This window comes from Boleophthalmus pectinirostris, unplaced genomic scaffold (genome assembly GCF_026225935.1).
Source record: "Boleophthalmus pectinirostris isolate CB_2022bp ecotype Guang Dong unplaced genomic scaffold, ASM2622593v1 HiC_scaffold_21, whole genome shotgun sequence".
Taxonomy (NCBI): Eukaryota; Metazoa; Chordata; class Actinopteri; order Gobiiformes; family Gobiidae; genus Boleophthalmus; species Boleophthalmus pectinirostris.
The window spans coordinates 11,935,119-12,064,671 of NW_026571175.1; the positions used below are offsets into that span (position 1 = coordinate 11,935,119).

A 129,553-nucleotide genomic window follows, 5' to 3' on the forward strand; every position below is an offset into this window, starting at 1 on the left:
TTTTTTTTTATTGCATGCTATGACATGTCTATATGAAAGTATTATTAAAAGGATTCCAAAAACATAAGCTAACCATCGGGTGGAGATTCTAATCAATGTTGTTCCACAATGCAAGTGTAATAGTAGGCTGAGGTCTTGATTAATGTGGGAAACTTGCTCAACATTATTTTGATAGAAGCGATTAGGCAGTAATACAGACTGTATGATTCATTAAAAGTAAACATACCTTTTATAGATCAGCAATATTTAATAACAAGGAGGTCAGAACTGATGCAGGTGAACAATGTCAGATATGTTAAAGGGGCCTGTACCAAACTGTTAACATTATGCAACCTGCTAACTTTGTCACAATTGTGAACATATTACTAATAATAATATTATTCTTTCATGCATTTTGTGTTTTATCAAATGTATAAATGATTAGAATTACCATTTTGTTTCCGTTTAAGTTATACATTTGGGAATTTCACTTAACCAGACTATTGGAAGTTGTTTTGTTTTATTTTTTTGGTTTGTTGGTTTGTTGATTTGTTTTTAATTTATTTGTGCATGTAGTTACAATGCAAGGTAATTGGTCATTTACTGCCTTTCCAATTCTTTTTTTTTTCACCCAGTGGAAATAACATGCAATAAACATACCAATAATTAGAATAGAAATAAAATTGAAAATCAAGATAAATTCACATTTTTAAAACAAAAATTTAGCTAAATAAATACATTTAATAACTCACCTTCATGCAGAATCACAATGATGATCACAGCCATTGTCAGGCAGATTAAATGAGCCATCTTCTTCAAATTTGTCTATAGCTTAAAAAAAAATTATTACTAAATATTTAATGCAAGAAAGTCTCCAAAATGAGTTCTATCCTTCCGAGGATGTGAGTATAGTGTAGGGACAGGTGCTTTGTGTTGTTGTCTGAGCGCAGAGCAGTTCTTATAGCCCGGTCCTGAGCTGACATCACCGCGTGGGGCCCTCCCTCCCACAGAGGCGATTACACAATAACAAATACTGCACCTGGAGGATACAGAGATCAAGAACAATGCCCCCTACAGGCAGGAACAGTGCATTGGGTGAGTCAGCACTATGGTATGGACCTCAGCTGTGTCCAGAGAGAAAGATGGGATTCCACGCAAATTCCTTCTAAATTTAGTAAAATGATTGTAACAGGTTGAAGAAATAAAACCACATTTAAAGTTGCACTGGGGTGGACCAGCATCGCCTGCTCTGAAAATGTTCCAGACAAAGCAATATCAGACAGGTTAGCCACACGGTGCATCTTTAAATTGCAAATAAAGAGCCTTTCCTCTAATTAAAAATGCAACTTACTAATATTAAAAATGTTTAAGAACAATTATTGGCTATTATTAGTGTTCATTCAAAGAAAACAATACAGAAGATTTTTCGTTTCCTGAGAGTGGTCCTTATAAGGAAAAGTCGTGCCATTCCACAGAGATTCGTGCTTCATAACATTGAGTCATTTATTAACACAAAAGGCATTTCCCAGACACTCCACATGCTGACATTTTGTGAATACTGTTTCAGTAAGAGTAGGAATGTCAGCATGTTACAAGTATGAAAGATGATCATTCACGCAAGAAATGAATACATGAAATAAAAATAACATTTTTCATAAAAACAATTTCCCATTCTAGGTTTATTGCTATAAATTAATACATTTTATGAGTAATTATGAGAAAAAAAGTAATAAAAACAGTTCAAAGTCTTTCCCTGATTCACATTTAATGGTCCAAACCACAGAGACTGCAACGGACAATGTGCCTTGCCCAAGGACACAACAATAGAATATAAATGACCACCCCAAAGCACTTCCCTCACTGCACAGACAGACATGAACTTAAATACACTTTAAATAGTTTCCATGGGGGTGGAATGTTGTACAGTCATACAGATTAATAATGAACTACTTATTATGCTTCTGTTCCCCACTACAGATTGTTGTACAAGCAGCTCTTGAGCTCAAAGAAAATCTGCATCTAATTATAAGTATGCATATAAGTACGATATAAGTATAAGTACAATATAAGTACACATTAGCATGCTAGTTGTTTTTAGCTTTACTGTGACAGCAAAATTCCTCTCTGGTCTGAATGCATTCTTGTGAGCTTTAAGCCCTGTTGTTGTTACCTCCTCGAAAACATACCTGGAGTTGTGTTTTGTTTCATTCATACAAGTTTGAGTGGTCCTGGATTATGACGCTGTCTACATCTGCAAACCTTAAAATGTTCTCTTCTGTGTCGTGAAGCAGCGAAGTAGTTTTCAAGTTAACAGCAACCCTTTACCTTTTGTTAAGTAAGTCAATTCCAGAGCTAAAACTATCCAAATGATTCTAGTGATGGTGTATGGAGCTTAAAAACACAGTGGAGCACTTCCTGTATTACCACATGACATCACAAGGTGGAGAGTGTTTTCAGTCTGAGAGAAAAACTATGCAGATTTTATTTTGATATGTTTTTGATATGGAAATAACATTATAACACAGATCAGAAAATAGTTGAATATGTGGTCCCTAAAATAAAGTGTTACAAATTATTGATCTGTGCATCATTAATTTCTGTTTACATAATTTCACATTCACACATAATTCCCGTGACATTTTTCCTACCACGTCACTTTTGTTCTACCCTCACAGAGAGATAACCTATTTCACTGTAAAACTGACAACACATGGGTTCAAGTCAAGCTATAGAAGCTAATTTGTTTCCAATGTTGGCGTCATTTTGGTGTCAGTCTATCTGTCAGCACCCCCCGCAGGAAGTTGAGGTCACTGCACTGTCAGCCCACACACTTCCACGCTCCGCTGCTATCACTGGACACAAGCTCATGTTGGAAAAGCTAAGAGATTGTGTCACTTATGTCCAGAGGTGGAAGAAGTACTCAATTTAAACTCAAGTAAAAGTATCACATGAAAAACATTAAAGTATTAAAGTATTATTTTGTGCAGATTTTCTTCAAAGATAGTGATTTTGTGAGTAATTTATTTTCGTAGCAGTTTTTGATGATTTTTATTTGTGCAAACTACAAACATCTCAAAAACAAACCTTCAGCCTTTTCAAAAAAAAATGCAGTAGAGTAGAAAGTACAGATAAGTAAAGTACAGATACCTAAAACATACTTAAAGATTGAAGACTGTGTAACTTTTTGGTTGGGGGGTCCGTCACCTGCTTGTTTCTATAGATGTCATTGCTGTGCCTGAAATGTTTGACATTACACAGCTCTGTCTTACATTTATTCAATTGCAAGTGGTTTTATAGTTCAAAAAATGCCTAAACAAACAGGCATTCTGACTGTGAGCAGTTTCGCCTCTCCCTAGATCTGATAAGTAATTTGGTTTGGCTTGGGCTCCATGAAGATAGAAAGATTTATTAATATATTGTGAAACATTCCAGACAAAGCAATAACATCTCCATGGAGAAAAACATTTGTCAGAAGTTACACAATGCACCTTTAAGTACACTACTTAACTGCTTTTACTTTGTTTATGTTCCACCACTGGTTGTATGAGGGTAAAAATACTGATGTAATAAACAAAAAGAAAATGGGTCAGAACAGGGCTATATTCAAATTATAGTGTTTAAGGATGCATAGTTAAAGATGGACTGTGTAACTTTTCTGGTGGAGAGTCAGCCACCTGCTTGTCTCTATAGAAATGAAATAACTTTGCCTGGAATGTTCTATATAAGGGGTGTCAAACTCAGATTCACAGAGGGCCAAAATTAAAAACTGGAACTAAGTCGTGGGCCAAACTATCGTATTTTCCGGGCTATTAGACGTGCTCTTAAGCCTCTGACCCCGCGTGCCCACAAGCCAGAGCGCCCCTTACACGAATTAACTCGGGTGTCCCAGCATGACTTCAGTAAACTACAAAGCTGCACTACCCGCAGTGCACGCAAACACGCATGGAGCAGACAGCAACCGCACAGCGAAAAACACCCACAGCCACACTCATCACTCCACGCGGACGAGGAATGGAATGGAGTAACAAACTCAAAAAAGCGAGTCCAATGTGCCTATCTGAGCCACAGCTGAACAACTGAGTCACTGCGAACACGCCAACAATCCAGCGGTCCCAAACAGCACCCTCCCTACACGCCACAACTGAACAAAGCCAAGAGTCACCGTGAACGCCACAAACAAAGTCCAACTGACCCATCTCTGTTGTATTTCGTTTAAAGTCTGGTGCAGTTTATTTGTGAAAAAAGTTTGAAAATAGACCATTTAATGACAGTGCGTTTTATAATCCAGAGCGCCTAATAACCCGTAAAAAACTGTAAATATTTACTGAAAAATTTCAACAACATTTGTATGTTTTCTCTTCTTTCAGTATATGTAATGTTAAACCTTTTCTTTCTATAATAGTTTTGCTTAAACATTGTATCCAGAACAAGCATAATATAAAATAATAACAACATTTTAAATAAATAATGTCTCTATATAGTCTATCTCTAGCCAGTGGGTCAGCTCTAATACATATTTGATATGATCTCGCAGACCAAATATAATTATATCATGGGCCAAATTTGGTCCCCGGGCCTGAGTTTGACATGTCTGTGGCATAAAACATATCGATCTTGCTTTTGTTCCAGGGGTTGTAATTGCTCAAAATAGCTTGGAAAAAATGCATTCTTACTGTGAGTGGATTCTGGAAATAATGATATGTGAATTAGACTTCCATCTTTTCCTGCTCTCCAGCGCCCCCTGTAGTTAATACTGGGATGGAAACATTTATCTCACATGTGACAGCAGCAATTTTGATTTAAGTGGGATTTGTGTTCAGTTGCTAATAATCTTGCAGCTCTATCCAGAATGAAATCATTTTAGAATCTATTTAAAAAGGGAAATTAATAACATGTAACTTTTCTGGTGAGGGTCTGCCACCTGCTTGTCTCCATGGAGATATTGTTACTTGCACAGGTTTGCACAGTCATATCTATCGAGACAAAAGACGCCGTCAGGCCAAGTTACAAGTTATCTGTGGCAAGAGAAGCCTGCTCACTGTAAGAATGCATGCTTTTAAAGATATATTTATAGTAATAAAAACACCTTTGTGTGATAGATAAGGTTAATGCCATAGTGTAGAACATTCTTGGCAAAGCGGTAACATTAATAACCATGGAGACAATCACATGGCACACCTTCCACAAAAATAACGGCTGATAGCAGTTTTAACTATGCAAAATGTTTGATTTATAGGTTTATATTTCCTTATAAGGCTCTTCAATAAAAGCCCATATTCAAAACAGGAAGTTCTCAATTGTTTAGGTCACCGAGGAAACTTCGAAGAATGCGACTTTATACCGTCTGATGGAAAACAGCATGATAGAGACACCAAAACAAGGAGAGGAAAAAGCAGGCTGGCCTATGTGTGCGCTCTTACAATGATAAAGGTTTAAAGGCTTTGCAGGGGAAATACCACAACCATATCAGAGCACAGGAGCGCTGGAATCTGCCCAAGTTTTTGTGTTGAAAAAAAAAAGAAAAAAGAAAATCTAGAGCAAATATTTGTCCTGTTGGGGGAACTGTCTTTTCCTGGTCTGGTTTCCTCGAGACAAGAAACAGAGGGACACGGTCAGTCAGGGGGGACAGGGGTGCATCTTATCACGGGGGACACTTCCGGGTGGAGTTGCCGCGGGCGACGGGGGACGGGGGAATGCGAGGGTAGATGACAAACAAATAGGGGAGTCATGATACTGCTGTCGCCATGCATTCCACTGGCATGAGGTTCAAACATATCAGACACAATGACATATTCAATGGCATCAGAGAGGTTACGCAATATAAGCAAGTGTAAAGGAAAGGACAATGTGTTTATTTTTCTTGTAAGGAGTTTGCTTGTTCTCTCTGCGTCATGCGGATTACTCAAATTCACTTCATCAACCTTATTTTAAGATTGAAGGTCCAACATTATTCAAAATTGACGCTTGTAAGCTCCAACGTTATTACCTCATCAAATACCCAGAGTTGTGTTGTGTTTCATTCACACATATTTGAGTAAGCCTTTATTATTAGACTGTCTAAATCTCTAAAGCTGGAAACGCTCTGTTCCACCTTATGATGTCATGTGGTGCTACCTTTTACTTTTAGTCAGAGGCAGAATGGCAATCTGGAAATCGGTAAAAGTCCAGAACGTCCGCCCCCTCCTTATTTTTTTCCATGGGTCGATCTGTCAGGGAAAAGTCCAGAGCCGTTTTTTGGTCTGATTCCGCCCCTGCCTTTAGTTCAGTAAAGATTGGCAATTCCAGGGCTGAAATGATAAAAATGATTCTGTTTTTTGATGAAGGAAACAACATTATAATATAGATCAGAAAACAGAGTTTGGATTTTGCTTGTAAATTTCATAAACATGACCCAAATGTGACCCCAGATATGAGGTGATGTTGAAATTAAAGCTTTTACGGATAACAATTGTAAAGCTGATTTATTCTTATTTAAATAAACATTGGAGATGATGGACAAGATGTTTATGTTTGGTGTTTTGTTTTCTCAAGATGATTATCCAGTCAGAAAGCAGAAAGAGCTTCACATGAGTCTTTCATTTGGGTTGTTTCAGTGCTGAAATTCAGTTGGTATAAAGGGCCATATTACATTATTTTCTGAGCTATTATAATGTTTCCTCATCACAAACATACCTGGAGTTGTGTTTTATTTCATTCATACATGTTTAACACACAAATCCTGCATATTTAGGCTGAGTTCTCTCAAACAGAAGACACTCTGCTCCACATACAAGAAGTGCTCCACTGTGTTTGTAAACTCCATACACCTTCACCATAACCATTTGTATGATTTCAGCCCTGGAATTGCCAGTCTCTACTCAACTAAAGGTAAAAGTTAGCCCGATTCATCTGCCGGTTTCACTTTGTGGAAACCGTCTGACCTCGCAGCATCAAAATTCATTTGCTTGACAGTAGGCAGGTACTTTTTTATTTAATCAATTGCTGCTATTTGGTCGAGATGTATGTAATGCACTGCTAACGGGGCTATCTGGTATATTAAGCTTTTCCCAAATCCTGTAGGAAGAAGGGCAATAACGTCTTTCCCCTTGATAAAATTCACCAAACATTCACTTTGTTCGGCTTTAAATCTTCGATCTCAGGAATCATTGCCAACACAGAATGTATGGCTCTTTGCTGATTGGCTGGTGCTCAAACTCGCATTTTCAGGGTTTTTACGAACCGTCTAGTGTATTCCGATTCCTGACCTAGTCACTGGAGAGAAATTAAATTGAGCAGAGGCACTAGGTGGCACCAGCCTGCCTAGGTAAAAGTAGCTGTAACCTAAAAATTACCAGTACATTACATCACAAGGTATAAGAAAGCATTTTGATATTTGGAGATTTAGACAGACTAATAATAAAGGGTTACTCAAACATGCAAGAATGAAATAAAACACAGCTTCAGGTATGTTTTTGATGAGGTAGCAACATTATAACATGGCTAAAAGTTCACAAAAGTCAATTTTGCATAGTATATGACCTTTAAAAAAGAAATGAATACTGACAGTTAATGCATGTTTCCAGAGTTTACGTTTGTTTATATTAGCAACTAGAATCAATATGGCAACAGGTGGAAAGAACACTGGCGCCCATTGGTATGATGCAGGTACTGACATTTTGGGTGTTACTTTTGACCACACAAGGGATGGGCCGGTACTCTCAGCGCTCATCACTAAACCATTAGAATGACTCACTGTTGGTGACAAGTAAGTTTCCTGTCTCTTCCTGAGATCTTTGGATGGCAGAAATATTTGAAATGTGTGGTCACAATATGGCTGTTATGGCGGTTACCTTATAAGGAACTGAAATTGTTTAAAAGGGATATACAAAGGCCACGTTATGGAATTTGGTTTGGTTTTAAGACAGAGATGTTCATTTTGACTTCTTATGTACTTTAACTTCTTGGGTTCTTATTAAAGACAATACAGTAAAGTGTGTTTACGTTTCGTTGGCATGTTGGTTTGGTTTAGATGATTTTGATTTGATTTCAGATGGAGATATGACTGTATTTTTGTATTTTGTCTAAAAAATGAAAACAAAAACATTCTGAATAGTTTGGTAACTAACTAATAGTTTGTGTAACTTTCTTTATTTATGGAATTGAATGATTCAGGAAGACGCCCTCGGGTTTTTCAATACTTTAAGTGTCTTATTTCTCTCAAAACTGCCTGCATTTAAACAACACATTATAGTGTCACTTTCTGATGCTATACTGAAACAACAACAGAATTACACTGTAGTTAGTTAATTTGTTTTGACAGAACAATACACTTTGATGCAAGCCTTTATTTCATGAGCATGTTATAAATAACAGTTTAAATAGCTAGTGAGGATCAACTTTTTCCAATGCAGTAGATATGACATTTAATTTTAAATTGTAAATCACTACAGCAACCATCCTAACCCCATTCACTCAAGCAGGGAAATGTGTTTTACATAAAGACACAACAACAGAGCTTTCGACTAGGGATCAAACCACTAATCTGGACAACTGCTCTAACCACTCAGCTGCAGGCTTTACCAATCTGTCCACTCCTTCAGCTCAATGTGGCTCTTAAATGCATTTATCTAACAAAAATTACCTTTGAAAAGGTATAGATATATTCCTGAAGTAATATTAAATTTCTAAATAACTGGAGCAAGTTATTTATCTACACAATGGGAAGTGTTGTTGGTTAAATCTTTGTGGATTTCTTCATGTCCTGCTTTAGACCAGGTTTAGACTGGCAGTGCCTTCATAACATGATCTGAGAATGTTGCTAGGATACCACATTTCTAAATTATAAGGTTGTTTCCTTCCAATTCCTGTCAGTGTAGAGGCTAAAACTAGCTTGAATCTTTCATTTTACATAATATTGTTGAATTCATTGGGTAATTCATTCAGACATTTTATTATAATGTTGTACATAGCTTGCTCCCAGTGTCTCTGTCTGGTTTATGTGTGTGTGAAAGGGTGAGTGCCTTGGAGTTGGAAAAGTGCTCCATAAAAAAGTGCTATATAAAAATGTGACTATTTATCACTTGCACCTAGCACAAATACTAGACCTAGGCTATATGAAACTTCAGGCTGCTTGCTAAAGATGCATTATGTAACTTTTGTGGGGAAGGGTCCACCACCTGCGTGTCTCATCTAAATGCTTCTGGCTGTTCCTGAAATATTTCACATACCATATTGTGGAACATTCATGACAAAGCAAGACCATCTTCATAAGACTCGCACCACCAGGAAAGTCAAACTTTTATAGAATAAAACAATAAAATAAAACAAAGCTTGTTGGTGAGTCAGCATCTAGCTCTTTGTTACAACTTGAGTGAAAAAAATGACAATAAAGATTTGTCTCTCATTCCCATTTTTCATCAGACAATTTTTCTCTCTTTTGAAATAACATTTTGGAAAATCTTATCAATTCTTCATTTCAGTTTTATCAGTATGAATGTGCAGCCCGCACAATATCCGTGCTCCCTCTTGTCTAGATTACACCACCTCCATGCTACAAAGGTGTCAGTCTGCTGCTGCTTTCAAGATATGCATCAGTGTTTTTCATTTCCCACATTTATCTACGGTTTATGGTGGGTTATAACCATGGAAACGTTCGGGCTGCTGTCATGTTTATCGTCATTATCAGATTAGGCGTTTCTGATGGCACTTTGTTTGGATGAGGGTTTCTACTCAGCAAGCATGATGTCATCCTTTTTGGGAGTGAGCTGGACTGGATTTTAAGTTGCTGTATTCTGCCCCCCAGTGGTCACTCAGAGGATGTTCAGAGATAAGAAACAAAGGCAGGGTTGGTACAACACAACCAACGTGTAGAATACTTCATACCTGCACTAAAATGTATTTTGTAACATATTCCTTTGGATGGTTCAGGCAGAGTACTGTTTTCTGAATGCACAATATGTTTGCATTGAGTTACGTTATAGCCTAGAGTAAAAACATATGCTATATCAAAACAGTTTTATGTTGGTTGCTCTGTTTGTATGGGTCAGGGTTAGGGTTAGGGTTAGGGTTAGGTGCGGACTTGCAAGTTGGGACTTTGACTTGAGTCAGACTTGACTCACTATTTTTAGGACTTGAGACTTGACTTGATAAAATGGACTAAGACTTGGGACTTGACTCGGACTTGAGGCCAGTGACTTGAGAAGACTTGAGAAGCACTTTTAAATCTGAATTCTTTGTATTCTGACCATACTGATTCACACTAAGATCTTGTCAAGACATTTAATAAAAGAAAAAATGTACATCTCTGCAACTCTTATATACTCTATAAATACTCAAATATACTATCATTTTTTAAAGTGCAATTTAGTTTAAAATTAATATAAATTGCAAAAATCTAAACTATATTTGGTATTTTGTGTTAAAGACTTGAAATGACTTGAAGCTCAAAGCAGACGACTTGCACCTGACTTGGGTCTTATGGGCCAGTGACTCTAGACTCGACTTGGACTTGCCTGTATTTGACTTGGGACTTGACTCTGACTTGAGGTCAAAGACTTGAGACTTACTTGAGACTTGCAAAACGACTTGATCCCACCTCTGGTTTGTAATGCATTTATTTATCACCAATTAGAGAGGGAATTGTGAAACTGTACATTTCAGTGGTGGAAAGTAATAAGTACTTGGTTAAATTGCACTTAATTACAAGTACAAGTACTGCTGCCAATTATAAAGTATGAAAGTATGAATGAAAAATACTGCTCAAAGTATTATTTTTAGTAGTCACTTTATGAAGCAATTATAGTAGCAGGGGCAACAAAAGCTCAGTAAGTTGAGAGTGTGTTTGTCTATTGACCAGAAGGTTGGCGGTTCAAATCCCACTCTCAACATAAACATGGTTAAGAGGTCCTTTGTAACACAGGTTGGCAGTGTGATTCCAGCTCCCACAAGTGAATGCTGTTGTGTCTTCGGCTGAGAAACTTAAGCCATCCAACCATTTATCACCCATTAGTGAAGGAACTATGGAATTGGACATTTCTGTGGTGGAATGTTATTTCAAAAGTACTGTTATTGCTAAAATGTAGGTACTTAATCACAACTACAAATACTGCAAGCCAAAATCTTTACACAAGTAATAGTATAAATTATTAATAAAAAATACTACTCAATGTACTATTTTTACTAGTGACTTTTGAATGTAGTTATAGCAGCATTTTAGAACAGTCTTTTTTTTTATTTATTTATTTTTTTTAAGTTGTTTAATGTAAGAGTAGCTGCATTTACATGAACACCAAAATCTAATTATGATCTGATTTCTGGAACTTCAAAATGATTTAAATAACATGTAAATGACAAATATGGTGACTTATCAGAGGGCCCATGATTGGAAAGAAATCTGATGATCTGATAATTTAACTGTTTACAGGTCATTCTAATACATTTCAACAAAAAAAATCAAATAATTAACCATTTTTGAGTGTAAAGCCTAATTCATTTTAATGCCCAATGCATATATCTACTAGTATATTTAGCACTACCCCCAAAAATCTACTCAGATAGTAAAGAAGATATTTGTAATTAGTTACTTTTAAGCCCTGGCTTCTGTAGCACACTGTGTAGTTGCAGTGTGCAGTTGGAGTTTAATAATTACACTATAGATTTAGATTACCTCAACATTTGACCCACCTTAGCAACCTGTCAGAAGTATTGAAAATTCACAGTGCTGCACCTGGGGACCCATCTCCAAATCTTGAATCACTACCACGATCAGGACCATCCAGCCGGACTTCCTGCAAACTCAAAATAAGGCCCAACAATCCGGGAAAAAAACCTACCTTTTTGCTGTGAGTTGAGAGCGCTTTCTCTGTCCTTTGCGAGTTGACACATCTGGTGGAGCATATGACGACTTTTGAATATTCATTTTTTCAGTAAATAGTGACAGCAGTAATTGAATGTGAACCCAGCGTAATTACATCAGATTAGATCACAGTTTCCCAGAGCGTAGGGGCCCAAGGGGAGTGCACATGCTATTTGGGTCACTATCATTTCTTAATATTTATTCACGCTATTTCAAAATTAAATAGTGGTTGGGTATTTAGTGGGACTGAATGACCTCGAAAAGCGATTGCAAAATTGGTGAGAAGTCCAATATTAAGCAAAATGTACTGTATGTTGGTTTAAATCTCACAAGAGCTAAGAGCTACCTTTTACCTTTTAGTTTAGTAGAGATTGGCAATTCTAGCACTGATACCAACCAAATGATTCTAGTGAAGGTGTGAGTTTAAAAACACAGTGGAGTGCTTTCCACTCAAGAGAAGGTATGTTTGTGATCAGGAAACAATTTTACCGAAAAATACTTTCAGCATCCTGTTCCGCTACCCTCACAAAAATCACACACCAACAAAATTTTAATATAAATCTGTAAAAATGAGATATTTAATGACCAACATGAAAATGACATGGAAAAGTGATTGTATCATTTAGAAAACCGCCAACACAAAAATACATGTACTATCTGAAATATGTGGAATCCAAAACGTAACAATTTTATAACTACTAACTGTGCACATAAAAACTTGCAGTTTGCGGCAATGATAAGCGAAAAAATTGTTTGAAAAAGTCGGCGATGTTAACCCTGTTTTTTGCCAACACAAAACAATGACAAAACAACAAATATGACATATAGAAACCACAATCTCCACGTTTAAAAATTGCACTTTCAAATACTGGTGTCGGGAATAAATATTTGTCACCTATCTTATATCCATTTTCGGGTATACAGTACAATAACACAGCAATATTATAATTAGCGCTGTTCAAATAGGGCTTATAGCGATTTTTCATTCCAGCTGCTTTTTGCATATAGTACAGAATTGCATAATAGCACATCAATAAATAAATTAACACCAATGACATCTAACGAGAGGGTAAAAAAAGATTTACAAAAAGTACTGCATAATTAACAAAGTTCCTTCATATATTATTTATATACTTACATAATCATTCAGAAGTGCTGTATGTCCTTTGAGTCATTTCACGTTTTGCACTGTCCCTTTAAAGTCCACCTTCTTTTTGTAATTAGAAGGAGACGTCATTTGGCCTTAAAATTTAGTGTTTTTAATCCACTTTAGTTTTGTTTTTTGTGTTTAAACTGGACTCCTGTAAGGTCGAAGCTAGTTCACCTTTTGGATCTCCGCAGCAGTTGGCTTCTTGGAAGTCTGGGGGGCTGGAGGGTGCAGGCGGAGGGTGCTGGGTGAATAGCATAGCATCGGTTAGCTTACAGAAGGTGCCAGTGGTACTGGTGGGGCTGGTTGCCGAGGAGATGGGCGGCCGAAAGGAGGAGGGCCTGGGCTGGATCATGTGGATGCCTCCGATGGGGATGAGTATACTTGGGGAGCGGCCGGTGCGCTGGGAGTGCAGGGGGAGGTGGCTCAGCAGGTTGCGGGTTAGACGGCCGCGAGAGGGGTGAGGGGCTGTGTGGGGTACATCAAGTTTGAATGGAGACTGAAAGATACAAAAGATAAGTCAACATGATTAAACAGCTTTCAGTATGATGCAGAATTAGTAGTGTAGTGTCATCTATGGTTATGATTGTGAAGGTTTTTAACTGCTGAAAAAAAAAAAAAAAGGCAAATTTCCACATCAGTGGACAATAAAGGTTCATAAGTGTCATTGTAAATAAGTCATAAATTTATTATAATCACTCAGATTCATTTGTGCCTTACAAGGTTTATGACAAATGACAAGTATTTCTATAGTGCTTTAAGTTATTAAATTATTCATTCCCTCCTCAGTTACACTTGAACTACTAGTTCCTACTGAACTACTGAACTACACTTATTCACATAGGCAACTGGGTGTCTTGCCCAAGGACACAACAACTGCTGGTAATGCTGGATACAGGAATTGTGTTGCCAACCTTTCAGTTGGATGTGAGAGATGCTAAACGGTATCTCAATGAGTCTGAGAATAAATGTTGCACTATGTACTATGTAATTTAGCAGACCCAGTCACCTTGTGTTTTGAAAGGTTATTGTCAGAGAGTGAACGGGCTTGTATAAGAGCAGGCTCATTCATCTTACAGGCCACCATCAATAACTATTATGGGATGTTTGACCCAGAGAAATCTAATGATACAAGTAACTCTACTGTACATGCAATCCATTTTCTGATGAGATGTACTGCTACCAATATACCATGACTAAACTATTTTCGGTTTGGTTTGGTTAAGGGAAGGGCTCAGCTCTTATTCCTTTGCATATATATATATATATATATATATATATATATATATATATATATATATATATATATATATATATATATATATATATATATATATATATATATATATATATATATATATATATACACCAGGTAAAACGAGGTGGACCCTTCACCAGTAAAGCTACTCAGTGCAGCTTTAACTTATTTCTGATCAGGTTAGACCTGAAAGCACATGTCCTTAGATTAGCGCTCCCTTAAGCTGTATATTGGTGAAAGGAGGAAGTGGTGAGGTTATGCCATGATATAACCAAGTTTTTCCCAACAACATGTGGTCCCAATACCAAGTATTTAACAATCCCTGCTTCTCATTTTATCAGCGGCTGCCCTGGAAAAACATGTTGTGTCTACTTGGGTGCATTATATTTGGTCTGGGAGCCAGCTGCGTGCAAGGTTCAACTCGCATAAAACAAGAGAGTTGCCTTTCCTTCCTTTTCCAATAAATGTGATTTTAAAATAACTTCATATGTGCAGGAGAATCTATATTTGTTCTGCTTGTTGACCAACTGGGAATGGACCGCGATACACAAAATTAGCTTTGTGAGGGGATGTATTTAGAGGTGTGGGCAAACTGATGGATCAAGTCACAAGTTTGGGGGGAAAAAAAAGAATTAGATGACCAATGTATATGGAATATACAGCATATGGATATAATATTTGGACCAATATGGTAATGATGATGAAGGAGTTGATTATGCTATGTGGTGTGAGGTATGTCCTTTTCACCTGTCCCTTACTCTCTCCTGTTCTAATTCACTTTCAGTGGCTGTGGCATGCTGAGAATGGCCAGTGTTTTGAGACATTAAAAGACCATTTTGTATGTGTCTGAAACATTCTACTCTCCATAGAGAATAGAGATGCGCTTGGATGGATGGACATGAAGACAAGCAAGTAACTCCACCAAAGTAAGTACTTTTCTGACAATAAAAACATCTGATTAAACAAAATGAAAGATAAAATATGTTTATACAACACAGTGGAATATTCCAGGCAAAGTAATGACATCTCCATAGAGAGAAGCAGGTGATGGACCCTTTGCCAGCATGATGTCTTACACTTGTAATGCTTTTCAGAGACTTGTCAAAGCACTACCCTGCAGTTCACCCCATCTACTATTGTAGCCACAGCTACCCCTGAATATTAATAAAGTACAACTACACACTATTGTTGGTATGTAGCAAACAGAACTATGTTTTTTCTTTTTATATAATCCTCAAGTAGGTTTGTATACTAGATGCATCCAGTTACACCACTAATATTTTTTACTAAAACCAAAAGGAAACGATGTTGCTTAATTCTTTTTAAACAGGTTTACTTTACAGCTTACTTACCAGTCTCATTTTTGATTGCGTGCCATCCTGGGGGTCTTGGGTGTTTGCCTGGGAGCGGTGGGACCCATGGGAGCCTGCTTTAGGGGACTGGGCTATTCTTGTGAGAAGGCACCAAGGAGGAGGCCCCAGCCCCTCTGAGGAGCTGCTGACATGACAACCTGGAGAGGCGCAGGCTGACGCAGGCACCAGGGAGTGGGGTGAGGGAGGTGGAGACGGTTCTTTTTCTGGAGACTGGGGGGAGCCTGGGCAGAGGGTGGTGGGCTGAAATCGTCTCCGGGCAAACAGAGCCCTCCTGACACTGGCCGATGTCCGAGTGCTGTCTCGATGGGTGGGGGTGAGGAGAGAGACAGCAGAAGGTCCCTTTCCTTCATCGCACCGGGTGTCACTATCCTTGGTGATGGAAGTCTCGGGTTGTATGGGTTTGTCTGTGTCAATGCATTGGAGATTTGGGTTATTGTGGAGAGGCTTTGGGCAGTCAGCAGGACAGGGGTCTGGAACTGAAAAAAGGAAAAAAAAATATCATGCATTTCATTAGACAGTAGTTATGAATGGATCGATATCAAAATATCAGTATTATGTTAATATTGACTGAGGTATCAAAAAGTAGTGATTCTCATGCAAAAATATAGCATTTCTTTTCAATCAAATAAATACATTTGTAAATAACTTTAACTTGAAGATTATGATAACCTCTATATGCCAAGGCAATATACTCTTAATATATATAATAGAAAAGTTTCATTGCATTTTAATACAAAACCCATTGGTATTGTATTGGATCAATATTGCAATACTTAAAAAATATTTTGTCCTCCTATTATTCATTTTACATTTGGAATTGTGATTTGGCAGATTTTTTCCAATTCCGTTTTACCAGTTTACAAAACATTTTATATTATATAATTGTTCACATAAATTATATTAGCATTAGCAAGTGTCAATAGTATGATTATTACTATAATTAGTATAACTGTATGAGATTTGAACCAGTGACCCTTTGGTAGGGTGGCAAATACTAAACCCACAGCCACAGCCATTTACAGCTTACATATAATTCAAATAATATATAATGTAATAAGTCATTGCTCCTCTACCAACATTTTGTAATATAAAAATATTTGTACCTGTACGTTTCTCATCTAAGTCACAAGAGGTTTCGTCAACACCTTTCTGTTTTTCATATTTGGTGTGGCTTTCTGAAATACAACAGAGATATGGCACAGTTTTATTTATTTGTTTTCAAAATAATATTCAAATTAATTTTAACCTAGTTCTTCGGTCATTTCCATTCCTCACCTTCTGATGTGACAGCTGTACTAGAGAGTAGATTGTATGTTGTATCCTGAGCAGAGTCCTGGGTGCTCTCTGGCTGAACACTGGAGTCCTTACGGCTGACTGTGCTGTCCTTTGGTTCACAGCTGCACGTTTCACTTGATCTGTACAGGACAGAGAGCAGCACAGTAACATTAAACAATGTTAAAATTATTCCTCACTTACCCTATGCATTCTGAGCATTATAATTATTCACGTTTTCACAACTTTCAATTGAGTTAGTAACAACAACATGCTAATAGAGCACTTCCTAATTCTCTGAGGATTAAGTGATTTATAAATATGCAGACCAGAGGGTGGTACTTTTTTTACTCTTACTTGAGTAATTTCTTGAATCACTACTTTGTACTTCTACTTGAGTAATATCATTTTTAAGCAACGTTACTCTTACTTGAAAAAAATGTTTGGCTACTCTACCCACCTCTGATGCAGACAGTGTAATCCAGTCTGATTTTAACTTCAAGAGCTGCTTACACAATATATATACAATAAAATCTGTACTGGGGTAAGACAAGTTTTGCTAAAATACGTGGAAAAAATCAGGTCCAGCCACTTTAAGGCTAGAATGATGTGTGGATGTGGCCCCATGAGGATGCTAGCTGTAATTGCTAGCTGTAATGAATGGTCTGCCGGAGTTGAGCGACAGCCTGCGGGCCCGTGAGCACCTGTAAGCGGCTTTCAGAGGCTGTGTTTGTCTAATGCTGCGGCCCTGTCTGTTTGGCCTGCGCCGCACTGTGAGCTCACACTGTGGCAGCTGGGCCTCCGTTTACACCCAAGGGCCCCTCAGCAAGGCACCCACTTCATCCTGAACAGAGCAGCTTTCATAGGCCAAGAGCAGACCCCCACCCGCTCCCCTCCACACAGCCTCTGAGCCCCTTCCCGAGCTCACGCCACCAGCCAGTCCAAACAGGGGAGCCTACCATGTGGCCCAAGGTCTCGGGGTTTGCAGTGGTGGGCCAATAAAAACATGGTGGAGAGGGAGGGAAACCCGGACCCAGACCAGCTGCTGCTCCAAATAAGCATGAAAAAACACCCAAAGTGAAAACATCGTCGTACGGCAAACAATCAATCTGATTATAATCTGTTTTGATTTCTATTTCCATTACAGGCCTCACGGCTGGGCAGACTCACCAGAGATCATAAACACTTCAAGTTATAGAACAAGTTGGACTACTTTAGCACACGGGAGAAACCAAAAAATTACTAGGCTATACTAGGATTTAATAATATTGGAAAAATATTTGCTACATACCTGACAGATATTGAAGCTGTGATAAGATATGAGATTTTGGATTCTGATGTTCTAAGATACCTAATAAAGGGAATTAGCTAAATGAGACCATTTGAAATTGTAATTAATATTGAACCTTAGATTTAACTTATATCTCATTTCTTTTGAGGCTAACTAGTTAATAAATGTTTTCCCCCACTTTTAGAGGCCAGAGAGCAGAGTTTTGCCATCACAGTAAAGCTAAAATAACTAGCAGGATAATGCGGACTTCCTGATACTTAGCGGCCTCCTTTTGACCCTTATTTATAGTTTTTGATTTTAATAATTGCCTGAGGCTGGACCGGCCCGCTCCTGCTTTGTTTCAGCAGTGGCACTGAAGCATGGCTCAAACTCAGAGGAAAAAATTACCTACAGTGACATTAATTTTCCTATATTGGACTACATGTAAAATCTACATAATCTCAACCAGAAGTGATTGTGTTTGTTGATGTCCTCCTCTGTATCATCAGATACAGCTAGCTAAGCAGTCCTACTTTCATTCACAATGGGCAGTTTACTTTTGAACAGTGGGCGGCTGCTCAAGTAACCCACACTTGTTTTGTAATGTCCCGTTCACTCTGTGATATTTGAATGTCAAAGCGAAAGGAACTGGCCTTGTTTCAGCCGCCTCCCGCCTCTGACTGTCTGAGTGCGGAGAGACAGACTGAGCAGACGGACGGAGAGAGGGAGCGAGGGATGACTCAGTCCTTAAGGGAAGGCTGTGCGAAGTGTCAAAATGAGTCACAACTAGAGTTTTGTTCACACGTATACCCTCCCAAACCCAAAAGAGTCACGAAGATGGCACCCTCCTCTCCACACCGTTTATTTCTGATCGGTATCACACTTCGCTCTCGCCTCCCCGCAGATCTGTCTCCTGTTTTATGTGAAACGAAATGCCAGCAGGAGGAAATTAGAGCTAGGAATCTACCTTGTTTAAAATGGGTTTTATCATAACAAGGGAGGACTGTCTGTAATTATTATTACTGACCAAGTCTTACACATCTACCAGTGTTTGTTGTGTGTGTTTTTTTTTCAATTCATAAAATCATTTCTTGGTTGAGTTTCAAGTAGGAATAGAACTCAAAAGGTCGATATTATGGTATTTTCTTATCGATGTTACAATTTTGTTTCCTCATCAAGAACATACTAGGAGTTGTGTTTTGTTTCATTGTTTAAGACGCACACACCTGCATATTTAGGTTGAGTTTTTCTCTCAAACAGAAAACACTGATGTCTTTTGGTAATACAGGAAGTGCTCCACTGTGTTTTTAAACTCCAGAAACCTTCACTAAAATCATTTGAAAGTGCCAATCTTTAGTTCAGTCTAAAATCTGAACTAAAGATAAAAAGTATTAACTTGAAAACTCCCACTGCATGACACCACAAGGTGAAACAGAGCATTTTGAGCTTTGAAAATGTAGACAGATTAATAACAAAGGTTGACTGAAAATATGTGTGAATGAAGACACAACTCTAGATATGTTTTTGCATTTGCATAATTTAGTTTATGTATGTATGTATGTATGCATATAGCTTCAAAATCTCAAAACATGGTTCTCATTATTGTTTCCCTTGATAAGCACAATTCCATCAGTTTGATTTTTACCTTATTTTAGCCATCCATGTTTCCTCTACCATCTTCTTCTCCTCAGATGGCTTGTTTAAGTTCTCCATGGTGACTAGCTGCTGTTCTTTGCTGTGGTCTATACACACTGTCTTGAGGTAAGTCTATATTATATTAAAAAAATATATATAGTTAATTTTAGTTTATTCAGAATCTTACATTAAAACATTATATAAAATTACAAAAAAATATTATATTAAATTACAGTGGTACTAAAATTTCAAACACAAAATTACCTCTGGGGATCTGGGTCTGTGCTCCTCCTTTGCCTCATCAGTTGGAGCTGACATGGAGGAGGTAGTGTAGATGGCCGGACTAAGCCTTTGCTTACAATGCACCAGAGACAGGGCTGTCTTGCTGGACAGTCCAGGAGGGTTGGGGTCATATCCACTCGTCGACCAAGATGAATACACCGAGGGCTTCTGTTCATCAAGAGCCGCGGGGTTGGGTTTTACGTAGTTCAAATAGCACCAGCTGTTACAGGTACTGGACAACAAAGTAGGGTAAGGAGGTTCAGCTTGGGAGACTGGAGGACATTCGTTGGTTCGGCAAGATGGCGGTTCTGGTTTGTGTTCTTGAATGTCACATGCTTCGTCCTCTTTCACTCGCTTCTGTTGCTGTTGTGATTCTGGAGATAGTTCAATGCTGTTTGAAGGAGAGAGCACGCGTTTGTTGGCCCCTGAACCCGAGGCCCTCAGCTCTCCAGACCAATCCGGGAGCTCGGGACTTGCTCTTCCATAGTTTAGACAGTCAACAGCAGACTGATCTATAGCGTGTGGTACCGCTGCATCTACTGCCTCCAATGGTCTGGGGGAGGAGGACTGGGAGAGGGTGGTGTAGATGGCACAGGCAGGTGTGAGGGTGTGTGTCTGGAAACGTACCACTACTGCTGCGGAGGTGATGGGTCGCACACGCTCCACACTGGATATGATCTGTGGTACACTGGAGTGAGGCATGTGGCTGTGGGAAACCACCAAAGACTGCCGGGGTCCTGGGGGGATCTCCAGCTTCAGTCCTGTAGACACAGGTAGGTAGTGGGCTCTGGCTGCTCCTGACAATCCCTGTGCAGAAGCAGGGTTTGGGGTCGGGGAAGAGAGAGGATCTGTACGAACTTTTAAGGCCTCCTCTTTAAAAGGATTATCACACCCCACGACTTTATTAAGTTGTTCTAAGCTTTGCGTTAACTGCACATTTTGCTGCTTCCACTGTTGGACGATTTCTATACTTTTGGAGTATTGTGAAATGGTTTCACCCTGTAAGGGTGAGTCAGGGGACTTGCTACAGTACACAGAAGTTGTATGAGGGCTAAAGCTCACTTTTTCAGAAGTATGGACAGATGAGGATGGCAGGTCCTCTTCGTCAGGATCTCTGACAGCAGTGTGCCTAATTAAAAGACATTTTCGCCTCTCTCTCCAGCCTAGTGCAGAGCGTTCAGGGGAAAGACTGCTGTAGTCAAAGGATTTACTGCGGGTCTCTGACATAGTAACATTCTGTGGCTGTAGGTCATGAGGTGCTTGTTCAGAGGCTGAGCGCCTCATTTCACGATGTGGGTGGACACCAGGCACTGTTAACATATGAGGAGCTCTCGATCTTCTTGGAGATGTTAAGGTTTCTGACTCAAGTCTGTTTGACTCCTCAAAGGATGTTGACCGACTAGAAGCATATGATGCACTACTCTCCTGACTCGGACTGTGTGGTAGGGAAATGGACTCAAAACTGGACTCTCCTGAAGATTGGGCAGCCTCAGCCAACCTCAAACGTTTCTTCTTTGGGGGAAGTTTTTCAATAGGAAGTTGGGCAAGAGAGGAGCTTCTCTGTGGCCACTGGAACTCTTCAGACCTTTCTAATGGTTTTGCAGGTGTTGAAGGTACATTATCAGGGTTTGTATGTGAGTCCTCTGTGACCAGTATTTCAGGCACCTGAACACTATGTTGGCGCACCAATTTTCGACTCAAGACCTTTCCTGACAGTTCTGACTGCTTTTGTAAAATATCTGGATCTCTGAGAATTGGAGGATCTTTTGTTGGTTCAGTGCTTTGACTATCTGGTAGAGATTCTTGCTTTTCAAATGAACTTGTGTGCTGAATGACAGAACAGGTTTGTGTGGGTCTTCTGGGGATCTCATAGCCTGTATTACCTTCAAAGTTACACTGTTCTGAAGGACAGGAAGAAAGAGCTGTAGGAGATGCAGGGTCTTCAAGCTCAAAACTCTCGGCTTTCCTTCTCTTGCGCAGTGTCAATGTCCCTGGTCTGGCTGATTGGGTAATTATCTGGGAGCATTCCATTTGACTGACGACCACCTCATTTCTGGGACGATGCACTAAACACGAGGTTTGTCTATGTTTTTTATAACCTTCCCAATCCTTGCAGCCCGTGCCACAGGTCTCACATTCATATGGCTGGGGTTGACTCCGCTTATGGTCAGGCACAGTAGTCAGAGAGTCACTGCAAAATGAGTGAGGTCCTTCGCACTCACCATCGATTGCTGGTTGCCTTCTCAGCATTCCATATCGGCGAGGTACCTGTGATTCAGATGGTTCTCTTTCATCAAAGGACTGACTCAGACGGTATTTATTTGAGCCCATAGGTGCAACATCAGTAGAAGTAGCTCCAGTTGGCATTGAGTGGCTTCTTAACAGAGGGGCAGATGTTTGACCAGGCTGTTGCACAGTTGATGAATGGTGCTGGAATTTCTCACATGGAACTCCCATAGTAATTGAACCGCTGCTCTTATAGAGGAACTCCGCAGGTTTGGGGACCTGGAGAAGGGGTTCTTTTGGAGGTGAACTCTTTTGAGGGTCTGAATTTTTTCTTGACAATGAAAACCTCCTTGGCTTTACACTGTCAATTTTACTGGTGTCCACTACTGCCTCATTGATAGTAATGAGTTTGGTGATGTGGTCGATGACTTGCTTCTTGGGCACTGTGAATGGCACACTTTTGTCCTCCTGACTTGGGGACTGCTGGTTATTCTGACGAGACATCCTTTGTAGGTGTCCAAGACGTCCATATTTGCCAAGGATGATTTCTGCGTAACTTTTGGCACTTGTGTTTGGATAGATGTCCTGTTCAGTACTTTCAGAACGGGAAAAGTAGCCTGATTCAGTGCTCTCTTTACTGCCTAATATCAGAGACAGGTTCTTGTCATCAGTTGAATCTTTGGGGGTCTCTACTCTTCCTCTACTAAGGCGCATGGCCAGTCTCTTCCGTACAGCATATGAATTATCCATTGCAGTAGTATCTTTGACCTGGTTTGTTTCGAGGTTTTTGATTGAAGGAATAGTAGAAGCTGATGGTAGATGTCTGGCTTCATCTTCTGACTCTGTAATTTGTTCCTCTGAAGGTCTAGTGTCCCCGACAGCAAGCCCTGCCTTCACCCTGTGTGTATGTGATTTGCGGTGTTTGTACAGATTACTCTTAGTCTTAAAAGAGAATCCACATGGAGGGCAGGGATAAGGCCGCTCTCCTGTGTGTGATCGAATATGCTTCTGCAGGACGCTAGGCTTGGCACAGGCACGACCACAATATGTGCACACATATTTACCGGGTTTCTGGGGTTTTCGCTCACGTTTCTGTTTAGGGGTACCCTCTTGGGTTTCTGCTTTGGTTGAGTTGACACCAGGTGTGGTCGCAGGTGAGTTTTCTGAAACAGATTTGGTTTCTTTCTGTTTGTGTTCGGGAATAGTGTCTGAGTCAATACTCTGCCGCTGAGCCCTGAGGCGTTTGCGTTCAGGTAACTGTCTTTTAAACTGTTTGGTCTGCTGGAGTGCTCCATGAGAACTTTTCGAAGAGTCAGTTGGTTGTTGCTTTGAAGGAGATGGTGTTTGCAAATGTGCAGAATCTTCTTCACTATGTTCTTGACCTCCGGACTGTTCCCCGGTTGTCAGGCTACTGCTCAAGGCCTCCATAAAATGTATGGACAGCCTCAGAGAGACACGTGGGAAGCGTCTGCCTGGACCAGGCTATGGAGTTTGAACCAAAACATTAACTGAAAGAAATGTTGGTAGAAAATGTATAGGACTCTTATTTACTTCTGGTGACTTCTCATCTTTCAAATTTTCATTTACGGAATATTACATTAGTGGCCCACATGTACTGAGGAGGACGGATGTATGATCACATGTGTCATTGAAGAAATTGTCCAAGGTGTCTCAAAGTACCCCATCATAATCAGTGGATCAACTTGTTTGCTCTCAGTTGACACGCTGAATGTTTTCAGTCCTCTCTGCAGACCTGTGGAAACAAAGAAAAATTATTTCAATATTTGCAATTGATTTCAAACATGGATTATTTATTGCTTGTGCTTGTTTCATAACCACTGCGTCTCAGCGTGACATAACCATCTTCTTGAACAGTTCATGACTACAGATCTATTTATGAAATATTTTTAACCGGCAGCACTATTTCGATAACAAAGACTCAACTCAATTCAAAAATAGTTCTTTCATTTTCAGCTGACCTTGAAACATGGACATTTTTCAGTTTAGCACTAACATAAAAAAGTTAGTATTACAGAGCCTTCAAAAAGTGTTAAAACATAATAATTATTAGGCCTGCATAATTTAGGAAAAAAAACATCTAATTGCAATTTCTCTGACAAGCATTGCAGTTAGATTTGCACTTTCTTTTAGCATAGGATTCTGTTCAAAGTTCACATTTTAAAGGTGTCCAGGAGAAATGCAAATAGACTGATATATGACTGACAACCTATACAAGAACCACATTTCAGAATACATTTGTACAGTTTTAACAACAGTGTTAGTAGTTTTTATGCACAAAATTACAGGATATTTAGTTGTTTGTTTAGAAAATAATGGGACTAAAAATTGCAGCCTTTGCTAATTGCGCCCATTCAAATTGTGATTTTAATTCAATTGTGATTAAACTTGCAACCCTAGTAATTACGACCCAAACAGCTAAGTGAACTCAAGCCACCTTTTTATGGAAAATGTATGTTTCTCTTCACATGACTAACTACCATGTGAACCCAGAGACCGTCTTGGCATAGTGTAATTAACAGAATATCTGGCATTTTGTTGTCTGATAATGCCATAATGTTTTTAGCACAGCGCTTATTACATCAGGTTGAGGAATTATAGGTATATTACGGCTCTGCTTTCCAACTCTGATTAGATCTAATAGAATGAAGGATGTCCGTCTGCAATTCATCACAAACAAGTGCACAGATGTAAAATGCATAGGGAGACTCGGTGGAGATGGTGAAGAAAACTCCCAGTATTTTGTGTGCCAGCATACTGAAACAGTAAACATGGCTGCCCACTCACTGACCAGCTGGTTTGTACACCCACATTCTGGTGGAAGACAGAGAGGCTGCTGGATGGGGGCCAAATGACTGATAACATGTTGATAACCAGTTTTGATGTAACTCTGGAAGAATATACAACAAATACATAATTCTAAGATGATGAGCATAGACTACCACAAACAACTCATCATTCTTACTAAATCAGCATTGCAGCTTTGAATGTTCAGTATCTCCTTTACTAATGTTGTCTTTAATTTCTTTAGATTTACATCAGTGCACTTTCTGCATCTAAATTTGGCAAGTTTTTTTTTTCTTGATTGTGTGAAAGCTAATTCTGTTCAGTGTTTATATTTGGTCATTCAACAACAAACACTAGGGATGGATGATTTCAATAAATATTTGCATAAAACGGGTTTCAAATAGGCTCTAAAGAAAAACACCTGACACAGATGGGTCAGTCCAAAAAGTTGCTGATGTTTTGAGACATTCCCAGACCAAGTGGGTCCTTTCTACTGTACCTTTAGACCCGGTCTGGGACCAGGACAACCATGTAAATGATAACCCCCATGGAACTTTATTGGTTAAACTAAAGTTTCTAAAATGTCTCAAAAGTTTCCGTTCACACTTTGTTAGCTCCACTGTTCATTTGCACATCCAAGTTGCAAATAAAACTAGCCCTCTTTCCACACATCACATCTTTTCTGTCTGTGAAATCTGACACTGGGAGCTTGCAGGAATGTTGTTGAAAACACACTTTGAGGTGTAAAAATTCCCAGTGCTAAGCAAGACAGCTGTTTGCATTTTTAAGTGGAATTATCTCCTCCCATGTACTGTAATAATCCGTTTTACCCAAGTAATTAGACAACAGCTTAACCTGTTCAGCTTCTGAAATCTTCACAAAGAATATATGTTAAAATAATGTGACCATGAAACTAACAAGTGAAAAAGAGAAGAAAAAAAAAAACTCACTGGGAGTAATAATGTAAAAAATATAAAATGCTGCACACAAAAAGAATATTGTATAAATGGCTTTTTAAAAATCTTTTCAATTTGCTCTTCTCACACTAATGGGCACCCAGCGGTGGTTCCTATGGTAACGGCCCTAAACCATGTGGTAGCAGATGGAAGGAGAGCTTGAGGGCTAAATATATCTTCCTGCATCCTCACTGACTACAGAGCGGGAGAGAGCCGGGCTGCAAAGGTGCTTCTCTCCTCCGAGCTCCGCTTTTTGGAAACACAACGGTGCACAGCTCAAAAGAAAGAACAAAAAGAAATCAATACACAAATCTACTATTGTGCATCCTCTGTTTCTTTTAGAGCATGATACACTGAAAGCTCCTGTGAGTTATGGGAGGAGAGAGGATGCAGCACAGGGATATAAAGAAAAGATGCTTGTTTTTCACTGACAATTTTTCTTGCCATAACGGACAAAGGAATTCCACAATCTGAAAACGACATCTTTTGTCCTAGGTCTAAAAACTAGGTCTATTTTTATAAGCTTTTGGGGGACTAACATAACTGAGATTTACTCCGAAACTAAGATACAATAGTAATAAGATATTTGAATGAGTAGAAAACCATATCGCTTTGATTTGTTCCCAATGTCTAGCTTCAAAACCTTTACCACACAACAGCTCCACACAACACTTTAAAACATTGGATGGATGCTTCAGTAGAGGCTGGCACTCTCCTACTCATTGCTTCTATGATGTAATCCAGTTTACCTGTTGCTGATGGGCTGTTCTAAAAAAAAAAAAGAAAACAAAAAAGAAAAAAACGTATCTACTATTATGATGAACCAATTTACATACTAAATATACATATTTAAAATTTTTATATATTTCAGGTCAGGCATTGATAAAATCCATTGAAACATTTTTGGCCACAATCGACCTTGGTAGAGCGACACTCATTCAACAAAACCGAAATACATCAAAAGTGACATGCTCGGAACACAAATGTAGCCCATATCCCAATCAGTCATGCTGTAAACTCGCATGACCCTGCCTCAGCTGTGAATGGCTGTCTGTTGTGTTATTTGCAGCCGTGCGTGTCAGCTGAGCACCCTGATAGTGGCGCTCGCACTCTGGGGAGACCAGCGAGGGAGGTGGGGGTCACCCTTCGGAGGTATTCGCATACACACTACCTCTCCTATATGCCCTGTTTAGTCCACTACAGCCATGCATATGAGCCTGCGCGCCCCACACAGGCACCCCATTCACCGAGGAGCAGGGTTAGTCTTCAAAAACTCATATGCCTCTTCATTCATTCACACTACCACACTCTCTGCAGCGGATGGAGCCGAAACCGTGGTCCAAAATCAGAAATGGTTCCGCTGATTCATTCAAGAAATTCCCCCTTCTCACATCACGTCGCCTCAAAACCACTGACAAAGATGTTTTTTTTCCTCTTTCTCCGTTTTTTACCTGGTAGAAGCAGGTGGTGTCGCGGTCACGTCCTCCCCGCTTGTGAATGAGACCGGAGAATCGGAGGCGAGGAGGAGAGGATGCGAGGAGAAAAAGGATGAATGAATGCGTACGGTGGGGGCTGTCGCGTGAAAACACACTCCGAGCGCTGAACAGAGAGACAGGTAGCCGCTGCCGATGAATGGGGAGGGAGGGGGACAAATGCTTCACATGTACCCCCCAAAAAACCCGCTCTCTTAGTCAAAGTAATTCCTTTTTCGTGGAAGTTGACGTAATCTTGTTTCTCCTACGGTTGCATGGAAGGGTCAGTGTTTTACTAGAAAAGCTGGCGTGAAAAACAAAAAAAGAACACATTTATTTTCCGGCGAAGGTGAGGAGTGAGGAGAGCTATGGTACGTTCTCAGAAACAGCATGGAAAATTTGAAATAATGCGACAAGGGGGAGAATTTTAAAGAGCAGTCCCGGAGAATGTCCACACACATCGGTGAATGGAGACCAGGTTGCGCTGACATCACTTTTCACTCCCCCTCCTCCTCCTCCTCCTCCTCTCCTTTCTCTCTCTCTTCCCGCTCCGAAGCTGGTTTTGGGCAGGCTGGGAAAGAGCAGACATGTGGGGCAGTAGGGAATACCATGCAGCTCGTGAAGGCAGCGGTCAGGAGCTCGTACGGCGAAAAGGGGGAAAACTAAAGATGCGATAGAAGTGTTGATCCTAGCATAGGGAAACAGAAAGACCGCGTGATCAGGGAAAGTAAAAGGAAAAACGTTGTGTCTTGTGTGTGTGGAGCAACATACGAGATGGTAGACACACACAGCGTTGGGAAGCTGTTTTTAGCATATTCACGTGACTTGACCAATTCGAAGGAAGGTCTAGCGAGTTTACGTACTACATCTATGGCCTTATTTTCAAGGTCAGTGCTAGTCCAAATGTCAATGCTCTCTCTGTCCACAGGGGGAATCCCGAGGTTGTCGCATAGACTGTAAAGAAGTGGACTAAGGGAGTGTGACGTCACCCACAGTGTTTAGCTCTAGTCAAATAAAGCTCACGAGGCTGGAATTTATGGGGTGAATTTGGAGCATATTAGGAATAGAAATTTATTTTCAGACAAAATAGTGAAATAAAAACACCAGGATCGTGTTAATACGAATATTTTAAGACCAAAATACAGCAGTTATGGAGAGAGGGGTGACAGTTTTTCAATGTAAAGTCAATGAGAGTTGACAGAGCTGGAAGAGTTCCCATGTTCACTCCCTATTTGGAATGCGGCGACTTGCAGGTTAAGTATGTCCATTTATATATACAGTCTATGGTGAAATATCATGATATCGTATCGTCAAAGTTCTCACAATAATATTGTGGACCCAAAATCACAATATATCGAATTGCAAGTCTCTTTGCTTAAATTAAGAGTTATGGTGCAGCAATAGCTAAAAAAAAGACAGGGAACTACATAAATCATGATCCTTTGCTTCATTTCAGTGAAGACTACAAGAAGAAATAACAGTTCTAAGCACTTTTAAGTCTTAGTTCTTTGGATTAAGTCTTGTCAAGGCATTTTAAGAGGAAAAAGTAGAAAAGGTAACAAAGTAGTAGAACAGTTTTGTTAGCCTCCACAAAATATCGCAAAAAATATCGTACCGTGAGATGTATATAGTGAAAATATCGTACTGAGACATTTGGATATTGTTACATCCCTAATCGTGAGCCTCCCCACCATATCGTCAGCTTTCCCACGATATCACAATAAATATCTTATTGTGAGGTTCATACCGTGACAATATCATATCGTGAGACTTGGATATCGTTACACCCCTACTCATAATGCATTAGCAAATAATGAAACAAAAATCCATGAAAAAAACAGTAACTAGTAACAAGTAAGTAGCACTTATTTTAGTCGTGGTTGACCAGTCAAACAATAATTTCTATTGTAAATTTTTAAAGCTCCTATATTGCACAAAATTGACCCTTGTGAGCTTTAAACCATGTTACAATGTTATTACATGGAAATCAGCTGGAAGGTCCCACTGGCTGGAAGGCCCCCAAGCTGGAAAGCCCCCCCCTGAATTATACCCTTTTTGAAACGAACTTAGTTAATTTATATACATATAAATAAAAAATAAAAATAATTCCATTATATACAGTACATTGTATTAATTACACATGCAAGTTACAGTATATCTCAACACATTTGTTCATGTTGATTTGGGAAGGATGAGCACCTTGCTTTTATCTCCTGTTGCATGATATGACACCTGACATGAACTGATTATGTACATGGTCAGCAGGTAAGGAAACCATTAATATTTCTTCCCAAATCAACAGTTACAGATGCTATAGGACATGGAGAACAAAAAAAAATAAATTTAAAATACAATTTCATAGTAAACTTCTGCAAGCAAATGGGGACGTTCCCGCCAAGAGAATGGTGTGCTCGCTGGGACTTTCTATTCTATTACATCCTCAAGAACATACCTGGAGTTGTCTGAGTAATTCTTTTTATTAGTCTGTAGTGGCAGTTTTCAAGTTAACAGCTACTTTTTAATTCAATCAGTTCCAGTGCTGTACATATCCAAATGATTCTATAGTTAAGGTGTATGGAGCTTAAAAACACAGTGGAGCACTTCCAGTATTAATATATGGCACCAAGATGGAATAGCGTGTTTTCTGTTTAGGAGAAGTACTCAGCCTAAATGCGCAGGACTTGTGTGTCAAACATGTGTGAATGAAACAAACTCCAGGTATGTTTGTGATGAGGAAACTACATTATAACATAAAATAGAAAATAACACAATACGGTATAGGCTCTTTTATACATGACATTAAATACATGGTAACTAAACGCTTCTAGATAAAAAAATATTTCCAAAAATAAAGTGTACTTTGTTAAAAAATGTCTGTTTTCGGGTATTTTTTGTCCAGATAACAATTAATTATTCAAATAGTTAGTAAATATTTGAATAGTCATGATTATTGTGATTATTAATAGTTGCAGTCACAGTAAATGGGAGACATTAGAAGATGGAAGATGTTTTTCCTTCACCCAAATTAATGGCTCAAAACACGAAATGTAGCAAGAGCAAATATTTGAGTACATCTGTGTGCAAAAATACTTAATAGCACCGTGTTCATAACAGGTCAAGTATGACAGACACAAACATGCCCAATGCTTTATTTTCTACCAATTATACATCTATACAAAACTGAGCTAAACTTGTAACAGGTATTTTGGTTTCCTGGACAAACATTGGTTAACCCCCGCTTCCAGAAGTATATTTCTCATTCTTTTTTTCCACAGACATTTAAAAAAAAAAATCATATTAAAAGTTTGAAAGTTCACTCAGCTCTGTGGTAACTAACGAGCACAACAATCTGTTTTCTGAAACTGCTAAGTTGTTACAGCATTTCGCCAAACCTTGTGTTTTAAATGTGCTTATTGGACTTATAATAACTAGCCTGATTCATCAGCTTTCACTTTTTAGAAACCGTTTTCACTTTGTAGAAACCGTTTGACCTCACAGCGTTAAAATTCGTTTGCTCGACGGCAGGCGCGTACTTTTTTCACTGAACCAGTCGCTGCTATTTGGTCATGATGTATGTAATGCGCTGCTAACAGGAAAACTGGTACATTAAGCTTTTCCCAAATCCCGTAGGATGAAGGGCAATAACGTCTTTCCCATTGATAAAATTCACCAAATATTCTCCTTGCTCTGGCTTTAAATCCTCGATCTCAGGAATCGTTGCCAAGACAGAATGCATGGCTCTTCGCTGATTGGCTGGTACCCGAACTTGCACTTCCGGGGTTCTTGCAAACCGTCTAGTGTATTCCGATTCCAATTCCGATTCTTAACGTAGTCGCTGGAGAAAAATGAAATAGAGCGGAGGCACTAGGTGGCGCCATCTGGCTATATAACAACAGCATTATGGATGGATATTAGTTCCCACGTAGCTGCTTAGCCTCCACAGTGTCTTTGAACTCATATTTGAATTTTTCGAAAAGCGTATGGGAAAAATGTATGGACAATTTATTTTACTGGTGACACAGTTCCATAGTCTAAATGCCTCATCACACATACATCTCTAAGCTATAATGATTTAAATGTAGGACAAAAAAAAAAAAAAAAAAAAAAAAAAAAGCTTCCCATTTTGTACGTTAAGCAATAGGTTATCCAAAAGAAAAGAAAGGCTATTTGGAACCATGCACATGTACAGGTGAATTACTCTAATTTGCCTAATTTAGCTGCCACCGTTTTGTGGTTGAATGGGACTAGCATCACAACAATGCTTGGCCCAACCTGTAATTTTTGCTTTACAATTTTGATGCAAATCTTTCGGCTATTCAGAACTATGAATCAGCTTACGTCAACTATGGCACTACACAGTCTGGTCCATTGGGTGATCTACTAACCCATTTCATGTCAAACAATAGCTGTTAACATGACTTTATTTAGCATGTGGATTAAGCTAGAACACTGGACACGTGTTGGTGCTCTGCTAGCTTCCATACCTTACATTAGCTAGCTTGTATTGCCTTGCTAACTGCTTGTACTTGCAATGACCTGTGTCTGGAAGGAGTCCTCTGGGGATATCACTTGAACATATCAAATGTACAACAACACGGCAATTACAACCGTGGGCACGTTCCACTTGTGAAGGGGAAACTAGGAGCAAGGTCAGGAACCACCGCGCTCGACTTCTGTTACCGTGCACCACTGGATCGGCCCACGTATTATTTTGCACATGTCTTAATGGAGCAGCAGAACTCTCAATTTCCTCTTTATCACCACAAATGTTTAGGTGCTGTGGAGACCTAACATCCATACATTAGAATGCAATAGAGTCAGATACACCCTTGGACAACAACATTTGACCTCATAACTTCCACTTGTAGGGAAATAATGTGTCAACAATCATTCAAAACATGTCTGAAAGGAGTTTAGCCATTGCTTCAGGCTACACTGAAGTAATGAGTGAGTGGCCAGAAGCCTTACCTCACAACAAGAAGGTCACAGGTTTGATTTTTGGCCCAGATAAATCATTTCTTTTTGGAATTTGCATGTTCTTCCTGTGTCTTGGGGGTAATTATATCCCGTATACCAAAAACATCCACAATGCACGATAGATGGATCAATGTTTCCCCATGCTAATGCAATACAAGTTCTTTAGAAACCAAAGTAAGCAACAGCAGATTAGCTCTGCAGATATATTTTGAAACTGCAAATATCCTATTTCACTGAAACAAATAAGACAGTGTGCAGTGCTCTTTTTGCACTTAAGTATTCAAATAATGCTAATTTCCTTTCCTTTATTCAAGTGGTCAGCTGAATCAACATATTGGCCTATACTGGAAATTGGAGGCTGAAACCTAAAAAAGTGCAAATCTCAGCCAACTGATTTCTCCGGGCACTATACAGCGGTTGCCCACTGCTCCTGACAGGTGCCTCAACAGCTTTGAACAATGGGTCAAATACACAGGACACATTCCCTACTCAGACAACAATGTTACAACAGCATTACTGTTACATCCCCAGTTACATTACATGCTGCTGCCAGATTGGGCCAACTTTAACTTTGACTTATTTCTTTTATATTACATTTGCTTTTATCACCTATTCTTTATGTAACTGAACAGATGAGAAGCAGGATAAAAAATAGTTGCAGGGGTGACAAAAGCATAAATATTCATAGTCTCACGCAGGCTCAGTACAGTTTGTGTTGTGTTAGTGTGTTAGTGCTCAGAGTCTAATTGGAACACAGGCCTTCTCCCCTGTTATACAACCCTGTGCTGCAAACATTGAACTGATGCCAGAGCTGGACAGGCCAACCTACTTACACCATATATACTGAAGTGCACTCATAAGGCAAGATAACCCAACTATACTGATAAGAATGAAGTTGCACATAATGAGGACTGTGATTAATAAGTAGCAGAAATTAAACACTTTAGTAGTTCATTTATTTAATCTATATTCAGGCATAGAAGTTATTTATTCAACGGTCTACTATTCAGATCTTATGGGAATACAGAAAAATTACAAAAAGTTCCTCACTAGTGCAAAGAAAAAGAACCCATGATAAATATTTTCCCCCAAAAAATGATTGTTATTGTCATTTATTAAACAGTGAGACAATATAACAATTATTGTGACAGGCCTAGCACACACCTTTTGGTTCCAGGGACCAAACTAGACCATGATTAAACCTTAGCTTGAAATACAGACTTGTTCTCTCTGTACACAAATTCAGATGGAGCAGCCTCATTTATTTCAGTGATGAATTGGAAACACAGGAGCTCATTGGTCATCTATCATTTAGAACAAAATCAAACTTCTCTCACCTCAGATTAACACCATTTTGTGATCCACTCAATGATTCTGCAGAAATCCACCATCTTTTTCTGTGTTATTTTTTACATTTCTTATCGTCCTTGTAAGCAGCCATGTTTGTTTTGATACAAATGACCATGAGTGTCCCTGACCTGTCATGTTATATCTGTGTCTCAGTCATCCAGGTGGGTTCCATAGTGCTCCACGGGCATATATTAGTATATGTCAGGGGTCTCCATTCTTTTTCCTCCAGTGAGTTACCTTTACTTTATGAAACAAAAATGCCATAAAGAGCTACCAGCAGTTGCAAAGAAGCAGTGTAAAAGCCATGGCGAGCCTTAGATGGGAGACAGTCAGATGCTTAAATCATTATCCATTTATCGGTACACAAAGTTAAGCATCAAAATGATATATTTTCAATGGTAATTAATCAAATTTTACTTATCCACAATACACAGAATTCAGAAATCCCTTGGCGAGCTACTTGGAAGGGGGTGGAGAGCTACTGGTAGCTCCTGAGCTACAGGTTGGACACCCCTGATCTATGCGGTCTTATGATCATCTTTGAGGTCTGATTGATCGCTATCTGATTTTCAATACATTGGACAACCTTACAATATATTGTGTTAATGTCCATAAAATAATTTATTATTTCATTTAGGTTTTACATACTCTTACTATATGACGTATAGCAAAAGTGTGTTTGTGCTATCCCTGTTGGTATGTGATTGTAGAATCAGCAGTAGCATCACCCTGGGGACAGCACTGGCTCGTCCTGCAGTGGTGTATACAGTATACAGTATACAGTATACAGGAGGAGGCTACTGGGCCCTGTGCCACCTGTCAGGGAGATGGGGAAGAAAGAGAGAGGCAGAGAGAGGGAGAAAGGGAGAGAGTGAGAGAGAGAAAGAGAGAGCGAGAAGGAGAGGACATCCCAGAGGTGTGGTGGTTTGCATATGGAGCAAACACAATGTCAGGATAGTAAGTCACCTTCAAGGAGGGCTAGGCAATAGGACAAAAAAAATCCAGGACCCAAAATTTATATAGGCCTATCCCAGCATGCTAAACTGTCACATCACACACACATTCACACACCAGTGCACACAGACATCGGAAGTGAAGTGTCTTGCCCAAGGACTCAATGATAGCATTCATCTGTGGGAGCTGGAATCTCATGCCAACTTGTGGGTCAGTGGATCTCACCAGTCTAACAGTGATGTTTATGTCAAGAGCAGGATTTGAACCACCATCCTTCAGATCAGTGGATGAATACAAACATCAACTGAGCTACTGTCACCCCATACATCACTGTTTGTCTCTGCTCCTCCCAGCCCCAACTCTCATTTCTTTACCCAGCCACCTCTAATCCATCTATCATATCAAAGTGAACTGATCTGATACAGTGCTACATTTTGGCCCTCAGCCTTCTTAAGGCCAAAATAACCCTATCCACAAACCAAGCCCCATCCCTAAAAGGATTTATTTTTTGCAATACCAATGGAGTGGCCACTGGACTCAACAAAACTAGACAAGTCACAGAGGACTAAGCTTGTAATGCCAAGGGCATAATAGATCTATGCCCTAACCCTAATGGTCAGATCTGTAGAGAGGTTACATAGTTCACCTTTAAGAACATTGGAACTTATTTATTTATTTACTGAAAACACCACCAATATATTGAGAAAACTTTTACAATAAAGATCTCAAACTGAGGCCAATAATATTTTTTATGAAAATAGGTTCTGCACCAAACATTTGTTAAGATGTTTCTAAAAAGTCATAATTCATATAGTAATAAATAATCAAATATGCTCCCATTTCAGCGTACATACACCACGTGGCCATTTAAACAAGCTCACAATGTAAAACCTGTATTGTGTAACAGCATCGTGCTTATGATGCAGTGGCAGACAGGACATTGATTTGTGTACACTGAGTGAAGAGTGACTGATGCAGCATAACAACAAACCATCAACTGTCTGTCACATCAGCTGACACAGATCTAGTGCTGGCGGGAGGGACTGTGGACTGCCAGTGAAATACAGCAATGAACGAAAGCCTTCCTCCTGACCGAAGAAGTGTATGAAGTTGTAGATTTTGCAGTAACTTACAGTTACTTTTACAAGGATTAAATTAAGGGTATGATAAAATAAATATTTTGTATTGCGATGATAATCTTATTGCAATATTTACATTTTATTTTATTTATTTTTGGCACAAAAAGCTCAGTTAATTTAAACAACAAATGCGCATGCCTCATAGCAAGAGGTGACCAGGTCTATATGTGCAGAGTTTGTATGCTCTCCTGTGTCTGGGTGGGTTTCCTCCTCATCACTCCACTCTCAAGTCACAGCAGTTATCAGAAGTGGCAAGTATTTTTCAACCCTCATAATATCAATACTCGAAAAAGTCATGTTCACAGACAGAAATGAACCAGAAAAGACCGCATAGAATAGATACATCCATGGACCACTATGGTAACCTACCTGAACACTGAGGGATTACAGAGATTTAAGGACACATGGTAATATAAGTACAAGAATTGCAAGTTGAAAATAGCATGCTAAATATAGTTTTTAAAAATGATCATTATGGTATCAAAACTGGTATTAAGTATCAAATCTATGCCTTAGTATCAAAATCAAGTTTGCAATTTTAGTATGACAACACTAACAGCATGCGGCAAAACAGCAGCTTTTCTGTACCCACGGGCTCTATGGTATACTCCTGACATTAATATTTGTGTGTGACTTTCTCAGCATAAAACCACAACCCCCTTCACCCCACCCCTCCACCCAAAAGTCCCACCACAGACACCATTGAGAAAACAGCAACGTGAGCAAAATAGTAATCGGACTTTTAGATTTAAGGGGAAAAAAATTACCGAACTGGAAGAGTCGGTAAGTGTAGGCCATGTTGACAGATGTTGTACAGGGCTCAGCTGTGGTGGGTGGTTCCGCCTTAAACACTACTACCAAATGTTCCAATAACACGCTAATTTCACATATGTACACACAGGGCCTTATACATCCCCTGTATGTTTAAGGTGGTATTATGAAAACATATCATAAAAAACATCTTCAGTGGAATGCACCATAGGCAGACACTCCCAGCTCTGCAGCGGACTACAAACGCGACATGTGTGCTTCATAAATATAGGGTATAATGCAAATAATAATAAGCTATTTAGGGTTGTGACAATAAAACAACTTTGAGTTAATGTGATAAAAAGTGGTCAGGGAAATGTAAATACTTATATTCACAGAGGTCTATAGTGAAACTTTGATCTATGTGTCAACAACATTTCAACCACCACTCAGTCTGTTAATGCCACTTTCATGTTTTGGTAACTTTGAACTTGGAAAACATAAAAATGTGGCAACATGGCAGACTCAAGCTGTTGGAACAGAATTAAAGGAACAGTATGTAGTTTATGCTCTTACAATTTAAAAAATCCAGAATTATAACTGAACCTGGGTTATGAGTGTCTTATCCAGCATACAGAGACACGTTCAAGTTTTTCTCATTCTCAGTATATGGACAGACTATGCCTCATGTGAAAGCTCAGAACCTCCAGAATTCCATCACTGAGCTGCAGAGGCTGCACCAGCACTCATTCATGACTGGCTGCAGATGCTGGGCTTTAGGAAGTGACCATTCAGATCAGAGAGAGAGTACTTTTAGGTTTAAATGTGCACTATGTAACTTTTTAGTTGGGGTCCTTCACCTGCATTTCTGTATGGATATGCCATTGCTTTGCTTGGAATGTTCCACAGTATGACATTAAACAGCTCTACTTTACATTTATTCAATTACAATTCATTACTGCCTCTCCACATATCTCTAACTTAAGTCTGATTTAGTTTCAGTGAAAATAGAAAAGTTTATTACCATACTGTAAGACAAAGGAATAACAGCATTTTACAAACCGTCCACTGAAAAGTTACACTATGCACCTTTAAACCAACTGGATATTAGCAGTGAAACTGGCAACCAAAATGAGAGATTCCTGTGAGACTTGTTTCTCATTAGATGATCAGAACCAAAAAACCAAACTATAACACAGACAACTTGGCCATCATGTCCAGTGTTTTTGTAATTAAGTAAAAAAAATAGCTGTATAGTTGTTACCATGTACCAGTAAGATCTATATTTGATTTTGCACCTCGCAATTAGTGACACAAAAAGGTCATGTATACAATATTAAAATCTAAACATAGTAAAGAAGGGCATGGAAACTAAGCCAGGAACAAGGACATAGTCCCAAAGAGGCATATAATGAGGCTCATTGTACAGGCATAGACAAACAAAGTTCAAATACTCTGGGTTGAACTAAAAATAGTCAAATTGACCACAGTGGTGCTATGTTTAACCCACATTAAGTCTGAACTGGTTTGCTTGTGGTGTGGAAGTGGCTTTTTGTCAAACCACTCTAAGAAGCTGACACTATTTGAATTGTATGATTATGAAGATGAATGTGTAAAGCTACAGGTGGGGGTAGAATGTTATTTATATTTGAGCAAAAAAAAAATTGTACCTAGAAATCTCACCCAATAACAAGAAGCTTATTTCCCAGATGGACACTAAGGGGTTTTTGTGTTCAAAGTTTTTTATGTCCTCATCAAGCTGGGTAACCTCAAACAGCAATATGGATTCTCAGGATATTTGTGAACTCACAAACTCACGAGAATCCATCTGAGAATTCACCCATATTCTTTATGCAGCAGGTCAGCCAAAACTAAGTATCGCCCTTTAAACAATTAGTCGACTAACACAACTCTTGGTAGATTAATTGACTAAACAACCAAAGGCCTGGTGACTAGTTTAGAACATCCACAAGTCAAGTGTTGATGGGAGCCTGAGCGCAAGTAGTGATGTAATGTAAGTCACACAGATCAATACTAACACAGTAGATCCATTTAGCTGGACTGCTCACTGGGTTAAGTGGGAGGAGGCTGCAAAATCGTACTGAACATATAGATTTAGATTTTATATGGAAAAAATAAACATCTAAAGACATAAGATGCATTCTTGTTAAGCAATAGGAATATGTGGTCCTGATTTAAATACTGTAATACAAGATTAACCTGGGATATTAGCTGTCAAAAGCTGAAAACCAGATAAGGTTATATAATATTCTTTTATGGTTTATTGACCTAGTTTTTGTTGTACAGGCTCTGGCAACCCAAAGTGAAGAGCACTTTCTGCTTTCTGATTGGATAATTCACTTGGATATACACAGAAACTTAAACACTTGAAAATAGTGTCGAAACTACATACTACTTTCGGTAGTGATACTGAAGTCAGATTACATGAATAGGACAGAATTGGACCTTTCTTGACTAGTGTTAGAAAGGTCTTCTTAACCTATATTAGAAATTGTACCAGATAGTAGTTTTTAGGGATGTAACAATAACCAAAATATCGTGATATCGTATCATCAAAGTTCTCACAATAATATCGCGGACCATCACAATATATCGAATTACAAGTCTCTTTGCTTAAATTAAGAGTTATGGTGCAGCAATAGCTAAAAACAGACAGAAGGAACTACATAGACCATGATCCTTTGCTCCATTTTAGTGTAGACTACAAAAAGAAATAACAGTTCTAAGCACTTTTAAGTCTTAGTTCTTTGGATTAAGTCTTGTCAAGGCATTTTAAGAGGAAAAAGTAGCACATTAACAGTTTTGTTAGCCTCCATAAAATATTGCAATAAATATAACATGAGATATATATTGTTAAAATATCGTACCGAGAGATTTGGATATTGTTACATCCCTAACCGTGAGCCTCCCCACCATATCGTACGCTTTTCCAGGATATCGCAATAAATATCATACCGTGATATCATATCGTGAGACTTGGATATCGTTACACCCCTAGTAGTTTTTAGTAGTTTTATACTGAAAAATCAAAAAAGAAAAAAATATATATATAAAATCAAAACAGAAATTTTTGTATGGTGACAACACAAAAAAATCTAAATGGTGTTTTTCACAAAATTTTAAACACATTTTTTTCACTGTAAGCCAACAGATATAATAAATATTGGTCATTACAAATAAATAAATAATTATACCTTTGACTCATTTACAGTTCGTTCCAGTCCCAGTGATGTTAATTTTTGGTATTGGGGGGCTGTGAAATGGACCAATCTGCTACTTAGGTCTCAAGGTGATGTAATGGAGAATGAGAGAAGCCATATGCTCTCTCATTTCACCAACAGTGAATCAACAGACAGAACAGAGCTGGGACCAGAGCCAAACCCTGCGCCTGTCCAGGAATCTATACTCCACTGTGAGAAGCAGGCTACTGTTACTCCGGACTCTGCTAATATTATGACACGCTCTCCACATTCAAATGTCTGTCATGGAAACGTGATAAAGCAACGCTGAAATTAAAATATTGCGTATAGTAGAAATTGAGATAGCAGTGACGTAGGCCTGTCACTACTATTTTGATTTATTGTAATAAATGAAAGGGCTCAATTAATTTTGTGTGTGGAAGGGGGTTTTCATGATATTTTTCTGTGTCAACATATCAAAATAAAATGACATGAGAAATAAGATGAAATGACCTACTATACAATTACTACAGTACATAATAATAAACTACTGGGGAAATAGTAGCAAGTAGTTTGTGCCACCCAAAACAAATCAATCTTTGCCGTGTAGTGAAGAACAGCAAAATACTTAACAGATAATCAAATACATTTTGGCTTAGCTACAGTAATTTATTTCATCAGCCAAACATTCTCTTTATTTTTCTGGCTTTAAATCCTCGATCTTGGGAATCGTTGACAACACAGAATATATCACTTTTCGCTGATTGGCTGGTGCCTGAACTTGCACTTCCAAGGTTTTTGTGAATCATCTATTGTATTTTGATTCCTGACCTAGTTGCTGGAGAGAAATTAAATTGAGCGGAGGCACTAGGTGGCGCAAGCCTGGCTAAAAGTAAGTGTTCCAGTGTTCCAAATTATTGTCAAATGCATTTTTGGTTAATTTATTTATTAACTTTTATTTAACAAGGTGAAAACTCATTGAAATCATGTTTTCAAGGATGATCTAAATATGAATATATGTTTTACTTATTTTGGTTACACTTAGAATCAATTATCTATCTATAATTATGAATTACTATAATGACTACCCACATTACTAAAAAAAAAACTAAAACATTATTCATGACCAATATGTTTTCATATTATTTACCATAATTGTGTTAACCATCATCATCTCATTACTGTAAAACACGGCACATCAGGAATCATAAAATTACCTCCCTATTGCATTTCCCTACGTAATACACGCGCAGACATTTAATCAATTGTCTCTGTATGTAACATATGAGGCCTGGGCATCGGGTTCACTGGAGCTATAGGGAAAACCTCCTACTCGTTGTAAGCCCATGTAAGTCTATACAAAATAAAACTAGGGCTTTCAGTCAATGGTGCACTGATACCACCAAACCAGAGACCCCATTATTGTTACATAATATAAAGCATGTGGTTCAGTGGCACACGCAATGACCTTCCACAATGTCAACAGAGCTAGACCGGAGCAGGGTGGGCACTACAAAGCAGGAGGATTAGGTTCCAATTCAAAAGCAGATGGCAGTAAGAGTTGGAGATTTTTGGATGAACATCAGACAACAATGACAACGAAAAACTATTTATGTACATGATAAAATATTGTTACTATATATATGTGTAGATGGCATTTTCTTGTAAACCAAAAAAGCACAATTAACTATTTAAATCAAATATTTACACAAATGCTAAACTTGGACATTCATTTAGTGACAAGATTTGTTATTTTCCAATCTTCCAACCCTGCCATATTAAAGAAGGAGCATTTTAATTCTATGTATTAGGTATTAAGTAACACATAACATATTTAGATCACCATTTAAAAAACTGTAACCTATGTCTTATGAGTTTCACTTTTGTTTTTGATGCTATGAGTCCCCCTCCCTTTGCTCTCCGTGTTAAGTTACTCCTCTTTCAGAGTGCTATGACAACGCAATCAGTATGCACCCCATTAATGAAATTACTGCACATCAGGCTAGTCAAGTTGCTGCATACAGTTTTGTATCCTGTTTTTGTATATTTATGGAGGAATTGTTGTCAGGAGCATGGATGATGTTAGCCAGGTTGGCGCTACCTAGTTCCTCTGCTCAGTTTAATTTCTCTCCAGCAACTAGGTCAGGAATCAAAATACAATAGATAGTTTGTAAAAACCCTGGAATTGCAAGTTCAGGCACCAGCCAATCAGTGAAGAGTCATATATTCAGTGCTGTCAATGATTCCCGAGATCGAGGCTTTAAAGCCGGAATAAAGAGAATGTTTGGTGAATTTTATCAAGGGGAAAGACTTTATTGTCCTTCTTCCTATGGGGTTTGGGAAAAGCTTAATATACCAGTTAGTCCCGTTAGCGGCGCATTACATACATCATGACTAAATAGCAGTGATTGGTTAAATGAAAAAGTACCCGCCTACTGTCAAGCGAATTAAATCTAAGTGTGCAAGGTCAGACGGTTTGTACGAAGTGAAACGAAGTAAAACGAAGTAAAACAAAGTAAACCTGGCTGATGAATCAGGCTAGGATGACGTAGGCTTGTGGGTTAAGAAATGGACAGAAACAGCCACGGAAAGATCACTAAAATACTCAAACATGCATGACTGCCATTTAAAACCTCTTGATGAGGGTACAACATCATAACATGCTAAAAGCTGGAAAAGCGATTCTGCATAATATGATTTGTCATGTGAAAGCCAGCAAATACAGAGATTCATATTAAAAGTGCACATATTTCTATTTGGAGGTCCACCAGCTGCTTGTCTCATTTACATTTACAATGAGCTATAACATGGAGAAAAGCAGGTGAAACGTTTCACAGTGCAGCTTTAGAATGTAAGAAGACTACAACAAACTGATAACTGTTGAAATCATAGTGGAATTTAAAAGCTATCACTTTAAAAAAAAATCACAATTAGTATATAGTAGAAAGAGTAGTGTATATATAAAATGAGGATTTGTGAATAAGAAGTGTAGGGACAGGCCTTCTGGTTGACAGGCTGCTCTCTCCATAGGGGCCTCGTAAAGCAGGGGCCCTTCTACCTTGCTCAGCTCACCACACAACGCCCATTTGCTCACCTCCAGAGCCACAGACACCATCCAAGTCTTTCAACACAGAGGGGCACTGCTCATGAGGCCAAGAGCATAAAGTTAAATATGTACAACACAGCTTATACTACTAAAAAGTATCTGGCCCATGTGTGCAACAGAAGCACTCAGTCCAAGCTCTCTGGCCTCTGACCTTCACGGGACAATGCCAGTACCAGTACTCGAAGGTACCCAGTCCTTGATACTCCTGACAAAGATTCTGATTTTAGATCTGGAAAAGGATACTGCATGCTCTTGAAATTGAAAAATGCAGAGGTAAAATATAAGTTGTAATTTTTATTTTATTATTACTATGGGGTTTTTTTTACAATTAACTGACAATTGATGACAGATGGACAGATTATGCAAAATTCAAATACATAACTTTAAAATTAAAATTCTGCAAAAGCTGAATAAATACAGAAAAAGGTATGTTGTGAACTTCCAAATAAGGGTATAAAGGGAGTTTTCGTTCCTTTTGTGGGTAATCTCTGATACCTCAACTAATCCAATACTAATATCACCACCACAACCTTAATTTGAACTAAATGTATTGTCATACCTTCACTACAACTAATTGCAGAAAGCCCAATGTACACGACAGTTCATACGACACTCTCAAAGCCTCTGCCAACACATTTTCCAGTGCATATGGGCAAACGCATGGATCATTGGCAGACGTCCTGCACACAGTGGACTACATATCCTGTCATTAACAAGTATGAGAGATCATTTCCGCTCCCGTTGTCTCGGCCTGGTATCAGCAGGGAGGAAATCTGTCCATGTAATGCCTTTTTATTTGACATTTAAGCATCTTTTTCTTAGTGGGGAAGTCCTGATTGATGACCTTGGAGACCACCGTCGTCCTACCTCCTTCATACTGGGAGAGGTTCAAGGGGTCCAGCTGCAGTGCTAAAACATTGTGGGTTTAAATGCTAATGTACACAGTTTATATACAGTACATGCAATTATAGTTTTGCATGAGTGACAAAAAATGCACATCGCTGTATAAAGGTGCTGTATCTGATTTTTACTATCTGAAAAACAAAAAACAGAACAAGCTCATATTAAACAGTTTGCAGTTGCAATTATTCACAATTATTACTATACTATTACTATTATTATTTATAATTTGATGCAGACAGTATACAGCAGACTTTTGTTTTTGCCCTAAGAGCTACAATGCAATACATCTGTTCTGCATGGACAAAGATTAAATAGTCTACTCCAGCAACTTTATCAAAACATAGACAAAAATATTTTAAAAAGTTAGTTTCAATTAAACCCATTTACATTTGAGTATTAAATTTGAGTATTTTCTATAGTAATAAAACTATTAGAAAGCATTAAAAAAAAATTCAAAAAAAAACAAACAAAAAAAAACAACTTATATAATCATTCAAAACAGCTATTAATTCTGCACTTTTGAGGTTAATTTTACTGGATTGTGCAATACCAAGACAGTACATTAAGCACAATTCTGAGGGATTGTAAAAATATCTGACTGTCGCATTCAGAATAATCCCAAAGTAATTAATTACAGTTTTACTTCTATGCACATTTAAACAAAATTCCAACGTGCCCAAGTTCCATGGGATTGTGACATATCATAAACAAGCTTTTGCACAAGGATCAATGATTTATTACTGCTGGAGTCAGTTGGAGTTAAAATAATGGTATTTCCCAGGTCCCAGACAAGGACAAAGAGTTCTATGATATATTGCATTGAGGCGAGATGTGTTCCTATAGGAGCAATGCAAGCTCAGCATCGTGCACTTAAGTCCTTGTGGGAAATAGAAAATGGTCATCGTCTAATTCCTATTTTAAACTGCTGGCTCAAAATCAATGATGTTATTTCTAAGTCTTTTGAACACCACTGGAAACTCGTCTGACTTACTGTATACTTTGATTAACTAATATGAAATAATTAAACAAACTCTGAAAGCTTATTCCAGTTAGTGTTAAGTGGGAAGATTCCTGGACAGTAGCTTATTTATTAAAGCCAGTAGAGCATTGACAATAGACAATTAAGACTGGCCAGATACCATAAAACATGCAACGCAGCAAGAAGAAGCAAGCCAGGAATGGAGTAACTAGAGAATCTGCAGTTCACAGAAACACAGGAAAAACATGCATACTGCACTAAGGCTAAGCACTCTTCAAAAGGTGTCAGGCGGCTATGAAATCAATTTTGGATTAGCAGAGTAGACATAGATTGTCTCCAAATGGTAATGTTTTTTATATGATTTAAATGTTAAAGGTTGTATGGAGGATTTTTTTTGTTTCAAATTGTCAATGATAGCATTATAGAGATGCAGTAGCCTTGTAATTATGATGACCAAAAAAAAGAGAATAAAAATTCATCAACTCTGGACGTGGTGGGGCTAAACATTTGCCAATAGATAACGACACTGCCTCGTTATCTGTTAGCTGACAGGCTGTCAATCAATCTCCCTACGTTTCTAGTGTAACTGACTTGCCTGCGCGCCGCCGGTACGTGGTTTACGTACGCCTGTCACGCAGTCCACAGACACAAGCCGCACAGACGCTGTTTACTCCACCAACGCAACAGTTCTTAGCGGCTTTTTTTTACCTATATCTTCCTCGCAGTTAGCACAAAGTTTGTTGCAATGGCAGACAAGAATCCAGGAGCAGTTAACCGCAAAAGAAAGTCCGTTTTTGAGGTCGATGAAAGAAGAAGACAAGGGGAAAAGCAGCGAAGCCAAACTAAGGTGATTCTTGAAGATTCATTCCAGCGATGGCGCAACTGAAGCAGACGAAGGGTCTAAAGACTGACGCATTGGTCGCCAAATTACTCCTGGACAGGTCACTTCTGCTTATTATGAAAACGTACTTTATTTCCAAGAGCTAGACAAACGTTTTTCAGGACACGAAAGCGATATCCTATGTTTGAAAACGTAATTTTCAATGCAAAGAAAGAGTCCGCTGCTGCAGCTAGTTCATTCGCACTGAATCTCCGCGCACCCTTCTCTGCACCCCTTTCCTGCTCCTCTTCCCCGCTGCCCGTTCCGCTCTTCCCCCTGCTCCTCACTTCTCCGGGCACGGAATCTCCGCGCACCGCTCCCCTCTCCTCTCTCCTCTCCCTGCTCCGCTCTTCGACAAACAGTCGCTGGATTTCAAGTCATCAGTTCAAACTTGGAAAATCCTCTATACAACCTTTAAGCCTTAAAGAAGATATGTGTCCAAGGACATGGTTCTCGACCGGAAAAAGGTGGCTTGCCCGCTCCAGATGGGTAGAGAGTCCCTGCCTCAAGTGGAAGAGTTCAAGTATGTTGGGGTCTTGTTCATGAGTGAGGGGAGGACGAAGTGTGAGATTGACAGGTGGATTGCTGCAGCGTCGCCAGTGATGCGGTTGCTGTATCAGACAGTTGTGGTGAAAAGAGAGCTGAGCCGAAAGGCAAAGCTCTCGATTTACTGGTCAATCTTTGTTCCTACCCTCACCTATGGTCATGAGCTCTGGGTAGTGACCGAAAGGACGAGATCGCGGATACAAGCGGTCGAAATGCGTTTCCTCCGCAGGGTGGCTGTGCACTCCCTTAGAGATATGGTGAGAAGCTCAGTCACACAGGAGGAGCTCGGAGTAGAGCCGCTGCTCCTCCACGTTGAGAGAAGCCAGCTGAGGTGGCTCGGGCATCTATTTCGGATGCTTCCTGGGCACCACCCCCAGGAGGTGTTCCAAGCATGTCCCACTGGGACGAGGCCCCGGGGAAAACTCAGGACACATTGGAGGGACTATGTCTCTCGGCTGGCCTGGGAACACCTCAGGGTCCCCTGGAGGACATGTCTGGGGTGAAGGAAGTCTGGGAGTCCCTGCTTAGACTGCTGCCCCTGCGACCCAGCCCCGGATAAGCTGAAGAAAATGCATGGATGGAAGATATGTGCTTGTGTCTGCTATATACCTATAATCTATGACACCGGTGCATCATTATGTTATAATTTACACATTTTAAATCTCAGTCAAAAATTACTTCATAAAAGAAACAAGTACGCTGATTTCCACATAAGAAAACCTGTTTTAGAAAACCTGTGTTAGAAAACTACATGCCCAATGGCAGCCAGCATTTCGGAAACACCATCATAACAAAGAGTCACCACCTTCAATGGATAGCAGATTCTTTTTCATTTATACTAAAATTACTATGTGACACTGACAAATCCTACATGTATCACTGATTAATAAAGTAAAATTAGAGAACGAAGCACGGGGAAGTGGCAGTATACCGGGGACAGTGAAAAATGTAATTTCTTTGGCAAGATGGCGTCTTGAAAATAAGAAATGAAACATTGCTCAAATACGCATGAATCGCTCCAAATACAACTTCTAGAGTGTAAATGGTGAGGGGAAACAACTAAAGCATGGTTAAAAACTCTAAAAAGTCAATCTTATATAATAGGTCTGATATAACGCAGTACACTTGGTGGTGGTCAACTAGGTCTGAAGCCACAACTGTCTGGGGTCTGAATGACATAGATGTTCCATTGAATCTACACCAAAGGCTTCTCTGATCACCACATTCACACACGGAAAATGTGGGTGAAGGTGGTGCAAAAAGACACACCATCAGTTTTCATTGGTGAGCAGATCAAGGCAAGAACACAACCAGTGACCCTCTAAAAAATCTTAAAGGTAACTTTTCCAGTGAACTTGTCTCCATGAAGATGATATAGCCTTGACTATATGGTGTTAAACTTTCTATCGCTACTGCAAATTAAATCTGAAGAATTTGACAAATGTAAAGTTATAACTCTCGCTCTCAGTGCTACAAACCAGTTAAACCAAAAAACTGTAAAAAAAATAAATAAAATGAAATTAAAATATATAAATATAAATATATGAAAAGCTGGTTTACAAATACAGGCCTACATTTAAGATCATTGCCAAAAGTACACAGCGACCCTTTGACATGTTAGTTCCCTGATGCTGTGACAGAATGACATTGGAAGACATGAGCAGAGGTGTGGAGATGTTGTGCTCTCCTCACACGATAACACCAAGGACGCCCCAGAACTGACAGCACAGGGAAAAGACTCCATACCAGCCCCGTGCGTGAATACCAATGTAGTCCTCTCCTCTGCCCTTCCTCTGACAGCCCTGTGGCTAAAGGTACACGTCATTTCATAGTACAACAAGTGTGTATCAGTACCAGAAATGCTGTATTCTAAGGCTGTAAAAAAGAGAAAAGAAAAACAATGAGCAAATACTTATCGATTCTAAAACTTGTATCAAAACTAAATAGTCAGACACGTATATTGAAAAAGATCACATAAATAGGCTGAAGTTGGACCTTTGCTGAATAGGCTTAGAATTAGGTCGATCTATAATCAGAAAAAGTAAAAGTAAATTGTGTATTATTTCGTGTTGAAAACATATTACCATTGTTATTAAAATAGGTATTAAGCCTTTTCCTTAGTATTAAAATTAAGCTTGGCATTTTAGTATTGTGCCAACACCAATCGACTATATACATATTAGGCTAATAATAACGCATCTGTTATCAAATTTTTAAATGAAGGTTTTAGCCTCAAAATGATCTTCTATCTTTGGGAATTCACAGATGGTGATAATGATTCAATTCAGACTCAAACATTATGTTAATGACTAATACTTGGACTGATTTGACTCGAACTAGCCTTAAATGATTTGGACTTAAAAATGTGACTCAACTACAACTCTGATCAGTATTTGAGAGTGTGATTTATGTCTGTGGTGGACAAACAAAAACAAACATTTCGCTTCTTGGTAAAAGTCATTTGAGTGCAGCGAGTTTATCATCTTCACCATAATGAGATTAATGCTCGGTTAAGTTACATCAGGCTTAAATTAACAGACAGACAATCATGGCTACTAAACATGCAAAAAGAGACTGTAAGGCATACTAGTTTAACAAACAAAGACTCACACAGAACTGAGCACTATGGCAAGAAAAGAAAATATCACACACTTTTGTTGGAGCCCGATCACGATTTCAGTTTCACCGTGATTCATAGAAACTTTAAAAATTTCAATTTGCCTTTTTCCGAAAGTTGTTGTGGACACTGCCATCATTATTTGGGTTGTATTATTTTGCATGGGGATGCCGATCTTGATAGCAAATAAGTTCAATGCGGACTATAAAGTCGTTTTATAAAGCCCCCCCAAAAAAAATCAGTGCAGTGTTTACTTGTTGTTTAAATGAAACTTTTATATTTTACACAAATGAACAAATTTTATGTCATATTTAAGATTCAAAACTTTTCCTAAATTTTCCACTGTTATGAATAGGTTTAGAGAAAAAAAAGTGGGCAGGGCAGTATAAGGTGAATTGGAGAGGTTAAAAAAGTCATCTGGGGTTCACTCGACACTGTGATTGGTTAAATACAGCTATCAATTGCTCTTTACAGGGACAAACCAATGATAAAAATGGGTGGAATGGAAAGTATTTGAGCAGACATCTGTACTATGTGAAAAAATAGTGAATCATCACTTTCACCAAGATAAAGTATTATTACAGGAATGTAGTGTGTGTCATCATCTTAAGAAATCATTGGTCGACTACAGAAATGTACTCCACACGCTTTGACAAAACCGTACAAAGATGAGTGGATCTGGAGCCGCAGCCTGTCTCCCTGATTTCAGAGGATGTGACTGACACGTGGATTAACCAATCAGAGAGATGCATGGTCTGTTCACGTCAAAATCACACATGGCAATTTAATGTAAAAAAGAGGAATATCAATATAAAGGACTGAGAAACAATGCAGATTTTTGCAGTATCAACAATCAAAGCACTAAACTATTACTGATCTGAGGTAAACAAAGTTATATATTTTGTTCTGAATGATACAAGAATTTTGGAGAGGAGATGTCTTCTGCATTTGAGAGACACGTGATACAAATTAGCAATTGTGGTTGGACCATCTCAAGATAAGACGGAGGATTTTCACCCTCTTTTGTCTGGTTCCAGCCCTTTCTGAATTTAAACAGATTGTAAAAAGGGACTAGTTGGTCAGGCAGAAAAGTACAAGGAAAAGTGTATTTATATGGAGAAGTCAGATTAAACACAGGATTAACTCTCAAATCTTTAAGTAATCCACTCTCTACCTACTCCTTTCTGCTGTCATGCGTATAATTCCTAATTATTTAAACAAAATAATTTGTTGACTAATACAAATTTTGGTCGACACCATCAATCGATTAATCGACAAAGGTATGAGATTGTTATTCGAATTTTAAATACTCTACTCACACATTCGACTGTATTGTGTGATACGCTGCAATAAATTTGGGATATTAAAAGATGGTGAAGTTGAGGTGAAGGACAACAGTAAAAAAAAAAATGCTAATAAACAGCCCACAGCTACTGGCTTCTCAAAACAATAGCCTACAACTTTGGGTAGCCTCTCACAACTGTTATGATGCTCTCCGTGCAGTTAACATTCCTCTATGTCCATGCTCAAAATGTAAGATGAGATAAATATGTGAAAGCCACATTCACACGTTTTGTATTGTCAGATTACATATCGGCACATTCAGCAGCCAATGCTTTCTTTGTGCCAAAATCCAAGTCTCTCCTTGGCTCGAGTCTGCCTGAAAAACGCCTGTTGTTGAAGTGTTTGCGCAGCCACAGCTGTCCTCAGATGCCCTCCAATCCATCAGCCACGGTAACAAACAGGGGGGCTCCTGCACAATTGCTTAGCTCAAGAGGTCATCTCCTTGTCTTTCTGCTCAGACATTTAATAAATAGGAAAACAAAATCCACTGTAGCATGGACACTGGGGCTTATCCTTGTGGCCACAGAGCAGCAACTCCAAATCAACCCACCAATTTAAGCTCAGAAGTGCTTATGTAATATTGTGACCGATCTGATCCAGTGGCACAACAAAACACGCATGATGCATGATGTCATGTTGAATTCCCTGCAAGCGCGTGCAGGAAGACGTTACGCACGCAGCACTGGGTTTCGTTTTGTGTTGCACAGGGCAACGGCAAGCCACATATAGACTTGTACTCATCGTGTCTAGGATCTCAGTTAAGTGTAGCCCCTCTGATTGGAATTACCTTGTGATACACATTGTGATAGTCAATACACAGTTAACCTGCAGGGGTTTATTTCGCGTTAATACACGTGAATAACACATTTGGTTGCTGACGTGCCCAAATGCGTAAAAACTATACTGTTACTTACACAAATGCGAAATAGTCCGAGCTGAAATCAAGAGGTGACAAAACAAAGAGGAAAAGTCTAAATTGTCGTGTTGGAGTGGGCATGCGCGTCTCTCAACTATAAAGACAAAAAGCTTTAAATCTACCGGATTTCTGAATGAGAAAGGTTTGGTTTTTTTTCCGAATCCTACTTTGGCACAATAAGAAAGCGTCACCATACACATTTAAAATTACGCACACCTGTAAAATTATATTATTTCTCCTAGAACAGAGGCAACGATACACAAATAAGAAAATGTAGGTCTACTAGAAATTAAGCTACTTAAAGCAATTTACAACCACAGCACAGACACCAGAGCCAGCTCAAACATATCGATAGTGCAGTTTTTTCCTCTAAATAGTGCCCGGGACCTAACCATGCAGATATTTTAAAGTTTGTGAAGTTCACGTGGTTGTTAGCGTTCACTTCCTGCTTTACTCTTCAATTTCTACAGTGTCAGATACAAAAAACAAGAAACACTACAACTGGACACACTAATGTTAAGAACAAATTGCACTCCGTTCCAATTACGCACAACGTTTCAAACCATACTCCATTTTGATTACACAATACGCGCTTTTGGAACCACTTCACCCCGCCGTGTACTCGCCTCGTTTCCTGTCGGAGCTCATCCAAACGTGGCGCACTTGCTGCAGCTCCCCGCCTCCTCCTCCCTCTTCTTCTTCCAGACAATGAATGAAACCAGTTTTGGAAACGGTCAAGCCCACGACCGGTCCATGTGGGTGCGCACTCGTCTCGTGGTATACTCCCTAAAATCTCCGCGAAATTAAAAATCTTTGTAATGGTTCTGCTAAAGTGAATACATCGCGGAATCAGCAGCATCCCATAATGACCAATACAAGGGGAGAAAAGGCGGAATAATCACACGTGTGCGTAAACAAAGCGTGGACGTTACGCTAGAAAGAAGCAATGCGTAAAATGGTAACTCTGGTAGGAAACCGTTATGGTTACATTGTAAATAAGATGATACGTTACCTGCAGGATGCTCAACTTCACTTCTCTGCGGTGCGGTCACTGCCCAACGCTCCGTCAAGCCGGTTCTGATCACGACCGAGCCGGAACAAGGCAATGGATTTCAAAATAAAAGCATGATTTGGTTTTTACGCGGTGGGAAATTCACAAACCACACACTCCATTGTTATTATATTGTTGTTTGTAAAGTGAAATTATTGCAATATAATGTTGATATGTGTTTTACAATAGAGTTTACTGTGTAGCTGCTGTTTTAATGTTATGGAGCGGATGTATAATGGCTGTCTAACTTTACACTATTGCCTTATTAGTGCGCTCAAATTACTAATAAAAGTCGATTTTCTCCATGTTTGCGAATTGATATAAATTATAATTAAATCTATTAACCAATCGAATAATTTAATTTATCCCCCAAAGGCAATTTAAAGGTGCACGATGTAACTTTTCTGGTGAGGGACCCTCTACCTGATCTATAGACGTTATTGCATTGCCTTTAATGTACAGTATGGTGCTCCAAAATACGTTGAAAAACATGCATTTTTATTGTAAGCGGGGTCGCAACTCCAGAGATCAGACCTGGCATTTACTGGTGCCACAGATTTGTCTTTTTAGAGATAGAAAAGCTTTAAACCCCATACTGTGGAAACAGTATCTCCAATGACAAACAGGTGGCAGACTCAACATTAGAAAAGTTATAGTGCACCTTTAGCAGCGATAACATCGTGAGAAAAGGCCTGGAACTACAATTTTCTACAGCCTAACAAAAATATTATCCGAATTTTAATTACGTTTTGTGGTAAATTTCTGTCATTACATTTGAAGGTGTATATTTTCTCTTTCTTTTTTTTTTTTTTTTTTTTTTTTAAATACATTTTAACTCAAGGTCGTAAAGTATGTATGTAGTAAGACAAAATTTTCATCCTATGTCCTTATTTTTTATTAACACTGTAAAGTCCATGCTAGTTGTCTATTGTTTACCTAAAATAAACCCAACCATTAAAAAAAAATAAAAAAAATTGTTTTGTTTGTTCATTGTATTTTTTTTACTTTAAACTACCATATGTGCACTGCTCTAGAATCACGAGATGGGCTGTACCTGCTAGTTTTCTAATGAAGACCACTGGGGCAACTTTGAGAGTTAAGCTTCCCTATTTGTGCTCTAGTTTATTCCAAGGGGGTTGCCAGGTGCTGAAAAGCTCTCTAAGGATAGTACCTACTGTATATGCTGATTCTGAATACAGTGATGTCATCCAGTGCAGTTCCCCAAATACCATCCCATAATAACACAACATGCTGCAGAGCGTGGTGAGCTCCCAATGACTTCATGATCCTTTAACAGGCTTATGCAACTGATCACAGCCTCATTTGGAATTATGTAAGCGCATTAGCCGGTCACGCCGCTCACAGCTGGGGTAGCCATGTTGGGACTACCCCATAAGAGTACCCGTGATGTGGGTCAGAGCGCCACAGACAAACCCAGTGCTGTTTGATGCTGGGTGATCAGGGATGGGCAGGGGTCAGGTATAGGGCATGCAGTTGGTTAATTCAAACTACTGTATCAGCATGTCATTAAGTGAAATCTTGTCAACAATGATGTCAACAATGATGTAACAATGTAGTTCAGATTGTTATCATGATGACACCACAGTAGGGCTTGGTGACATGACAAAAACAATGGCACTGAAGGATGGGATCAACTACAAAGGACAAATAAAGATGTTACATTGAAGTATCCAATGTCAAAACATGACTTAGCACCATGAAATTTTAGTTCAAGAGTTAATGCGCCATTAACAAACACGTATGAGAGAATGTTAAATGTAATTACACAACTTTTTAACATGATAGTAGTTTTATGGGTAGATTTAAAAGACAGTTTACTTCTACTTGAGTATTACAATTTACTTTATTGAATACAAGTTTTGTTTAGTCTTCATGAGTAATAAAAGATTTTATATTAATAATGTGTTTACTAGGCATGCATGTTTAATATTTCATGTTGTTCTTCAGATATGATATAGTTGTTCATTTTTGTGGTTTGTCCTTTGAAAATATAAGATTGTGTGTCTTATTTAAGGTTTACTTGAGTAATATTTTAAGAAAGGGTACAGTATCTGGATACACAGCCCACTTTTGTGAACATACAGTATAATATCCATCTCACTCCTTGCAATAGAAGCGCTGTCCCTTCATATTATACTTGTATTTCTTTGGGGAATCCCGGCACTGAGTAAAGGGAGCACCATAAATCACTGTTTAGCTGAGTCATGTGACCAGGTAGGGGAGGGACACAGCTCTTGGTAATCCCAGTTGGGTTGACTTGATTAGAAGCAGTGAAAATGCATGCTTCAAATGTTATGTGTAGATTGTAGAGAGTGCAATTGTAATCCATGTTCAACACAACACAATCAACACAATAAACAACAGCCCCATCTAGTGGTTATAAACGAGTATTGGCCTCATCATCATTAGACTGATATAAGCCTTTATTTTGATCATGATAGCACAGAAATGAAAGAAGTGGAAGTTCATTATACCATAGTAAGTAATAAAGAAGTAATCAAAATCACTTATCACTTCACAAATAATTTGGCTTGAATTTTGCAGTGCTCTTAGGTCATCACAAAAAAAAAAAAATGCTTAGAAGCATAACCCAAGATAGAAAAGGTGCACTTATTTACATTATAAGAAACAACTGTTCACTTTTACCAATCCCAGTCATTAATCTTAAATGTGGGAGGCAATATTTTTTAGCTTCATAACATAATTGCTTAAGCCATTTTTCATGTTTTTTGAGGGGAAAACAACAACAACAAAAAAAACCAAAATACCGATGTCAATAAAGGATGGTTTTAGTTTTTTTGGCTGTAGAAAAAAGTCTGATTGGCCGAAGACACAGCCAACGAGAGCTACAGGTGAAGCAGGGTCTGGAGAGTGAAGACGGAAAACTCGATTTGGCTAAAAATTTGTTGGGCAATTGTGCTATGACGGCGGCAATATTTTGGTCAATTTGGTCTCCTACATTCTGTAAAATTAACAATCTCACATTTTTATATAAAAGAAGAAAACAGTATAAAGACTAGGCTAAAAAAAAAGAAGTTTACGTTATCTTTAAAGTTTAAACCTCTGATTCTTTACAAACAAAAATATATCTTTGGTGCAAACTGCAAAAGGGCTTGAGTGTTGTATTTAGCTGAAATCCCTATCAGGCAGAACCAAGGGGGCCACCAGGGTCCAGAGGAAGAGTGCCAGTCCAAGCCAACTGGAGCAGATCTTCACCCACACCGCTGGCATGGTGGTCTGCATAGCCTCGTATTGTGTGTCAGGCCTGGGGAAAAAATCAAGTTAAAATAGACTAATTTGAGAAAGAGAGTAAAAACTAGAATAAATTGAGAATGAGAATAAAAACTGTGATAGGTAAAGTTGTCAATAATTGTAGTAAAAGTTTAAAGAGGGAGTATTACACTTCTTCTATAACATAGTTAGACTTCCATGTAGTTTTTTTTTTGATGAGGGAACAAACTTAAAACAAGAAACACAAATGTTCAAATCATTTAATATTGTCAACCTAAAACCAGAGAGACCAGAACTGTCACTTGAAACAAAATATTATTTAAGTAGGAGTAAAAGTATATAATCTGAAACCTACTACAGTCTAGTTTTTTTAAGGAATACTCACTTGTACCAGTTGGTTAGTGTCATCATGATGTAGAGGGAGGCGAGGAACAAAGAGAAGTGGAAGAAGGAGTAGCTGTAGGTGACCCCGTCCTCTTCGTTGTCCACAGCTCTGACCACCCCATCCTCCCCTGGGGTGGCCTCCACGTCTGAGGTCAGGCCTGTGCCCTCCTCCGTCTGCATCAACCGGTTTACCTGAGTGTTGTTGGACGAACGGATACTGCGAAAGGAGAGAGAAACAGCAGCAGCAGTCATAACTATGCCTAAGACCATGAAGTGGATTATGTGACTGTATGCTGTTACTTCTGAATTTGGGTCTGCCACGTATGTTACTGCTAGAAATCTATACAAAACAAACATTACTGACAGTGTGTGATCAGTGTATTTACACTGAACATACACATAATTTAATGTTAAAATACATATTTCGTAATAATAAATTAATAGTTGTAGAGTGGTAAAATACATTTTTCAAAATCAACTAAATAACCACATGACTCTTGCAGGAAATGAGACGTTGGCAGTGCATCCTGTTCCTGAGCTTTGTTCTTAGCTCATCCTACCTGCTGTGTTTTTACTGACACTGAAGGCGTTTTGGCTATCCGGTCAACCAACAAGACTAACTATGTTTTTAAATTATTTTTTATTAGAATCAGTTCCATTTATTTATTGGTGTAATTTGGATTTTTAAGCAAATAAGTATCATGCTGAGAATTCTGACTGCTAATATGCTATAGTTTGGATAATTTGGGGCTGCAAGTTTACTACCAGCTGTAAGTAATACAGTACCTGGCATAAAGAGTACAGAAGAGGAAAATGAGCAATCCCACAATGCTCTGTGCGTCCCACCACTGGACCGGACCGGGAGCCTGTGTGGGAGCGGGTCCCGGAGCTGGAGTGGGGGTGGGGGTGTGTTGGACCAGGCTCAACAGGCTGGGGTTACATGTCTTGTCTGGATAAAACAAAATGGAGTTCAAAGTTCAAAATAAATAAATAAAAGGTGCACTATGGTAACCTGGTAGTCTTCATGGAGATGGTATTGCTTTTACGAATAATGTTCCATAGTATGGCATTAAACGTATTTATCTCTAAGTGTTGATGCCATCAGGCCAAGTTACAGGTCAGATCTAAACAGACCAGAACAGCTGTTAATGAATAAATACAGATAAAAGTTGCCGACCCTCACTATAAAAACTACACAATGAGACTTTCATTAACTTGAAAACTTGCTTTATCTTTTTTATTCAGACACTATAATGTGTATCCAGCAGGTGAAGTGAGTCAATTAACCCCTTATTTTTTCCTTTCTAAATTACACATTTCTAACAAATAGTGCATTTACTTCAATAATAGCTACTCACTGGGGTTGTTGCTCATGGCAGACCAGGTCAGGTACATGGTGTAGAGAGATATGAGGGAGGCCTGCAGCAGTCCGGAGCTTGGCTGGGCTTCCTGCATACAAGACAATTCAGTTTCAATTGTACACAACAGGTGGGTTTCAGACGACATCATAATATTCTATAGGCCAATAATATTTAATACAGAGGGGGGCAAGTTGAATCAGTAATGTTAAAATGCAGATTTTTATTGTAATACAGTGTGTTCTTGGGTCTAGTCAGTAGTAGAATCAGGTTCAAATAATTCAACAGAACGTGCAATGTAATCAACAGGAAAAATCTGTCTCACATCATCACATTCTTAATACTTAAAATGTGATTTTTTTTTACACTGTCTTTGCAGTAGAGCAGTCAAAAGTATCCAAAAACACAATAAACTAAACTAGACACTAAACAAGTCTGAACACCAGATAGAAGACTAAGTAAAGATTATCATCGTGATATCGAAGTCTGTATTGAGTATTGAGTCTATTCCTTAGTATCAAAATCAAGTTTGAAATTTTAGCATCGTGGCAACATTAATTTGCAGTACCTGGACTTTGGGAAGGATGGACACGATGGACACAGCAACGCAGAAGATGAAGTTGAGGCTGATGAAGACCTTGTGCTCAGTGCAGGCTTCCGGGGTGGTGTAGTAGATGTAGAAGAGCACCATGGCAGAGAAAGCCAGAGCGTAATGCAGGAAGGTGACAGTCAGAAGAGCTACAGGCAGAAACAAGAACAAGTGAAAACTAACACCAGCCAAGGCAATATTAACCAATACCAGTGTAGGGACTAGAGATAGACCCATTTCTGTTGGCAGATATACTGTCTATAGGCAGATATTTGGACTTTTTAGCATACTGGCTATTAGGATCTGGATTCTAAATAATCTGTATCAGCATCAGCTATGAAAAACAAAACAGACTCGTCAGACGTATCTTTCAAATAACTACTGAAATGTTCTATTGGAAAAAAAGTTTAAACATTATGAGACATTAGAGATGGTATTTTCATTGAACTATGTTGTGCTTGTGTGGTTACATAATCGTGTTGTATACTGACCTGCATACCAGGCCTTGGAGTTGCCTTCTTCTGCCTTCTCCAACCAGGACTGGCTCCAGGAGTGAGCGAAGTCCACCAAGAGGATGAGCTGGATGATGATGAAGATGAAGGAGCCCACCACGCCAAAGTAATACCACACTAAGAAGCAAACAGTTTAGCCAAGCAATATCATGTTTATTTTAACTACATTTGTTAAATAGCTGTACCTGTGGTAAAGATGCCATCTGGAATGAAGAAGGCTCCGACAGTTATTCCAACCAGAATCAGGAACTTAAAGAACCAAAAACTGAACGACAACAAGTTAGTACATATGTAAACATTTGCTGTATTGTAAAGCATGTAGTGAATCAAACAACTGTGTATTCAATAACATATTTTAACGCAATAAATAGTACTGTCTCCCTTTAAAGTTGCATCTCCATGAAGAGGGTGTCACCTGCTTATCCATTATCATAACAATAAGCAGGTGACACCAACAGGTCAAGTTACAGGGCAGATCTGAGCAGAGTCAACCCCACTCATGGTAAGAATGTTTGAAATCCATGGTCTTTCTGAGTAATAAAAATATCAGTAAATTTGAATAAATGCAACCCCAAAGTGCATCTTTAATAGTAAGAAGTACCATCTAAAGCAGGCATGTCCAAACTATGGCCCGTGGGCCAAATGCAGCCCTCAGAAAAAAATTTCTTGGCCTTCAGGTTTCCAGGTGAATTGGCCCAAATTACCTTGCGTCAATTAAAAATTTACTTTTTACTGCAAGATTTTTGAAAATCTACCTTGATAAAGCTAATATTTAATATTTATTGTGTGGTTTTAAGGAGCTTAGCATGAATAAAGACTGATGGATCATTCTAACGTGTTGAACATGCACATATTTCAATTATTCACTGTATTGAGCACCAGCCCTCAATCAGCCCTCTGCTTCTTCATCTGTGTTAAGATATGTGGCCCTTGATGAAAAAAGTTTGGACACCACTGATGTAAAGAAAGTTGTTTGCATTTATAATTGACTCTGTGAACTTTCTTTCAAAAGCCAAATCAATTCCTTTTTAGTATATAAAAAATTATTCATTCATTGAACCTTAGGTTTAATTCACAACACGAGTATAAAAGTGTAACAAAAAGAACACTTATTGGGTTAATTTTAGCAGGGTAGCAAACAATTTTAAGTTGTTTGGAAATTAACTTTTCATATAGAAAATCTACAAGATGGTGAGTAGTGATTGACAAAAATGAAAATTGACACATTCACTCATCAGAACAGACATCAACAGAATTTTTGATGTAAATGAAAACACTGAAACACAGTTCCTATGTTTGTCCACCAGAGTGCGACATACAACCATAAACTACACTGATACCCCTGGAGGAGTGATCAGACACTGACCCGTTCTGGATGGCTGCGCGGGGGTCCTTGCTGCTGCGCACTCGGATCATGATGATGGAGAAGAGGAAGAAGAAGCAGGCCATGGCGAAACACATACGGTACACAGACTTGTAACCCACGATGATATCACAGTTCACTTTGCCATGAATGAACGGGATGTTATCGTTGCCCTCACAGAAGCCAGGGATCTGAAAGCAAAAGAAAAAGATAATGACATTGTATACATTTTTATTGTTCAAAACCTTTCAATATTACAGTAACAGAATTGACCAAGTTTATTTTTTTTTTTATTTTGTTGCTTGGCTAGTGTTCTTTTAAGTTCAAACTTTTAAAGTTTGTGAAAAATTAATAATGAATAAAAACATTGTATGAAAAATAATACACAATATGCAAGCTATAGTTATGGTATATACATTTGATCATTGATCCGACTTTTGGGATTTATTTCAGTATTTGTTTGAAAGCTCTGATCATTGGTTCCACTTGCTTTCAATGAGTCAGCCCAGATTGATGTGAAGAATTCTATTGATACGGCTACGCATATCAGTTTGGCAAGAAACAAGTTAACTTTAAGAACTGATTACAAAAAAAATAAAAAAAAATAAAAATATATTTCTATTTGTTCCTCCTAAGTCCAAACTCTGCTCCAAACCACTTGCTTTTATTGATGCAGAATTGGCTGTAGACTTCTCCGTTAAAACACCCACGCTGATCATTGACTTGACTGATCTCACCTCACATGACTCACATACCCAACAAGACCCAACAGTGAAGTAAAAAGAACCAAAACTTGTGCATGCTAAATATCTGAAAAAAAAACTAAAACCTTTATACGGGTTAAAAAAAAAACTTATTGTTAAACTAATTCATCCTAAAAATCCTTGTTACAAACTAAATTAAATCTTGAAGCAGGTTTTATGGGCTGGTAAATCATGAACATGAAAACTTGGTGCACAGAGCTACAATTTATCTCAAAAAGCCTATTCAGTTGAACTTCATCCTTTCTCCTCTCCGTTGCCGGGTTACAGACTTGAAAACATTATTCAAACAGTTGAAACATATTTTTTTATATTTCTGGTCTGACTTACTAACAGCATGTGGGCAGAGGAAATGAAATGATCGGGGTTAGAAGGTTCCAGCTGATGTGATTAGGCCTTTGTATGGAGAAATGGATCTACACTGCACAGTGTACAGTAGGCCTTAATGATTTGGGCAAATGATCCAATTGTGATTTTCCTGACAAGGATTACAATTACAGTTAGATTAGTCTCTTAATTATAAGATTTTGTCAAAGTTCTGGTCAAATTACTGTATTATGCATACAGAAGAATTCACAAAAAGATTTATACAAGAATCACATTTCAGAGTGTGTTTGTACTGATCTATACTAGACGGTTTACTCTTTTTCTGCAGAATAAGATGGTATAATAGAAAAAGAAGATATTTTGTTGTTTGTGGTAAGGCTACCTGATTTATCATAATAAAATCAAAATCATAATTTGAATGGACATTAGATGCAATTACAAAATCACAAAGATGGCAATTTTGATGTACCATACTTTTCTCTACAAACAACTAAATCTCCTGTCTTATTCTAAACAAAAACAATTCTGTCATTTAGATCAGAACATGTTCTGAGATGTGATTCTTGTATTAGTTTGTCAGTTCCCATTGAGGAATGAATTTTTGTCAGTTCTATGTACAAATTTGAACTTTGAACCAATTTTTTTTATTAAAGGGAGGAAAATAAGGTATGTCAAAAACTGCAGCTTTTGTGATTTGCTAACTGCGCATATCCTGTCTAGTCCAGTCTAATACCTTCTTGAGGTTGTCCTCCATGCCAGGCAGGATCATGATGATGGACACCAGGGTTCCCAGCAGCAGCAGGAAGGAGAAAGCGAGGCGGCTCATGGTGGAGTTATAGGTGGAGGGGCAACATGACGACAGCAGACAAGGGGCCGAACCACACAGACACGATGCCTGGAGAAAGGGAGAGAGACCAATGCTACAAAACAAGACTCCACATCATGTTTGTTGTTATATATATATATATATAGACTCCAAACATGTTCACTGTACAGACTTTATGTATGGCTACCTGTGTTCCTTATTTCAGTCTGTTTATTTACACTTTTTGAAGTATGGAGAGCCTTCTTTTTCTCCAAACCTCTATACTTTATGCAGTTTTATCGTCAGACAGGCTATATTAAAAACTAAAGGTAGGATTTCTAAATTTAACATTATTTCTGAGCCTACAAACAGGTCTTTAGAGTGGACACGCTAATCACAGTAAAGCATGTCATGAGGGGAAGAAACCAAACAAACACAGAGTCTGCTGCCACGGCAACCAGCTCCCCCCTCCGCCTCCTCCTCCGCCTCCTCTGCTCCTCTTCCTCAGGCCATCCCTCCACACAAGCAGACGAGCCCTGGTTTACACTGTCTATAATCAGGCCTGCTATTACAGTCACAGTAGACCTAACATGAGTCTGCTTAGAAGCTATCCTTGGAGCATCTTTAACTCAAATACTGGACCTGTTGCCTGCAAGAAACCACTGCAAAAATAACAATAGACTAGGTTGGCAAACATCACATTATAAACAAGCTGGTGATGATAGTATGATTTCAGATGAAACGCAGGGGCATATGTAACTCTATACAAGATTGACTGTTTTTCAAATGTCGAATCTTATTGGAATTAGACTTACCTTTTGTTCACTCCGAGGGGAAATTTGTTACAGACATGCATAACCAAGCATACTAGCTGAGCAATTTATCTCAAAAAGCATTGGATCTTGGTCATGTGTAAATTCTGATTAAGATTAGATTTGAAAAAAAGATAAAATGGTCACAAATTGTCAAAGAAAAATGTGTGTTGTTTTTTGTCTATAAACTGTAACTAAACAAATTGTGAACAATTTAAAAGAATGTTAATGCGAACCAAACATGCATTTGAAAGCCTCACAAGGATACTGAAGGTGGTAAAGTCTGCGAAATAAGACATGTTTTCAGAGACGTACTTATTCAGAGGACACTTATCTAGGCTGCATATGCCACAAGCACCTGTCATGATGAATGAAGAGGTGGTCCTTCTGTCTAAGAGGCTGATAACAGTTTAAAAGTACAAAGAAAAAATGCATCTTTGCTTTTTGTTTTTCTTTAGTTTTTTTCCTTTTGTGCCATTTTTATTAAGTGTGTTACTTTTATTTTCTAGTTATTTATTAAAAAGGGACAAGACATATTAAAATAATATGAAATAAAATGCAGAATTGTGAAAGCTAATTTCCATCCTTAGATATAAGTTTGTTTGTTTTTCTAATAGTTTTATTAGTTATTTATACTACTACTACTACTACTACTACTAATATCATCTTTGGTTTCTATTCTTGCACAACCTAGATTACGTACATGTGTGAAGAAGCACATGATCCCAAACAAAAAGAAACAACCCGGAAATGGTAACTTTTAGCTACCAAGTTCTTTAAACTACATTTTGGGGTTGTACAAAGCAGATATTTGGCCAAAGTAATGTCTGTCCTATCGGATCGCATAAGCCAAAATCACAGTAGTTATCCAATTATTATCCAAATACATATTACAATAATCCAGAATTCTATGACTTGAAAATCAAACAAGTCGTCTTTCTACTCAAAAGGTTTAATAAAATAGTCAAAAAGATTACAATGTGTAAGCTATTTGAACAAGCTTAAAGTCACATAATCGGTTGTATTTTCAGCCATTTTAGCACGTTTTCATAACATTCACGTGATGTTATTTTAGCTTCCTAGCACAATCTTGATCATTAGACAGATTTTCCGTCAAAATCATCGATCCTAATGTAAAGGGAGACGTATAGATTTCTTAAAAATACTTACGCAGCTTGCAATGGAACACGGCAGAGCCAAACAAGCCCCCATGACGTTTAATTTCTTGACTTTTTCTCAAAGAAAAGTATCAGGCAGGTATCGCAAAAGTTCAGGAAGAAACGCAACAAAAATGGCAACATCAAGTTAGCAGCAATAGCAAAGATTGGCTTCTGGTGATCTACCAAAATAAAACACATTCAAATCATTTAAAAAAGTTAAGAAACACAAATTAACATCAGAATAAGTAGCACAATTTATTTTAGTTTTTACGCAGGTTGTTTATTAACACTTATTACATATATTAATGAATTGTAGCCACAGTATTTAAGGATTTGTACCAGTCTTATTTTGAAGATTTGACTACTTCCTGCGTAAACTGTGTAAAGCGTCAATAAGTGCGTCCCCTCCCATCAAAGGGCGTTCACTAACAATGGAGTTCATCCTGTCTGAGCACTTTTAACAGGGACAGTGGCCTATTTACAAACGGTACATTTGAACCTTTTTGAGCACCTTTATATATTTACATTGTAACTGCTACAGATGTTCATTTATTTGCACTATCCTAAATGATAGTATCCTTGAAAATAAACAAAATATAAAATAAATAGATACCTATTTACAATTTATGAAGTACTTTGTTTTTATAGCGAAAGAAAAATTCACATCTGTCAAAGGTTTTAGAGTGAATACGTTCCACTGCTCAGGAAAACAGCTTTTTCAGTTTTGATCATACCTTGACGACTAGGGGGATTACAGATATCACTGCCTTTAACACCAGATGTTAAGTAGATAAGGTGTTATTCGTCACCTTAAAAAAAAAAAAAAAAAGACGACTGCAATTTCAAAAAACATACAGTTTACATACATTATATATCACTGTGGTATTTTTTTCTCATTACTTAGAAATTTCCCGTTAAAATGATTCATGATTCCAGGAATTGTCTCCATAAAAAACTTTCCCACTTGAGTTCAGGTCAGACAGTATACGGCATATGAGTCATAACTATATGCTGTAGTCTCTTATAAACCAATTAGCCCATCAGAAGTTCATTACATGATGTACTGTTTTACATATGTTACAAAACGTTTTATAATCTAGTTAAATTGCATTTAGTATGAATATCCACAAATCAACATAAAAAGATTTATCATTGAAGGTTTAAAGACTGTATGGTCATTGTCATAACAAACACTGTTTTGATATAAAGTGCAAATAACCCCAGTGACTAAAGTAGTTGTAAGCGCTCTGGTCCACTGCAGAGAATAAATTAAACTGTATAATTATTTTGTATTACATCTCTTGCTTTTCTCTTGCACTTGTCACTGCTATTAAATATTAAATAAATACCTAAATGTGAATCTTGATATTTTGGGGTTATCACATATTTTTTAATTATCTCACCAACTTCCATTATAATCAATGAGAAATGCTAAAATAATGTAACTCAATGACATTATATAAGATCAAATGCATTCAGTATATCAATATGTACATATAGAACATATATATTCTATACTTTGTCTGCCGCAGATATGAAAAGATTGCAAACAGGTTCATTGAGTACATAATAACATAATGTATTCTGTGTTATTGAGCTGTTGGATGCTAGTGAAGGTCAGACAATGGGCCGAACACAGCAGCAGCAGACGACGTCCCATCTGTTTGTATGTGACCTTCATATAACAGGCTGTGTCACAAATGCAATGGGCTGCACAACGTGAGCGGTTTACAGCATGTTATAGGATGATCGTGCATACTAGGTTATAAAATGTATAGATAAAGTTATAACTTGTATTAAAAAAAACATTATAAGTGTCAAGTCTTTATTTCCGGAATGCAGGTCCAACTTGAAAAAAAACAGGGAAACGGACACAAGGCTCAACTCGGCTTGAAGTTTTTATTGAAATAATTTGATTCTTTTAGTTGTGTAGTAGTAGTAGTAGCAGTGGTATTTGTAGTTGTTGTAGCTGCAGCAGTAGCAGGTCGAAAACAGTAAACAAATGTGTAATGAAATTAAATTAACATTTTACAATTTCATCAGTTATATAATCCATTTTAATTTTAATTAATACACTTCAATTATAATATTTATCATTTATATATAATATTATATATATATATATTATTTATTGTATTTTATAATATCTAGTATACATTTCACACATGAACTTAAATAGCTATCATTTTAACCAATCATTTTACCAATAATTTTTTTGTCCTATAATTAACTTTCTATACGGTTTTAAATGAGTGCATGAAATGTAATATTTGAAGATAAATTTTGATACATAAATACATTGTTTTTTAATTGCTAAATAACATATATTTATATAATATTTAACTAGAGCTACTTAAACTTAGAATTTACATAATTTTCTTTAAATCAGATTTACTACTCTATAATAAACAAATTAGTTATTCAACTTAACTCTTTTGGCATTTTCAAACTTAAATTGAATTTATTTACAATTTCCGTGAAACTTAAAACTAATTTTAAAGGTAAATCTAATCACCAGTAGTGTCTCTGTGTTTCCCTTCACATTCCTTGGTTTGGTTTGATTTGTTTGCGCACACCTGGGCGTAATTAAATGATTACAGAGACACACCTGTTTACCTGGTTTTTTGGTCTTGCTGCCATCTACTGGCCAGACTAAAAATAATCTAATCAACTAATAAAAAGGGGAGGGGAGGAGGAAGAGGAGGGAGCAGAGGTGAGAGGAGACAGGGCTCAGGAGTGGAGGTGGAAACTTGGTGCAGGGGCTGGGCTTTTTAACTTGACAATAAGTTAAGTAAGACTGCAATAATTAATCACACCTGGTTGACTATTAAAGTAATTGTAAGCATTTAGAAATTATTATCTGGACTATACAGAAGCTAAAACATAAGCCAAAATATGTTTTATAACAAAATATGACAAACACAGCTGCACTGTTGAATTAAAATGCAGAAAAAGAACATTTTCAGATTTGTGTCAAAAATACATTTTATTTATAATATTTCAAGAAGCCAGTAGTCATATTTCAAAAAAAAAAAAAAAAAATCTCAATGTGCAACAAAAATACCTAATCCACTGACATATATACCTGAAAAAATAATTGCTGACTAGTTGAATACTTGTGAAGATATCATTTTAAAATGATAACACTGTCCATTCTTCAAATGAAAACAGTATATTTTAGCACAATTATGCCTATATTCTGTGAAATTATACCCAATAATATAAATTGATTGATACTGGATTATATTTTACAATGGGGGTTGTACATTTGTGTGTTCTGAGTTGGTTGAAGAAAGGGAGAGAGACCAGAGTTTTGGAGGTTCAGACCTTAAAATTAGGAAACCCCGGTTGAAGGTTTGTTACATGTTATAATTTTGTTTCTTTAATACAATTTAATTATTATAGGTCTACAATAAACAGAATATATTCAGACCCAGCCAAAAGTTTGAAGTTTGATGGTGGGCTTAATATTGGTTGCCAAAGTTAAAATCAACAAATTTGGTGCTTTTTAAATTGTCAAGCACTTGTTTTATGATCCAACAAGAACCCGTCTCATTGTCTTTGTTGGAATTTTTACATAAAATGTATTTTTATGTACATGTTAATGGGTGACTGATTATAACTAAAGGTTAATTTCCATCCATTATCTCAAAAGGATCAAGATAATATTGCACACTCTTTGCACAGTCCAAAGTATCCCCATTATTCCTCAGTCAATTTGGACACACATTCAACACATGTACATTTTATACCCACCCTGTTCATATTTTACTCCTACAAACAATAATGTCTCCATAGAAAATCTATTAAAATCACAATACACTATAAATGAGTGCATGTTTGAGTTTTAGTGTTACAGCTATTTTAAGGCAAGAAAAATAAAGTAAGCTAGGACACTTGTTCCTTCCTTTATCCTTAAGCATTAGCCCAGATAAAAGCTAGGACAGGATGATTCACACTGCCCATTGCACAGCTGTATGGGTCAATAAATAAAAGACGTGTACGGCGTTTAAGTTAGAGGTTAAAACATATATAGACACCCCTTACTAGAACACAATGGTATAAACCTGAAAATAACACAAACAGCGCTTAAAGAAACTTATGGCAAGTTGACGTAGGTGTTGCAAGAAACTGACTCATAGTGACTTCAAAATAAATTAATTGAAGCTAATGAACAGACTTCAACAAGGCTAAACAATTACTTTAGACAATCTGAGGTCATATAATCAAATGGTGAAAATGGGGTTTGCTTTACCATCTTTGGAAATTTGTCCTCTGCGTCTGAGCAGTGCAGTGTCTGCGTGTATGATTGTGTATGTGAATGGTTGAGTGCTTCCTTGTTGTTAAGTGCTTTGAGCACCTTGAAGGTGGAAAAGCGCTGTGTAAAATGTGACAAATATTGCTGGAACAATAGGTACACAGTGAAAAAGAAATTGAATAATCATATTTGTTCATAAAATTCTTAGTCTGATCATGAATGTGAATAAGCTACATTCATTTTTAATAGTTATGGTCTACCCAGAGACTATATAAAGTCAGATGTGGGTTTACCACAGGCTTACTGAAATAATCTAGAGCAGGAGCACTTAGCTTAATGTTACAAAAAAAAATGCTAAATGATCAATCATGTGTATTCATTCTAATGTATTTGTGGCTATAAAACACCTATAACTGCTAATTATCAAGAATTCGTTTTTATTTTGAAGTGCATCCTCCCTTCTTCCGGTCCCCTGGCTGCTCGGTGCGCTCTTGCCGCTCTCCCCTGCCTGTCTGCCGCTTCGGGGGAATGAGCGCGCTGCTGCAGCTTATTGGAGCCTAGTGCCATTGACAGTTCGCTCTATCCAGCCACAACTGCCTCTCCTGCCGCTTCTGCCGCCGCTGGAATGACGCCGTTTTCCACTACCGTACCGTGCACTTTATCCTCTCTTTCTTGGACGGAAAATGGTGGCTGGCGGTTGAACTAGTTGCCCACTTTTATCCGGACTGCGTTTTTGATTTGTTCCACTGCGAAGCGCGCTTGGTGAGTGCCTGTTACTATTTCGCCTTGTCACCTGTTTTGATCCACAGGTAGGATAGGTTTTTTCGCTTCATTTGGACAGGCTTTTCTATGTAACTTTCACCATAAAATGCATTCTGCACGTGGAATAATCGAATGTTGCAGCCATTACGCGCGCTTCTATGAACTTAAATATAGCAATGCTAGCATGGATTTTTAGTGCAGGTGTTAGCATTATGGATCGTAAAATGACCTAATTACACATAAAACTTGTTGAACCCTTTCCATTTTTATTTTCAAACGTTTGTACCCTTGTTAGCCGATAGTGATCAAATCCACACGGGCTTAATGCGCATCAGATGTTCCCATTGAAATGCCACAGGCTTCCAGCTGAGCACATAGATTACCTGCTTTGTCTCCAGAGATGTTACCGTGACCCTCTCATAAGTCTGCTATAATCCGCTAAACATCTGTCCGGACTGTTTAAATGCTTTGGAACTGGTCGGGAAATGAGTATGGTAACAAAAATCGGAAATTCTGCAGACTTGTTGGTTGTACAGTAGACTATTCCACTTGATGCTGCTGATTGATGCTGGAATGTGAATATATTTAAACGTGCATTATCTAACTTTTCTGGTAGCTAGAGGATTCAGCAAAAGCAATGTTTTGCCTGGATTGTTCCACGGTATGGCATTATTGCGACAAGCAACCAGGCTAAGTTACAGGACAAATCTGTGGAGAGGCAAAGCCAATCACATGGTTTTCAAGTTATTTCTGAGCAATAATACTAGAGATCAAACAATATTTTGAAACCGATTGTTTAGAATCCACAGAAACTGATGGTGGATCAGCTCTGTGGACATTTTTGGGCCAGTAATTGCAAGATTAATGCCTACTGTGGAACATTCCTGGCAAAGCAAAAATAGCTCCATGGAAAGGGGAAGACTCAACAACAAAAAACATAGTGCATCTTTAAATAAATGTATCAAGAGTAAAGAAATACATTGTTGCGTAGAGCCTTCCTTATAAGTCAAATGGTATACGTGGATCTCTTGGTCTTTCCTTTAAGGGTTGGTTTATAAAAAGAAAGTATGCTATTGTATTAACTCACCTTTAGCCGAAACTGCTTTTGAAGTGGCACTTGTTGCAAAGCTTTGAGTAATACTTATGATCAAATGTATTATTCACAACAGGCTTCTTATATCTAGAATGGTCATCCTCCTCTGCACTGTAGGTCAATTGGTCAATAGGTTTGTTGTCTGTGAAATGTTCCCTGGGAGGTGATCAATAGTCACTTTATAACACTAAGAGTAATTGGGTCTGTCTGTCTAGCTAAAAAAGTACATTTTGTATCCTTTTCACTTCAGCATAATTTATTCTAGTGTGAATTTGTAAATTCAATTATATTAAATGTAGACTCGTGTATGACCCGTTGAGAACATTTTAAACAGGCTACACTTCAGATATAATTTGTAACAGAAATAGACTGTCCTCATTCATATACTTTACTGAAATTTCTTTATGTGGGCAAACCTATGTGGCGTTAATCAAAAATAGCCTAGAGCCTATGGATGAACAATATCAAATTTTTATTGTAGTTACATTTACTTTTTTGTAGTTTCAAGATTCAGTTCATGATGCACAATGTACTTAGTATTTGAGAGTATGAATTGCTAACTAATAACCCCATGCATTTCTGAAAATTTTTGTATAGGCCTAAACCAAAGGTTTAGCAGCATTTACCTCACTGAGACAGGATATTTTGTTGTTACATTACCTAATAGGATTGTCAGAAGTATCAATACCCAGATACTAATCAATACGGCAAAATATACAAATTTGAACAAGTATCTATACTGACTAGAAAAACAAAAACAAAAAAAATCATTTTCAAATCCTTAGTATCAAAATGAGTGTGAAATTTTGGTATGGTAACAACACTACTGTCACATATCTACAGCATTGGCAAGATCTTGCAGCTACATTTAACTTATTAACTTGATGGTTTTCCATATCAAAACCCGACCTTACATGTAATCGACATCTTAACCTCCTAGAGCCTGAAAACTCCACTTCTTATTAAAAATCATGATCTCTTTTGATGGAATCTAGTATTCACACACAATGGATTCAGAGGATTTTACACACCTCTTTGAAAACCCTCCCCCACAATGCATCTCACCTCCTATGTACTGCCAGGTCAGTGCCATCATGTGCTCTGTAATCCTGTCTTTTAGAGCTTTTCTTTGGTGGAACAGCAGTTGAGAGTAGGGCTGCACAATTTGCAAATATTTATATATATATTTATATTTATATTTAATTGTGATTTTTCTGACAAGCATTGTGATCAGATTTGTAATGTTTAAAGTTCACATTTGAAATGTCTCCAGGAGAACTGACAGAAATACATAAATATGAACAGACAAATGTAATGCCAGAATCATGATTTTTAGAACATGGGGGTACAGATTTAAACAACAATGTTAGGCGTTTCTTATGCAGAATAAGCCAAGATATATTTTCTTATTTGTTGGGGAAATTATGGTACTTAAAAAATTACAGCCTTTACACATTGAAATTTTGATTTCAATTTGATTGGAATTAATGTCGGAGCCCTAGCGGAAAGTTAAATCAGCCAGCTGTAAGCCTAGATTCTGGCTCTGCTTGCTATATAGATAGAAGTAGGATCATGTATATTTAATGCCAAGGTGGAATAGAGGAGACTGCTGGGTCATTGTTTTTGGGAGTTACTGTCTCAAAAATTAAAAGGCTTGTATTACATTACATTATTCAATTAAGTTAGTAAAGTAAGTTTTGTGTGTGTTGAATACATAAAAATGCTACACGTAATTGACACAATTAAACAGTGTTATGCACGTCATGACATGTGTTGATGACAGAGATGTATTTAATATTACAAGACATTCCGGTGTCTGCTGAGATATGGACTGTGGATGCAAACAAGCAGTGACATACTTCCATCTGAAACAAAACCATTATAGCTGGTGTACTGTTAGATGAGAGCTGCCTCATGTGGTCATACTGCTCTGTAGAAAAAGCCTGCTTTAACAGTATGTGTCATATTCTCTTGACACTGGCGGTGACCCATGCTGACACGACCCATATTGGACTATTGTAACCACACTCACTGAATGTCCTTGCACGTGTGTGGGCAAAAAGACATATTTCATTGTTTGCAGTGATTCTTCTAGTGATCTCTAACAGTGTAAAGTGGTTAAAACGCTTGTCCCAAACTCAAAAGGCTGCTGAACCAAACCTTGTATGTCCTACTTAAGCAAGACCATTTGACACATATCCGCTTTATCTGCATGAAAGTGTGTGTTAGTGTGAGTGTTGGTGATGGTCAGAGGGGCCAGTGATGGAGTTTGGCAGTCTTGCTTCTGTCAGTTTACTCCAGGGCAGTTGTGGCAGTAGTAGCTTAGTAATAGTGTTTGAAGTGAATTCATTATGTATGAGATTGTGAAGCAACTTTGAGCATTTGAAAAAGCACTATATAAGACGAATGCGTTTGTATTAGTTAGGGGTGGGACAAAATGCAATTTTCACAAAACGAGATACGAGATTGGGTCCATGAGACTGAGACTAAATGAAATTCGAACAAATAAATTGTGCAATGCAGTTTCCAGTTTTGGCCTCACAATTTTTTATTTGATATTGGTCTTTGAAACTATATGAAATATAACTCGCCAGCCCTTGTAATCCATGTAAACACAGAAAAAAAAAATTCACAAGATAATTTTCCTCGTGTGTGCACAATCTTGTGGCAATTTTGTCTCACAAAATCTTGTGCCATCACTGTTATTACTAGTGGCAATTTCACATTTAGCAGTTCAATTCCATTTACCAAATATACTACCTTTGTGTATTTAATTCAGCCTTTATTTATCTAGGTAGGTTGTTTGAAAAGCAATTCTCCTTTACAACGACAGCCTGGTCAAGAGGCCGCAGCACAAGGAGTACACAAAGAGCAGAACAATGAACACAATCCATAATAAAAGAATATAAAAGAGACATTTAAAAACAGGTGCACTCATCAGAAGCTACATCTCTTAAAGGGGCCATATTACATATTATTCTTTTTTAATGTTATAGTGTTTTTCCTTATTAGAAACATACCTGAAGTTGTGTTCTGTTTCATTCATACAAGTTTAACATGCCAACCCAACATATTTAGACTGAGTTCTCAAACAGAAAACACTCGGTTCCACCTTGTGATGTCATGTGGTAATACAGGAAGTGCTCTACTGTGTTTTTAAACTCCATACACCTTCACTAGAATCATTTAGGTAATTTTATCCCTGAAATTGCCAATATCTACTGAACCAAAGGTAAAAAGTTAACTTGAAAACTACAACTGTGACATGACCATGCGGAACAGAGCATTTTGAACATTAGAGAGCTTTGGATATATAGACAGATTAATAAGAAAGATTGAAACAAAACACAACTCCGGGTAAATTTTTGATGATGTAACAACTTTACAACATGGCTTAAAGCTCACAAGAGTCAATTTTATGTAATATATTACTTTGAAATAGAATAAAAAATATATAAATCCAAGTTCAGTATCCAGAAAAAACCTAGCACATTATAAGACAAATAAACGCTGTCACCCATATGGTCTTCAGTAACTGTCTCAAAGGCTGAAGCTCCAACACTACATTTACTCCACATGACACTGCGACATCTTGAAACTATTTGGGACCATTCTCACTTGTAAATGCCCTCACTTCCATTCATCATTATACAAGAACTTCCATGAAAGTCAAACAATATTACACGCCCTTTTCATCTGGCCTTCTGCTTCATTTCCAGGTTGGACGTCTTTAATCCTGCTGCGATAAGGATTTTAATTAAAAGAGTAACCCCTATGCTCCTAGCGCCCAAGCCATTACATGCACATAAGCTAATTTGCAAAGGCTAAAAGTATGTGTAATTATTTGATGGTGCATGGGCTAGAAGCAGCTAGGGGACGATTAATTCTGCATGAGAGATTGTTAATATTTTGATGCTAGCTGGAGCACCCATTACATTTGATAGGCAGGGTTGAATCAGTTTTTCGCAGAAAGCAGGCATTATGTCAGTACAGCACAATTGATGATAGACAGATGATGGCATGGTCGCACACGCTTCCCACTTTCCAGAAAAAGCCAGAGAACTGGGGTTGTTCAGTTCAAAATCTCGTATTCAGTATGCAGATATGATGCAGTATTGAAGACTTTTAACATGCCATATTTTGGAGTAATCATTAAAGTAACCATAATATTATTCTTATATTATTTTGTAGTAGATATTTTTAGCAACCAGCAAGCTGACCTGAAGAGCTACTCCAATTTAGAGATCCATCAGTATGAGTTTTTCATGGCCAATGTTGATACTGTTTGTTTAGAATACAGAGCAACAATGGGGGCCAGTATGCATTGCCGATTTAGATAATTTTTCCCCAATTATGTAATTTAAATTCACTCCATACTCCCCGCAAGACCTTTTTGATTATAAATGTGTAAGAGAGCTGTGTAGTGTATCTCTTCATATTAAAGTGTTAATGGAAAGCTGTATTTTTTTAGGCAGTAGATTGACCAAAACTAAATATTGGCCTATGCTGGAGATTTAAGGCCGATAGATGATAGACTAAAAATTTTGGCCTATCAACCAACTAGTATATCGGTCTATCTCGACTCCGATTACTCCACAATGACATCTCATATGTTTTTTATACAGAGGGTATCAGAACATGCCGGAACATGACCAAACATGATCGTACAATATGATTTTTTTATTTATTTTTTTTCTGTGACGCATGTGAAAGGTGGAGGAGCACATTGGTCACATTATTTACAAACAAAATCACAATTCTCTCACCTCTGTTTAGTGTCAATTTAGTGCTTAGTGTCTGCTCATTGATTCTACAGAAATCTGCAATGTTTTTTTCTAGCCAGGCTGGTGCCACCTAGTGTCTCTGCTCAATTTCATTTCTCTCCAGTGACTAGGTCAGGAATCGGAATACACTAGAAGGTGCACAAAACCTCCCGTGCGAGTTGGGGCACCAGCCAATCAGCAAAGAGCCATACATTCTGTGTTGGCGAGATCGAGTATTTAAAACCGGAACAAAGAGAATGTTTGGTGAATTTTATCAAGGGGAAAGACGTTAGTGTCCTTCTTCCTACAGGATTTGGGAAAAGCTTAATATACCAGTTAGTCCCATTAGCAGCGCATTACATACGTCACGAGCAAATAGCAGCGATTGGTTAAATGAAAAAAAGTACCCGCCTACCATCGAGCGAACAAAATCTAACGCTGAGGTCAGACGGTTTCTACAAAGTGAAACTGGTTGATGAATCAGACTAATGTTTTTCAGTCCCATGTGAGATTTCTCTTTCCTTTCCTTTCCCCTTTTTTTTTTTATACAAACCATGTATGTCCCTGACTGACTTGTCCACCTTTCAATCACGCCCATCTGAGATACAATGGGTGACCTGGTGATAAGAGCAGGTATAGGGCTGCAAAATAGAAAATGATTATCTTTTTTTTTATAGTGCTTGTAATTTAGACTGCAAACATGTTCTGAAAATGCATGGGATTCTTGCATTAATTAATCATTTTATCTTTATAACTATTTAATGTGGGAAAAGCATAAAAAAAAAATTTAATATCACAATTTTGCATGACTCTTTAAAGACACCCAGACTATCATTAGAGTCAGTGAACAGGTTAATGCTTTATACCTTTTAAATCCGGTTTTAATCTGCACTCGCTTCCAAAACACTGATCGTCTTATCTTAATCCCCAATCGAAAAGTTTCCTTCATTAAAGAGCCAAGACAGCAGATAAAGCCTATTTCCCACTGATATCAAGCCAATTGAGGCTATTTAAGGTGATGGAGTTTTCAGTGGGTTGGATCTCTCCGGTAGTCCGCTCCTAGCCAACGTAATACCGCTGCCAATTTTAGTGTTTAGCATTAGCCTACCTCAATTAACTTGCTTGTTTTCTTTAGATTTACCCTGACTGATTTGGTTTACCTAGAAGTTGTTAGAAAGCGCTAGAAAGTTTTATTTAGAACCGCCCTTAACATAGCATTGTTAGTACTGTGGTAAGTTGAAGGGAAGGTTGTATTTAACAACATTGTACTCCACATGAAGCGCAAGTACAGATTACATTAGCTATTTGATTTTTTTGTTTGTTTGTTTATGTATTTAGCATATAATTGTATTTCCGGAAATAATCCAAAGTGGTCCATGGTGGTTTTATACTTGTTCTGATACAACTCAAGATCATTTTAAAGTTCAGGTAAGGTTCATTATTGTCCTGTGAATGTGATTTTTTAATATTGATACTTGCTCAAATGAATACTTAATTTTAATACTGGTTTAGTAGTGATTAGTATCCAATTTTTGATATTTGACAACCCTAGTGGAACAACCACCAACAGAGAATTTGGTGCTTGGAATCAAAATGTATGAACTTCCACACTAAAACTAAGGCTAATTAACTAAATGGATTCGTACCAAATAGGCATAATGTTCAAATAAACATCTTGGCTCCTTTCTTTTTCTTTGGAACATACTGTGAGTTGTGAGCCATATTTTCTTTGTTGCAGTTGACGGCAGATTGGAGGAAATAGGTCTATTAATTGTTGCCATGGTTTTCCGACTTAGACAGAGAGTTTGTTTTGTCCTTGAGCAAAAAAGGTTTCAACTCTGTGCTCTGTGTAAACTAGTCTTGTCCAGTCTAGTGCTACTCACTCAGGATGCAGTCAATGTGATTATTGTGATTTCAATGCACAAGTTACAGAAATGTTGTAATCAAAAGTACAGTTAAGACTATGCTACAGTTATGTGCGTCTGGGTTCACGTCACTGAAACTGCACTAACTTTTTCATCTTGGATTTATGAATGTATCTCCACAAATCTGAGGTAAATTTACTTCAAATAAAAAGTGGGAACTGCAAACACTGCAATATGTTTAGTAAATTCAAGTGCATTTTCTGATCGAAAGTAGATAGTAGTAGTAGGATTGTAAGTAGTGTATTGTAGGTTACTGGATGTTTTTGGGTCACTGATTTACAAGCAGTGTTAGTGTGGTTAGAAAATTTACTATGTTTGACCTGCATGCTAATCACAATAGATTTTTTTAAAGATTTACTATTATCAGTGCCAATCCAGGATTCTAGGTAGTTCCAAATATGAAAACAAAATCAATAAAAAAAAAAAAAGCCTTAAAAACTATCACTTAAGGAGGCCACAAATCAAGATGCAGCCATAGATGTGCCACCTATTACCATTTTATGCATAACTCATTACAACAAAAGAAAATTTGAGTGTTAAAATGGTTTTACATTTGTATGGTCATTGTTTGTATAAATGTCAGCATCACGAACTATAGAGACAGACAAGCTTAATGTCATACTGTGGAACATTCATAATGACAACTGTATGACAATGTAATGACAAGAGTTTTCACAATAACTAAGACACTAATAAATAACCTCTCAAAAATAAATGTAAGATCTAATATGGGAAATATAGGATCTGAATTCCTAAATTACTGTTTGATATTTAAACAGTTTATGCTTATACTTTAGAGTTTACATTTACAAGATCTGATATGGCCGATAAGTCCCATGGGCAGTAGCCTAGGAGACTTGTTTGTTCAATTTGTTGTGTTTCATTCATGGTATTTGCAGCAGTCAGTATCAGAAAAACAAGGCCATTACTAAAGTTGAAAAACAAAAGACTATCTTTATCTTTAATTCAATCCAGATTAAATCAAAAAATCTGCAGCAAGAAGATAGATATGGACCAAATGTATTATAGGAAATTACAAGAGCAAAACAATGTCATTTTATATAGAGTCATTGATTTATTTCTTTATTTCTCCACATTGTTATTATTAAATATTTGGCTTTCATTTTGTGACCTTGCTACTTGGAGGATAAAACGTAACATTTCTGAAAGTAAAAGCTAGTCATTCATCCATTATTCGCGTGTATTGATCAGTGACCTATACAAGTTTTTCAGATCTGTCGCCTCTATAAAATCACATTGACCTTTAGTGTGACCTATAGCTGCTGCTATTTGGCTACTTTTATCTCTCTGCTGTTAATGACCACTTGTCCAGTCCTCACTGGTTGTGGAGGACTAGACAGATATTTCAGACAGAGATGAGAGGGTGTCAGATGGTAATGGTTACACAAAGAGAGCTGTTTTTAACTTTGATATGTTCTTCACCTTTTAAAATATATTTTCCAAAAAGCATAAATGGCTCTCTGCCATTGGTTCTTGGCTAGATAGAGATCTTATATTTTGGAATTTGGTCAAAATTGGGGTCATCTTCAATACAAATATAGAAAGATATAACCTTGTCATAACTTCGTATTAATAATCCTAGAAACATAAAAAGAAACTCAAATCTGGACTCTTCAAGGTTATTGCTTTTGTGCCTTTGAGGAAGACACTTCATTCATGCACCTGCCTGAATGATTGTGTTATGATTGTGTGATTGATGGTTAAAGGTAGGGTTGCTCGGTTTTGGGGGAAAAAAAAAGTTTAATTGTAAATTTTGGGACAAGTCTTTGTGATCGTGATTAGATTTGCAATATGTTTAAAAAGTAGGTTTCTGTTCACACAAGAGAGAAGACTGAAACTGAACTGATACAAGAATGTCATAAATTTTAGAACATGTATAGAGGTTTTCACTAGAGGTACACCAAGACATTTCTATAAAAAGACATTTTGTCCTTTTCAGAGGACATTTTTGAGCCAACTCAAATTGTGATTTTAATGGCAGTTACTGGCAGCCACACTTCCTTAAGTCTGCCCCAGGGACAGCTGTGACTCAAGATGAAGCTCACAATTCCTGGATGTGAATGAAAATAATAAGATGGTGTCTCAACAAACACTGCCAAAAAGTCCATAAAATGTTTAAAACCATGTGCTATGATTTGATCCAGTAATTATGCTGTGGGAGAGTTTGAATTTGAGATGGTTAAAACTTGTCACTTTTACAGTGGAGATTTTGACATTATTTTTGCTTTTCTTGAATGCTCTTCAGTAGAACACAGAATGAAATAGTTTACATTTATTCAATTGCAGGTACAAATACAAATACCTTGAAAAAGATGCAATACTTCAGTGAGCATGGTTTGCCTTACACGGATCTGACCTGTAACTAGGCATGGTGATTTCAACTGTTGGTCTCTGTGGAGATAGATACATTTAATGTCATACTGTGGAACATTGTCATTGCTTTGTGTTTCCCCATAGTTATTTTTAACGCCAACTATAATGACACATTTTCACAAGTAACTAAGATCTAAATAACCTGAAGTATAATATGAGACATATGTGATCTAAATTCATCCATTATTGTTTCCCTTTATCCTGCTATACAAGACAAATAAACCTACATCATTGAATCGTGCATCCAAAAGGTGAACACTCAGTTCCACTTTTCCACTTGTGTCCTCCATGCCTTCATGGAAAGCCCCTTGCGTTATGGAACCCCACTGTTATTTGTCACTGTCATCCATGCCAGAATCTCCAACTGATTAGACCAGGCGCTTGCCCGAGTTCAGTGTTTTTTTTCTGTTAAGACAAAAGCTGTGTTGTCATTTCCAATTCTCGCTACAAAACCGTGACCTTTTCCACAAGTCCTACCCACACAATAGAATCAGATGCCTCGCGCTCTACCGCCTCTCTAATTACAGTGGAATCTGACATGCGATTAACGAGCTTTGTCAAACTTAGAACTATGTTGGGAGTTTGTAGTTGGCAATCAGGAAATGAAAAGAATGAGTAAGTATTAGAGTGGTTTCAACTTTTAAGTGCACCATGATGATTAGATTAACATTTCAAATAGATTGAGGGGGAGGAGGGGTTGGGTCTGGACATATGAGGAACAGTGTGATTGGTCTAACAGGTATCCTCTTTTCAAACTCCGCCCCTGCAGCCACACATTTGTAATCAGAGTGGCTGTAATCAGGGCAATCTTAGGTGATGTCACCACTTTCTGGAAACTGCTGAGGTTACTGAAAGCAGCATAAACTTAGAAAAGGTGTTTTTGACCCAAACACTGAAAATTTACAAAGTTTGCATTCAAGTTGCTAAAAATTTGCAGTAACTAGAAACAGCAGAAAATGCTATTAAAACACAGCATACACAGTTTAAACATATAAAACACCACGGAAACAAGATTGCCTGGCAAGTCAGAATGATTTCTCTGTGTATTTTTCATACTTGGGAATATCAGTCTGGTAACCACTCAGTATATCATGCAATCAGTTTATTTATTTGATGTTTTTCGGTCCCTTGTGATTTTTTCAAGCTGACATATTTGTTTTGATACTGATGAACCATGCATGTTCCCGACTGGCTAATTCACCTGCCAATCACATCCATTTGAACTCAGGAATACAACAAGTGACCTAACTCATATCTCCAAGAATTGGAGTGGTGTGTTTTCTGGATCCCAAGCAGTAGATAAGATATTTTGATCAACTGACATATCTCTTAAATAATGACTCTCTTGTGTTTTTGTAATTTCGACCTTTCTGATTTTGATTTTGGTTTTGATTATTTGCTTAACCCGATTTCTGTAATTCTTCTACACAAGTAAATATTGTTAGTTTTGGCTTATGGTGGACTGATTCAGAGAAGTTGGCATAATAATGGAAGAATGAATGAATAAGACATGGTTTAGTGGTGTTCATTAAGATAAAAGCACTTTTGTATTGTTCAAAGTTACACAATATCAGTTTGGTTTATCTAAGTACAAAAATGTATCTACGCTGTATATTCTGCAGTGAAAAGGAAAGAGGAATTGTTGGACAATATTGGTCTTATTGCAATTGAGCTTAGAATTTATGATTTCAGTTCTGGACCTCAGACTGCTAATTAACACAAAAGTGTGATTCCTAAAAATATGCAGATTCAAGATTATTTTTGAACACATGACTCCCACACTATGGTGAAAAGTGGGCTAGCTCCCTTAGTGCTATAATACATGGCACTCAAGAAAACGGAGAACTACATTTTTGTTTTTGTTGGGACTGCACCAGTACCAATACAGTATTGGGAACCAGGTATTTACTCATGCCTGACAAATTACAGTATCAGTACAGCATACATAGCTATAAAAGCCAAGTACATAAACTCTTTAATTTATTGTGATTGTAAACCCAGTGACTGCAGGTATAATGTGTCCATTTATGGAAAATTGTAGGAACCCACATATACAGTAAAGACAACATATGTTTACTAAGATATTATAGTTCAGATAATATTTTAAGGTGTACTAAGCAATTAATCTGGCAGACAGTCTGCCGCCTGTCTCCATGGATATGCTTGGCTTGGCATGTTCCATAGTATGACATTTATTGATGTGCAATACTCAAAAATATACAGAAAAAACATACATTTTCAGGGTTGCACCTCCATGTCTGAGCTGTAAGTTGGCCTGGTGGTGTCAGCCAGTTTTCTCCATAGTTTACTTCTATGTTGTAGTAGAACATTCCATGGGCAAAACAATAACATCACTGAGACAAGCTGGTGGCAGAACCCAGAAAAGGTACACAGTGCATCTTTACTCAGCCTTACTATTCATGGACTATTCAGACAAAATTCCTGATTTTAAGAACTTTGTGAGGATCCATAGTGGACCTTTCCCCATTCAAAAGATGTAATATTTTTGAATTGTGTAATTTCATGACCATGGAGGTTGGTTGTAATTGAAACCCATGACTAGGTCATGTAATAGAAATAAAATAGCTCTCAAAATTCAGGAAATTCAAATTATGCCATATATTAAAAATACTTCAGCTACCCGAAATACTTCACAGTTGGTGTGCAAGAAATCCCACATTTTCTTGTGGTGTCGATGAAATCCTCTTTATCCTCATGGTGCCTAATAACTACGGCGACGCAGGGGGCTGACACTAGTGTAGTCTGGCAGAGTGTCTATGTGAAAACGCGAAGGCCCTACGGCGAGCTGGCCCTGGTGCACGTGCCCACTCCCATGATGCATCAGTGTTGACATGACAGTCTAGTTTTGTCGCCACCCACGGTCTTCACGGCTCCCTAAAAACACCAGTGAAGCAGTGAAATATTGATGCGAGAGGCAGTGCACTTGTCCGCCCCTCGACCCGCTGGGAATATGTAGGGCAAATGTGTGGGATTTATGTATATAGGACGCACTGGGGTTCATCTTAAGTGCTACAGCCTATAGGGGATTAGACTAAAACATGAAGTTGGCAGAATATCAGGGACTTCATATGGCATTTGAATAACAATGTCATCATTTATGCATTCATGAGATATAAGCAGGAAACCATGACCGGAACTGCCTTGTGGATGTCACAAAACAATGCAATCCATACAGCAGTTTCATATTAGAGCATTATGCCATGACTGTAAATAATGGAGTGATTTAACATGCAGTGGTAGGGACGACCCACCAGCCCAAAAGTTTGGATTATCGCTTGGAATCATTGTGTCCAGTGATGGGTGCTGATCGGAGGGATTGATGGCACAGATTGGCAGTCTCACTTCTGCCCCAGGGCATCTGCAACTACAGATAGCTTACCACCAAAAATAACTACAGTGTAAAGACATTGAAGGTCATGACAAGTACAAGGCATCATCATCCATATCTTTGTTTGCTGTCAATGATGAAACGCATGTATGTTTTATTGAATTGTCCTTTATAGCTTTGCAAAGACAAGATAACAAAAGACATCAGAAGGTCTCAATGATTTAATATTATATATTTTTTTATATAATATATTATTTACATTGCAAAGAAAATACTGCAAATGTATATATTTTGAAATATATTGTATACGTGCAAACATGCATTCTTACTCTGAGCATGGTCGCCTCACCAGATCTGACCTGTAACTTGGCCTGGTGGTATACAAAATACATGTGTCATGAATTTCGGACTTCCAGTCATCGCGCAATGCATACTCGGAAGGCTCCTCTGAAAAAGTGAGGATTAAGCTGCCATGTTTGATTTTGCAGTGGGATATGTTTATTGTCAAAGGCAATCTTTTCAAGTCTTTTGAACCATGTCGCTTTTGTTTCTGGTTTTGATATTGTCATATTTTAGTTATGTGAATCGAACATCATAATTGTGTGGTTGTTGGATCCTAACAGCGGAAAACTGTCTTCAGAAGTTTGCGACCTCCATAACTGCAAAAGAGAATCAGATCAGTGTGACTGCATATCTCTGTTCAGACTGTTTCTCTTCCCAACAGATTTGAAAAATATTGAAAGACGAAGGCTATAGGCAGTATTTATATACAGGAAGTACGAAAAAGGTAACCTTTGGCTGCCATGACTAAAATATGACAATATCAGAACCAGAAACAAAAGTGATATGGTTCAAAAGACTTGAAAAGATTGGCTTTGTCAATAGACGCATCCCACTGGGAAATCAAGCATGGTGGTTTGATGCTCACTTTTTTGGAGGATCCTTCCGAGTATGCATTGCCCGATGACCGGAAGTCTGAAATTCGGGATGCTTGTATTGAAGACAAAGTGAAAATGGAGACAAGGAAGTGATGGATGCTCCACTTGAAAAGCTACATAGTGCACCTTTAGGTATTGTTAATTACCTGTTTGACAACAATAGCTTCTGCAAACTATGCACTAAAATGACTAAAAGCTTAACAAACTGTATCTGCATCACTATTTTAATGTTTTAAGCAACCCATTATATAAATAGTCCAGCAGGGAAGTGTTTTGCTAAATATGAGACAGATCAAGTGGTTCTTGATGGTCCAGGGTCAACAACAGCAATCTCACGTCAGCCTTTTACAGCAATTAGCACATTTCATGGAGCTATAGTGTGGCATTCTTAATTACGGCAAGCACACAAGGATGAAATTAAATGTGTTTTCAAAGTGTCTGAATGTAATGAGTTTAAATGCATGCACAACAATAGTAGGTCAAGCATCAGGTACCTTCCCAGATACACTGTGTAACGAATACAATTATACATGGGTAACTTCTCTGGGTGCAGGGAGTTCAACACCAGCCACACCTACACAGACCTCACCCATAACTTGACCTAGTGGTGTCACTTGCTTGTCTCCATGGAGATTTGGGCTGGGTTATTCATACATAACTTGAATCAAGATCCAGATTCACTAATTTCTAAATGTCAAGTGTGTGTCTGGTTAATGGAGAGGTCTTCAGGAAATGTGAATGTTTTGAGTCACATGGCAAATATTATGTGTATGTTCAGAAATTGTATATTTAGATCAATTTCTATTTGTTTTTAAGAAAATACAAAATAAAATCCTGGGCTGCAGTCAGGAAAAGACTTTTGATCGATTATAGTTTTCTAAAAGGTGAGTGTGGCCATAGCTCTCAAAATTATTACATATCTTTGTAACTGACCCAAACTCCACTCACAAGACTATAATATCTGCCAGATCTTCAGCTAACTTGCTCCCTCACTAAACTTGATTAATCAACTAAAGCCCTACAGCCCTAATCAAATCTAACTGAAAACCATGATCAGTCAACATGAATCATTTCCCTGCCAGTTCTAATGGAGATAGATACAGTTATTGCAAGCTCTACTGAACATTCAACACAACATCTCCATGGAGACAAGCAGGTGATGCACCCCTTACCAGGAAAGTTACATAGTGCACCTTTCGTCAAGACTCTTATCAGGATAAAAACACCTATAGCTAATGAATCATCTAGCCTACTTCGCTGTACTATTCTAGGATCTACTTTTGAACCTCCATTATCACCTTGGCAAACATTGTCCTCAGTAAGCATCTCTTTGCTTCTGATTCATGAATGCATGTAAGTGTGTTGAGAAGACGGCAGCAGAAAAGACCTGTTCTCCCTCGGCGCCTGGGCCTCCTGTCTCATTAGATCACTCACACCTCCCGATATCTTCTTTACACTTCAACGCTGAACCAAGATACACTTTTTATTATTATTCCCTCCCTGCTGTTAAATTATGTATGAAGTTATGTTGTGAAACGACTTCTCTTCTCAATATGTTAGAGGTGATATTTTAGTCAAAGATGTGAGGACTAGCACTGAAATAAAATTTAATGGTATGTGAACAAGTTTGAGCCTGGTCTGATCCTGGTTTAGTCATGGTTTAGTCCTGGCTTAGTCCTGGGTTAGTCCTTCCTGGTCCATTCCAGTAAAATTTACAGAAAATAATATATGTATTTTTTAAGGTAGGGTATGCAGTTTGCACTTTTACTGGTTATGGTACTAGAGTCACTGGATTGCCAGTGCCTTGGACAGGCCACACCTCATGAAAGCTCAGAAGCTCCAGAATTCCCTCAATGACCTGCAGAGGCTGCACTAGCACTCATTCATGATAGTCTGCAGGTGCTGGGGTTTAGCTAGTGGAGGATTCAGGTCAGAGAGAGAACTTTTAGGTTTAAACCAACTGGATTTTGTTGTAAGATGAAGTAGCTTCTCCTGATTTCTGACTGTATAATCGTCTTGAAGAATAAATCACATTTACAATTGTTATCATTAAGAACTTTATTGTATCTTGTGTCTATTTTGTATAAAGGGACACAGTAGGCTTTGAAAATTTAAATTCAAATTGACTACACCATACTTTTATATTATGCTGATCTGATTATGTTTTCTTATAGACATACACATAATTTTGCATAAAGTAAAAGCAACAATTGTAAAAGATAATAATATATATTTATTCTGTATGACCCATATCTTATCTGCAGCACCTTAATTACCAAATAAAATTACAATACAGTATATTTTTTTTCCATTCATAACATACGCTGATCTCAACAGTTCAAACACTACGAATAAAACCCTTCTTCTTAGCCTCCCCTCCTCCACCGTACAGCTTTCCAACAATGCCTGAGTTTCCATGGCAGCTGGAGCATGTTAAGCTTTAGAATAACCATAAAAAAGAGGGGAAAAGTCAGTCGGGAAAGACGGGACGTAATCGCTCGGTTTAAAAATAGCTCACCAATAATCCACCAAGCATTATTTATTCAGTTCTTATGTTTGTCATGCTAACGCCACTACTACTGGAGCGTGTAGCCTGTCAGATGGGGGGTGAGTATGGGAGGGGGGGTCTGACTGACATCCAGTAGTGGTAATTGCAGAGTGCTTAATGCTGGGTATTGACTTCTGTACAAAGCTCAGTCTGTGGTAGACAGTCAAAGTGAACTGCAGTCCTGTGGTCTTATCTGTAGCTGAGTCACAGGGCGTTGTAAACATGAGGGACAATGTTGTGGCTCATCATGATTAAGGATAAGGAGTCTATATTACACTCATTTCTGATTGAATGATTATAATGTTGTGTTCTCATCAAAAACATACCTGGAGTTGTGTTTTGATTCATTCACACGTTTTACTCACAAGCCCTGCATATTTAGTCTGAGTTCTTTACTAGAGTCATTTGGATGATTTCACCCCTGGAATTCCCCATCTCTACTGAACAAAAAGTAAAGGTAGCTTTTAGGGTTGGGCGGTAATACAGTATTATGGTATCCTGCAGTATCAAAAAGTAGCAGCGGTATCGGTTTCATTACTGTCATAAAAAAAAATCTGCAGCGCATAAGGACCTAATATAATATTATAATTTATTGATCCTTACATTTGTTTGCTCAGCATAAATGAATGTGTGGTTTTATTTTCAATTTAATGCTATCACGATTTAAAACTAGTAGTCATTTATAATGTTTCTTTTAACTGCGTGGGGAGATGACATTCGATTAGTTTCGTTTCATTGTCAGAGGATGTGCAGCTGACGGTGAGTCTGTTCTGTGCGTGTATCGCGTTGGAGATGGTTCATGTGAAACTTTTCAGAGATTATAAATCTGCAGGTCATACACATAGACCGTACAGTGGTGCAGCTTCGTATCTTACCAAAGTCGTACTAAAACATTTTGGTAATATGGTAATACTGTATACCCCGATAAAGTCCTGGGATGGTTTAACTGTATCAAAATTTGGATACTGCCCAACTTTTATGAAGTAACTTTTATCTTGAAAACTAACACTTCATGACATCAGAAGGTAGAACAGAGCATTTGGAGCTTTAGAGACATAGACAGACTAATGATAAAGGGTTACTCAAACATGTGTGAATGAAACAAAGCTCACATGAGTCAATTATGCATAATATAGGAACTTTATTTCATTTTTATTCACATTGTTTACTTCTACTGCTACCACTACTACTATTTTTGCCACTGCTGCCTCACTATGGCACCGGGTATTCCCAGCGGTCTCTCATCCAGATACTAACCAGGCCCAATCCTGTGTTTCTGTTTGTTTTTTTTGTCTGATTATTTGTATGACATTTAAGTGTGGAATAGTTGAACACATGTGGTTTAAGATTTATTTATAGTTTTTACCCATGCTCACTGTTGATGGGATATTGGAGTCATTTGCCATATTTTAAGTAACATCTAACTTGTTCCAAACCTAAAAGATAAAACATGTTTAAAGCCATGACTGTCACTTGCTGTTTTTAGTGTTGCTTTTAAACAGCTCTGGCGTATTCTGGGCTCTGTCTGCTGTCTGTGATGAGAAGCACAGCAGGTTCGCCCCCAGCAACAAGACAGGAGCAAAGTGCCAAATGTACCGCACTGCCTTTGTCCGCCTGTACTTCATATAGTCAGGGGAAGGGTAGAGGGAGTGATTATGTGGTAAATAATTACAACTAAGTGTGGACTGTCACCTCGTGTATGTCACTTTAAATATAAATAGATTTCTTTTTGCAGTGTTGTCAACAGCTTTATCTGTGTAAGGTTTATTATCACACCATACTATATAAGGCAATTGTTGGGTTTTGACATGCACACCCACATTTTTTCTTGACAGAAAACATTCTAACATTAGTAGAATCACATTTTTGCTGTCATTTTGTGCACAGTGCATATAAAAAATCAATAAAAGTTCAGTTTAAACACTCACAGAAAGGCTTTTGAGAATCCTATGCATTTCAGGACATAGTATAGACGTCGTCTGCAAGATTTGCAATTATTTATTTGATTTGATTTTGTTTTTTTGGTGAAATTCTGTTACTTAAAGATGCACTATGTAATAGGGATGTAACAATAACTGAAATATCGTGATATCGTACCGCCGAAGTTCTCACAATATTATCGTGGTGGACCATCACATTATATCAAATCGCAAGTCCCTTTGCTTAAGTTAAGAGTTATGGTGGAGAAATAGCTAAAAAAAAAGATAGAGGGAACTTCATAGACCATGATCCCTTGCTCCATTTCAGTGTAGACTACATGAAGAAATAACAGTTCCAAGCAATTAAGTCTTAATTCATTGGGTTATGTCTTGGCAAAGCATTTTAAGGGGAAAAAAGAAGCGTATTAACAGTTTTGTTAGCCTCCACAAAATATCACAATAATAATATCATACCGTGAGACTTGGATATCGTTACACCCCTACTATGTAACTTTTCCTTGCAGTCTCCATGGTGATATTGCTTTGATATTCGCCTTGCCTAGTTTAGTTTAGTTTAGTCTTATTTATCTTATTTTTAGGTTAGTTTAGTCCTATTTGAATGGACAATGTACAGAGACATTAAGCTTCATAGGGTACCTGTAAATGTAACCTGTAACTTAACCTGGCCATCCCCTGCTTCCCTCCATGGAGATAAACAAGTTTTACACCATCCTGTGGAACATTCCAGGCCATGCAATAACATCTCCATGGAGACAATCTGGCAAGCACTTACAGGAAAGTTATAGGACAATTCTAAATACAAAATTGTGCAGCTCTATTTCAGTACTTGGTCCTTTTGCTTCCGCAAATATTGTACCGTTACAGAAAGTGGATCTGACTCTCAATGCTTATTTATATTTATTTGTCTCACTAAAACATGTTGCGATGACATTGCTCACCCCAGCCTGTGAATGCATCTGTGTGCTGCATACACACACTAACCAGCCCGTCTCTCCCTTTGTGCAGGATCTGTCTATGCCGCTGTCCGTGGTGCTGAAAGCCTCCATTCACTCACTGGCATAAAAGCAAACTATTTAGACACAAGTGCTAGGTCCTTGGCTGTGTATTTCATTATGAATAGTGGACAGACTGGCTCTTCTCACGTAGGACCACTCCTTTTTAGCATTCAGGGTTATATGAGATGTTGGATGGGACATTATGCTAGCTAGCGTGATGTCGTGAGCGACTGAAGTACAGTGTAGTACTTAGTTAAAAGATGTTAAGTAGAGGTAAATAATGTGATGTTCCCATACAAACAAATCAGAAGCATGATGAGGACACTTGTATTTGTTATTAGATCTGAAGTCTGCTTTCGTAATGCTATGGTGCTTGCATGGTGGTATATGATTGATTTAAAAAATGTATCAGGATGTGTACTGGGTCTTGTGCTTTAAAGGTGCACTATGTAATTCTTTTGGTACAGATCTGCAACTTGCTTGTTTCCACGGAGATGTTATTACTTTGTCTGGAGCGTTCCACAATATGGGAATACACTTAGGCCCCATCCACAGTAGTACGTATTCGAATCGTTTTCATTGCAGATGCCGTGTTCATCCACTCTAATCCGATTGAAAACGGCTCCAGAGACGGAATGATCTGGTGCCACCAGCTCCCACGACTTCATCTGAGTACGGATCTGATCTGGCACTGTGTGGACACCTGAAAACACTGATATACTGATGTAGGTCTATGCACCACGAATTAGGTAATTCAGTGCCAATACTCTAAGAGGTTAGCATATATTCATATACACAGTTTATGCGTTTGATCTGCAGATGTATAATCTCTGAAAAGTTGAACATGAATTGACAGAACAGACTCACCATTAGCAGAACGTCCATCTATCACAGAAAGAACACATATAATCCACTGAGTCGTGTCCTGAACCTGAAGCTGAACTGCATCAGCGCACAATAGCGAGCTGTTTTGAGCGCTCAGTTTACGCCAATAAGCCATGCGGTTTTAAGTTTGGTTTCTGTAAATGTGAATATATATGCTCAAAGCTGTGTGGATAAGGAAGGATTGTGAACACAGAAACGACTTGTGTGGACGCAGATCGTTTCCTATACGGTGGTACAGTGATACGTGGTTTTGTTTCAGTGTAAACGGGGTTTTACACTTATCACTTATACACTTACAGTAAATGTGGCATTGTATCTGTGTAATCTCTCAGGTATGTTCCATAGTGCTGTAGGTGTTTACTACACTTTGTGGTCTTATACTTACTCTAATACATCTTAAGCACATGCTAAAGGTATTCTGGTGACTTTTTAGCATCAGTACTTGCTCATCTGAGTATACTGTCTTGATACTAGTTTTAATATCGATTAGTATCTGATTTTCAATACTTTTTTATAGGGGTGTAATGATATCCAAGTCTCACAATACGATATCGTCACGGTATGAAGCTAACAGTACGACATTTATTGCAATATCGTGGGAAAGCTCACGATATGGTGGGAGGCTCACGATTATAGATGTAACAATATCCAAATCTCTCGGTACGATATTTATTGTGATATTTTGTGGAGGCTAAACAGCTAAAACTGTTAATATGCTTCTTTTTTGTCATAAAATGCCTTGACAAGACTTAATTCAGAAGAAGTAAGATTTAAAAGTGCTTAGAACTGTTATTTCTTCTTGTAGTCTACACTGAAATGGAGCAAAGGATCATGGTCTATGTAGTTCCCTCTGTCTTTTTTTTAGCTATTGCTGCACCATAACTCTTAATTTAAGCAAAGAAACTTGTAATTTGATATATTGTGATGGTCCACAATATTATTGTGAGAACTTTGACAATACGATATCACGATATTTTGGTTACAAAATGGTTGGTTACATCCCTAGTTTTTATGCTCAATAATACCTTGAAAAACATTATTGGATGTAGGGTTTCCTCTTCATAAGTCTGACACTTAACTTGGCCTGATGGTGTCACCTGCTTGTCTCCATGGAGATAGATATAGTTACTTGTGCCATACAGACATATTCCAATAAAATATATACATAAAAAAAAACCATCTCTGTGGTAACAAAAAGAGGTTGACACATCATAAGAAAAGTTACATAGGGCATCTTTAAGCCATAGAACACCTGTAAACTGTCTTTGAGTTTCTTTTGAAACGCTCTATATAAAGCATATGAATTTTGGATTGAAGTTGACAGAGTATTCATGGAAGCTTTCTTTAATTCCACGTACACGGTAAATACATGTGAACAACCTGTAATGGATCTTTTCAGGTATTCTGTGGAGCTTTCAGTTGCACAAAGATGAGCTGACCTTCAGCTTAACAAAGTAGAGCTATTGTAATGGCTTCAAGTGGATTGCTCAGGCCTTCACTGTAGACTCTGCTCAGACACGTCCAAGTCTTCTGAGGACAGTCAAGAAGTGTCATACAGCACCAACTAGACAAATACAGACACTATGATTACAGGACTGATTGATAACTTTTAATTTATACTGTAGCTTTTATTTCAAATATGACAGAATTGACATTTTGCAGTGGCATCACACAGGGGGTGTTCTGCATGTATCTCTATGGTGGAATGGCCGCCAGTTAGAAAACCAAAATGAATTTAAGCAACACTTTTTCAGGAGCCTGTGATCATTATGAGTGTTCATAGTCCTGTTTAGGTGTTTAATTTTCAACAAAAAGGAAAGGGTGACCAACTGAAAAACTGTTATCAATACTAAAGAGTTTGCATTCACAGCAGGACAGAAATGAACCTTTCCTGAATAGCTTTAGAATGATCTGGAGCTGTATCAGAACAAGTATAAGAGCACATAGACTAGCATACACCCATGGACCACTATGGAACATATGATTGAGGGATTCCAGATATTTTTTGAAGAGTGCATGGTGATATAAATTATACTACAGTTTAATTTAATGTTGAAAATTACATTCTATTGTCTAAAGAAAAAGTGTATTTTTTATTATAATTTTTATTGAGGTATCAGAATCAGCATCGAGTCCATTCTTTTGTGTCGAAATCGAGTTGGAAATTATGGTAATTTAGTGACAGTGCTAATTCATACTGTGATCAAAGTCAACTCTCCACTAGGGCTGGGTATCATTGATACATAAGCCACGATACGAGCTTACGATTCAATACAATACATTTCAAATCGGTTGACACGGTTCAGTAAAAAATAAAGGCTAAATCATGGCTGTGATACTAAAAGTCTTTGTTAAATTCTTGTGCAAAGTGAATATGAAACACGTTCATTTTAATCAAAAACTGAAAATATCAAATGTGTTGCATAAATGAGTTTTCCTTCCTTTGAACAAGCAACGAAACTGTACTTTTTACTTTTTTTACTAAAATAATTTAGTAAAATATACCAAAAAACACTCTCGGTGATATATTGATACAGCAGCCCACGATATTGATACTGTGTCATCACATTAAACGATACGATATATATTGATATTTCAGTATTTTTGAACACCCCTACTGTCCACAAACCTGACCTGTAACTTGGTGTGGTTGCATCTTCATGGAGATAGGCTTGACCTGCCGATAGGTAAATTAGAACAACACCAGTATTTTTATTTTTGGTTTTCCTGGTAATTTGTATGTATTTTCACCATTCCAAACCTATTATGTATTTTTCTACCTTTTAGTTAGCCCAGTTCTAATCTTCAAAAACAATACCTGCTTTCTGTGACCTACATTCCAATTGCTTTCATTTGCTTTGTCTTTTCATTTCTATAAACAACACAATGTCATGCTTTTCAGTTCCAAGTACCTGACCACCTGTTGCGCTGTTGCCAAATTGCCAAACCTACCGCCCTCCTGTCACGCCATAGAAGTAAACAACTCTTCCTTTTCAAATTAGCCCCGGTAACAGCACTTGACCCCAACCTTCCTGTTTGTGTAATGTCTTGTTAGCTAGCCTCGCGTACACACTTGTGAGCAGAGGATCTAGGTCAGTTTTCTTGACTGGATAATCCCATCTAGTTTCTGTGTTGTGGGATTAGGGACAGAAATAGACTTGTTCCACTGATGGGGTGCTTGGTCATTCACTTTTAAATCCATGGAGGGATTAATTGAAGTTATCAAACACATGTTCTAATTGTGGATGGAGCTAGCCTGGCGTAGCTAAAGGCATTGTGGTAGAAACAATGTTCTAGAAGTCTTATTGGACAGTTCTTTTTATATATGATAAATCTTCAAAGAATCTGTGTTTTCTTATTTCTTTGCAATATGTGATAATATGCAAAAAATGCATACTGTGGTCTAAAGCAAGAAAAATTGCTGATGAGTTGTCCAAACACAGCAGTTGTGTTTGGACATCGGCCATCTGAGTGTGCAATGCATTTTTTCACTTTTATAATATGCAAAATTGATTTCTATTTCATGTTACAATGGTTTCATCAATATCTTAAACAAAGTTGCATTTTGAGTGTTTCTTGCTTGTTTAGTGCTTTGTATTTGGAGCATCAGTATTCAGAAAAAGACAAAAAAAACAATAAGCAGTAGGAGTGTAATGTATTCGTGCTGAACCGTTTTGGTACGGGACATTCGGTTCAGTGCAGGGCAGTGCACAAATTAATTTGCACAATTTGTATGTGTTTACATTCCGCCACTACATGTAAAGCTACATGGAAGGTCCGGCTCTTTAATATTCATGTGGGAACTCGTCCGTGACTGGGGTGGCAATGTTTCCAGCAGCGCTTTATAGTTAGGGCAGCCACCTTGACAACCATTGCCCCCCGCCTTGACTATGTCCATCCGAACCATGTGACCCTTTGCAGAACTACAGTCAGCAAATGGTTTTGCATTTTGTTCCCATACTGTCCCAAAGATCAACCAAACCATGACCTCAAAACCAAGGTATGTACAGTGACTTTTGTGTACCGTTACACCTCAAATAAGCAATAATTTATAAATAAATATTCTGCATGTGTCATCATAGATTCCAAATTGTAAAACCAGAGAAAAGGTGATCTATAATGCAACCTTTTGGAATCTACACTGTCTGTATTTCAATTAATTCCCCTTTGCCAATATTCAGTCTGTAAAACTCATCAATACTGACCCAATCTGACCTAAAGATGCAATTATTTGGATTAACACAGCAAACTGTCACTTCCATTGAAAGCCGATTTGTGATTAAAAAGAAAAAAAGCTTTGGAGCCTGAAGCTGAAAACAAACTGTGCACCTGCCAATTTCTCATTAAGGTGCCATTGTCCGAACACAGCCCCTGGATCAGACTAGGGCCAGATCTGGCACCCCAAGTGACACCATTCAAAATAAACGTGAGGAGGGTGCCAAGATACAATAGAGACAAAGCTAAGAGCTGTCATATAAATATTTGATTTTTGATTGGTTGATAAAACAAACAAATAAAAAACAATATCCAATTCTCACAAACAAGGCTGTCAAGTTAATTTTCTAACAGACTTTCTTTGCTTGACAAACCATTATTATTGCAGTCATCAGTCTCATTTTAGAAGATCTATCTTGTATAATAGCAGTGTTAATTTTCACTACAGATGGTAATTTTAGTCCTCTTAAATTATCTTTAATTTGAAAGAAATTTATTTATTTCAGCAGATTAAAAAATAAAAAATAAAACAGACTTGAAGTAGTATAATAATGATATTTCTGAACCTTTATGGTAAATTTTACAGTCCATTCACATTTCACTACTATTACTACTACTTCCACTGCCACCACTAGTACTATTACCATTATCACTACTACTACCTCATATGTTTTAGTGCATGTCTGATGGATTGCCGCTACATTAATTGAATGCTGTCATCATGATAACCAAACACATAATGAATTTGTCAATATCACCCACATTGAACATTTTGCTATTATCTCAGTGGTGTTTCATTGTTACATTTTCGTATGATGGTATGGTATTACAACTTCAATATAGCAGTACCACCAGCTAAAACAAGGCTAGAGATACCTATAACAACTACACAAACAATTACATAGTAGATTAGAGGGGGGTATTAAGCAAAATCTGATTTTTTTTTAGCTTTCTACCATGTTATAGCATTGTTCCTTCATCAGAAACATGCCTGAGAAGGTTTTAGATGTCATCCATGCATGTTTTAGCTTTCACTTCATGACTATTTTAGCTTTCACTCCTGGACCCTATTCAAATCCTCCTTACAGTTTAGCTGTAAGATTCTTTACAATACTTACCCCACAAGCAACATTGCCCATACTCTCAACCTGATGCAATGTGCAGAGGTTTCTTTAGCTGACTGTGTTGTGATACCACTCTGAAGGGGGAGTGTACTTCTTTAAATAATAAATCTATATGTGAGCTTTTGTGGATTTATTTCATCATTTTATTACTGACAACAATTTGGGAGATGCTCTGACCCAGTCGTCTAGCCATGCCATCACAATTTGTCCTTCATAAATCAATATTTCATAATAGCTTCACCTCTGCACAAATAACCAGGACAGGAGTATAGTTGCGTACATCTCATTTAAGATTCCTCAAAGATGTTTGAGTCAAATATTGACCTTTTCACCTCTATATGTAGCTGCAGTGAAGCTTGTAAGACTGGCAGTGCATTCAGATGTGCTAGCAAGCATGAATAAATAATAATGGAATGAATTATTAGCAGTGGTTGGGTGTATTTGTAGTGGTGCCATGTTTGAATTATGTAACCTGGGATAGTGGAAAACATGTTTACTGATTAAATAATAGGTTGTTTTGACTGTTCTGACTTCAAATGCATTTTAAGTCTAGTTGCTGATGTTCACATGCTGGGCAAAAGACAAAGTCAATATTTTAAAAAAATGTCTCACACGTTCTGCTCTCTTAAAGGTCCTATATTATGCATAATACATAACTGTTGTTAACCCTAAAACAGTCATGGTGAAACTTTGATTTATACAACCACTTGGATCCTCGCCTCCAGCTGTGGAACATCTCTAAACTCAGATCCATGGTCTCAAAAGAAGAACTAGAGATGATACGTTATGCTTTCGGGTTCTCGCGGTCAGCGTACTGTAAAAGTCTCTTCCCTTGCCTTAACAGGAGAGAGCTGTTCTGACTGCAGTATGTCCAAAACTCATCCGCATCTTCATCTTGATCCTTACAAACAAGAAGGCCCACATCAGACCTATTCTAAAAGGGCTTCACTGGTTCCTGTTTTGTAGCATGTTCTTTGTTCTGTGTGGATGCCTTTAAAAAGCAAGCTTCTTTTAAAGGTTTATTTATTCAAACAATATTCTTTAACAGTTTTACACAATAGGTCTTCATAATAGTCCAATGAAGTTCAGTTTGTCTTCCAGTAATTTATGTTAATAGGTTCTTTTTTCAGACCAAGAGTTTGTTTTCATACCTGACAGTTTCGACTGCTCACTAGTGATCTTCCTCAGAGTGGTCATGTGACGTTGCTGTGACGTGTCCAGTCAGCTGATTTATACAGATTTTGGCGCTGTCTTCCGACTGGTGGAGGCAAGATGACAGCGCCATCTGCAGTCTGACTTCCTCAGGACAGTATCCCAAGTGTGTGAGAGTAAAAAAGCCCCCTCGTCCCAGGTTATAGTCCTGTGGGCACGTTTCCGTATTTCGATTCCATCTTTAGTCCAGCAACGGTGTTTGTTTTCCTTTGTCCCAATGATGTTTGCTCCGTCCCAGTCCATAATGTGGTTCTCTCTTTTACAGTGGTCTTCATAATAGTAATAATTAGTGACCAATACATTTGAATTAAATTACATTTCACGCAATATCACCTGGTTTGGAAATAAGCCAAAAAAGGATTCTAGATTGTATTTTTTTAACCGAGCAATTGGTTATGTACCTGATTTTGTCCAATTGAGTGAGCCCATATGCAGGAGTTTGTGGTTTCTTTCTATGAGTTAATAGTGTGCAGAAAGCCACCAGACTTGTGCCTGTGCCTCGATCAAATGTAGTAGTGACTCGTAAGCAAACATTTTAACCCTATTAATATTTTGACTGTATCTCTGCTGTACACTTTTAATGACTTTTTTACTGTGAAGTCCTTTACTGTTACTATATGTCTGTGAAAAGCTCAGCAACTTACAACTGTGAGATAGTCTATACAGTTGGGGCCCACCTATATTCAGTTTAGCCATAGTTCTGGCATGTTAACATTGTCCTATTGTTTCCAGACTGGCAGTTAGCGTCCATGTGAAAGATGCTATTATATCATTGAGCGGACCAATCAATAGTCTCACAGTCTGAATAATGAATGGACTCTAGAGTGGAGGGCTGCACCGCACTGTGGCATTTACAGCACTTAATATGATTGAAGCTATTTGATCATAACAAATCATACTAATTACTGGGCAGAAGAGTGCATTTTAATGATAGTGCAATTACTCCTACATTAAGCCATAAAATTCATTAAATGTGGGTGACAATTTTATATGTTTATAATTTTGCAGACAGGTGGCATGGCCCTTTAATTAGTTTAGTAAAATGTATTGTAATTATTTGTACAGTTTTTGAGACGCAAACTAAAACATGTGATTCATGACATTGCCCTAACCTTCTTACGTAATATTAATTTGAGTGATTCTATGTGATCTGTGCACTCTGACCCTTTGTTATGCAATAATGTATTTGTCATACGTTGCAGCTAGCTAAACTAAGCAATACTGTTCTATGTTTACAGTTAACATAACATTATAGGGGGATGTTAGCTTAATTATGTTATGACTGTATTCATCGTCTATTTTAAGTGTATATGTGCATTGTAAATTCTATGGAGTAAGCTTTACTTGCAGGCTGAAACGTATTTTATTTTACTTTATAACATATTAACAGAACAGATGAAGAAATTCCAGTTGTTGCAAGTTACAAGTTCCGTTACTGATTACCACATTATTAAAACACATTTACAATCGTTCTATAATTATCTTCTTGTCTTCACGCTTGTTTTGCGTGAGACAGTATTAGCTCTTATGTGTTTTCATCCTTTTTTTAGACCTGGTTCTGTTCTGGTCTAGCCCTCATTTATTTCCAAGTTTTAAAAATTATGTATTTAAAACATGAAAATATGTAAGTAAGTTATAAAATGTATAATTAATACTATAAATTGCATAGAAGATCTTTCAGAACTTTGAAAGTGACAAAAATGCACACCTTTGCCATTGTAAGTATACTGCAAATCATAGTAATATATTTTTTAAGTGCTCAAAAGTCCTCAAAATGGCACCTAACATTTCTCAATAACATTTGGGGCTGTCATCGTTTAAAGTGGTGGACTAAAGACATGACTTCCCAATCAATGAATCAACTTCATGCAAAAATAAATGTATGAAGAAAAAAAGTACTAGACTTAATTTATGAATCATGATTTTAATCTGCCTTTTTAGATATAAATATTATATCTTCAGAAAATTAACTCACTAACTTACCCTTTCTGCTGTTGTCCCATATAAATCCTTGTAATCTAAATAAAATGATTCATCGACACTAAAAAATACAAATTTTCATCAACTAAGATCCCATTGTCCGCTTAATCCACTAATCGATAGGGGTGTAACGATATCCAAATCTCACAATATGATATCGTCACGGTATTTATTGCGATATTGTGGTAAAGCTCACGATATGGTGGGGAGGCTCACAATTAGGAATGTAACGACATCCATTTCACGGTACGATATTTATTGTGTGAATAATTTATTGTGTGAATCTGCTACTTTTTGCTCTTAAAATGCCTTGACAAGACTTAATCCAAATAACTAAGACTTAAAAGTGCTTAGAACTGTTATTTCTATTATCTATTATAGTCTACTCTGAAATGGAGCAAAGGATCATGGTCAGTGTAGTTCCCTTTGTCTTGTTTTTAGCTATTGCTGCACCATAACTCTTAATTTAAGCAAAGAGACATGTAATTTGATATATTGTGATGGTCCACGATATTATTGTGAGAACTTTGACGATACGATGTCACAATATTTTTGTTATTGGTTGATTGTTGCATCTCTTCTAATCGACTGTTCAACTAAAGGAGCACAGTGCTATTTCCAACCCAATTCCCAACATGCACTTATATGAGACTGCTTAGGTTTAGACAAAACCATATGGTCATGTTGTTAGATTTATGAATTAAGCAGAGTCACATATCAGCGCTGTGTATGTGTGTGTCCGATGAGCTCACTGGCTTAACTACAATAGCGCTCAAGGCTAACAGATGGCTAACGGGTGGCCCATCTCCCCTCATCCAGATCTTCTTTATAGCACCCAAGTTCACTTTCACTCCCTCGCCTTGCCTTTGTGGAGAGTGTCTGATAGGAAAGAGATTGTGTTCAGAACATTCTATAGCGATTCAAGGGCACAGTAATAGATAAGAATCCTGGTTTTGATCTTTTTTATGGTAAAATTATGTATATTAACTGGGTCTATAATGTAATCTACATGAATAAAAAATTGACAAAAAGTTCAACAAATTCATTATCAGTGAAGACTTTTTATTTTGATTTTACTTTCAGAAAATTTGGTGTTGTGGAGTTTTGTTTCATTCATGTTTGTTTCATTTAGACCTTCTGATTTTCAAGCGATAACATTGTTCTGTTTCTCTTGCTGATGGGGCATCCTTTGTGTGCTCCTTTTGAAGTTTTTAACTAAAAAAAAAACAGTGGGATGCTCTGGATTCACGAGGAATAACTGGACTATTGAAAACCGCTTAAAATGAACTAGTTATGCTTTTCACATTTTTAAGACAGTAAAAATCAGGTACAGTGCCTTTAACGCAACAAATCTTGCTTGTTTTCTATTCTAAGTCCATTTATATTTTTAAAGTGATGTTTATGAAAAAATATCTATTTTCTGTTGTCCATACAATAAACGTGATACTAATTCCAAAATCATTTCAAAATACCACACAAGGAACACACAAAATCTAAGCTTCAAGGAGGAAAAACACTACAAACACAGTATCTTACAGCGCAGTCACATGTTTACCTACCAGCATTGCTTTTTTCCCTTCATGGTTGCCATGGCAACAGAAGCTGGCTGTATGTGTACGTGTGACAGGGGATGTAATTCTGCCTGTCACCGCCGGAGCCTCGGCAGCCTTCCCCAGATGCTGGTTGCTAGGAAACCAGACAGACAAATCTTCCCCTGCTTCAATGACAAACCCTTTCTCTGGTCAAATACTGGAGCGGAGGAGGGCACGCGCAATTTGAAGGTCTGGATTTGTGACCAGAGGGTGCTGTTCTGTCTAAAGTGTGAAATAGTAATGACATAGCTGTGTACTAGTGTTCTCACAATACCACAATTTCAAACTCGACTTCAATACAAAGGAATTGACTCACTATTAGTTCCAATACCATGATGACAAAAAACAAGTTGTAAAAAAAAAAGTTATATGTTCTATAGTGGTCCCTGAGCGTATACTAGTCTGTGTGTACTTTTTCTGATACAGGTCAAGATCATTCTGTCCTGTGAATGTGATTTTATTATTGATTGGGGTGTAACGGTATCCAAGTCTCACGCTATGATATTGTCACGGTATGAACCTCACTGTACGATATTTATTGCGATATCGCGGGATAGCGTCACGATATGGTGGGGAGGCTCGCAATTAGGGATATAACAATATCGAAATCTCTCTGTATAATATTTTCACAATATACATCTCACTGTAATATTTATTGCAATATGTTGTAGAGGCTATATGATACGTTCTCCTCTTAAAATGCCTTGACAAAACTTAATCCAAAGAACTAAGACTTAAAAGTGCTTAGAACTGTTATTTTTTTACGTAGTCTACACTGAAATGGAGCAAAGGATCATGGTCTATGTAGTACCCTCTGTCTTAGCTATTGCTGCACCATAACTCTTAATTTAAGCAAAGAGTCTTCTAATCCGATATACAGTGATATTATTGTGAGAACTTTGATGTTACGATATCATGATATTTCGGTTATTGTTACATCCCTAGTATTCTCCTCAAACAAGTATCTAGTTTTAGTATCGATTAGTGTCCATTTTTTGATACTTTTGACAGCTCTACTGTGTGCTCAAATGGAAACGATTGCAGAGAACTAAACCAGGACTAGTACAGGGCCAAATCAAGCCTCCATTAGAACTGAACTTCACTCAAACCAGAAAAATGACTGACAGTATACAGCGCTAGTAGCAAAAATCAACCTCTGGGTTTTTTAGGAGGCTGGTGAACTGTTAAAAAGCTGTTGATGTTGTGTCCTCGGGCAAGACACTTCACCCAAACTGTCTGTAGAAGAATGTTGTGTGTGCATGATACAGCCAGTGAAGCAATAAGGCATTAAAGGTGCATTATGTAACTTTTCTGCTAAGGGGTCTGCCATATGCTTGTCTACATACGTTTGTTCACTGATCCGAAGGTTGGCGGTTCGAATCCCGCTCTCGACATAAACATCACTGGTTGAGCGGTCGAATCCACTGATCCACAGGTTGGCTTGTGTGATTCCAGCTCCCACAGATGATTGCTGTTGTTGTGTCCTTGGGCAAGACACTTAACCCACCTCGCCCTCAGTGTCTGCGTACATTGGTGTATGAATGGGTGTGTTAATGGCTGAGTGGTTCCTTGTTGTAAAGCGCTTTGAGTGCCTTGAAGGTGAAAAAGCGTTGCCTGAAATGTTCCGACATATGGAATTTAGCTCATCTATCTTTTTTTTTTTTGTTGTTTTTGAAGTGTTTGGAAAAAAATGAAATAAAATGAATACAGTACATTGAAAAACATGCATTGTTACTGTGCTCTGGCTCGCTTCTCCACAGATCTAACCTGTAACTTGGCTTCATGAAGGTAGAAGTTAAATGCCTTGCTGTGAAACTTTCCAAGCCAAACATCTCCATAGAGGTGTTGTTATTATGAAGTGTTACCAAATAAAATGAAATAAAAAGCGTGTTATAATACAATCATTTCTCTTTTACTCTTTTCTTAGGTGATTGGAGATGACGGAGGTGGAGCCCGTTCTAGACTTCGCCTCTTCGGGCCGATCAGGGAGGAGGAACGCCCTGCCCGACATCCTGGGCTCCCCCGCTGGAGTCAACCCGGGCGACCTGCCACTCAAACTGGGCGAGCTGTCCCTCCAAGGTACCACACAACCACAGTCTTTATGTAGTCCAGTGCTTTTATAAGGTGCTGCAGGGAGCTCTGAACTATCAAAATGTCAAAGTATTAAAGCTAGACTGCAAGCTGTTGAAAATGTGGAGCAACTTGTACGTGATTTAAGAAGGTATAAAACGTATTATGGGTAGAGAAATATAGTTTGGGCGCGTCTATGGGGAGAAGTGAATGAAATCTAGAGCGATATAGCAGCTTGTGGGTGAAAATAAATCTGATCTGTCTCTTAAAATGTAACTGCAACAATACAGCGTTTGGACAAATGAACTACCAGATTATACTGAATAGAGAAAGCTAACTGCAGCACTAGTGTCAGAAGAGCACTTAGCAGGGTGACATAGCTAAAAACTCATTTACCAGTATCTTTTTTCCTAATGTAGGAACAAAATGGTCAAATGGGTACTTCACCGGCACTCAGAAGGCACTCAAAAAATGTTGACCTTATTTCTATTTTATTATTTTTGGAAGTCAATAAAAGCTCGCCAGACTTGCCCAAACTGAATTCACTACACGGCAAACCAACTACATTCCTCACAGCTTTTGTTTTTAGCTTGACTTGAACTGATTTAGGGCTCATTATGTTATCTGAAATTTAAGTAATAGTTGTGGGCTAGAAAGGGCATCTGACAGAAAAGACCGATTCACCACAGAGAAGGAAAGAAATATTTTAAAAAGTAAAATTAAATCGACTGTTTTGTCATTGTAACAACAATGCACTTTTTATCCACTGGTTTCAGAATAACAAAAAATTTATGCCATACTGATGAACAATTTAAAACAAAATATTATATCTTTTGAATGGGAAAAATCCTCAAAATGTTGGATATAAACAGAAGTTGAAACCTGTAAATGTGTAGTAGCCCCATAAATCTTATCTTAAAGGTCCAGTTCTGGTGGAGATTACATCTGGATGTCTGTTATTGCTTTGCTTTGAATTTTCCACATTAAACTATTATTTATCTCTATGGGGACAAGCAGTTGGTGCCTCCAAGTTACCGTAAGAATTGTAAGAATACTTAAAGGTATTTTTCCAGCAATAAGGCAATACAAACCCTATTGTTAATATTGAAAAATACAAAATTGGTCACTGTATTGCCATACAGGGGAAAAAGAGTAATAATATATCAGTGGAGACATGCTGAAAAGTGACATGGTACAGCTTTTAATAGTATAAAATGCAATGTTCTTCTGGTTCTTCTTACACCTATAAATTCAGAAGGATGGACTACCAATTCACTATTTCCCATTGAGTCATTTAACTCAATAGAAAAAATCTTTCCAAGAAACAGACGCATTAGAGATACAAATGAGCTTAGTCAGTGCTGTCCAGATCTTTTATGTCATTTAAGGCCCTGTGACACTGTGCTACTGTGCAATATCAATCACTGTCCACAGACACAGCACGCCCACAGAGAGAAGATAAGGAAGCTCAACTGGAACTGTGCTGTGACAAGAATAGTCCGTTCAAAACACAAATCTATCTCAGAATTTAGATTTTTTTAATATGCATGTTTTAATTCATTCTCATTGCAACAGTCTGCACAGACATATCTGCTAAAAGTGTAATGATTTTTCACACTCTAGTATGGTAAAATAGTTTGACTGCTTTAATATATTTTTCAGTGCTTCCGGTGTATGTTTCCAGTAATATGTAGCATTGCTTTTTTTTTTTTATTGGAGTTCCAGAAAACAGTTTTATTGAGAATTTATATTCAACCCTTTTATTGTATTTGTAGTCCAGAAAACAGTTTGAAATGTTTCTGGATCTTATGCAATTCATATTAAACCCTGACCCTGTTGTTAAAAATAAGTTTAGTTTTGTTTTTGTTTTGTTTTTTTTCCAGTAGATCCATGTGAAACCTGCACCCCCTCCTCTCACTCAGCCTTTGTTCAGGCTCACTTGTGCTCTCTGATCTTCTTGTGTCAGGCCAAAGCTGGCACACTATCAGACAGCAGTAATACATACAGCACCTAGTGATGATATGTGAGAATACAACAGGAGCGGGTTGGCCAATCTAATTGTGGATTGGAAGCTTTAAGACCTTCAAACTTGTTCTGAGATTTCTCACATCTTGAGATTCTGATATTAGTTTTGGCAGTTCATATTTCAGCATGTTAATAGTGTTAATCCTGCACTGCACTACATCTTGACTTTTAGTATGAAACTGAATGATACTAAAGAATAGGCTAGATTTTTAATACCTGCTATTAGTATCTACATTTCAATACTTTTGACAACCCTACCTTTAATTAATTCTGTATCTCATTTTTATAAATTCACATGTAACCCATTTTACCCGTCACCATAACCTTCCTCCTCCATTCTCATGTCTGTGCAGATGGACCTGGAGGAGCCCAGTCCCCAGCGTCAGAGGAGGCCGGCGCCCCAGCGGAGAGCACCCAGGCCAAGGACGGATCGTAGTCCCCTGCCCTCCTCCTCGCCTGGACCCTCCCTTTCTCCTCGGGTACCCCCCACCTGAGCGGTTGTCAGTTCTATAGTTACAGAACATGGCTGGCATTCTGTGAGATGTTTGAACCACACGCTCCCATTGCCCTAGACGCTGGAGAGTTGGACAATAAAGTTCTGAGCCGGCAAGATCCAAAATGGCTGCCCTTGCCACCAGTCACCACTTGCCTGGGACTCGATGCAAAACAGATTGTACAATGAACTATTTTTCTATTATTTAAACACGTCGAGCTGCAACATGTTTCGATTTCCCTTGGGTCGTGTTCCACTATGTGATGTAACTATGCTTTTACAGGAGACTGCAGTGCTGCCCCTAGTGGCGTAATCAACCAGCTACCACTAACAAAATGACACTATGTTGGATTTAAATGTGTATTGTTGATCCTATTTTGTACTACCTGACTGTTGCTGTCTTAAAACCAGGGATTTTATGAATTTAGTAATGGCTGAAGATTAGTGCATATCTTGAGACATTCCTTTATTGAATATTCCACTGCCAGTTGTGTCAAAGTGAAAAAAGATCTGTCAAAGGTTATTTTAAAGGTCTAAAATGCGCAAAACTTTTTTTTTTATTTTTATGATAATGTTATAATGTTGTATCAGCACAAAATATACCCTAATTTGCATTTTGTTTGATTCCTTTTGAGTGATCCTTCACTACTTTGTAATGCCATCAGGTTGTAAACCAGGAAGTGCTACTCTTTGTTTTGAAAATCTGTATATGTTCATCAGACTTGTTTGGATCATGTCATCTCTCAAACTCTATTCAATACACAGCTAACCAACTTCTTCGCTAGCAGCTATTGTTTTTAGCTGAATTGAACTGCTTAAAGGCACTGTACCTGATTTATTCTTAAAAATGTGAAAAAGAAAAGAAACTAGTTCATTTTAAACAGTTTGCAGTGGTCCAAAGTCCAGAGTTTTGCCATCATGGTAAAGCTAACAACAGCTAGCATGGTAACGCGCACTTTATGATGATAAGACAATAAAAAGCTTTATGTTTAGGTGCAGACAGTATGCAGCAGACATATTTTGACCTCAGGAGCTGCTTATACAGTATATATTTACTGGTGCAAGATATGATTTTTCTCACACATGGACAAAATCGAGTACAGGGCCTTTAATTCCTCAGTGCACGAGCAGGTGGAGTTGCTGCACTCTCTGCTGATGTAAAATCATGTCAAAATGAGGAAAGTGTGGCCTTTAAGTTACTTTCCATACACTTTTTAATTTGAAATTATACAACACGAAATATCAAAGGCTATAAGGTATCCCAAAATATTTGAACTGTTCATAATGTTATACCTTTAAGATTTGTTTATTCCAAATTTGAAAAAATGTGCCTAGTGGCAGTTTACAATTGTGCGTGTAATTGTGTGAAGTACTGTTATTGACCTATTGAGGTTTAGAGATATCGCCTCACTGGTTAAAAATGCTTGTGGACATTTTTGTAATCACATTTGTTAAACATATTTGTTGACAGTTTCAAGTTGGAAGTAGCTTATGTCAATGATTTTGCGAACGTGGACATCAGGAAGTTAGCGAGTTATTTTTGTGAGGAATGACAAAAATGATGCACATAACAGCCAAATTTTGTCTATTGTAAATATGCTCTGTTGTGCTCAAACCCTTGTGTTTTACAGTGGCTAATATGTCTGTACGGAGTGTTCTTCACAATGCAAATTATGGCTGCCCATACTGCAGGTTGGTACTGTTATGGAGATGAGAGAGGAGGGTGTGTTTTTAGTGAATTCTAATGTAAGTGGTACATATATCTTACTGGATCGAATCCCTCTTGTTGATTCTATCTGGTGGTGGTAAATTGCCATAATAAACTGAAGCTTTATACAAGTCAGTATTGAATGTGTTTCTTTTGTTACACTAGATTATTTAATTCAAGTTTAAAAGATTCAAGCTATGGTGTAACGCAGCGATCTCCAACCTGTATTTGGGAGCTACCAGTAGCTTTCCACCCTTTTCCAAGTAGTTCCCCAAAGGGTTTTGGAATTGTACCATTGTGGTGAATAACAAAAATTTGGTTAACTACATGTTTATTACTGTAATGTATCATTTTGAAGCCCAACTTTGTGCACTTATAAATGGACAATGGTTTAGGTTCTATAAGCATCCAACTGTATCCAAAGGCTCGTCCTCTTTCTTATATTAGTCTCAATTTCTTGCAGCCACTAAAATGAGTAACTCTTTGGCATTTTTGTTTTGTAAAGGTAGCTCACCCGAGGAAAAAGGTTGGAGACCCCTGGTGTAATGCATAGATTCAACATTGAAGCTATGGTGTAAAGACGCACTATGTAACTTTTCTGGTGAAGGATCTGCAACATCTTTGTCTTCATGGAGATGTTATTGCTTTGTCTAGAATGTTCTACAGTATTAACATTTATTTAGCATGTTCAATTAGACATGTTTTTCATGCCAAAACATACCTTGAAACTTGCCTCAGATCTGGCCTGGTGGCATCATCTGCTTGTTTATTGAGATAAAAACATTGATTGGCATTGTGTGGAACATCTGGGCAAGAAGGTCAGTTACATAGTGCACCTTTAAATAGTAATAACAAAAACATTTCCAAAGCTTTAGAAACCACTTTTTCTCTCATTGCTTTTTAGCATAAAATTTTGTGAATTCTTAAACATCTATCACCCCAATTATCTACCACCATGCCTTTCATCTCATGACATTTGAAAAATCTATTTGGAAAATGAATGGCCTGTTTCAGGAATCAGAACTTCCTTTTAGCTCCTTGTTGGATTATGCTCCATAAATTATTCAATTATGAATAACTGCTTTAAAATAGAAACGAATGGGAATTTTTTTTAAGTATGCCAGCACCTGAGCTACTAATATTGCTGGCATTTTCTCACTGTGTCTGAGTGGGATTATAAGAATAAAGTACTCAATACTAGTACTATATAATAGAGTGATACATAACACATTTCTGATTCAGACATTCAGATTATACATACAAAAAATACCATTTAACAATGTAGGAGATTTAAAGGGCCCATATTATGCAATTTTCTGATCTGTTATAATGTTGTTTCTTCCTCATCACAAATATAGTTGTGTTTTGTTTCATTCACACATGTTTAACACACATCCTTCGCTCAAACTAAAAACACACATACAGGAAGTGCTCCAGTGTGTTTTTTTTTTAAATTCCATACACCTTTAATAAAATCATTTGGATAATTTCAGCACTGGAATTGCTTGGCTCTACTGATCAAACTCCAAAAGGTAGCTGTTAACTTGAAAACTACCATTAAATAACATCACAAGGTGGAACAGAGCATAATAATAAAGGATTACTCAAACATGTGTGAATCAAACAAAACACAACTCCAAGTATGCTTCTGATGCGGTAACAGCGTTCTAACATGGCTTAAAGCTCACAAGAGTCAGTTTTGCGTCATAGTTTATAGGATATTTAAATATAAATGTTCATGAACTTCAACAATTAATATATAAATAAAACACATTGTAGATTGTTTAATTCTCGCTAAACGCAAGTAAAAGCAGTTGTAGTAATAGTAGGGTGACCAGACGTCCCTATTGACCCATTTAGAGCCCTGTGTCCAATGTCCTAGCAGATTTATACAAAACCAGTAATTTGTCCCAGTTTTATACAAGAAATGTCCCACGGGACCCTATTTTTGACCAATTTGATCCCTGCCAACAGTAAAGAGAGGCATACATTGTCATTTGTGTAGGTAAAATACAGAAAAGTTGCTTAAAAATGATCAAAACACAACGAAAATGTGACTATCACGTGTTAGTCCTGAATAAATCATGAATGGGCCGAGTGCAGAACAGTTTTCTTTAATTATGCACTCGTTTCATAATTTTATCACTACCAACCACCAAACCGGGGGTGTCCCAGTTTTTCATTTTGAAAATATGTTCACACTAAGTACTAGAGTATTGTATAATATTGTCTGTAAAATTATAGACGTTGAAAAAGCACATCAGACACCATCATTCCTTGTTTTTGGCATGCAGCTGCCATCATAATATCTTTACTAGCGTGACAAATTGTTCTCTAATTGCCCTGAACACAACTTTTACGGCACAACCCGCTTGACAATGGAATTTTTATGCCCTACGCTCCCTGGACACAAATCATAACAATAACACGCTGCTGTTACGTAACCCTGCAGTTCCCGTTTGCCTCCAGCAGATGGCGGCGCAGACTCAATCATCATTCTTTGCACATATCGCCTTGGAGGGAGGGTTCTTTTGTTATGTCTGACACAAAGAAATATAGCTTAGATGTTTTTTTACGCTTTTAATATGGTTACATTGTTTTTTTAATTGGATTAGCATAGCAGAATTAACATTTTATGAATACGTGTGAGACATGCACGCGCCTAGGAATCAGTTTCGGAACCGTTTTAGCCAAGGGTTAGGATGTTATCTTTTGTGTCAATTATGTAACTATAGCATGAATTATTAATATTTTTGTTGTTGACTAAATTTGCTGTGAAAGTAAGGGGTAAATATGCAAAACACGTTGCTGCAATATGGTGCTCATTCGATTAGTGTTTTGGTGAAAAATGTCCCTGTCTCCTCCTTTACCCTGGACGCCGCTACGTAACTTGTTGCTAGGGTAACAAGGCACGAGAGGAGCTTGGTTCATGTAGGCTGTCACGGGTTTGAGATGATGTCATAATATGGTAGTTTTTGAGAAGAAGGGCAGGGTAAAATGTGTTTATTGTTCATTTGTAGTAGGTTTAGAGGTGGTGTTGGATAGATAATAAGACAAAATGAGAACATCAATTATTGGTTTTCAGAATCTTGGCTGTGTTGATGTCATCATCTCAAAAGGGGGTCAGGTGATAGCTTTTGTCTAGGGATCAAACTGCATTTTCATTTCACGGTATATATATTAAAAATGGAAAGAAACTAAATCAACTTATCAACAAAGATTGCTTAATGATTAACCCAAAATCTCATTCTTACTTTAATTATTTTGCTTATGCTCAACTCCATTAGCTAATACAATATAGGCCTATTGAATGTAGTGATTACCAGCAGTAAAAGTTGATTTGAATGGTTTGAAGCAGGGGTCTCCACAATGTTTTTTCCTCCAGTGAGCTACCTTTACAAAACTAAAATGCCAGAGCTACTGATTTGAGCGGTCAGAAGAAATTAAGAGCCACAGCCTTGGATAAGGAACAGTTAGAGGCCTATAAAACATGTACCATTATCCATTTATTAGTGCAGAAACTAAAGTTAGGCATGAAAATTATACATTTACAATTTTAATAGTCATTCTATTCATCAAATTTTAGTTAATTATAATGCAGAAATTCTTTGGCGAGTTACTTGGAAGGAGGTGGAGAGCTACTGGTGGCTCCCGAGCTAAAGATTGGAGACCCTTGATTTAATGTAACCTAAAAGAAATTCATCCTCTGCATTTGACTCATCCTTCATTGCTGCTGTGACAACCTGTCAGGAGCAGTAGTTACCGCACTGCTGCACCCAGGGTTATATCATTTTCAGAAAAATTATCAAAAACTTAACTTAAAGCTCAAATAACTTTCTTGCCAAAATAGAGAAAAAAGCATGTTTTTCATTATGGATGTTTTCATAGCGCTAGAAAAACATGTGTCTTTATGGTGAGCGGGATTGCATCTCTGCAAACCTGACTCTTATTTGGCCCTCCTCCAGCTAGTTTCCATTGAAATGTTGTTCCTTTAGCTATAACATTCTAGCCAGGCTGGTGCCACCTAGTGTCTCCGCTCAATTTCATTTCTCTCCAGCAACTAGGTCAGGAATCAAAATACAATAAATGGTTCACAAAAACCTCAGTGATGCGAGTCCAGGCACCAGCCAATCAGCGAAGAGTCATATATTCAGTGTTGTCAACGATTGCCGAGATCGAGGATTTAAAGCCAGAATAAAGAGAATGTTTGGTGAATTTCATCAAGGGGAAAGACTTTATTGTCCTTCTTCCTACAGGATTTGGGAAAAGCTTAATATACCAGTTAGCCCCATTAGCAACCCATTACATACATTACATCATGATCAAATAGCAGCAACTGGTTAAATGATAAAAAGTACCCGCCTACCGTCAAGTGAACTAAATCTAAGGCTGCGAGGTCAGACGGTTTGTACGAAGTGAAACGAAGTAAAACAAAGTAAAACTGGCTGATAAATCAGGCTAATTCCACAGTATGGCATAAAAGTATCTATCACCAGTATGTTTTTAACTTTCTATTACAATGGAATTATGGAGGTGACTTGCCACCCCCAGAAAATAACTATAGTACACATATTTCCTTACTACAGTAAAGTAAGTAATATACTCTCACTTTAAGGACACATGTTTTTCAGTGCAAAGAAAAAAAAAGAAATCAAACATGCTTTTATTTTCAGTTAAAAGGTTACGTGCTTTGGCTTTAAACAAAAACTCATGATTAAATCCAATCTTATAGGAAAGTGAATATGATTCTGTCTTTAGTTTTTCCAGCCTGGACCAAGTGTGAATGCTAGCTCTTTCTTTCTCCTTACATAATTGAACAGTGCGGTGTAGAGGCTGAGCTAATGTTGGCTTCCTTGAGGAAATTGTCGTGTAATCAGCTGACAGAGATGCACTGTGGTTGGCTTCACAGTGGGCTAACAAGCTAACGCTGTTATCGGTCGAAGCAAAGTGAATAAACGCTAGCCTTTAGCCACTCCAGCGCACTCTTCCTTTCAATATCTGCCTGCTCTGACTCTCAACTCTGATGGATGAGTATGTGCACTAACATGCTATAGTACAAGCTCAACATTCTTAAGCTTTTGTGCATTTCCTCCAGTTCAGATTATGTGATATAAATTTACATCTACAATACACCTGGACAATGGTACAATGTCTGAAGGTTGGCAGTCCAAACCCTCCCCCTACTTCACTGTGGATGTCTTCACCTACCTTGCCTCAAGTGTTGTGAGTATACAACCACACACAATAAGTCAATTACGCCTGTATAATGTGTAATATATGAAGGTCAGCAGCCCAAATACTCTCCCCACATTATTGCAGAGATGTGTCCTTGGGCAAGACACTTCACATAAACATTGCCTCGTGTATTTTGAACACAGTCATGCACAGTAGGGCAATGGATAGAAGTCCATAGAAGGAAGAAAAAGCTATATATATGAAGTCAAGCCAAATGTATAGTGTTTTGGCCTTATATAAAAGCCATATTTTCATTGTATCAGCACTGGTTAAAAATGACCATAATCCTTTGCATATTTAGTTTACCTCATTAGTTATTTAAGATTTATTTCATCATTTTTTCATGTCAACATTTTACACATAATTAATTCCATTTAATCGTCTGGCATAGTTAAGCGCATTTTACGCGCTTTTCACTGTTCATTGGCCAATAATTCTGTTCATCCAAATAGCATAAAATGTGGTGAGGTGGTGGCTTTTTTGGAGGCTCTTTGTCTACATCAGACCATCAGTACACTGTGTTCATCAGATTGTCATGATAGTATCATTTAGCACATAAAATGAGCACTTTGGACATCCATGAAATGTTTTTATTCATAAGTGTATCTTACTTTTTGTGAGCTCATTCTTTTCAAACACTTCTACTTTTCAAACACTTCTACTTTTCTACACTTCTACATTTTGGCTCTAAATATTGATACAAATAATATTGTAGCTTTTAATATTTTAGCCCCTTAAAGGCCATTTTTGTCTTGACCCTTGACCTTGATTTTGGTTGAAAATGATACAAATGATGATACTGCAGCCTAGAGAGGGTCCATAATTTGCAGCAACTGCAGTTTGTGTGCATTGTAGTTATCAAATACGAAGGTGATTTTGTGTTTTTTTGTGTATTTTTCCCCCTATTTGACAGTGCCCATGTTTAGTGCTTAAGAAAGAATCATAAATCCAACCCAAAAAGAGCACACAGAGGCTTAACATACTGACAGTGACCAAAACCACTCTGCATGTTGTGTGTGCATAGATAAGATAGGTAAGATATATAGATAAGATATAGATGAATTAGGACAAATTAGTCTTTTGCAGCGTTTAGACGGGGCGCCACAGAGGCTGTCGCTGGTATAACCCTGTTTCTATGAGGTGCTCCACACTCTGTGACTGCTCCTCTGGGCTGTGTCTGGAATGGACCTGCACTGGGTCTGCTGTTTGGACAGCAGTACACACCGGGACTGTATGTCCAAATAGTGTGCTCTTATGTTTTAAGACAACATTCTGACAATCTTCCAATCTCACCCCACAATACCACTCTAAACACTGTACCCTGAGATAAGTAACACAATAATTCCATATCATGATATTTGGACATTGACACATCTAGTTGCCATTTTCTCTTTATTAATATGCCTAGTTATTCAGCATTAATAAGTGATTTCAGCAACCAACTCAGTAGCTCAAACAAATCTAAAAAAGCAATGCTTAAATTCCTGAATGGTGGTAGTGGAGAAATCAGCATAGCTGAGTGTGGGCGAGTAGACTGGCATTGGGGCCATGGAGATGCGGGTCATACACAGTCTGTGCCAGGCAGACACCACAGCACAGCCTTCACGTGCAAACCAACGTGCACATCCACCAACAGATAGATCCTCCAGAGGGAAGGACGGAGAGGAGGAGAGAGAGGGAGAAGCATTAGAGAAACAGGCATGAAGACAAATTACAATAGCATGTATAATTAGTGTCGGGATGATGCTAGGCTAATTTTATCATGTCGCATCTGTTCTCAAAGCAAGACAGGAAATATAGTGCTGTGCTACCATCTAAAGGAATGAGGTGCTTGATTTCCAATGGCAAATTAGCCTGGCAAACCAGTTTATCCTACTTTCTGATCCAGTGCAGGAGAATCTGGAGCCAGGCTCACAGCGAATAAGAAAACCACAGTCACTTATTTGGAGCAAGTGTCTCTCAAATCTTGAAGACATCTCCACTGAATATTCTCATTTCATTCTAAACAACATTTACTTGTAATCCGCCATGTTTGTTTGGACCTGAACAGATTATGTTTTGCTGAGTGGTTAATCTGTCTGTAACTGCAGTTTTTGGATTGAGACAGGGATGAAAGTGGTTCAGTTAACAGAAGTTCAACATCTTCATGGTTGGCAGTTGCATATCTATTGGTAAGACATCAACCACAGCCAACTGCAACTTATAGTACCATTTTTAAATATCTACATGTTTGTTTTTGTTCATGTTTATGTCTTAATCTTCATGCTCTATTAAAGGCCCTTTATTATTTACTGTATCCTGTGATCTTTTAGCCATGCTATATAATGTTGTTTTTGCTCCTCAAAACATACGTGGAGTTGTGCTTTGTTTCATACTCACTTGTTTGAGTAAACCTTAATTATTAGTCTGTCTACAGCTCTAAAGTTTAAAATGCTCTGTTCCACTTTGTGATGCCATGAAGCAGTAGCGTTCAAGTTATCAGCTACTTCATACCTTTAGTATAGATTGGCAAATTCTCACCTGAAATTGCCCAAATGATTCTAGTGAAGGTGTCTCCCCGTGTGTGGATAGGTTTCCTCCATCAACCCAAAACATGCTACCCGAGTCTCCGGAAGGAATAGCTGATAGCTGAAAGCTACAGTCAGTTAAATACAATCAGTCAATGAACCTGCCCAGGGACGACAGGTGCACTGGTGCTACAACCTGGTACAATGCACCTCTCCTGTGGTAGGTTAAAGTTAATGTATATTGTCCACTGTCCCTGTCTCATTAAATAAATAAACATATAATAATAAAAGTCTCAGAGTCATCTCATGTTATTCTCTTAGTGATGCCTTGTCTCTTTTTAGCTTAACTCTTTCTCCTGAGAGACCCTTAGGAGAAGTAACCCAGAAACAAATGATCACAGAATGATACGAATATGAAGCTCAAATTGATCTCAAGAGATGAGATTGAACAGCAGATGAGCAACACCTTTTTCCTATGACATCACAAGGTGGAACAGTTTTCTGTTTGAGAGAAGATGCTTAAATATGCAGGGTTTGTGTGTTAAACTAAATTCTAGGTATGGAAATAACATTATGATAAAGATAAAAAAAATAGCATAATATTGACTCTGTAAGGCCAGTTAAGGTGTAATTATTATAAAGTGTTACCTGACTTTTTTATTTGTAGGTTTTTACTTCACCAGTGTGATTACACTGCACAATGTGTCTTGTTTAGGGACACAACAACAGTTTGTTTCTTGGCAGTGTTTGAACTGACTGCCCTCTTGTAAATGGGCTAACAATTAACATATTGCCCTACTGTTACACCACTAATGAATGAACACCAGTGTCCAGAAATGTGCTATGTAAGACTTATATTACTCAAATGCATAAATAAAACTGCATAGAAAAGAGGAGGTAGGACAAGAAAATCAATACTACACATGAACTATTTTATAAATGATTTTCTCCAATTGGTTTATAATATCTATGGTAAAACACTTTAAAATTGTTTATATAATATCCCTAAATATATTTCTCAAATCAACAGGGACTAAACAAAGGCTTTGCAGGCTGTCCAGGCCAGAAATAGCAGAATGTTCCAAAGCCAAACCGAAGAAAACAGATTGGAGACTGTTTAATTACAGCCATCATGTTGGAATCCACTTGTGAGATAGTGAAACATGGTCATGTCAGCTAATGGGGCATGCTCTTCTGCAGAAAGACACACAGATAGAGACCGCAACAATTAACTGGAGTGACAAAATAGTAGTAAAAATATGGAGAAGCAAAACAACAATTTATAATATACAGTACAAGATCAGAAAATAGCATAATATGGGGCTTTTAAACATTTAGACAGATGATAATGTCTTGTTTCTATGGAGAGAGACCAACCACTAACTTGAAGCATTTTATCACCATGCTACATTGAGCTCAGTGGGCTGACCTTTTCAGCCTGTCCTTTGTATTCTCACTCTTCTAATCACAAGACGGCCTTTAATCTGCCAGAGCACACCACACTGATCCTCTGTAGGGTAAAATGTATGGGCACTAACTAAGCCCACTATTCAGTTACTACACTTAGCTTTTCATGCTATCTTGGCTCATCACTGGCTTCTTTCTTCCAGAGGGACAGAGCCTGTGTGATTTCAAATGGCAACACTTTGTGATACTAATGCTCATAAATTTGATGAAGATGCTATGTGCCAGTTTTTGTGCCACATGGAAAGAACAAAATGCAGACTACAAATGTTTTTGTTTTAGTTTTAGACAACATCCAAATGTGATGTCATATTTTGAAGAATACATTGGAATAACTGATAATGAGGGTAAGTCCAACTCTCAGCTGGAGGCTTAAACCAGTATATTGATCAAATATTAGGTGATCCAAAAATCTTGAAACTATTTGCTGGCAACATCTATGATCTGACCACCAAACCCAACAACAATTGTCCTTTTTTGCCTGCCCTTGTACCAAATATGCACTGCGATAATCAAATTGGCAGCAAACAGTTAAATACAGTTGATTTTGGCTGTTCTCAAAACTTGGAAAACTGAATTAGGTCATTTTAAATAGTTTAAAATGGTTGTCCATTGGTTTATTCTTTACTTGTCTAATGCAATCCTAGCATCCTAATTATTCACAGTGAGTTCATAAGAGCTTTTAAATCAGAGACCAAGGTGGAGCTTTACCGTCACAGTAATGCTAACAACAACTAGCATGCAAACAGCGTACCAGTCATACTTCTTGGTTCATAAATAAAAACGCTTTATAATTAGATGGAGACAGCACACAGCAATCTCATTTTGACCCTGTAAGAGCTGCTTTTGCAATATAACTGTAATGGTACATAAAGGATATTTTCTTTATTGGATGAAAAAAAAAATAGGTGCAGCACCTTTAGCGTCTGCTGCATTTGACCCATTGTTCAATACCAATACACAAACTTCAGGTAGATCTTGAGGTAGATTTGAGTAGAAGTAACTAACCCATAGAATTTTTTCCTATAAAACTGTGCACGTATTGAATTTAAATTTTCGTCAAAATTTGTGCACATCTCAAATCTCAAAGCGTGGACAGTACAACTCAACCCGAGCGTTCATTGGTTTTCATTTGGCTTCTCATGCTACATCGAGGCTCATCCCATTAGCTCTGTTCCTCCATGGGGCAGTAGACACACGTGCTGGCTCAGTGTTATGACATCAGGGAGGCAGAGGCGGGCTAGACGTTGGCAGCGTCAGCCTGGCACCACACATGACTACATAAGCTCTCTGTCACACTGCTCAGTCAAGTCTACAGCAAAGGAAATAGAAGACAGCACTGTAATCTGACTCTGTTTAATGGCAAGGAAATAACTATTTTAGTTTTTGCTTATTCATTTATGAGGTATTTATGTTGTTATGTAGCTTTTCAGACTTAGCAAACGTCTGTGAATTTAAAGGTGCCATAAGTAACTAAGTAAATAATCTTTCTGGTGGAGGGTTCGGTACCTGCCTCCATTTTGCCTGAGATGTTCCAGAGAGACAAAGCACGTGACATTGCCAAGCCAAGGTAAAGGTCAGATCTGTGGAAAGGCAAGCCTGCTCACCATTAGAGTATATAATGGATGTCTCCATTTTTTAAAGCAATTAAAACACAAGTAACTGCAAAAAATTTTAAAATTAAAGCTCATCTATAGATCTCTCCAGTTAAAAAATATACACATAATATACAAACTTAAGGAGTCCAGGATTCAAAAGAACTAACTTTTTGGACATTAAAGGCATACAGTGTAACTCTTTTGGTCTGTCACATTTTTGTCTCCATGGAGATGTTACTGTTTTGCCAGTCCAGTTGAATTGGCAAAGGCAAACACCCTACTTACAATTTGAATGTATGTCTTTCCATTGGCTATTTTGGAGCAAACACTGTTGATTAAACACATGAAAAATATCATATTTTTCAGACTATAAGTCGCTTCGGAGTATAAGTCACACCAGCCAAAAAATGCATAATGAAGAAGAAAAAAACATATGTAAATTGCACCGGACTATAAGTCGCACTTTTTGGGGGAAATTTATTTTATAAAATTAGAGACCAGGAAAGGCAAGTTATAGTAATAACAACAGAATAGAGAAGAACCGGCTGTTAACATCACACATGACCAGCGCTTCAGATAACTATAGCATAAAAAACAGAACAGAACAAGTTTACCAAACTCTCCATCTCACTCCAAATCACAAAATCCATCCTCAGTGCCACTCCACAACCTCCAGAGGTTGAGCAACTCCACAACCTCCAGAGGTAAACGGAGCGCCGCTTCATATTTTGCGTAGCTGTCGTCAGACTCAGCATCAGTTCCAGTTAGAATTATGGTTGGATGGTTTGAGTTGTCACTGAAGTCCAGGCTTTGTCGATCCATCCAATGACTTCCAGGAAAGTTGCATGGAGCACCCTTCCAGTTGCTGTGAAGCTGTGTTTTCCATCCCTGCCTTTCACCAGTCCCACAAGTTTCTTGCTCACTCCAAACTTCCTTTCTGCTTCTCAATTACTGTTTTCGACTGAATATTTCACTACTTGCAGCAGGCCAATGGCTTTTTATGCAGGAGACATGCACAGTAGGGTGTGAAGTGATAGTGGTACAGGAGTACCAGATACTGACACACAAGCCTAGAGTGTCCTCTCGCAGCTGTCAGTGCGAAAATTTTTATATATAAGTCGCACTGGAGTATAAGTCACAGGACCACCCAAACCATGAAAAAAGTGTGATTTATTGTCACACTTTATACAGCACATGATATAGATAAGTTTAATGCCATATCCTGGAACATTCAACTCAAAGCAATAGCATCATGATAAAAACAAACATCTTGCCATCAGAAAGTTACACAATACACCTTTAAAATTATTTTGTGACTCTTTTTGTGGATTATTTGGGTTAATTCCCTGAACACATCATCATCATTATTAACCACATTAAAGACAGTTATGGAACCCAGACATTTGCTAGGTTTGCCCACTCTGCTAATTGCTGTCTCTTCTTCACAAGAGCTATTGGTCTATGGCTGGCCTCATTCTTTCTCTTCAGTATTCTCCGAGCGCACTTTACACGGGATGACTTCATATTCCTCTGCATCTGTCCTTTTATGGCTCTAGTTCACATATATTACCTTTTCTATTACATGCACTGACATCTCTATGGATTTAAAGGTCCTATGGTGCTTTTTTGAGGGTTTTTTACTAATACAGCTTAAAGCAATTCATTCCTGTCCTTGTTTCAAAGTGTTACTGTTGGTAGCTGAGGGCACAAGGAGAGAAGCAGTTCAAAAAAAGACTAAAAATAGTACCAATAGCAATGTAGTGAAGTCAACTTGAGTGCAAGAAATCTCGGTCTATGGCTACGTTTATATGATGACGGTCTGAACAGACGCAAGATGCAAAGGTGGTGTCACATCTTCACTTTTTATTCTGTGTTTAGACAAGCGTTTTTCAGGAGGAAATCTGGGCTCAAAAGTGTATGGAATTCTATTGGGTATGCATGCCAGGGGGCTAGGTGGTGACGCTAGGTGGTGATGTATGTGATGTAAAATTGTACGCCACTTGAGCAGATCTGACCAGAATTTTGCGTTTTGAGCAGTGTAGATGGAAACACTAAGGCGGCGCATATTCAACTTTTCCACTCTGGACAGTGGTTTCAGATTTTTGCCTTTTTAAGCTCCAAAAATGCCATCACCGTCTAAATGAAAGGCACTTTCGATGAAAGATTTTATCATTTTTACCTACAAGCGTTCTCGTGCAAACAGGCCCTATGAAGGTAAGTGTACTTTAAAAGTGGAGTGCACTTCCTGGACAAAATAGCTCTGCTGTATGCATCTAAAAATCAAGAAGTGTACTGTTAGCATGCTAGTTGTTAGTGCCCAAACGCTATACTGGCCTATGAAAGAAAAACACTCAATCTCATGGTCATGTATAATTAGAATGCTATTAAGAGTCATAAAAGTGAGTCATATTTTAGGACCACGGCAAACCATTTAAAATGTTCGTGTTAGTGTTTTTTAAGTTTTTAAGGCAGTAAAACTCAGGTACAGTGTAAAATAAACAGAAAGGAAAATGTTTTTGTCATATTTGTGGTCATTTACAAAGTGTTGTAATTTTCAATAGCCAACAGCCTATGTGAAAGGTAACTGGTCTGGGCACATTCAGTATATACCCACAATAAACTCAATTGAAGAATTTTAATTTTGCTTTGCTTTAAACATGAGGGATAAGGCGTCCATCAACTGTAAAACCAGCAACATCTTACCATCACAGGGCCTCCACAAAGCTACAAATGGCCTTGAGAGCTTCCATACTTCCATACTATACTTGTCTATAGAAGAGTTTGACATATAGGCTTTCCTGTGATGGCCTCTGTCCATTTTATTGACTCTGGTAAATTTCATGACTGACCACATTTCCCAGAATGACTTTCACTGGCCATATGAGCTCATCTACATGTCTGAGCAGGTCTGATGACTGTGTCTGAAGATGAAGGGAGGGGCCCTGGCTGCACGCCCGCCCCCACATCTTCTGATAACACAATGACGTCATTTTCACTTTGTACCATACACCAGTAGCATCAAAATATCAGCATTTTTTAGACTCAAAATAGCATCTAAATTGTTTGAATTTTTGCTCTGATTATTTAAATAGAAAGCGTTTTAGTTAACATTTCATATATATAATTTTATTTTGATAGAAGGATAAAGAAAATGCTTTATCTTAGCGTAAGTAATTATGATTAAATTTTATTTTTAAAAAAAGTTTTTTCAGACATAAACATTGACCAAGTTATGCTTAGGTAGCAAAGCTGATTGTAGCAATAACCAAATTAGGCACAGAGGACCAAAAATACTAGCCTTATTCATCAGCCGGTTTTACTTTGTTTCATTTCGTACAAACTGTCTGACCTCGCAGCCTTAGATTTCGTTTGCTCGAAGGTAGGCGAGTACTTTTTATCATTTAACCAATCGCTGCTATTTGGTTGTGATGTATGTATTGCGCCGCTAACGGGGCTAACTGGTATATTAAGCTTTTCCCAAATCCCATAGGAAGAAGGGCAATAACGTCTTTCCCCTTGATGAATTCACCAAACATTCTCTTTGCTCCGGCTTTAAATCCTCGATCTCAGGAATCGTTGACAACACTGAATATATCACTCTTTGCTGATTGGCTGGTGCCTGAACTTGCACTTCCGGGGGTTTTGTGAACCATTTATTGTATTTTGATTCCTGACCGAGTTACTGGAGAGAAATGAAATTGAGCAGAGGCACTAGGTGGCACCATCCTGGCTACCAAAATAATGCATGTGGGGCAAAAAGCTTTTCAAGATATTCCTGTTTTGTCTATTTTTTTGTTTTGTTTATGCATTTCTTTACCTAATAAATCTGACAACAGCAGATTTATTTTGTTTCTGAAGTTTAAAAATATATATATGATGGTTTAGGAATGATTTTGGCAAAGAAGGACCCCAATCGGTGTTTTGCATAGGGCCCTTAAACATCTTTAAACGGCCCTGTTGGGTAGTAAAATCTAAAAGCCCTTCTCAAATGTCTCATCTCATTCAGCTCCAGGGTTATAGCTACTCATCCTGTGCTAACCGCTGTCCTGTTTGAAAGGATGATGGTATGATATCAGGGTAGTGCTAATAGCCCAGATTAGGCTTATGATTACCACGCTAAGATAACAAACTCACATAGCCGTATCTCTCTCAATCTCATCCTAAGCTGACTGGACACGGTTTCTGTCACTGTAGATAGCCTATTAGCTCTGGCAGTAACTCACTGAGCCTGTTAGTATGAGACAAATCAATGGACTCATTCTGGTTAGAGTTAATTTGATTACCGTGGACAGGACAGGTCACTCATTTATGGTGTGCAGTTGCTGACTATTGCACAGAGAGGTCACCGTGACAAGTCATTTGTGACATTTTTATATTAGAGTGTCAGCAAAATGATAGCCATTTCACACTTGAGAACTAATGTTTAACCGATGGGGATATAAAGATGCTGATTTCTAAACATGGCATTAATGTAAAAGTAGTTAACATCAGCTCTTTATTTATTTATTTTTACATTTTATTATTATCCATTATCCATTGTTCTCTATGGATTTTTGGCACATCTGGCCAGTAATGTATCTATTGCTTTGTAAGAGAGTCCATACTTAGTGGGTTTCCATTATAAATGCTTCTGTAATGAGGCCAGTTTCCAAAAAGAATGACTTTGGCCTAGTTTTATATCTCAAAATGCCCAAATGGTACAAATGCTGTTGAAAAGTTGGAAAGTTTATGTTTAAAATTTTAAAGATTGGACGTAGATTTTCCCTCACGGAATCAAACTGAAAATAAATTGATTCTATAGCATCTTTAGAAAACTATACAAATGCTGTTTCCTATTATTTTATTCAGCCGCACCCAGAATTGCAAAAATGGTCGTGCCTGTTTAATTAGAATCTTTTGCCAACAGCAGCCATCTGTGGATCATTTTTAGTCTTAGTCTTCACCAATCCCCCTGTGACCGGTACCTCCCTTTGGTCCTGGGCATCCCTTTGTCTTCTAACTCACTCCATCTCTAGTCTGACATCATCATATTCTGCAGGGACCCTCTGAGACTGTAATAACCACTGAATCAGCACAAGTCACTTAGCGTCTGCCCCCAGTGCATGCCCCCTCCCTCCACCTTTTTTAACCCAAACCCCGCCCACCCCGTCCTCACCCCTCCCCTCTTGCTCGTACTCACATAGGGCGCTCCAGGCTGCTCAAAACAAGCGCTCCCATGTGGTTTCTACTCTCCTTTTACCCAGGGCAGAGCTACAGACATCATGAAAAATATGGAAAGGCAAAAATGAAATATTTATCAAAACTTCAAAGTATTAGCCTTGAACCCTTCACCTGCTTTTGGAAAAAAATTGCATCCCATTTGCAGGAGAGTTGCTTTTTTTTTAAGTTTGAGCATGTTTTTATTCATGATATGATGTCCCATGTAGCTTTTCAAGTGAATGGCACACTACCTGCTTGTCTCATTGGAGATGATAATGCTTTGACATGGATGTTCTTCAACATATCTATCTTCGTGGAAACAAGGAGGTGACACCATCAGGCCTGTTTACTGGTAACATCGCTGGAAAGGTGACTTCTGACTTCTGTTAAAAATAACTAAATATTTTGTTATAGTTAGTTATTTTAAACAAGATAAGATCACTTTTCCACCTTTGCAACATTGCCCGTCTCCACCCCTCCCTCTCTCAGCCCACCGCAGAAATACTCATTCATACATTTATCTCCTCCAGACTCGACTACTGCAACAGCCTCCTGTACGGTCTCCCCTCCACCCACCTCCAAAAACTGCAATACATCCAGAACTCCGCCAACCGCCTCCTCACCCACACCCTCTCCAGAGACAACATCACTCCTGTCCTTAAGCAACTCCACTGGCTCCCTGTACAATACCGCATCCAATACAAGGTCCTCCTCATCACCTACAATTCCCTCCATAACCTGGACCCCTCCCTGTCTCACTGACCTCCTCTATCTGCACTGTCCCACCCGCCGCCTCAGATCAGCCGACACCAACCTCCTCACTCCCCTCATCAGGACAAAGCACCGGACCTTGGTGGACTGAGCCTTCGCCACGGCTGCCCACCTCCCTCTGGAACGCATTCCCACAATCCATCAGGAACTCGGACTCACTGCAGCACTTCAGATCACATCTAAAAACTCACCTGTTCAATCTGGCATTCCCTCCATGATTCCCTAGTTTTCTACAGTGTCACTGTTTTATTTGTTTGTAAAGCGTCTTTAAGTGTCCACAAAAGCACTATATAAGTCCGATGTATTATTATCATTATTATTATTATTATAAATACCTCTAAATAAATAAATGTATGATAGATAGTGTACGTTTATTACCATAGTGTGGAACATTCCAGGCAATTCAATAATGTTTCCATGGAAACATACAGGTGACGTTTCTCAGTCTAAATTTAAGAAGACAATCGGCAAACAGAATCTACAAAACTGCAACTGAAACACAGATTTTCTGGTTTTAAAAGAAGAAAGCATGTCATACATTCTACCATAAAACAGGAAAATATAACTCACATTTTATTATAGATTGTGGCATTTACACTTAGAATGGCAATCAAAATTATGTAGTTTTATTGATATTCATGAAAATACCAGCACAATACTGTATAAGACATGTACATTAAACAAAGGAACCCCCACATCACAAGTCATAAATAATAGAGAGATTTCATAAATATTGAATCAATGGGTGATGGTATACAGTATATGTGGCACTGTGAAAGCAAAGTTAAATTAAATGTTAAAGGAATCTAAACAAGGTAAACAAAGGAACAATACGCATGGTCCAAATCTTACAAATGTGTTATCTTGTCCATAATATCTGCACAATATTTAACACAGTTGTGTTTCAGTGATAGGAGCCAGGCGTCTTGGAGCCATGTCCACAGTTTCCATAGAGGCACTGCTCATAAATCTCCGTATAGCCTACTTAATGTACACATGTAATTTTATGACCCTTTTAAACGCCATGATTCATGTCAGTGCATCATACATGACAACAACACAACTCTATAGGAAACATGAGCCACTGATCCAAGCCTGTTTTACATCTGCTGACATTGCTAATACACCTATTACAATGTATGTACCAACATGCATTATTAATATGGTCATTTATGGCTATTATTCTACACTGGGAGCTGTTTTGTTTACATTGGCCATCTCCACAAAATGCTGTTGTTCATTTTAAGGAATCAGGTACAAGCCAGAGTTTACAGATTATAAAGACATTTCCACATTAAAATCCTACTTGGAGCCTATATATATGTTTAAAAGTGCACTACATTGGCATAGTGGCTCTTGCCCCACTGCGAGAAGGTTCCAGGTTCGACTCCTTCGACTTGTGTGGAGTTTGCATGTTTTTCCTGTGGGTGGGTTTCAACCAGGCTCTCCTGTTTACTCCATCAACCCAATACATGCACAATAGGTAACAGCTCAGATAGTCTTGTGGAGATGGGTCCCCAGGTGCAGCACTGCAGCACCCACTGCTCCTGATGATGGTCAAATGCAGAGGACAAATTTCCCTCATGGGACAATAAAATGTTCCTTAACCTTAACTATGTTACTTTTCTGGTGTAGGGTCTGTCACATGCTTGTCTTCATAGAAAATTCCATAGTATGGCATTCCATTTATAAATTTACATAGAGACAAGCAGATGACATCAATAGAAGAAGTTCCCAGTCAGATCTGTGAAGCAAATCCACACACAGTAAGAGTGCACATTTTTCAAGGTATTTTGAGTCAAAAAACATGTGTTATTAAATAAATGTAAAATAGATGAGTTTACCCATATTGTGGAACATTACTAGCCAGGCTGGCGCCACCTAGTGCCTCTGCTCAATTTCATTTCTCACCAGTGACGAGGTCAGGAATCAAAATACACTAGACGGTTCGCAAAAAACCCCGAAAGTGCACCAGACAATCAGTGAAGAGCCATACATTCTGTGTCGGCAACGATTCCTGAGATCAAGGATTTAAAGCCAGAATAAAGAGAATGTTTGGTGAATTTTATCAAGGGGAAAGACTTTATTGCCCTTCTTCTTACAGGATTTAGGAAAAGCTTAATATACCAGTTAGCCCTGTTAGCAGCGCATTACATACGTCACGACCAAATAGCAGCGACTTGATTAAATAAAAAAGTACCTGCCTACTGTCGAGCGAATGAATTCTAATGCTGGGAGGTCAGACGGTTTCTACAAAGTGAAACCAGCTGATGAATTAGGCTATAAAATTACAACTCCGGGAAGACAATTTTGTAGCTGATCCTTCACCAGAAAAGTTACATAGTGCACATTAAAACAAACATTTCAACATTCAATAAAACATCTCCCTGTCAGTTCTGTTAGTAACGACCACACTGCTAATTTAAAAATGCTTCAATTCCAAATTCTGCCAGCAGAGTGCACAAGACACTTAAACCAAGTGCAAAAACAGCTCTAAATGTATGTTTTCCTGCTTTATAATTTCAAATAGCCATCATGGTATGTCCTCTTTATCATTAGAAGCTTGACATTTTCTATTGAAGTTGCTGCTCTGGTGAAAGGCCTCTTATCAAAAGCATTGTGCTGGGGGTGAGTTGACAGGACAGTGGGGGTCCAGAGAGGGGCTTAGGGGAGATGTCTGAGATCAGAGCCTACATGGAGGATTATAGAAAACAGGGCGAGGCCAGGGAATTGGATTAGCAACCCCACCGGTCAGAAAGGGAAGGTTCATTCTAGGGTCAAATGGCAAGACACAAAGCTATAGTGGTTTATGTATTTTACCAAGCCATTACATTAAATTACATTAAAGTGCATTGCAGAGCTTTCATACTAACTTCTTAAAATGCTTATTTCAAGATGGGCAGATTCAAAAATATGCAGAAATCCACCATGTTAAAGCATCCTTTTTTCTTTTTCTTTTTTACATAGTAGCACAGTGACCCAAGCTTTGACCCACCAACTGGAAGGTTGCTGGTTCACACATACCCAAGAAGATTTTGTTGCTGTTTCACTAAACAGGACACCTAAGTTGAAAAGTAATTATACTGGTTTCAAATGTATTTTTAAAAATTTTATTTTGTTATTAGGTAAAAAAAAAAAAAACATTTTGCATTGACCTTACAAGCAAATTACGGTCAAGCTTGGTCTATACTTATTAGCTTTTGGCAAAAGTGTTCTAAATCAGATGCCCTTTCTCACTCTTGCCACATTTCCTTAACCCTAAAACAAAGCTTTCTTGTGTTCAGTTTTCTAATTTTAGATCACGTATTACGCCGTGTCTATGATATGAAAAGCGCGCATTCATAGTGTGTTCTGAATAAAACATGAGTAGGAATTGTGTCATTAAATACAACGGGCCCATGCAATTTCATCGGCTGGGAATATATTGGTAACAATGATTTGCCTGGTTGGTGTTTGGTCACTCGGAGCATGAGGCACTATTGGTTTGGGAGCACAACCTTTCAAATCAAATGTTAAGTAAATTGCATTGCAGTGATGAAATATGCTAAAAAGAACTATGCATTACTGCTCATCTGGAATTCTTGGCAGCATGATTTCCGTGCTCAATTTGCATGTTCTCCACCTAGTGTCAAGGTGGATTTCCTCTGGGTAGACCATTTTGGACTACCAACCACATAGAAATGCACAAAACAGGCTAATTCTACACTCCTGACCATATATACAATCAAAATACCTTACCTAAATACCTCAATAGATATATTTTTGTTCAGTATTGTGAGGCTTATTCTCAATTCTAATTCATGTTTTCTCCACCCGATTGCTTAATACAGTCCCTGGCACATTCCCTGCACGTGAGGATCACTGGCTTGCACTCATGGTCTACTCATGCAGATCTAATGTATGCAGAGAGAGAGAGGAAGAGAGAGACACAGAGAGAGAGAGGTGGACTACTTCTAGACAGCATCCCGGAGAGAAGAGCAGTTGAAATGATTACATAAGCTGCTGTTACATAAAACTTATCACGATACTTAAACATGACCGACGGATGGATTAAACCCAAGGGCATTGGGGTGCAGACTTTGTTCTATCATACTGTAAATTGATAAAAGGAGCTTCCAGGACATGAGGAAATTGTATTAAACATCAGGATAAAGCGAGCAGCAAGATTTGATAGCTCAGATGGATTAGCTGAATTCAAAAGGAAACATAAAATGATTCAGCAAAGCCATAGGTTTGAAAATAGCCATCTGATAGTCGGGCAGTCTTTAGTGCGCACTATAAAAAGCAACTTTTACCATCAATGCGTGCACTTAACAACATGACAAGAAGCTATAACATGTACAGTAGTCTAATCTTCCAGCTAGGTACTCTTCTGACAGAGGAATCAATACCTTCATTGGCAAAAAAAGATGATCACATTTGTTATTGTATTGTATTGTATTGTATTGTATTGTATTGTTGTATTGTCTATTGTCTTCTATAATGCAGTATTGTCTTGGAAGAATAAAGCCGGCATCCACAGCGATGAAAGGTAGGTGATTAAGGAAAAGCTAAATCTTGGGAGTATTGGTCTTACAGTAATAAAAAAAAATAATGCACTAGTCTTATATAGTGCTTTTCCTGATGCTTTACAATTTGGTGCATTATTTATTCAGACCACACAGGGTTTGACATGGAGGTTTGGTCCCAGTGAGACAGGGACCAAGATAGAACTGTTGTACAGCCAAAGACGAGCTGGAACTGATATCGAGCGATGTCTGATTTTGGAATCTTGGTCACAATCAATCTTTGTGAAATATGTGAAAAAAGTCCAGTTTTCTCTTTCGTTAACTAACTTTTCTAATCTGAAAAATGGCACGAACATGTAGAGATTACCATAACTTTATTACATGGTGTCTAAAACCTGATATTTGCACAGACAAGCTTTGCTCATAACCACAAATGATCATGTTTTTATAGTCCCCATGCCTTATAATGTAATATAAAAACATCTGATGAAACAAATGGTACAGCGAACACCCAAGGGAGTTATTTTCCATTATTTGTGTTAAGTCCTCCACCAGTGTTAACCTTCCACCATTTGTAAACAGCTATGTGAAAGATTAGCAGACAAAGTGGAGTGGACACAGCATCCAAACACTGCAGGTCCCATTCCACCGTTTCCTGATGTGCTCTCAATTGTATCCAAGCAGCCCCTCTGATACCACACTGGACAGGGAGGGGAGGGGCTGGGGAAGAGAGGAAAGGAAAGGAGAGGAGAGGGATATTTGTGTGGAATAAATTGGGTCAGGTTGGAGCAGTAGGCGAGACAGAGCAGCGGTACCACAGCTCAGTGAATCCAAACTCAGTGCCTTCATTACCTTAAAAAACTTTTCTCCGGAGAATATGAAGAGTTAATGAGTTGAATGAGGATTCTGTTTGTCCATGAAAGACTGAAGCGTTATTAGAAGTGTTAAAAATAGCTGCGAGCGTCAAGAAGTTTGAGTGCTGAAATAATTGGAAAAGGGCTTTGACAACACATAGGGGCAGTGCTTGGATGACTACCTGATGATGTCACGAGGTGGAAGAGTGTTTTGATTACTCAGACTTTGTGTTTGCACTGCTCAGAATTTTACAGCTAACAGTAAGGAGGGTTTGAATAGGGCCTGGGAGAGATTGCTAAAATATTGAAATAGGTTGCATGGATGACATCTAAACCTCTAAAAAAACTTTATAATCTACATTTCGTGTATTATTGGGGTTGCAGCAGAAAATATTGTAAGGGAAGAATAATGATGTTTGCCATATAGACAGCCTCTGAAAGCATGTACACAGGGGTACTCTCTGGTTACCTACATTAAAATTGATTTATATCCCTAAAGGATACATTATGGGCACTCATCCATACATCACCACACTGCTTACATATATGGCATCCTCTCTTCAAATGACAGAACAATCTCACTGACATTCCTCCATTTTAATCACTCAAAGCTGTATGGATTTCTCTATGGGGATTTGTAAAGATAATTGAATTAAAGCGAATTACCTCATCCCTATGTAGTTTTCTCGAGAACGCCTATAAAAACCCTTCAGAAGCACCCACATGACATCATCCCACTGGTCTTACTCACTAGATTTATAACAGTTTTTTGTTGTTTTTTGTAATTTACGATGTGCTAAACTCAACCCTCTTCTGACTTTGGTATATTGTTTATGTTCGGATACTGTAAGTTGCACGACGTCAACTATCCAGACAAGATGAGCAGCTCCAAGCGGGTGTGAAAGGACCAGATGGTGACCGGGTGCTGCCAGCATCAGTATACCCCTCCCTCCAAAATGGGTCTATGGGGCTTCGGAGGACAAAGAAGGACCAATGAGGGAAGGCCAGACATACCAGGGCCCGGCTGGGATGGGCTTGGCTGGGATGGGGCAAGAGGAGGGGTGTGGGTGGGTGGGTTGGTTTGGGGTGGCTGGGTATAGGGCTTACAGATGGACGGCAGCAGCCAGAAGCCCCAGCTGTGTGAGTGAAAAGAGGATTTGGGATCTGCTATGTCTGAGCGGAGACTGTTTATTTTGGATGATTCCTCGTTATCCATTTATGTGTGCTGCCTTGTGGGTAAAATGAAAAAGTAGCTTTGACTTTGGGTTTAAAATGTTCACTTGTAAAGAGAAAGTTGAGTAAACAGTGCTATATTTTGATTGTTGAGTACATTTTCTGTTAAACCACTACAACCAATTAGAATTAAGGGAGTTTTACACCACAGTTTATAACATACTTCTAGTTTAGGGTAACTGGATTTTTTTAAATAAAAAAACTGGAACTATGGATTTGTGGTGGTTGGTAATAATAAAATGTTGAAACAAATGTGTAATTAAGGAAAATTGTTATGCACTCAACCCATTCATTACTAACATGTGAGTCAGTATAGTCACATTTTCTTTGTGTTTTGGTCATTTTTAAGCAGCTTTTTTGTATTTTACCTAA

General features: G+C 38.0%; 4 protein-coding genes across 4 annotated transcripts in view; 1 reads left to right on the forward strand and 3 right to left on the reverse strand.

The window, feature by feature from the left end:
• Window positions 1-896, reverse strand: part of edn2 (endothelin 2) — a 5,112-nt gene extending 4,216 nt beyond the window's left edge. Inside the window, exon 1 of the mRNA XM_020932613.2 lies at window positions 732-896. Coding sequence (XP_020788272.1) covers window positions 732-789 — 58 coding nt within the window. The 5' untranslated portion in view covers window positions 790-896. The remainder of the gene's footprint in view (window positions 1-731) is intronic.
• Window positions 897-12,444: 11,548 nt separating this feature from the next.
• Window positions 12,445-52,231, reverse strand: hivep3a (HIVEP zinc finger 3a). Its single transcript, XM_055157369.1, has 7 exons — window positions 52,182-52,231; window positions 20,032-24,028; window positions 19,778-19,899; window positions 16,866-17,005; window positions 16,694-16,765; window positions 15,570-16,066; window positions 12,445-13,458 (listed from the first exon to the last, which is right to left on the reverse strand). Exons 2-7 carry the CDS (start codon window positions 23,701-23,703, stop codon window positions 13,072-13,074), a joined length of 4,890 nt encoding a protein of 1,629 aa, XP_055013344.1. The 5' UTR covers window positions 23,704-24,028; window positions 52,182-52,231; the 3' UTR covers window positions 12,445-13,071.
• Window positions 52,232-54,876: 2,645 nt separating this feature from the next.
• serinc2 (serine incorporator 2) lies at window positions 54,877-63,699 on the reverse strand. The gene is made up of 10 exons (XM_020932606.2): window positions 63,554-63,699; window positions 61,500-61,661; window positions 59,682-59,869; window positions 58,501-58,580; window positions 58,295-58,432; window positions 57,783-57,952; window positions 57,215-57,305; window positions 56,643-56,805; window positions 55,858-56,073; window positions 54,877-55,506 (listed from the first exon to the last, which is right to left on the reverse strand). Exons 1-10 carry the CDS (start codon window positions 63,593-63,595, stop codon window positions 55,368-55,370), a joined length of 1,389 nt encoding a protein of 462 aa, XP_020788265.1. The 5' UTR covers window positions 63,596-63,699; the 3' UTR covers window positions 54,877-55,367.
• Window positions 63,700-68,430: 4,731 nt separating this feature from the next.
• pkib (protein kinase (cAMP-dependent, catalytic) inhibitor beta) lies at window positions 68,431-105,855 on the forward strand. The gene is made up of 3 exons (XM_020932627.2): window positions 68,431-68,563; window positions 101,444-101,595; window positions 103,965-105,855. Exons 2-3 carry the CDS (start codon window positions 101,454-101,456, stop codon window positions 104,045-104,047), a joined length of 225 nt encoding a protein of 74 aa, XP_020788286.1. The 5' UTR covers window positions 68,431-68,563; window positions 101,444-101,453; the 3' UTR covers window positions 104,048-105,855.
• The last annotated feature ends 23,698 nt before the right edge of the window (window positions 105,856-129,553 follow it).

What these genes read in the sequence shown, in the direction of transcription:
- hivep3a (XM_055157369.1), bottom strand. Translation starts at nt 23,703, where the DNA reads ATGGAGGCCTTGAGCAGTAGCCTGACAACCGGGGAACAGTCCGGAGGT. An exon ending in ACAGACCCAGATCCCCAGAG is followed by an intron (nt 19,900 to 20,031) that starts GTAATTTTGTGT and finishes AATATAATATAG; the next exon opens with ACTTACCTCAAGACAGTGTG. An exon ending in CGCAATCAAAAATGAGACTG is followed by an intron (nt 13,459 to 15,569) that starts GTAAGTAAGCTG and finishes TGTATCTTTCAG; the next exon opens with TCTCCATTCAAACTTGATGT.
- serinc2 (XM_020932606.2), bottom strand. Translation starts at nt 63,595, where the DNA reads ATGGGGGCTTGTTTGGCTCTGCCGTGTTCCATTGCAAGCTGC. An exon ending in CCATCCTTCCCAAAGTCCAG is followed by an intron (nt 57,306 to 57,782) that starts GTACTGCAAATT and finishes TCTTGTATGCAG; the next exon opens with GAAGCCCAGCCAAGCTCCGG. An exon ending in TTCTGTACTCTTTATGCCAG is followed by an intron (nt 56,074 to 56,642) that starts GTACTGTATTAC and finishes CTCCTTTCGCAG; the next exon opens with TATCCGTTCGTCCAACAACA.
- pkib (XM_020932627.2), top strand. Translation starts at nt 101,454, where the DNA reads ATGACGGAGGTGGAGCCCGTTCTAGACTTCGCCTCTTCGGGCCGATCA. An exon ending in GGGCGAGCTGTCCCTCCAAG is followed by an intron (nt 101,596 to 103,964) that starts GTACCACACAAC and finishes ATGTCTGTGCAG; the next exon opens with ATGGACCTGGAGGAGCCCAG.